At 51.4% G+C, this 121,896-nt stretch overlaps 4 protein-coding genes and 1 non-coding gene across 28 annotated transcripts; 2 read left to right on the forward strand and 3 right to left on the reverse strand.

The window, feature by feature from the left end:
* Positions 1-9,518: 9,518 nt before the first annotated feature.
* Positions 9,519-23,497, forward strand: SPINDOC (spindlin interactor and repressor of chromatin binding). Of its 8 annotated transcripts, none has more exons than XM_034932839.3 (7): positions 9,553-9,884; positions 13,901-14,230; positions 14,312-14,461; positions 14,623-14,748; positions 14,898-15,098; positions 18,565-18,622; positions 22,707-23,497. In XM_034932839.3, the coding sequence occupies exons 1-7, from the start codon at positions 9,758-9,760 to the stop codon at positions 22,837-22,839; spliced, it is 1,125 nt and encodes a 374-aa protein (XP_034788730.1). In that variant the 5' UTR covers positions 9,553-9,757; the 3' UTR covers positions 22,840-23,497. The 8 variants fall into 8 exon arrangements, with proteins under 8 accessions (XP_003828585.1, XP_063464600.1, XP_034788730.1 ...); XM_034932841.3 differs by having other exon boundaries at positions 22,745-23,497; XM_034932840.3 differs by lacking the exon at positions 22,707-23,497 and adding an exon at positions 18,909-22,698.
* A 6,832-nt stretch (positions 23,498-30,329) lies between these two features.
* On the reverse strand, positions 30,330-35,158 carry LOC117974935 (sterile alpha motif domain-containing protein 1-like). Its single transcript, XM_034932853.3, has 2 exons — positions 34,746-35,158; positions 30,330-34,218 (listed from the first exon to the last, which is right to left on the reverse strand). Exons 1-2 carry the CDS (start codon positions 35,156-35,158, stop codon positions 33,984-33,986), a joined length of 648 nt encoding a protein of 215 aa, XP_034788744.1. The 3' UTR covers positions 30,330-33,983.
* Positions 34,868-106,894, forward strand: MARK2 (microtubule affinity regulating kinase 2). Of its 15 annotated transcripts, none has more exons than XM_003828541.6 (19): positions 34,868-35,319; positions 90,907-91,086; positions 91,328-91,381; positions 94,053-94,101; positions 94,429-94,494; positions 94,584-94,654; positions 94,873-94,929; positions 95,710-95,946; positions 96,395-96,514; positions 96,616-96,715; positions 96,793-96,905; positions 98,046-98,178; positions 98,449-98,630; positions 98,909-99,006; positions 99,835-99,996; positions 100,638-100,895; positions 101,942-101,968; positions 104,133-104,177; positions 104,750-106,894. In XM_003828541.6, the coding sequence occupies exons 1-19, from the start codon at positions 35,266-35,268 to the stop codon at positions 105,108-105,110; spliced, it is 2,367 nt and encodes a 788-aa protein (XP_003828589.1). In that variant the 5' UTR covers positions 34,868-35,265; the 3' UTR covers positions 105,111-106,894. The 15 variants fall into 15 exon arrangements, with proteins under 15 accessions (XP_003828589.1, XP_003828590.1, XP_003828586.1 ...); XM_034932844.3 differs by having other exon boundaries at positions 34,889-35,319; positions 98,452-98,630; XM_034932849.3 differs by lacking the exon at positions 99,835-99,996 and having other exon boundaries at positions 34,884-35,319.
* On the reverse strand, positions 78,035-78,136 carry LOC112441216 (U6 spliceosomal RNA). Its single transcript, XR_003029164.2, has one exon. It is a non-coding gene; the product is annotated as a U6 spliceosomal RNA (small nuclear RNA).
* A 205-nt stretch (positions 106,895-107,099) lies between the features above and the next one.
* On the reverse strand, positions 107,100-113,022 carry RCOR2 (REST corepressor 2). Of its 3 annotated transcripts, none has more exons than XM_003828543.6 (12): positions 112,202-113,022; positions 111,427-111,483; positions 111,050-111,130; positions 110,774-110,826; positions 110,527-110,688; positions 110,289-110,413; positions 110,133-110,202; positions 109,826-110,041; positions 108,740-108,817; positions 108,549-108,606; positions 108,180-108,409; positions 107,100-108,049 (listed from the first exon to the last, which is right to left on the reverse strand). In XM_003828543.6, the coding sequence occupies exons 1-12, from the start codon at positions 112,326-112,328 to the stop codon at positions 107,735-107,737; spliced, it is 1,572 nt and encodes a 523-aa protein (XP_003828591.1). In that variant the 5' UTR covers positions 112,329-113,022; the 3' UTR covers positions 107,100-107,734. The 3 variants fall into 3 exon arrangements, with proteins under 3 accessions (XP_003828591.1, XP_034788742.1, XP_034788743.1); XM_034932852.3 differs by having other exon boundaries at positions 107,912-108,049; positions 108,127-108,409; positions 112,202-112,804; XM_034932851.3 differs by lacking the exon at positions 108,180-108,409.
* Between the last annotated feature and the right edge of the window lie 8,874 nt (positions 113,023-121,896).

Consider the following 121,896-nt stretch of genomic DNA (forward strand, 5'->3'; position numbering starts at 1 on the left):
TCTTTTTTCCAAGACGGAGTCTCGCTTTGTCGCCCAGGCTGGAGTGCAGTGGCACAATCTTGGCTAACTGCAACCTCTGCCTCCCAGGTTCAAGCGATTCTTCTGCCTCAGCCTCCCAAGTAGCTGGGATTACAGGCACCCACCACCACACCAGGTTAATTTTTGTATTTTTAGTAGAGACAGGGTTTCACCATGTTGGCCAGGCTGGTCTCGAACTCCTGACCTCAAGTGATCCGCCCATCTTGACTTCCCAAAGTGCTGGATCATGCCTGGCCAGGTCTTTTCTTAAAAAATAGAAATGACATTTTAAATTCTGATTATAAAAGCAAAAATATCAGATAATACAGGATACTTTAACAAAAAAGTAGGAACAGCTTCCAGGAATAATTCTATGCCCGCCAATCTGACTCACCTCATTTTATTACACCAATGTGCAGGGCAGAAAGTCATTTGGTGATACAAGGATGTAAACAGTGCCTAGCATTGAACACACACGTGGACAGAGGAGGAGAAACGAGGTTTGACATGTACAGAGCTAGAAGCTAGTCTGTGGGAATTAGTGGCCCATCTCCTGTCATGTGGAAAAAGACAGGCTGCAGGAAAGAGAGTATGGCTGATGTACACAAACAGAGGCAGAGACTGGGGGTGAAAAGAACGTCCTGGTAGCATTTATGTCCTGGGTCCGGTTATTCCTAAAGTCGGCCTGTATCCCTTCCCTTCCCACAATTGGGCATTCAGCCCTTCCTTCAGTTCCATGAGCCAATAAATCCCCCATTTTGTTCAAGCTAGTTTGTTTGTTTATTTATTTATTTATTTATTTATTTATTGAGACAGTCGCCTAGGCTGGAGTGCAGTGGCACAATCTCGGCTCACTGCAACCTCCACTTCCCGGGTTCAAGCGATTCTCCTGCCTCAGCCTCCCGAGTAGCTGGGACTACAGGCGCCTGCCGCCACACCCAGCTAATTTTTGTATTTTTAGTAGAGACGGGGTTTTACCGTGTTAGCCAGGATGGTCCCAAACTCCTGACCTTGTGATCTGCCCACCTCGGCCTCCCAAAGTGCTGGGGTTACAGGTGTCAGCCACTGCGCCCAGCCAATTTTTGTATTTTTAATAGAGATGAGGTTTTGTCTTGTTGTCCAGGCTGGTCTGGAACTCCTGACTTCAGGTGATCCACCCACCTCAGCCTCCCAAACTACTGGGATTACAGGCGTGAGCCATCACACCTGACCTTGAGCTAGTTTAGACTGAGAGTTCTGCAACAAGAACCCTAAAGTGTGGCCACCCAACTGGTGCTAACACCACAGATTCTGGGCTGATGCTGCAACTATAAAGATGGACAAAAACTGGTCCTGCAAACAAATAATTACAGCACGACGTGCCAAGTTTCATAACAGTGGGGTTCCAACGGATGTGGGGCCAAGAGATGGACTTCTGACCACACACAACAACTGAATAAAATTTCACCAAGGAGTGCTAAGTTTTAGGGGCTGAACTGATACCAACATTGCTGTTAGGTCATTACTTTTCTTCTTTTGGATGACTTTAGGATAAGCTGGCAATAGGATTACTGAGCTGAAGAGCATGGCTATATATTTATTATGGCTTTTGCTGAAGACCACTACTAAATGCCAAGCCAGTTAAGAGTGAAGCCCCCCTGCCCTTACCTAGGCTTCAGACAGCCCTCTCCTCACTTGGAGCTGGGTCTAGTCCACTTGCTACAGCAGCCCACCCATATTTCTTTTTCTTTTTCTTTTGAGACGGAGTCTTGCTCTCTCACCCAGGCTGGAGTGCAACGGTGCAATCTCGGCTCACTGCAACCTCCGCCTCCCAGGTTCCAGTGATTCTCCTGCCTCAGCCTCCCGAGTAGCCGGAACTACAGGTGCATGCCACCACCTGTAATTTTTGTATTTTTACAAAAATTAGCAGCCCGGCTAATTTTTGTATTTTTAGTAGAGATGAGGTTTCACCATATTGGCCAGGTTGCTCTCGAACTCCTGACCTCATGATCCGCCTGCCTCAGACTCCCAAAGTGCTGGGATTATAGGCATGAGCCACCACGCCCGGCCCCCATATTTCAATATCCCCACAGCTATTCCCACTTGAGGCAGTCCACTTGCTGTCTCAGCTTGTCACTGGGGTCCTAAAATGCTACCAACAATAAAAGCTGTGCCAAAAGGAAATGCTTCCTCCAGCTTGGGCCTCCAGCCTAGGGGACACCATGGGGAGTGGCCTGGAGCAACTATTTGCTGGGACAGAAGCCATTGGTTCTCCACTCTTCCTGTTTTCAGTCTGTCCTGCCCCGTCCTAGGAATCTCATGTCTCAAGGCCAAATTCGCTAAGTCAAAAGACGAGTTACAGACATAACTTAGATTAGTAAGGGTCTACCCTCTCTCCTCCACAGGAAGCTGTCTCAACAATTAAGATTCCTGGCTGGGCGCAGTAGCTCATGCCTGTAATTCCAGCACTTTGTGAGGCTAAGGTGGGAGGATCGTTTAAGCCCAGGAGTTTGAGACCAGCCTGGGCAACATAGGGAAACCCTGTCTCTATAAAAATACAAAATGGGGCCAGGCGCATTGGCTCACGCTTGTAATCCCAGTACTTTGGGAGGCCGAGGCAGGTGAATCACCAGGTCAGGAGTTCCAGACCAGCCTGGCCAACATGGTGAAACCTCATCTCTACGAAAAATACAAACAATTAGCCAGGCGCAGTGGCTCACGCCTGTAATCCCAGCACTTTGGGAGGCTGAGGTGGGTGGATCACAAGGTCAGGAGATCAAGACCATCCTGGCTAACACGGTGAAACCCCATCTCTACTAAAAATACAAAAAAATTAGCTAGGCGTGGTGGCGGGCGCCTGTAGTCCCAGCTACTCGGGAGGCTGAGGCAGGAGAATGGTGTGAACCCGGGAGGTGGAGCTTGCTGTGAGCCAAGATCACGTCACTGCACTCCAGCCTGGGCTACAGAGCAAGACTCTGTCTCAAAAAAAAAAAAAAATACAAACAATTAGCTGGGCATGGTAGCGCACACCTGTAATCCTAGCTACTCAGGAGGTTGGGGCAGGAGAACTGCTTGAACCCAGGAGGCAGAGGTTGCGGTGAGCAGAGATCGTGCCACTGCACTCTAGCCTGGGCGACAGAGCAAGACTCCGCCTCAAAAATATATATGTAATAATAACAATAAATTAAATAAATAAATTCCAATTCTTGGCCAGGTACAGTGACTCACACTTGTAATCCCAGCGCTTTGGGAGGCTGAGGCGGGAGGATCGCTTGAGCCCAGGAGTTCGAGGCTGTGGTGAGCTATGATTTCGCCACTGTACTCCAGCCTGGGTGACAGAGCCAGACTCTGCCTCTACAACAAACAAACAAACAAAAATTCGATTCCTGTATTTGGCACTTTCTATGTAGCTGTGTAGCTGGTGGAGGAGAATTCCTGGAATTCCTAATAACTCCACTGAAGATGGTCTGGAGTCTTCCCTCAGAGCTCAGCGCAGAGAAGGTTTGCTCAGCAGAGCAGGTATGCAAGGCAGAAGGCCTGGCTTTGCAGGCCGACCAATTCGCTTCTGTGACTTTCATGTTGTTTGATTTGGTTTCTTCATCTAAGCATTGCAGTGTTTAAGAGCAAGGACAGGGGATAGAGCTAGGGTTGGGTCCTGCCTTAGCAACTAGCCACATTTCATTAAATCTAGGACATCATGGTTTGCAAGATGAACCATTATTTTATGTATCCCCAAAGAAAAAAATACTGCCAAACTATGACAATGATCTCTTATCACTTGGAATTTTATTTTACGTTTATTAAAAGAGCTCTTTTGGCCAGACTCGGTGGCTCATGCCTGTAATCCCATCACTGTGGGAGGCCGAGGTGGGTAGATTACTTGAAGTCAGGAGTTCAAGACCAGCCTGGCCAACATGATGAAACCTCGTCTGTACTAAAAATACAAAAATTAGCTGAGCATGGTGGCACATGCCTGTAATCCCAGCTACTCAGGAGGCTGAGACGGGAGAATCGCTTGAACCCGGGAGGTGGAAGTTGCAGTGAGCCAAGATAGCGCCACTGCACTCCAGCCTGGGCAACAGAGCAAGACTCTGTCTCAAAAAAAAAAAAAAATTAAAAGAGTTCTTTTAGGCCGGTGCAGTGGCTCATGCCTGTAATCCCAGCACTTTGGGAGACCAAGGCAGGCGGATCACTTGAGATCAGGAGTTCGAGATTAGCTTGGCCAACATGGTGAAACCCCATCTCTACTAAAAATACAAAAAATTAGCCAGGTGTGATGGCAGACGCCTGTAATCACAGGTACTCAGGAGGCTGAGGTGGGAGAATCACTGAAACCTGGGAGATGGAGGTTGCAGTGAGCTGAGATCGTGCCACTGTACTCCAGCCTGGGAGACAGAGTGAGACTCTGTCCCAACAACAACAACAAAAAGAGCTCTTTTAGACTTGCAGATTTTTTTTCTTTTTTTTTTTTGAGACAGAGTCTTGCCCTGTCACCGAGGCAGGAGTGCAGTAGCACAATCACAGATCACTGCAACCTCCAACTCCCAGATTCAAGCGATTCTCATGCCTCAGACATCAAGGTAGCTGGGATTACAGGGGCACGCCACCACACCAAGCTAATTTTTTTTTTTTTTTTTTGAGACAGAGTCTCACTCTGTCGCCCAGGCTGGAGTGTGGTGGCGTGAGATCGGCTCACTGCAAGCTCCACCTCCCAGGTTCATGCCATTCTCCTGCCTCAGCCTCCCAAGTAGCTGGGACTACAGGCGCCTGCCACCACGCCCAGCTAATTTTTTGTATTTTTAGTAGAGATGGGGTTTCACCGTGTTAGCCAGGATGGTCTCGATCTCCTGACCTCGTGATCCACCCACCTCGGCCTCCCAAAGTGCTGGGATTACAAGCATGAGCCACCACGCCCGGCCTTTTTTTTTTTTTTGAGACAGAGTTTTGCTCTTGTGGCTCAGCCTGGAGTGCAATGGCCCAATCTCAGCTCACTGCAAGCTCCACCTCCTGGGTTCAAGTGATTCTCCTGCCTCAGCCTCCTGAGTAGCTGGGATTACAGGGGCCCGCCACCAGACCCGACTGATTTTTTGTACTTTTAATAGAGATGGGGTTTCACCATGTTAGCCAGGACGGTCTCGAACTCCTGACCTCAGGTGATTCCCCTGCCTCAGCCTCTCAAAGTGCTGGGATTAGAGACATGAGCCACTGTGCCTGGCAATTTTTTTTTTTTTTTTTTTTTTGAGATGGAGTTTCCCTCTTGTTGCCCAGGCTGCAGTACAATGGCACAATCTCAGCTCACTGCAACCTGCGCCTCCTGGGTTCAGGCGATTCTCCTGCCTCTGCCTCCTGAGTAGCTGGGATTACAGGTGCCCGCCACCACACCCGACTAATTGTTTGCATTTTTAGTAGAGACAGGGTTTCACCATGTTGGCCACGCTGGTCTCGAACTCCGAATCTCAGGTGATCCAACCACCTTGACTTCCCAAAGTGCTGGGATTACAGGCGTGCGCCACCACGCCCAGCCATCCAGCTAATTTTTGTATTTTTTGTAGCAACTGGGTTTGGACATGTTAGCCAGGCTGGTTGCGAACTCCTGGCCTCAAGTGACCCACCTGCCTTGACCTCCCAAAGTGCTGGGATTATAGGTGTGAGCCACTGCACCTGGCCCTAGATTTGTTGATATTTTAACATAGGTTTTCATGATATATCACTCTTCATATACATGAAAATGTAGGCAAAATAAATTTGTTGGGGTTGTCAAAGCCCTGTGACCAAGGACCACCAGGAACACACTTGTAACCAAAATTAGGTTTAATTTGCTGCAGTGAAGGAGAATACATCCCAGGGAAACCCTCAAGGCACCCAAAGGAAACTCCTTAAATTTGGCCTCGTTCCCATAGTTCTATGGAAGAATTAGGGAAATGGAACTGGTTCAGGATTGAATGCTGTCAAGAAACAGGGGCAGTTCAGAAACTGGGTATCTTATTTTTTTTTTTTTTTTTTTTTGGAGATGGAGTCTCGCTCTGTCACCCAGGCTGGATTGCGGTGGCGCAATCTCGACTCACTACAACCTCTGCCTCCCAGGTTCAAGTGATCAGCCCGCCTTGGCCTCCCAAAGTGCTGAGATTACAGGTGTAAGCCACCATGCCCAGCCTGGACTAGAGTAATTTTTGCTAAAGAGAAATAGCAATTGCTCCAAAAAAGGTGAAGTCAGGCCGGGCACAGTAGTGCACACCTACTTTCCAGCACGTTGGGAGGCTGAGGCAGGTGGATCGCTTGAGTCCAGCCTGGACAACATGGTGAAACCCCATCTCTAAAAAAAAAAAAAAAAAATTCTTTTTTTAAAAAAAGGCAAAGTCGGCCAGGAGCAGTGGCTCACACCTATAATCCCAGCACTTTGGGAGGCCGAGACAAGCGGATCACCTGAGGTCGGAGTTCGAGACCAGCCTGACCAACATGGAGAAACCCTGTCTCTACTAAAAATACAAAATTAGCCAGGTGTGATGGCGCATGCCTGTAATCCCAGCTACTTGGGAGGCTGAGGCAGGAGAATCTTGAACCTGGGAGGCGGAGGTTGTAGTGAGCTGAGATTGCGCCATTACATCAGCCTGGGCAACAAGAACAAATCTCCGTTTAAAAAAAAAAAAAAAAAGGCCGGAAGCAGTAGCTCGCGCCTGTAATCCTAGCACTTTGAGAAGCCGAGGCAGGAGGATCACAAGGTCAGGAGTTCAAGACCAGCCTGGACAAGATGGTGAAACCCTGACTCTACTAAAAATACAAAAATTAACCAAGTGTGGTGGCAGGCGCCTGTAATCCCAGCTGCTTGGGAGGCTGAGGCAGAGAATTGCTTGAGCCCGGGAGGCGGAGGTTGCAGTGAGCCAAGATTGCACCACTGCGCTCCAGGTTGGGTGACAGAGTGAGACTCCATCTCAAAAAAAAAAAAAAAAAAAAAAGGCGAAGTCACTTTGTGGTCATGAAGTGGCTTCATCTATGTCTCATTCTAAACATAGCTTACCTTCTCCTGGTAACAACACAGTCTGAATGCCAGAAAAGCCATCTTTCACTTTCTTGATAGTCCTAAACTTCAGTCCTAAACTTCACGTTGATGTTGATTATAGAAAGCATCACCATTTGAGGGATATTAAAATGTGGGGGAAATATTCACTCTAGGTTGGATGAAATAAGATTCTTGCCGTATTACCTTGGGCAAGTAATCTAACCCTTTAAGCTTCAACTTCTTGCTCTATAAGCTGAGAATAATATGACCTAAAAGAAATAATGTCTACTAATTGGGTGGTACAATACTGGGTGTATCACTCAAGATTCAACCAGGAAAATAGGAACCACTTTTTTTTTGAGACAATCTAGCTCTGTCGCCCAGGCTGGAGTCAAGTGCAGCAGCATGATCTTGGCTCACTGCAACCTCCGCCTCCTGGGCTCAAGCAATCTTCCTGACTCAACCTCGTAAGTAGCTGGGATTACAGGCACACACCACCATGCCGGGCTAATTTCTTTTTTCTTTTTTGTTATGGTAGAGACGGGGTTTCACCATGTTGGCCAGGCTGGTCTCGAACTCCTGACCTCAAGTGATCCACCTGCCTTGGCCTCCCAAACTGCTGGGATTACAGTTGGGAGCCACTGCGCCCCGCCAGGAGGGAACCACTTTAAGTATTGAAAACAGAGAGAATGTAATGCAGGGTTTTGGTGACACGATTAACAGGGGTTAACAGGGAGGTCTGGAAAGCCCAGCAGGGGACAGAGAGAGGCAGTACAGAGACTGGCAAAAGCAAGAAGCTGCCTACAACTCCTAACCTGCAGGGACAAAAAGAGGAGGTGGACTGAGTAGAGCCCAGGGGCATGGATCATCCTACAGATGTTGGGACCACAGCTACCTATCCATGAGCTGGAGCCACAGAGAGGCCTCATCTGCTGCTGGAGATGTCACCTGAGCCTGAGCAAGAGAGAGAAAGAGAAGAAATACCATGGCTCTTTCTTTCCTCCTGCCTTCTCTTCTCCTGCCACTGCCTCCCATTGGCTAAACCGAGGCCTGAAGCCAGATGCTCTGGGAGCCTGAGAAACTGCCCCCTGCAAGACTCAGCCCACTGCAATACAGAGCAGAGCAGAGGGGCACGGAAGGGATCTGTAGCAAATGGTAGAGAATGACCATTCAGCAGAAATAGTTAAACAGGCTTGGTAATACCTTTGTTGTAAAACCTTTAAAATATCAGATACACTTGCACATAACAAAATAATTCCCTTAAAAATAGACTGCAAGGCCAGGCGCGGTGGCTCACGCCTGTAATCCCACTTTGGGAGGCCGAGGCAGGCGGATGATGAGGTCAAGAGATCAAGACCATCCTGGCCAACATGGTGAAACCCCGTCTCTACTAAAAATACAAAAATTAGCCGGGCATGGTGGCACGTGCCTGTAGTCCCAGCTACCCAGGAGGCTGAGGCGGGAGAATAGCTTGAACCTGGGAGGCGGAGGTTGTGGTGAGCCGAGATGGCGCCACTGCACTCCAGCCTGGTGACAGAGCGAGACTCTGTCTCAAAAAAAAAAAAAAAATTTAAAAAATTTACTGCAATCCATATAGACTAGTTCACACCTCTTCTCACACCCCCATCCTACTACGCGATTCTGAATACTACTGTGTCTGGTCTGATATAACGACATTCGAAGATGGATTTTCAGTGTCAGACATTTTGCATTTTCTAAGCTGAAATCTCATGAGAGTTGCTATAGAAGAGGGAGATGCACATTCCATGTCACAGAAGTAAAAGCTCACCCAGAGTGTGGTTATAGGGCAGCAATGTCATGGCAACTGGACTCTGGTCTTGGGGCTCTCAAGGGATTGCTGTGTGTCCTTGGAGAGGGTCACAAAATCTCTGGACTCCCGTGCCAAAAATGGAAATCATACCCATCAGGGTGGTTTATGTCCGCTCACAGTCCACTCCGCTTCTCTTCTTTGCCTTCCCAGAAGGGTCCAAAATGGTTTTTGAAAGAAACGATGAGCCGGACTAAGAAAACAGATAATGTGCCCACGGCCACCGAGCTGGCAGATGAGAAGGAATTCGGTCTCTGCGTTTCCATACCAAGGCCCTTTCCACTCACCCACCGCTTCTCTTCCTGCCCGGGGCATCTGCTGGCGGAGGAAGGCTTGTCCACGGAAAGGCAAAAGCGACTCCCGATCAAAATCCGGGGGCACCTGGTAGCGCTCTCCACGCCAGCAGAAACGCCCAACTGACTTCTTAATGGAGGGAAACCCCGGGCTTGGCCCGCAGACTGAGGCGCCCGCGTTGCGGGTTTTGGGGGCCCCTCTGCCTCTGCGCACCGGGCGGCCCCGGGTCCCCTCGGCCCTTCCCGCCGCCTCCCGGGTCCAGGGTTTCTAACGGGGCCGCGTGCCCGGGGCGGGGCCACGCGCGATTGGCCGCGCGGCATTGGGGGCGGGTCCGCGGCTGGCCGGCCGGGCGGGCGCCGACAATGAGCCTCCATAAAAGGGAGCGGCGGGGGGCAGGGGCCCCGGATTGAGCCCTCCCCGCCCGGGCTCCCGACGCGCCGAGGTCTCGGAGAGGCCCGGACGCGCCGGTCGCAGGCCCGGCGGGCGAGCGGCGGGCGGGCGGCGGGGAGGGGGCTGCGCGGGGCGGGGGGCGGGCGGCGGGCCCGGCGCTATTCCGGCCAGGAGGCGGGAGGCGGTTGCCGGCTGCGCGCCGAAGCCTGCGCGCCAGTCCTCCGGCCACTGCTATCGCCCACGGCCGCACCATGGCCCTAAAGGCCGAGGGCGCCGCACTCGACTGCTTCGAGGTGACGCTCAAATGCGAGGAAGGGGAGGACGAGGAGGAGGCCATGGTGGTGGCCGTAATTCCGCGGCCCGAGCCGATGCTCAGAGGTGAGGATGGAGGGGATTCCACTTCCGCGTCACGGTGCGGGGCCGGGGCTGGGGCCGTCCCTCCCCAGTCGGGGTCCGGGACCCGGGCACCTTCTCACCCCCTTCAGCCTTGGGGCCCAGGTTTCCCTCTCGGATCTGGGTCCAGGGCGCGCTCTTGCACCTCCCCCACCATGGTTTAGAAGCTCAGGCCTCCTCGATTTCCCCCTCCCTTCCCCTTTCCCCCGCCCAGGGTCTGGAGACTTCGATCCACGCCCCGCACGCTCCGGATCTTCCGGTGCCCAAGCGCCCCCTCTCCCGGGCCCAGCACCGGAGGCCGGATCCCCAGAGGCGCTGGGTGGTTGCGGCCGCCGTCTCACAGCCTGGGAAGGGGAGGCAAGCACAACGGCCGGGCTGTGTTCTAGTCCGAGGGGCGGCGAAGCCTCTAGGCCGGAGGCTGCAGGCGGGCGCCGCTGCCGACCTCCAGGAGAATTTTAAGGGCTCTCCGAGCATAACGCTTCCCTGCCCACCACCCCGCTTCGTTCCCATTCCCGGGCCTTCCACTTGCAGGAGCCACAGGTGTCAAGTTCTGGAGAGAAGGGATGAATGGGACTGCATACAACAGCTAGTTTGGAAAAGCAGTGCAGTGCTAGAACGAGATTAGCTTTGGGAGGGGATGGGAGGAACAATCTCAGAACACTCGCTCTCCCCTCCCCCTTCACCGATTTCTAGTCCTCAGGAGCTTGCAAACCGTAAGAAAACAAAGAGCCATCTTTGTGGGAGACTTAATATGCATGAAAATGCAAATATATTTCCGTTCTCCCACCCCGCTTTTCTTAGGCGGGATAGTACCCAGAAGAGGTTGAGAGCAGCAATGCCATTCATTGAACTTCAGCCGAACAGAATGATGCCTGTCTGCATTGCCTGTCATCCTTTTTGGAACTGGAAGGGTTATAAAATTCATGAGGGAAATAAAGGTCACCTCCCTTCTCGGAGCATTTAGTCCAAAAGATAGGTTGTTTTCCTACTTCTGCTAATATTTGTTGAGTGTTCATTGGGCATTGTCAGAGGCTGTCTCAGTTAATCCTCTCAACCCTGCAAGGGTGGCCTTATCCCCACTGTTAGGGCAGGAATAGACAGGTGAATTCATTCAACCAATATTCACTGGACGTCTACTTTAGGCTGTTTCGTCTAGTGTTTTTAGGCTGGGAAGTAGTAGCAGTAAACAGAGCAACCGAAACCCTCCTCTTGAAGAACATATATATACCAATGGCTAAAGACAGAGAAATAGGTTCATGTATAGTATGTTGGGTGGCAATAAATGGTTCAGAGATCACTAAAGCAGGAAAAGGAGAAAGAGGAGGAATGGGTATTTAATTGAATATATCGAGTGGTTCAGAAAGGGTTTTCTAATAAGGTGAATTTTGAGCACAGACCCGAAGGAAGTGAGGATGCCAACCTTGCAGATATCTGCAGGAAGAGCATTTCAGGCCGAATAGCAAGTGCAAAGGTCCGGCAGCACAAGCTGCTGGAAAGATTTCGGTGGAGAGAGGAAGAAAGATTGAATTCAAGGTTTTTGGCCTGAGCAACTGGAGGAAGAGCCTTCCCATTTTCCGAGATGGAGAAGGCTGCGGTGCTCTTGGGAGACTGGGAGTGAAAGTTTGAATATGATTACGTTTGAGATGCCTATGACATATTCAGGTGGAGAGGTCAACTAAGCAGTCAGATACATGGGCCTAGATTTCCTGGAAGTATCTAGCTAGTGGCGTAAACAGAAATTGCCAGCAGGCAGACAGTGGGATGAGAAGGAAGTAGAGAAGTGTCTAAGGACTGAGTCCTGGGAAACTCCAGTGATGGCAGGTTGGAGACCGGGTCAGTCCCTCATCACACATTACTAAATGCCACTGCATGCGAGGAGATACAGATACAGATGCTGGAGATACAGATGCAAAACATCAGAAATCTGTATGGTCATGGATTTTTTTTTTTTTTTTTTTTTTTGAGACGGAGTTTTGCTCTTTTTGCCCAAGCTGTAGTGCAATGGCACAATCTCGGCTCACTGCAACTCTCGGCTCACTGCAACCTTCGCCTCCCGGGTTCAAGTGATTCTTCTGCCTCAACCTCCCGAGTAACTGGGATTACAGGCATGTGCCACCACGCCCAGCTAATTTTGTATTTTTAATACAGATAGGGTTTCCCCATGTTGGTGGGGTTGGTCTCGAACTCTCAACCTCAGGTGATCCGCCCACCTCGGCCTCCCAAAGTGCTAGGATTCAGGCGTGAGCCACCGCACCTGGCCGTGGTCATGGATGCTATGGTGTGGTAAGGAGACAGGCAGTGAACATCCCAAAAACAAGTGCCAGGTGGTGATGTGTGCTGTGTTGGAGGTGATGCATAAGGGTAATGGGGTGCTCTAGTGAGGGGAGATGGTTCTTCAGCAACAAGCCAGAAGAAGGGAGGGAATATTGAGAAGAGATGAGGAAGAACTAGCACACATAACTGAGAAAGAGGGCCAGGGAAGCAAAAGAAGAACCAACAGAAGGTCATGCCCTATACGCAAGTGATGAAAATCAAGATGGAAGAGGTGATCGGCAGAGGATGAAGTTGAGAAACTGACCGCAGAGTTTAGCACTGCTGACTTGGATGAGAGCTGTTTTGGAAGACTAGTAGGGAAGAAAGCTGATTGCAACTGAGAGGTCATTTCTGCCCATGGTCGCATGAGAGATAGGTACAAGACATATCTCGTATCTCTTTCAGACACCACCTCTTGTATCCATGCAAGCCGAGGCTCCTATTTCTCATACCACCTCTTCCATGCAGCCCCCAGGTATTAGGGCCTCCTGTGTTTTAATTTTGTCCCATCCTCTCTGGAAGGTAGGAGGGAGATGCAGCCGTGAAGGATCATGGGCACTTCGTAAAAGCACTGAGCTTCCAGGCTGATGCAGGTCTAAGGCTGCCTTCTTTGCTGAACTGGAAAGGGTGATGCCCTGTGAAAGCTTATGGTCTGTTTGTGTACACAAAGAGCAGGTATCAGGCAGCAATAGGAGTGGGACCATGGCTGTAAATGCTCTGTGAGCACTGAGAAGGGAGGCGAGTTCTGAGGGGATGGGGTGGCCTTTAGAACGGGCACGGTGGCTCATGCCTGTAATCCCAGCACTTTGGGAGGCTGAAGCAGGAGGATTGCTTGAGCCTGGGAGTTCACAACCAGCCTGGGCAACATAGCAAGACCCCATCTCTTAAAAATTTTTTGTTTGTTTGTTAATTAGCTGGGTGTGATAGCATGCATCTATCTGTAGCCCTAGCTACTCAGGTGGCTAAGGCTGGAGGGTCCCTTGAGTCCAGGAGTTGAAGGCAGCAGTAAGCTATGATAACACCACTGTACTCCAGCCTGGGTGACAAAATGAGACCCCCATCTTTTAAAAAAAAAAATTATTAGCCAGGCATGGTGGCGCTCACCTGTAGTCCCAGGTGCTTGGGAGGCTGAAGCAGGAGGATCGCTTGAACCCAGGAGGTCAAGGCTGCAATGAGCTGAGATTACGCCATTGCATTCCAGCCTGGGTGACAAAGTGAGACTCTGTCTCAAAATAAATAAATAAAATTTAAAAATTAAAAGAATTTACCTTCCTCATCTTCAAGAAAGTGTAGAAGTCAGATTTGGATGAAATCTATTGTCAGGGATTGGGGTTCTGGGAAGCTTCGCAGGGATGATGTTGCCCAGCCCAATTAGGGTGGTCTGGACAGATGTGCAAAGGCTGGAGACCTGCAAGAATGCAGCCTGTTGGGAAAGTATGTGTAGTCAGTCCTAAGGTCCAAGACTAGATCAAGAGGAAGTATAGACGCGAGAGTCGTGGGATCCCGGGCACATCAGCTGTGTTGAGTGTGGCGTGTGCCTCATGGGCTCCAGGGGAAGGAAGAAGAACACTTTGGCCAGAAATGCTCTCCTCCCCCATCCCACTCAAACCACTGAGTCTGGAGACGTGCTAAGTGTTGTTGGTTGTGGGCACCTTTAGTGATAACACCCTCCCCCTCTCCCCTCGCAGTGACCCAACAGGAGAAGACCCCACCGCCTAGACCCAGCCCACTAGAGGCGGGCAGTGATGGCTGTGAGGAGCCGAAGCAGCAGGTGTCTTGGGAGCAGGAGTTCCTGGTGGGCAGCAGCCCAGGAGGCAGCGGGCGGGCACTGTGCATGGTGTGTGGCGCTGAGATCCGGGCACCCTCGGCCGACACGGCTCGCTCGCACATCTTGGAGCAGCACCCTCACACCTTGGACCTGAGCCCTTCTGAGAAGAGCAACATCCTGGAGGCCTGGAGTGAAGGGGTGGCCCTCTTGCAAGACGTGAGAGCTGAGCAGCCATCCCCACCCAACTCAGGTAGTTGGTCCTGGGGCTGGCGAAGGGAGAAGTCGGACTTGTTGGGGCACTAGAAGCTCATTGTGCTCTTGCTCCCTGCAGACTCGGGCCAGGATGCCCACCCAGACCCAGACTCCAACCCAGACGCTGCCAGAATGCCAGCCGAAATCGTCGTTCTCCTTGATTCTGAGGATAACCCATCCCTCCCTAAAAGGAGCCGGCCCAGGGGACTCCGCCCCCTCGAGCTTCCTGGTTAGTCAACAGAGAAGCCAGTGAGCCCCGGTGGAGGTGGGGGTTTGGGGACAGGGTGAAATACAGGCCCTGTGTTCTGGGCAGGTATCTTCAGGAGCCCTGGGGTGGCAGGGTTCGGGGATGGCCTCTTAAAAAGGGTATGAGGTCTTTTCTTTTTGCAGCTGTCCCTGCCACAGAGCCAGGAAATAAGAAGCCCCGTGGTCAGAGATGGAAGGAACCCCCAGGGGAAGAGCCAGTCAGAAAGAAAAGAGGCAGACCTATGACCAAAAACCTGGACCCTGACCCAGGTGAAGGGGAGGCCCGGGGGAGGCGTGGGCTCTGACCGCAGTGCTCTGAGGAAATCCGCGTCAGTGAGGATGGAGCAGGGCCCAGGCGCAGGGCGCCTGCAGCTCCTGAGGCTTTTTCACTCACAGTTCCATCCCGTCCTCCCTTCCAGAGCCCCCATCGCCAGACTCGCCCACGGAGACTTTCGCAGCACCAGCCGAGGTCCGACACTTCACTGACGGCAGCTTCCCCACCGGCTTCGTCTTGCAGCTCTTCTCCCACACCCAGCTCAGGGGCCCAGACAGCAAGGACTCACCCAAAGACAGGGAAGCGGCAGAAGGAGGCCTTCCCCGGGCGGAGAGCCCCTCTCCAGGTGAGCCCTCCTGAGAGGGAAGCACAGTGGGGACCTCGCAGGCAGCACTCCTGGGCCGGGCCTCGGAGAGGCTGCTCTATGGCAGAGCCCACAGTAGGGGTGGGTGGGGTGGGTGGTGCTCAGGTTTCCTGGTACATGGGGCCGGGGCAGGGGGATCTGAATGATGAGGAAGGCTGGCCTGAAAGCTGAGCTTTTCTTTTTCTGTTTGTTTGTTTTTTGAGACGGAATCTTGCTCTGTTGCCCAGGCTGGCATGTAGTAGCACAAGCCCGGCTCACTACAACCTCTGCCTCCCAGGTTCAAGCAATTCTCCTGCCTCACCCTCCCTAGTAGCTGGGATTACAGGCGTGCGCCACCACACCCGGCTAATTTTTGTATTTTTAGTAGAGACAGGGTTTTCCCATGTTGGCCAGGCTGGTCTCAAACGCTTGACCTCAGGTGATCCAACTGCCTTGGCCTCCCAAAGTGCACCACGCCTGGCCTATTTTTTTATTTTTTATTTTTTGAGACAAGAGTCTTGCTCTGTCGCCCAGGCTGGAGTGCAGTGGCGCGATCTCGGTTCAGTGCATCCTCTGCTTCCCAGGTTCAAGCGATTCTCCTGCCTCACCCTCCTGAGTAGCTGGGATTACAGGCGTGCGCCACCATGCCCAGCTAATTTTTGTATTTTTAGTAGAGACAGGGTTTCGCCATGTTGGCCAGGCTGGTCTCGAACTCCTGACCTCAGGTGATCCACCTGCCTCAGCCTCCCAAACTGCTAGGATTACAGGCGTGAGCCACCGCACCTGACCAGGTGGGCTTTTCTTAGTGTTTCCTTGTTTCCTGGAATTGGTCATTGGGTCCGGGTAGGCCAGTGTTTCCCAGAAGCCTGATACTGATTTCCACACATGCAGTTTGTTCTAGCTAGAGCCTGAGGGGTGCCCACCTTACCCTGGTGGAGCTGAGGCCCAGATGGGGCCACTCAGCAATTCAGTTAGGTGTCCAGAGAATAGATGAGATGAGCAGTGGACAGACACCTCCAGGGGACACCAGCTCAGTAAATTGCCTCATAACAGCAGTAAGTGCTTGTGTTGTTTGGGCTCCTGCTGAGTTTAAGAAGCTTACATACAAGGCAAGTCGTGGTGGCTCACGCCTGTAATCCCAGCACTTTGGCAGGCTGAGGCAGGCAGATCACCTGAGGTCGGGAGTTTGAGACCAACCTGGCCGATATGGCGAAACCTCATCTCTACTAAAAATATAAAAATTAGCCAGGTGTGGTGGCAGGCGCCTGTAATCCCAGCTACTTGGGAGGCTGAGGCGGGAGAATTGCTTGAACCTGGGAGGTGGAAGTTGCAGTGAGCCGAGATTGCGCCACTGCACTCCAGCCTGGGCAACAGAGTGAAACTCTGTCTCCAAAAAAAAAAAAAAAGAAGCTTACATACAGTTTATTTGGCCCTTACAAAAGTAACTTGTATAGAAGGGCAGATGTCCATTCCTTTTTCCAAAAGGGAAAACCATTTCTCAAAGAAATGGTTCCTTCTTCCCCATGGTCCTTATGTCAGTTTCCTATTTGCTGCTGTAACAAATCACACAAATCTAATGGCTTAAAACAACACACATCGCTTGTGCCTGTAGTCCCAGCCACTTGGGAGGCTGAGACAGGAGGATTGTTTCAGCCCAGGAGTTCAAGGCTGCAATGAGCTATGATCACACCACTGCACTCCAGCCTGGACGACAGAATGAGACCCTCTCTAAAAACAAAACAAAACCCAAATTTATTATTTTACAGTTCTGGAGGTCAGAGGTCCAAAATGGGTCTCACTGAGCTAAAATCAAGCTGTTGGCAGGGCTGTGTTCCTTCCTGGAAGCTCTAGGGGAAAATCTATTTTCTTGACTTGCCCAGCTCCTAGAGGCTGCCTGCATTTCTTGGCTTGTGGCCTCCTTCCATCTTCAAAGCCAGCAGTGGCTAGTAGAGTCTTTCTCAGATACTGCCCTGGGTTCCGGCTCATCTGCCTCTTCCCCATTCAAGGACCCTCATGATTATATTGGGCTACTCAGTCCAGGATAATCTCTTTTTGAGTCTGCTGATAAGCAACCTTAATTTCATCTGTAACCTTCATTCCCCTTTGCCATGTAACAAAACATTCACGGGTTCCAGGGATTAGGGTGAGGGGCATCATTCTGCCAACCACACATGACCCAGCAGACAGAATTAGGATGAGACTGGAATGTAGTCCAGCAGGGCAGAGACCAAGCCTAGTCCTCTGTTCACCTCTCCATGCCAAGCATAGTTTACAGGCGCTCAGGAAATGCTTCTTGAAGAAGTGAATAGGTCAGGAGTGCACGTCTCCTTGTACCAACTTGTCTGAAATGTGTGTTTGAAACTAGAGCCACAGAATGATGGCCAACGAGGTGGCTGGAGGCTCTCCTGAGAGTAGGGCTCTCAAAAAGCAGGTGTGCTTTTGTTTTTGTTTTTTGAGACAGAGTCCCTGCCCAGGCTGGAGTACCGTGGCGCCATCATAGCTCACTGCAGCCTCAAACTCCCAGGCTCAAGCAGTCCTCCTGCCACAGCCTCCTGAGTAGCTGGGACCACAGGTGTGCATCTCCACACCAGGCTAATTCTTAAATTTTTTGTAGAGACAGGTTTTCACTGTGTTGCCCAAGCTAGTCTCCAACTCCTGGGTGCAAGCAGTCCTCCCACCTGGGCCTCCCAAAGTTCTGGGATGACAGGTGTGCTTTTTTGCATAAAGAAAAAAGCCTTGGCTAGGCACAGTGGCTCACAGACCTGTCATTCCCAGCACTTTGGGATGCCAAAGTGGGAAGATTGCCTGAGGCTAGGTGTTCGAGACCAACCTGAGCAACGTAAGGAGACTCCATCTCTAGAAAAATTTTTTAAATTAACTGGGCATGTTGGTGTGCACCTCTAGTCCCTACTAAGACTAGAGGCTAAGGCAAGAGGATCACTTGAGCCCAGGAATTTGAGGTTGCAGTAAATTCTGATTGTACTCCAATCAGATTGTACTACTGTACTCCAGCCTGGGCAACAGAGCTAGACTGTCTCAAAAAAAAAAAAAAAAAAAAAAAAAGAAACAAAAAAGGCAGCGTATTATGTACTCCTTTAGTCACACTCCACTCACCCCTCACAAAGTTTTTCTTTGTGTTCACTGCTATACCACTCTTAATTTGGTTTGTATCCTTCAGAGAGAGCTCTCTGTGTGTTTGCGTGTGTGTGTAGTTGCTTTTGTTTATTTGCCTAAATTTGAGCCCCCCGTTTTCTGATCTCGAGGCAGGCCTCACCCCTTCACGTAGATCACAGTTTTAACTGTCTCAAGTTTCAGCTTGAGTCACATTCCAGTCCTGGCTCCCTGAGACCGAGTGTGCTGCTTGGACTTGAGCGTGTCCCGAGTCTCCTGGTCCTCTCCGGTGGATCCCTGCTCTAAATGGCTGACCTCTTCCACTGTCTAATGGGTCTTCTGATTTCATTCTCGAAAGGGAGCCCTCATTTCAAGTCCTGGGGTACCCTGTGCGCAAACTCCACCTATCTGGAGTGGTGAGTAGATGAGAAGAGAATCCCTGAGATTCTAGGTTTCTTTGGGGTGAGTGGGCAAAGTCTGAGAGGAAGGGGCTTCAGCAGGCTGCTTGAGTGATCTGAGGGGGCGGAGGCAATTGTAGGGTGTTGTCAGCAGTGGCAGCCTTCGTGGAGGTTGGAGATGCCTGGGAAACCATAGAAGATACCTCACTGGTACACAAGTGTTCCTGGAGCCTGTGCCCGAGGGAGGCACCCTGGGAGATGGCATGAGTGAGACAGTCTTTGTCCCCCAAAATTCTGTGTCCAGGTATATAGGCTGGAGGCAGTAAATCTTTAAAAACCAGGGGCCCCCGTGGCGGTTCTTTGCGGAGCAGAGGCTCTGGACCTGTGGTTTCAGACGATCTCACGAACCCAAAGCTTGGACAGATTTCTCAGAAACCTGTGAGGCTTCGACCAAAATGTCTCTACTTTCTGTGTTGTTATGTACGTATTGAAGTTCTCTGAAGACTTTATTTAAATAAAGATCCTGCCACTTTAAAAAAAATTAGAGGTGTAAAAATCGTGGATTTAACAGTTGGAAAAGGCCACCTGTGGTCAGGTTAGCTGAGCTGATGAATGTGAATGTGAGGTAGTCCAGGAAGACTCTAGAACCTTCTGAGGACCTTGCCAGAGGAGGATGGGGAGAGTGTGCAGGCCAGGAGAGGAGGTGGGCCACAATGACCCACTGACAAGTAATGGAAAGAGGAGCCTCTCTGTCTTGCTGGTGTTTTTCTTTTTTTTATTTTGGAGATGGAGTCTCGCTGTGTCGCCCAGGCTGGAGTGCAGTGGCGTGATCTCGGCTCACTGCAAGCTCCGCCTCCTCCCAGGTTCACACCATTCTTCTGCCTCAGCCTCCCAAGGAGCTGGGACTACAGGCGCCCACCACCACACCTGGCTAATTTTTTGTATTTTTAGTAGAGACGGGGTTTCACTGTGTTAGCCAGGATGGTCTCGATCTCCTGACCTCGTGATCTGCCCGCCTCAGCCTCCCAAAATGCTGGGATTACAGGCGTGAGCCACTGCACCTGGCCTGTTTTTCTTTTTCTTTTTTTTTTTTTGGAGATGGAGTTTTGCTCTTGTCGCCCAGGCTGGAGTGCAGTGGCGCAATCTTGGCTCACTGCAACCTCCGCCTCCCAAGTTCAAGTGATTCTCCTTCCTCAGCCTCCTGAGTAGCTGGGATTACAGGCATGCGCCACCACGCCTGGCTAATTTTTTTGTATTATTAGTAGAGATGGCGTCTCACCCTATTGGCCAGGCTAGTCTCAAACTCCTGACCTCGGGTGATCCGCCCACCTCGGCCTCCCAAAGTGCTGGGATTACAGGCATGAGCCACTGCACCTGGCCGGTCCTTTATGATCTCGTGGTTATGGTGGGCTGATCACTCACTCCTTCCTGGAGACAACTTTCTTCCCTTGGCTTTTCAGGCAGCTGCTCGCCTGGTGTTCCTCTTCCCTTACTAACTGTTCCTTCTCAGTTTCTCTTGCCGCTCACTCTCAGCTCCCAGAGTTGGAACACGTCGTATCATTGTCTGCCTTTCCCTTTCTAGAATGTAAGGGCCTGCAGGTTAGGGTGTTTGCGTCCTGCACTATAATATCTGCGGTAACCAGAACAGTGCCTGGCACAGCGTAGGCCCGGCTTATGTGTTTGGTGAATGAGTAAGTGCTTAAGTATCCGCAGCCGTGGGTCAGTGTCGGTACTCGCTCCCTGGGAGATCTCATCCAGGTTCACAGCTTTCAATGACATGTGTGTGCTCGTAATGCCCACCTTGGCTGCTCCTTCCTGGTTCCATCCTCTTTTCCAGTTGCCCAGGTGGCGTCTCTACATGGATGTCTAAAAGATCTCAAACATTGTGCCACTGCACTCCAGCCTGGCGACAGAGCGAGATTCCATCTCAAAAAAAAAAAAAAAATCTCAAACTCGCCACATTGAAACTGAACCCCCAGTCTCACCAATCCACCCTACCCCTAGACTCCACAATCTTCCCTTTCCCAGTCAACAGGCAGCCCCAGGCTTCAGTTTGCTGTGACCACACCCACACAGTCATCCTCTTCTTTCTCCAGCCCAGCATCTGTCCAGCAGCCGATCCTCCAAAACAAGTTCAGAGCTCACACTGCTGTCACCACATCCACTGCTGCTACCCTAGTCAGGGCCGGCTCTCGCCTGGTTCCTGTAACAAACCTAAGCCAGGTCTCCTGGCTGCTGAGCTTTGCCCGCTATGCTCTGCTCTCCTGTAGCAGCCAGAGTGTCCCTGCTGAGAACACAAGTCAGATCCAGTCACTCCTCTACTCATGGCCTTTCTGTGCTGCTCCTGTTGCACTCCAGATAAAAGCCAGAGCCTTCGTGGTGACCAGTGAGCTCCCCACAGGCTCCTGACCTCTCCCCCCACATCCCGCTCCCCGCACAGGCACTGGCCTTGCTGTTCCTGGGGAAGCCAGCGTGCTCCACCAGGGCATCCACATTTGCTCCTCCCTCTGCTCAAAATGCTGTTCCCTCCCTGTCTGCCTCACTGGCTCCTCACTCCCTCTGTGTCTCTGGTCCCCTGTCAGCTTTCTGCTATCCTATTATCCTATCTCCTTTCCCTGGTGTACTTTGCTACTTTGCGTCTGTCCATATATAACATACTGCATTTTTTATTTGTTTATCCTATTTATTAGCTCTGATAAATAGAATGTGAAGTCCCAGAAGGCCACTTAGGGAGCTCCATTCACCGCTGTACCCCTAGCAATCCGAACGGCATTGGGCATATAGTACTCAATAAATTATTGTCAAATTAATGAACAAATGGGGTTCAGTGTTCCTTCAGGGAGCCTATAGTTTATCAGGGAGACAAACTGTCTTCTGGGAACACAGAATAGCATTTGGTAGGTGATAAAAATGCGGTGGCAGCCACTAAGTCATTTTAAATTCCAGCACATCGCACAGCAAAATTGTACCTGTTTTCTGTGCCACGTTTTAAATAATCGTGTCTCTAAAAACAGGGTAGAAAAGGAACACACACAAATAAATCCTTCCCAATATAGACAGTGCAGTAGTTGAAATCACCATTTTCTGTTTTTGCCTTTCAATGTAATGTAACTTCTTTTTTTTTTTTTTTTTTGAGACAGTCTCACTCTATTTCCCAGGCTGGAGTGCAGTGGCGTGATCTTGGCTCACTGCAACCTCCACCTCCCAGGTTCACGCGACTCTCCCGCCTCAGCCTCCCGAGTAGCTGGGATTAGAGGGGTGCACCACTATGCCTGCCTAATTTCTTTGTATTTTAGTAAAGGGGTTCTCCATGTTAGCCAGACTGGTCTCAAACTCCTGACCTCAAGTGATCTGCTCACCCTGGCCTCCCAAAATGCTGGGATTACAGGCATGAGCCATCATGCCCAGCCCTAATGTAACGTAACTTTTGCACACGTCCCTGTTGCGTGCTCGTTTTTTATGGCTGCACGCAGCCACGGCAGTCCTCAGTCCTCTTTCCTCTGCCTCGAGGCCCAGCTTTGCCCATTATGAGTGCCTTCTCCATACTGCTAAGGTGGACACCTGGTCTTGGTGATGTAGGTGTTGACACTCAGGAGATAAAGAGCCTGGTGGAAGTTCGCCAGGGGTCTTTTCTGTCCCCCACGTAGTCCCTCATGAGCTCCTTGGTGGGCACAGCTATGCCTTAGACTGCTTCTGGGTGTTCCCACCCCATCACCTCTGCCCCACTCAGGCAGAACCCGTTAGGCTAGGATGCCCAGTAAGTTTGAGATAAAATGGAGTTGGCTGCAGGTAGGAGTTACAGGAAGAGGCACGAGCACCAGGCGTCCCTGTGCCAAAATACACACAGGAGGAAGGCTACCTGGCTTCAGCTGGCTTGTCCCTAGGGAGGCTGTGCGCCTCATTTTCTAGCTGGCAGCAGTCCTCGATCACCCAGGAGTGGAGCTCCCTGCCATCCTTGGGCTTCCCCTCATGCCAGGCACTGGGCTGTGGACATAATGAAAGCCCTGGAAATGTGGGTACAGTTTGCAGAGCTTCCAGGGGGCATCCTCGTGGTGGGGTGTCTGGGGGGCTCTGACTGCTCTCTGCTCTCATCCCTGCCCAGCTCCCCCTCCGGGGCTCCGCGGGACACTGGATCTCCAGGTTATCCGTGTGCGGATGGAGGAGCCCCCAGCGGTCAGCCTCCTGCAAGACTGGTCCAGGCACCCCCAGGGCACCAAGCGTGTGGGAGCAGATGACACCTCAGACTGGCCCACAGTTCTGTCAGAATCCAGCACCACTGTGGCAGGGAAGCCGGAAAAAGGGAATGGAGTGTAAATTCTTGCTTTCCTGGGGAGGGAGGGAGGGAGGAGGCAGCGTCCCCCAGTGGCTTATAACTCAGAGCTGCCTGGCTCACCCACCTGGTGGAGAGAGTAGAAACAGGTGCCAGGGCAGGAGGGGGCTGGGGCAGCATCCACTGTTATTTCGGGGCACTGGAAAGTGTCTGTTCCTGGCCAGGCCTGAGGTCGGCGAGGGTGGCTGAGGCTGTTGTGCAGTAGGGCACTGGGCCTGTGGAGAACACCTACCCCAGTCCTTCGCTGACCCCCACCTCTGTTTGTCCCCCATGACCACCTCCCACCCTCCCCCTGCTCCCCACCATTCTCCCTTGGCACAGTGCCTTACACAAGAGTGGTCATAAGGGGGTTTGAACTGAGTCCCACTACCTCGGGGGACACCTCTCCTCCCCACTTGTTCAGGCTTCTAAACCAGGAGGCCTCCATTACCTCTTCCTGTCCCACCCCTGCAGAGGCCTGAAGCTGGGCCTGGGCACCCCATTCACTCCTGTTCTCATTTACATCTGTTTTCCTGTTGTATATATCACCTTTGTTGACAATAAATTATTTTTTTTTATTAAGAGTTCCGTCTGGGCCATCATTGGGGGAAAGGGTTTGCTAGCAGGATACCTGGCCACCTAGAGCAACCTTGAGGGGCAGGAGGGTTGGAAGATGGTCCTGGGGGGAGCCAGGGAGCCACCTCTCCTGAAGGTGGGACAGCACCAGGGCAGGCCTCTGTGGAGCCCAGGAACGAGGGCTGACTTGTGCTCTCTGTCACCTGTGGGCGTCTCACCCCCTCCCTTCCTCTCTGCTCTGGAAAGGGGGTCAGAAACAATTTTCTTTAACATTGTACCTTCTGGTTCACCTGGTAGGCCTCTGCCCAGAAGAGGTCACTGTAGAAGCCCAGGGGTGCTCACAACCAGGGAGCTGGGAATTAGCCTGAGCTTGCTTGCTTGCTTTTTCTTTTCTTGTTTTTTTTTTTTTTTTTTTTTTTTTTTGAGACAGAGTTTCATTCTTGCTGCCCAGGCTGGAGTGCAGTGGCGCCATCTCGGCTCACTGCAACCTCCACCTCCTGGGTTCAAGTGATTCTCCTGCCTCAGCCTCCCTAGTAGCTGGGATTACAGGCACCCACCACCATGCCCATGCCCAGCTAATTTTTTGTATTTTTAGTAGAGACAGAGTTTCACTATGATGGCCAGGCTGGCCTCGAACTCCTGACCTTGGGCGACCCACCCGCCTCAGCCTCCCAAAGTGCTGGGATTACAGGCGTGAGCCACCACGCCCGGCTTATCCTGAGCTTTCTAAAGTGAAATGGCGGTAGCCAGCTTGCAGGTGGAAAGATGCCTCTCCTCCCTTTCTGTATGATGGTGAGGGGCACAGGGGTCCTAAACTCAGCCCTGCCTTTTCCAGCCCTACAGGCCTGCACCCTCAGCTGTCCACCTTCATCCCACCCAACCCTTGGCTTAATTAAACCCAAACGCTTGCTGGTTTCCCCTATTCCCTGGATCATGAGGAGGCCACTTTTGGTCTCTTCACCGGATTCCTTACCTTCCTAAACTAAACCAACAGGGGCCAGATGTGTGCATGGTTTTCCCTTTGGTGAGATGGAGCACACAGGCAGCCCCTTCTCAAACCCCAGCTGTACTGTCCTGTTTAGAGCCCATGGCAGGTGTGGTAAGCAGGACTGTATACCTCTGCACATGCTGACAAATGTGCACATAGGAGAAGTGGGGGCACAGGTGGGACTTGGAGGGCAGCTATTCCTGTAGGACGCTGACACTGCCACATTTTTTTTTTTTTTTTTTTTGAGTTGGAGTCTTGCTCTGTCGCCCAGGCTGCGATCTTGGCTCACTGCAACCTCTGCTTCCCAGGTTCAAGCGATTCTCCTGCCTCAGCCTCCCGAGTAGCTGGGATTACAGGCGTGCACCACCATGCCTGGCTAATTTTTGTATTTTTTGGTAGAGATGGGGTTTTCGTCATGTTGGCCAGGCTGGTCTCAAACTCCTGACCTCAGGTGATCCACCCACCTCGACCTCGCAAAGTGCTGGGATTACAGGTGTGAGCCACTGTGCCCGGCCAACACTGCCAGATTTTGAGACTAACCAGGAAGTTCATCTCGGGCAGGCAGGGTCTGGGCCTGGGCAGCGTGTGCTGCGTGCTCACCTGATGGGGTGTCACCATGTGCCAAGCCAGGTATGAGGGATCTCACGACTTGGTGGGCTCCTGGGACATGATCCCTTCTCCCCATCTGACAAGCTCAGGAGGAGCCTAGAAATATACAGGGTCTTTGTCTAGGGGACATTAAAAGACAGGTGTGGTGGACAGAAGGCAGTGGCCAAGGCTTCAGGATGCCTTGTATCTAGTGTGGCTCCCCCACTGCATGATGGCAGGCAGGCAGGCCGGCCACGGAACTCCCATGTCTCAAACACCATTATCCACAGATTGGCAAAACTTGTATCCTACCTGATAGGAAGGAATAAATAATGCTAAAAATCTGGTTCTGCAAGCACAAATACTGCAAATGGTTTTCTCTCATCCTTTCAATCCTGTGACTTGTGTTTACATTTATGCCAATGTGCTTTTAAAACAACATGGCTGTGTTGCTGGGTGTTTACACTTGAGAAAACGTATGTAAAAGTTTGTTGTAAAATTGTGAAGCCAAATGCCCCTTTGCTGTTCTATGATTAATGGCTTGGCCTTCTAGACTGTGAGCTCCTGGGCAGGGACCAGGTTGTATTGACTTTGTTTTCCAAGTGTCCTGCCTGGGGCCTGGCACATAGTAGGTGCTCAATAAATGTTTCTCGAGTGCCCTCTGAGTGTGTATTCCTGTGTGACATTTTTCTAGTGCATGTTGGTCCCTGGAGTGTGGTTCTCAGCACAGGGTGGTTGCTACAGTGACTGTGCAGGGTGGGAACTTCATCCCCACATTGTGGCCAATAGGGGTCTCCCCAGCCTCAGCCAGGGCCCTGGGGACTATGTGAGTGTGTGTGGCCAGCAGCTGTGTGTGGCACCTCTGGGCTTCCAGGAAAGAGTTGGAGAAAGTGGGGCTGAGGATATGACTCCAGCCCAGGCTGGAAGGACCTTACTGACGGATTGCCCAGGGCTTTCCTACTCCACACTGGCTTGGAGTCCGTGACGCTGGTCCTGCATCCTGGTGCAACACCGGGGAAGCTCTGCATGAATGTCAGTGACTCTCAGGGCTGGTGGTGGCACCTTCATCCATGTGGTGCTGTGGCCCAACCATGCGTTTGGTTGAAGAAGTTGGGGAAGAGGGTGCCGCTGCCCCTGACTGCTGAGCCACACACCCATTTCCTGACTTCCCAGACCTCCTTGGCTCTCTGAAGCCAGCCACCTCCTGCCCTCCCAGCTGCCTTCCGTGGGATCCAGGTGTGGGAGATCTTTTTGGATACCTAACAAGGAAAAACTTTCTATATTCCCAGTACTTCTGACACCAATGTTAGTGGGGAGGGGGGCGCCCACATCAATTCTCCGACTCTCCAGACACCAGCCAGCTGTCCTAAAATTCAGTTCTGACACTCACTACCCAGAGTTAGCACAGTCCCCGCAGGTGAAAGGCTCAGTCCCAGCAGACTGCCCCTGCTTCAGATACCAGTTCTAGGTCCCAGCTTGTCACCTGTACTTCTGACCAGCCCAAATTTGGAAGTTCCCACAACCCCCTCCTCAGTTTTGATAATTTGCTGTAATGGCTCACAAAAATCACAGAAACAGGCCGGGCGCGGTGACTTACGCCTGTAATCCCAGCACTGTGGGAGGCCGAGGCGGGTGGATCACCTGAGATCAGGAGTTCGAGACCAGCCTGGCCAACATGGCAAAACCCCGTCTCTACTGAAAATACAACAATTAGCTGGGCGTGGTTGCGGGTACCTGTAATCCCAGCTACTCTAGAAGCTGAGGCAGGAGAATCACTTCAACTCAGGAGGTGGAAGTTGCAGTGAGCAGAGATCACGCCATTGCCCTCCAACCTGGGTGACAGAATGAGACCCTGTCAAAAAAAAAAAAAAAAAAATTAGGGAAACATTTACTTACATTTACTTGTTTATAAAGGATGTTACATAGGATATAGACAAACAGGTGATGAGGTACTGAGGGCGAGGTTCAGAAGGGTTCCAAGCACAGGAGCTTCTGTCCTAGTGGAGTTGGAGTGAGCCACCCTCCTGGCATGTGGATGGGGTGCTGTCACTGACCTGGAACCTCCCAAACCCCATTATTTAGGGTTTTTATGGAGGCTTCATTAGGCACGATTGATTAAATCATTGGCCACTGGTGATTGGCTCAATCTCCAGCCCCTCTTCCCTCCCCAAGGTCTTGGGTAGGGATGAAAGTTGCAATCCCCTAATCACGTGGTTGGTTTCTCTGGCCACCAGCCCCATCCTCCAAGAGTCATCTCATTAGCGTGAACTCAGGTGTGGTGAAAAGAGACTCATTATGAATAACAAAAGATGCTCCTCTTTCCCCATCACTCAGGAAATTCCAAGAGTTTTAGTTCTGGACCAGAAACCCGGATGAAGACCAGATATATATGTCTCTTTTTTTTTCTTTTTGAGTCGTAATCTTGCTCTGTCTCCCACGCTGGAGTGCAATGGCATGATCTTTGGCTCACTGCAAGCTCCACCTCCCGGGTTCCAGTGATTCTCCTGCTTCAGTTTCCTGAGTAGCTGGGATTACAGGCGCCTACCACCACGCCCAGCTAATTTTTGTATTTTTAGTAGAGACAGGGGTGGGGGGGTTTCATCATATTGGCCAGGCTGTTCTCTTGGCCAGACTGGTCTCGAACTCCTGACCTCGTGATAACTCCTGCCTCGGCCTCCCATAGTTCTGGGATTACAGGCGTGAGCCACCTGCGCCCAGGTGTCTTTTTTTTTTTTTTTTTTTTTGAGACAGGGTCTCGCTCTTGAGGCCCAGGCTGGATTGCAATGGCACAATCTCGGCTCACTGCAACCTCCGCCTCCAGGGTTCAAGCAATTCTCCTGCCTCAGCCTCCCGAGTAGCTGGGATTACAGGTGCTTGCCACCACCATGCCCAGCTAATTTTTTGTATTTTTAGTAGAGATGAGGTTTCACTGTGTTGCCAAGGCTGGTCTTGAATTCCTGACCTCAGGTGATCCACCCGCCTCGGCCTCCCAAAGTGCTGGGATTACAAGTGTGAGCCACCGAGCCTGGCCGATATATATGTCTTTTTATATCACAATGCTGGTAATCCTCTCTTTCTTGGGGACAAAGCCAGTCTCAGACAAGGGAACAGTCACCCCTGCCCTCCTTGAAGAGAAACTGGAGCATGTGGGAGTGTGAATGGGAATGGGGGACACTGGCTGGGCCCCTGCCGCACCCCAGTGGTGGCACTGGTCTGGTCCAGGCCTTGAGGCTTTCTAGCAGATGCTCCTGCAATCTGAGCTTCCTGTTTCTCTGCAGAAAATGAGGCAGTCACCCCCACCTCCACCCCACACACAGCTGGGCTGCTGTGTGGCTCAAATGAGACTCTGCATTTGGGGCCCTTTGTAAACTGTACAATCCTGCACACCCCTAAGGTGTGGTAGAAGATGGGGGCTGGGATGGGAGAGGGTCTCTAATGGGCTTGCAGACCCTCTCTGCCATCGGAGTCTCTTGGGAGGGGGGCACCCTACTGAGGCTGCTTGCAGGTGCAGGGACAGGGAAGGGGCTGCAACACCTCCTGGGGTGTCTGCCTTCCTACCTCCCTGGAGCCAGGTGCCTCAGCCCAGAGCCATCATGCCACCAAATCTGCTCAGTCCCTTTCTCCCCTAGAGAGAACACCCTCATTCTCAGGACAAATGTACCAGCGTCCAGGAAGGAAGAGGAGCCAGCCTTTGGGTTCCCAACACCAATGTCAATGGCTTGGATCTCCTCCAGCCCCACATCTGGTGGGGGTGGGCAGAGGAAGCAGGAAAAGCAGGTGTGTGATGGGAGATGGGGTAACCACCCTGTGTTGCTTAGATCACACAAGCATCAGTGAAGGACCCCATGGGCAGGCACTGTGTTAGAAACTATGGGGTACAGACAGGACACCTACCCTGGCTTCATCACGGATCACCTTGTATTGCGCCCATTATACAGGTGAGGAAACTGAGGTACAGTGAGATGAATGCAGTGACTTGCCTGCCATTCCAGAGCTAGTAAAGGAACAGCTGTGGCCAGGCATGGTGGCTCACGCCTGTAATCCCAGCATCTTGGGAGGCCAAGGGGAGGCGGATCACCTGAGGTCAGGAGTTCGAGACCAGCCTGGCCAACATGGTGAAACCCCGTCTCTACTAAAAATACAAAACTTAGCAGGGCATGGTGGCAGGCGCCTGTAATGCCAGCTTGGGAGGCTGAGGCAGGAGAATCACCTGAACCCAAGAGGCAGAGGTTGCAGTGAGTGGAGATGGTGCCACTGCACTCCAGCCTGGGCGAAAGAGCAAGACTCCATCTAAAAAGAAAAGAAAAGGAAAAAGAAAATAAGAAAAAAGAAACAAAAGGGAAAAGGGGGTCTTACTCTGTTGCCCAGGCTAGAGTGCAGTAGTGCAATCATAGCTCACTGCAACCTCAACCTCCTGGGTTCAAGTGATCCTCCCACCTCAGCCTCCCAAGTAGCTGGGACTACAGTTGTGCCACCATGCCTAACTAACAGGGGTCTCCTTATGTTGCCCAGGCTGGTCTCAAACTCCTGGACTCAAGGGATGCCCCCCACCAAATTTGGCCTCCCAAAGTGCTGGGATTACAGGCGTGAGCCATCACACCTGGCTTTTATTTTATTTATTTATTAATATTTAGAGACAGGGTCTCACTCTGTTGCCCAGGCTGGAGTGCAGTGGTGTGATCATAGCTCACTGCAGCCTCGACTTCCCAGGCTCAGGTGTAATCCTCCTACCTCAGCCTCCTGAGTACCTGGGACTACTGGCAAATTTTTTGTATTTTTTGTAGAGACAGGGGTTTGCCATGTTGCCCAGACTGCTCTCGAACTCTTTAGCTCAAGCAATTCATTCACCCACCTCAGCCTCTCGAAGTGCAGAGATTATAGGCATGAGTCACCATGCTGGGTCAGGCCTTAATTTTTTTAAGAAAAGGGCTAGGTGCCATGGCTCACGCCTGTAATCCCATCACTTTGGGAGGCCAAGGTGGGCGGATCATGAGGTCAGGAGTTTGAGACCAGCCTGGCCAATATGATTAAACCCCGTCTCTACTAAAAATACAAAAATTGGCCAGGCGTGGTGGCGCACGCCTGTGGTCCCAGCTACTCAGGAGGCTGAGGCAGAAGAATCTCTTGAATCCTGGAGGTGGAGGTTGCAGTGAAGTAAGATTGCACCACTGCACTCCAGCCTGGAGACAGAGGGAGACTCCATCTCAAAAAAATAAATACATAAATACGTAAATAAATAAATTTAAAATTTGAAATATTTTTAAATTTAAAATTTTTGACACATTTTATTCAGATAGTCTGATCACATATGGTCTAAGAACATTCAAATCATAAATCAAATATAAATCAAATGTTAAAGATGGATCGTCAAACATTGTAGCCAGTGATGCCACACTCACCTATGATCTCTGTGACATAAAACCACATCCACACCCCAGTGACCTCTGAAACATTCAACACAGCTTCCTTGACTGTGAGCTGTTTGAAGCTACCAGTTTGAGCGCTATTGACTTTTTTTTCCAGGCCCTGAATAACTCTAGGGATCTCAGCAGGGTTTGGAGGAACCAACTCCACCTTGGCGTAGTACTGAAATGTGGCCAATCAAGGCTTCAACTGAGTCACAGCAGCGTTCACCAGTACCAGGGCCTTCTCTGGCGAGGTGGTGGACAAATCAGGTCATGGTTCTAGGATGGAAAGTCTGTCGCCCCGAAGGGCCCGCTGAATGCCAAAACCTCCAGGCAGTTTTACTCTCTGTGTGTGTTTTGTTTTCAGTTGTTCAGGCGGGAAAGCCTGCAATCGTCTTTAACTCCCCTCTTTCATAACCCCAACCCATCCGAAAGCCTGTTGGCTGTACCTTTCAAATATGTCCCAAATCTGATCACTTCTCACTACTTCCACTGCTGCTGCCTGGCCCCAAGCCACTGGCATTTCTCCCTTGAATTGTTGTAAAAGCCTCCTTGCTAGTGCCCCGGGTCTGCTTCTGTCATGCCCTTTCACTCTGTTCTCAGTCCAGCAGCCAGTTAGATCATGTTACTCCGGCGGCAACTCATCCCACTCCCAGGGAAAACCACAACGGTAGCCCACCAGGCCTGGTTCCCGTCGCCACACACCTACCTCCTCACTCACTCTGCTCCAGGCTCATTGGCCCCTTGCTCTTCAAACAGGCCAGGTATGCTCCTCTGGCTGGGTTGCTCTTCCCCTAGATGTCTGCAGAGCTCATGCCTTCACCTCCTTCAAGTCTTTTTTTTTTCTTAGCCTCCCAAAGTGCTGCGATTACAGGTGTGAGTCACCACGCCCGGTCTCCTTCAAGATTTTACTCAAGTGTCACCTTCTCAGTGAGGGCTCATGAACCCCCTCAGTACTGTAGCTTGTCTTCCACCCTCCCACCCCTGTAATCCTGGCTTAACTGGCTCTGTTTTTTTCTGATATCACTTAATACTGACTCTTTTGTTTGTTGTATGTCTTCCTCAAAATGAAAAGTAAGCTCCCCAAGGGCAGAGTTGTGTTTTTTTTTTTTTTTTTTTGAGACAGAGTTTCTCTCTTGTTGCCCAAGCTGGAGTGCAGTGGCGTGGTGATCTCGGCTCACTGCAACCTCCGCCTCCTGGTTTCAAGCGATTCTCCTGACTCCGCCTCCCAAGTAGCTGGGATTACAGACGCCCACCACCGTGCCTGGCTAATTTTTCGTGTGCTTTTTTTTAGTAGAGACGGGGTTCCACCATGTTGGCCAGGCTGGTCTCGAACTCCTGACCTCACATGATCCACTGACCTTGGTCTCCCAAAGTGCTGGGATTACAGGCATGAGCCACCGCGCCTGGCAGGCAGAGATCTTTATCTTGTTCACTGATCTACCTAAAAGCCTAAAACAATGCCTTGCACATAGTAGGTGCTCAATAGGGATTTGCTGAATGAATAAATGAATTTGCAGATTTAGAGAGGGGGTAAATGTGTGGCAATAATTCATCTTTGAGGAGAACTAGGAGGGTTCATGGATTTGAGTAGGTGAGATTTGAACTGGATCTTGAAGTGGTTCTGGAAGCTGAGGTGGATGATGGGCAATCATCTATCAGCTTGAACAAAGGCATGGAAGTGAGAGAGACTGGCAGCGGGGTAGGAGTTAGGGAGAAGTGTGATCAGTGATAGTTGGAGAGGTTATTGTAACACAATGTGAGGCCAGATTGAGCAAAGTTTTGAATGCAGGCTAAAGGCTTTTCCTACAGCCAGGACCAGCTACATAATTTGTGGGGCACAGTGCAAAATGGAAATGCATGGCCCACTTGGTCAAAAATTTCAAGATAATGGGCCGGGTGTGGTGGCTCACGCCTGTAATCCCAGCACTTTGGGAGGCCGAGGCAGGTGGATCACTTGAGGTTGGGAGTTCTAGACCAAACTGGCCAACATGGTGAAACCCTGTCTTTACTAAAAACACAAAAAATTAGCCGGGTGTGGTGGTGGGCACCTATAATCCCAGCTATTCAGGAGGCTGAGGCATGAGAATCACTTGAACCTGGGAGGTGGAGGTTGCAGTGAGCTGAGATCGCACCACTGCACTCCAGCCTGGGAGATAGAGCGAGATTCAATCTTAAAAAAAAAATTTCAAGATGGTGACAGCAGAGCATTAATTCAAGCTCAGGGTCCACCTGAGCACAGGGCTCTGTGTGACTGCACGGGGTCGTGGGCCCAAGAAGCCAGCCCTGCCTATAACCAGTGAGGGAGCTGTTGATAGCTTTCTAGCAGAGCAGAGATGTTATTGGAGCTGGACTTTGGGAAGATTATTCTGACATGTCTGGTGCAGTAGGTTGGAGGGAGTCTAGGCGGGGAGACAAGCTCAGCAGCCTTGTGCAAAGCTAGCAAGGAAGAGAAAGGATAGGTAGGGTAGGGGTCGGGGATGAAGGTCAAAGGGCAGGGGTGAGGCAGGGGTTAGAGCTAGAGTGAGAAGCTTGGAGAAGATGGAGTCTATTTAGACGAGAGTGTGGACCAGGGAGAGACTGCTGGAACACCAACCACCAACTGCTTCCTCTCTCTTTTCCCTGCTTTCCAGACCCTGGCATTAGAGGTGATACCAGGCACAGGAATCAGCAACGTGTCTCCCTTTGGCCACCAGAGGGCAGATGATTCTCAAGGATCGAATTTGGGTTGGGGGAGTGAAGTGTTCTCTGTCCTCCTCTTCTCTCTTTCCCTCACCTTCATGGGTGTGCCTTCACCTTCTTCCTCAACGGTTGGGTGCCTGAATAGAGCTGGTATGGGGCATGGGGAGCAGTGCTGGAGTCCCAGGATTTACTAAGAGTGTAGTGATACCTGTTGCCTTAGGAAGTACTTTCATACCCCGGTAATTACATCTGCTCAGATGCCTATTTCTCTGATTGATGGGATGAAGGCTGGCTCAAAATGCTGTAGCTGGGAGTTGGAGATCAAGTAGCAGGGGTCCAATCAGCAGTTTTCCCAATAACTCCTGGAGCCTCTCTGCTCCTGTACCTTTGGGAACCTGTTGCCTGAGTCTGGTTTCTGACTCCTGCGGGGCCTCTGCCTCCTGCCCACCTTAAGCCACTGATGGGAGGGTGTGGTTCCAACGTGTTCCAGGTACTATGGGTGAGGACAGCTTGGCGCTGGGGAAATCAGCCCAGGATACTCCCTGTCCTTGGTAACGCAGTGTAAGGGGAAGTGAGGAATGGACTGCAGTTGCCATACAGACTTCCTGTTAGTCAAGGGCTCTCCAAAGCTGAGAAGGACCTCCGAGTTCATGAATCCAATGGCTTCACTTTACTGATGGGGAAAATGAGGCCCAGAGGAGGAAAGAAAAGAAACTTTAAATGCCTTATCTTGCAGAGGCATTTTAAAAGGTAACTGGAATTCAGAAATGTCATTTTGAATGTCAACGCAGGAGCAAAGGCAAAGGAAAGAGGAGCCTAAACTCAGTGATGTTATGTGATTTTTCCAAGATCACGCAGCATTGGCACTTGGCAGAGCTGGGGCTGAAATGCAGGGCCCTGGACGCTCCCGCATCCGGTGCAGAGGACGCTGCCCTGGGCCTGCCTGGGGCCTTGCCGAGCCCTGCGGACTAGATGCGGGAATGCACGGATGAATCCACAGAAGCCAAGATAGACGGTGGCAGACAGGCAATAGACTGATGCTGCATTTGACAGGTATATTGATAGGCTAGATGACAAAAAGAAGATGAATTTTATGAGCTGACCGACAGATGGACAGAAATGCAGACAGGAAGCTGCTATAGAACCAGAGGATGCCAATCACAGGGACGGCTAACAATCTTGTTTTGTATTTAGTCAAATCACAAGCACAGACAGGTGACCCACGCTTCCTGTTCAAGGTTTGAAAATGCCCGAAAACTGACGGAAAGACACGAAGCGAATCAGACTCCGAGAGCCCCCCGGGGAAACGACCGGGTGCTCGGAGGGCCTCGGGTGTTGCCGGAAATGGCCGACGACCGCCCTCGGCAGGGCTGTGGGAGGGGGCGTGGCCGGCTCAGCACGCGGAGCAGCTTCGGGTATTTCCGGAAACTGCCGAAAGCCCTCGAAGTGGGCGGGGAAAGGCCGGTGGGCGTGGCTGGATGGCCGTGGACGGGGGCGGGGGGTAGGCACCCGGGGTCGCTTCGTGGATTTCCGTAAACAGAGCCGAAGCTTCGTCTTCGGAATCGAGGAGGCGAGCGCGTCCCCGGGGTTTACCTTCTTCGGCTGTTTCCGGAATTCACCCGTAGTCTGTGGCCGGGAGGAGAAGGCGCGCCCCACCTCCCGTTTCTAGCGGCTTCGGATGTTTCCGGCTGCTGCCGGCGGAAAGAGCCGAGGGCCGGCGGTGGTGGCGGCCATGTTGGGAGCAGCAGGTCCGGCGGCGGCTGCCTGTGTGCCGGGCGCGGAGCAGTGCCGCTGAGGGCAGGGGAGGAGCGAGGCAGGCGGCCGGCTGCGGCGGCAGAGAGTAGGCGGAGCGGCGCGGCCCGGCCGAAAGGCGGCACAGCCCAGCCGGGGGTCGGGGGGGTGCGGTCCGGAGCCGCTCGGAGCCGGCGCGGCCTAGCCCGAGCGGCGCATCCCCGGGCTGGCGTGAGCGGCTGCCCGGCCTCCCCGCACCCCCGGCCGGGGCCCATGCGGCGGGTGCTCCTGCTGTGAGAAGCCCCGCCCGGCCGGGCTCCGCGCCTTCCCTTCCCTCCCTTCCTCCAAGCTTCTCGGTTCCCTCCCCCGAGATACCGGCGCCATGTCCAGCGCTCGGACCCCCCTACCCACGCTGAACGAGAGGGACACGGAGCAGGTAAGGAGCCCCGAGGGCTCCCCGAATTCTCTGGCTGGGCCCTTTGCACCTTGCGGAGCCTCCTCCCTCTTCTGCTCTCCTCGTGCCCCTGCTGCCATCCTGCAAGCCTCGGCTGCCCTGTCATCCGGCTCCTGGCTCCGGCTCCGCACATCCCGCTTCCGAGTCCTGACCTGGGACCCACCTCGTCCTGACTCCAAGCTGCACACTTGTCTTTCTGCCAACCCCCTCTCCCCTCACCGCCCTCCTGCGCTCTTCCGTGTCACCTCCCCAGCTTCCCTTTCTCTTCCCTTTTTCTCTCAGGGGCCTTTCTGGTCTTCCTCCACCCACGCTTAAAGCAGCCACCCTCCCGCTCCTCGAATAGCAGCACCCCGCGATTTGCCACAGATCGTTGTCCACCTGTCCCTTCGTCTCTCCTGCCTCGCTTCCCCTCCGCCCGCACCGGTTCTGCCAGTCTCTGGGTTATCACCCTCAGGGTCCTTGCCCTGGACTGCGCTCTCGATCCCTGGCCCCTTGCAGTTCCGCCAGCTTTTTCTACCCTGCTTCTTCGTTTTGCAAATTGTGCTCTCCCTCTTGCTTGCAACCCACCAGCTCCACCCTCATCACCTTTCCAAATCCTTCGCCTACTCTTTGCTCATCACTTTCCCTTCTTTGCTCCAGGAGCTCCCTGGATCCTGGCGCTGGCATTTGTCGCTTCCGTGTTTCCCCACAGCTGTCATGCGCATAGTTTTCCCACAGGTTGCGTTTGGGGTTCCAATCATCACTCCCTTCAGAGTCTTTGGATCCCTCTTGTTCTCTTCCCCTCGGGTTTGGCTTTTGGGTCCCTGGGCCTCGTGTTTCTCTCTGTGAGTGTTCTACCAGCCTTCTACTGGGCTCTTTCTCCCAACCGAAAGACACTTGGCCCCACCGTATTAACACAACCTGTTGCTCAGTCCTTTCCCAGACCTCGCTGCATCACAGTTTTTGCCTTTCTGTCTTCTACGCTGGAACACAAACCATGATGACTTTCTGTGTCTTCACTCCCGTGCCTGGCACTTAGAGTATTTTCTTTCTTGCTTGTTGCCTTCCTGTTTCTCCACCCTCACCCCATCTTCCTTACTGTGCCTTTTAATCAGCGTTGCCTTTCATCTCCGCATTAGTCTCCTGCCTTCTTCATGTCCTGTGTATCCCCCCACTATGCTTGGATCCATTCTGTTCCTATTGGCTAAGTCTCTGTAATGCCCAGGAAGTCCAGGTGTTTTGCATGCTAGTTTCTCAGCCTCACGACTCTACACGGTCCCCCTCATCCTGGCAGTCACTGCTATGTTTTTCACCCAAGTCTTAGCCTTTCTGTGTCATCTCACTTTTGATCCCAGAGACGTCCACTTTCCACACCTCCCCTTTCTTTCACCATCTCTAGCGTCCTTTGCTGACTGCTCTGTGCAGAGTCCCCTGCCTGTCATACCTTTCTTGGTGGAGAACTTTACTAGGCCAAAAAAAATTTGACTTGAAAAAGAAGTGCTTCTGCCCCGGGGCTGCTGTGCTTTTTGCCTTCTTTCCCCTCCTTCCATCCTTTATGTTTCCCTCTTACTCCCTTCTTTCTTTGTAGCCCGGTAGAGCAGTTGTTGTATTCTCTTGCATGTGAACATTCTTCTTTGAAAAATCTTACCTCCTTTCTTTTACTGTGTTTTTCTATTTTGTTACCCCCTGGCCCTCTGTCACCTGGGCAGTTAGGAACTAAAGAGAAGTTCTAGGCAGAGTTTTTCTCTGCAGGGTTGACCCTTTTATTACTTGTGGATTATTTGCTTCTGGGGGTGAAATAGGGGTTGAGAGGGAGGGATGGTTGATTTCCATTTCATCTCTGGGTTTGGCAGCTGGTTCTGCATGGGACAGGGGTCTTTGGAGACAGAGGAGCATGTTCTGTGTCTCGCAGTCTTTCTCTCCCTTGCCTACCGGCTGTTTCTCTCTCCTTACTGGGAATTGCTTTCTCTGGGCCCTCTTGAGGTTGCTTATTCCACCCATTTTCCTCTCACAACCTTTGTTTTAGCAGGTAAACCCTGCTTAACCAGAGAACTTTCCCAGACTGTTGATCGTGAGCTGGTAGGAGGAGGCCAAGTGACTGACTGGCACCCTCAGGCATTTGGGGAGTGGCGATGGAGTGCCTACTCTCAGTGAGGCTGGTGGGGGGCATTGTGTTCAGCAGAGCAGAGTAACAGACTGCCTCAGTGTGGTTTCTTTGTGCTGCTTACTACATGTAAATGTATTATTGCCATGGTATTTTTCCTGTGATGTGTGTGTTGATTTCCTTTCTTCCTTACATGCCTAGCATACTGCTGAGCATATAGTAGGAATTCCACCGTAGTGTGCATCCACTGATTCCATGATAGCAGCAATCAGTGACCATTTGGGAATGTAAGTAAGCTCTTTGCTCTTTGATAACTTTGCCCAGAGCAGTAGCTGCATACATTGTCATCCTGTTACGATTATTAATTACCCATCCTATTTCTACTCTTTATGGACTTAGATTCTCCTTAGCCCCTTCATACCTTCTACTGTTGTTCTCAGGGTAGCCAGTCACCGTATCGATTTAATATTAAGTCTCATTCCAGTAAAAGCAGGGACTTTGGAAAACCTTGGATGCACCTATTCCAGACAGATTCCTGTATTCTGTTTTTTTTTTTTGAGATAGAGTCTCGTTCTGTCGCCAGGCTGGAGTGCAGTGGCACAATCTTGGCTCACTGCAATCTCCGCCTCCTGGGTTCAAGCGATTCCCCTGCCTCAGCCTCCTGAGTAGCTGGGACTACAGGCACACACCGCCACGCCTGGCTAATTTTTTGGATTTTAGTAGAGACAGGGTTTCACCATGTTGTCCAGGATGGTCTCAGTCTCCTGTCCTCGTGATCTGGCCTCCCAAAGTGCTGGGATTACAGGTGTGAGCCACTGCGCCGGGCCTGATTCCTGTATTCTTTAAAACGGGAAAAAAGACAAGCAGCAGCTCCTCAGGTCACAAGGCCAGGTATATCAAACACTGGCCTCCGAGAATAGATCATGCCACCAAGTGAAAGAAACCTCTTCTTGGTCCTGTTGTGATTTTAGCTAAAGTAGTCATGGAAGCTTGGTCATTACTATAGTCTTAATGTTATTTTTTTTAAAAAGGGGATTTAGTTGGGCTGATTTCTTCCCCTAAAGGTCCTCTGTCACCTTATTTAAATTTAAAACTGGTTTTACCAGAAAATAGGTAAACAAACACCACTGGTTGTCTCCAGTCTCTTTTCTTGCTCTTCCTCTCCCTCTTCTTTAAAAATGTGGCTGATGAGAACCTGTTTCCAGGAGCCCTTTGATCACTCTGAAACACACAGACACTGAAAATGTTGAAGCATAAAAATAAACCTTGCATTACAGGGAGATTGCCTGTTTGCTGTCCACTTCGCTTATAACAGTGAAAGTAGGAGATTAAAAAAAAAAAAAAGTTAAGCCCTGTCTTTAAGATGGTTTTTGTGACACCTGATTCCAGATGTGCTTTTTCACAGCCATAGACTTCCTGCTTTTGCAGAAGGAGGGTTCTAATCTGGGGCTCGTAGCTTGGGGGATTCTTAGTCTGTGAGCTGAGCTTTTTGTTCACTTCTTTTCCAAATGACTCTGCTGGCCTGAAGCTTGGCAGTTGTGAAAGCAATCAGCAAGATGACTGTTTGTCTTCCAGCCAGCAGCAGCAGTCACAGGCAAGCCTGGAGAAAGGTCCAGCTTCCAGAGTTCACCTGCTAGAGTTTTCCATAACACCTGGGGGAGAGGCTACTCCATCTGGGACCTGCCCCACCTCTGGGCCTCAGAAACTATGAGAGAGGGATTGAGAGAAAACTTGCCCCACTTCTGCTGCAGTGGGAAGGGAGGGGGCTGCTGTCAGGCTTCTAGGCAGTGAGTGGCATTGTTTATTCTCTCAGTTCTAGGAAGGGGAGTTTAGAAGTACTGGTGAAGAAAACAAAGTTACAAGATCCTATAAGGAACAGCTGAACTCTACTCCAAACACTCTTCACTGGACCCCCATTGTTGACTCTGGATAAAAAAATATATATATATAAAACTCTTTTTTTTTTTGACACAGAGTCTTGCTCTGTCGCCCAGGCTGGAGTGTAGCGATGCGATCTCGGCTCACTGCAACCTCCGCCTCCCCGGTCAAGCGATTCTCCTGCCTCAGCCTCCTGGGAGTAGCTGGGACTATAGGCGCCCACCACCATGCTGGCTAATTTTTGTATTTTTAGTAGAGACGGGGTTTTGCCATATTGGCCAAGCTGGTCTCGATCTCCTGACCTCAGGTGATCTGCTGGATAAATATTTTTTTTTTGCTTTTGGTGTCACTTAGGTAGATTGGATCGGCTAGCTAGCATCTCAGTCCACACTCTGAGCTGTGCAGCAGTGTGCCCTGGTGCTAATTCTCACTCTGTCCTTTGATTCTGGCCAGGGGGTCCTTGGTGGTGCTGCCTTCTGGTCAGGAATGTGGGTGAATGTCAGACCAAATAGTGTCACTTTCGGCTTGGCCCTAGAGATCAGGAAGGAAGTGTTGTTAGAGCAAGGGCTTTGGGAGTCCTTGGAGTTCGTAACCTTTGAATCTGAAAAGTAACTGTACCTAGTAAATTAGAATAATTTCTCTCTGGTCAGGCACCATGGCTCATGCCTGTAGTCCTAGCACTTTGGGAAGCCAAGGCAGGAGGATTGCTTGAGGCCAGGAGTTCAAGACCAGCCTGATCAATAAAGTGAGACTCCATCTCTACAAAAAAATTTTTTTAAATTTAGCTGGGCATGGTGGCACATGCCTGTGGTTGCAGCTACACAGAAGGCTGAGGCAGGAGGATGGCTTGAGCTGGGGAGGTCGAGACTGCATTGAGCTGTGTTTGTGCCACTGCACTTCAGCCTGGGTGACAGAGCAAGACACTATCTCAGAAAAAAGAAAAAATTACTTTTCTCCAATTTATGGACTTTGGAAAGTAGCTAAACAGATGGATATAAGACAGTTGTTGAAACTCGGCCTGCTGCAGATTAAAATAAAGTTTGCACAAGGATAACTTAATCTTTCAGACCAACCAAAGTTTGGGCTGGAGATTTTTCTCAGCATAAATGTCCTAAGCAGAGTTGGTGCCTATGAGGTAGGAAGAGATTGAGACTTTGCTTGCCTAAGAGGTTTGCAGGGTTCGAGCTCTTGGGAGTCAGAACTTCTCAGACTAGATTGTTTCCCCTTTGGACAGAACAACCCAATTCTCAGTGGGCATTTGATCAGGACTAACCCAGGCCTTCATGAACTCTTTCCCATTGAGCACTTAGCCACCTGGCTGGCATTTCTCTTCTCCCAGGAGCTTCCATGAGGTTCCTACATATGTATTATGTCGACTTGAATGAATATTTTATGTCTAGAGTGCAGCCAAGCCTCAGACTTTGTGGCCCATTATCGACAAATGGGGTAGGGGGTGGGCGCCACCTTTGGCCCCATGATAGCTTCTCTGCTAAATGGACTCCCCCCAGCAGCACTTTGAAGCCCATTAATGGATTGGAATGAAGTAACCTCAGCAGATGGAAAGGGTGAGGAGGGTGGTCATCTTCCTTCCCTGAGACTGCCTGATGAGGCTTTCCTACAGTAACCAGGACAAGCCCCTATTCCCTCTGCTTGGTTAAGCTGTGGACTGGAGCTACTAGGCCTCTGCTTTGAGAGGAAGTATAGAAAGGATTTGATTCTCTTTTAGCCATGGTGGGGCCGCCAGTTTCCCCACTTTCCCATCAAAGCAAAAATTGAGAAGGATGTGGAAAGGGTGGGTGGAGTTTAAACCTGGCCCTTCCTCCTTCAGTGGAAGTTCAGCAAAATGACAAACCAGATAGGTGGCTAAATTTCCTTCTCTTGACGGGAGATTCCAGTATTTGTACGTTTTGTGCTTGTAGTTTGGATTCTCCAGGCCTCCTCCCAGCTTTCATCAAACATGAGTGAGTCACTGAAGTGTTGTCTATGCATTTTCTCCCTTCTGTCTCTGCAAAGGGAAGAGTAAGCCTTTACAAACCTGTGGGGGAGGAAGTCACCCTCTTCCCACTGCTGGAGAGCCAGGCTATCCCCAGGTTAACCCTGAAAGTGCTAACTCCTGAGCAGAATGTTACTGCCACCCGCCCCCTTCCTTTTTGTTATAGGCCATTGAAGGTCATTGCTCATCTTTTTTTTTGAGACAGTCTTGCTCTGGTCACCCAGGCTGGAGTGCAGTGGCAGGATCTCAGCTCACTACAACTTCCACCTACTGGGTTCAAGCGATTCTCATGCCTCAGCCTTCCAAATAACCAGGATTACAGGTGCGCACCTCCACGCCTGGCCACTTTTTGTATTTTTAGTAGAGATAGGGTTTCACCATGTTGGCCAGGCTGGTCTTGAACTCCTGGACTCAAGTGATCCGCCTGCCGTGGCCTCTCAAAGTACTGGGATTACAGGAGTGAGCCACCGCGCCCGGCATCATTGCTTATCTTTTAGACTAGTACAGCTGATTCTAAACAGCACCCAGAGAGAATCTGGCCTCTTGATTTCCAGTTGTGTCTCAGAGGAGGAGGCATCCCAGTTCCTCCTCTTGCCCTCTAGACATCTCCTCCTCTGATAAGTATAAATAGGCTAGATCCGTTTATCTTCATATCTGTTTTTGTCTGGAATGTTTCATGTTTCTCAAGCTAGGTGTGGTGGTTCATATCTGTAATCCCAGCACTTCGGGAGGCCACGGCAGGAGGATCACTTGAGCCCAGGAGTTCAAGACCAGCCTGAGCAACATAGTGAGACCTCATTTCTACAAAAAAAAATTTTTTTTTTTGAGACGGAGTCTTGCTCTGTCGCCCAGGCTGGAGTGCAGTGGTGCGATCTCAGCTCACTGCAACCTCCGCCTTCCGGATTCAAGTGATTCTCCTGTCTCAGCCTCTTGAATAGCTGAGATTACAGGTGTACGCCACTGTACCCCACTAATTTTTGTATTTTTAGTAGAGATGGGGTTTCACCATGTTGGTCAGGCTGGCCTTGAACTCATGACCTCGTGATCTGCCTCAGCCTCCCAAAGTGCTAGGATTATAGGCATGAGTCACCCCGCCTGGCCAAAAAAAATTTTTTTTTTTTTTTTGAGACGTTGTCTTGCCCTGTCGCCCAGGCTGGAGTGCAGTGGCGCGATCTCGGCTCACTGCAAGCTCCGCCTCCCGGATTCACGCCATTCTCCTGCCTCAGCCTCCCGAGTAGCTGGGACTATAGGTGCCCGCCACCACACCCGGCTAATTTTTTTGTATTTTCAGTAGAGACGGGGTTTCACCATGTTAGCCAGGATGGTCTCGATCTTCTGACCTCGTGATCCACCCACCTCGGCCTCCCAAAGTGCTGGGATTACAGGCGGGAGCCACCGCGCCCAGCCCAAAAAAATTTTTAAAAAGTTACCTGGGTGTGGTAGCACATGCGTGTATCCCACCTACTCAGAAGGCTGAGATGTGAGGATCACTTGAGCCTGGGAAGTTGAGGCTGCAGTGAGCTGTGATCATGCCACTGCATTCCAGCCTGGGCAACAGAGTGAGACCCCATCTCAAGATAAATAAGGTTTGTCAGTCCCTGTGGTGGTTCTTTCCGCAGATGTCTGTCTTTGGGTTGGCACTTATTTCCCCCTACTTGCAGTTATTCCTTACATTTCTCGTTAGAAAATGGCAAAAAGGGCAAAAGTAAATTCATTTCCTTTTTACACCAAATCATTAATTTTAGGCTTATAAAACTAAATGAACAGAAGATTTGGTAGGAGAGGAGGGGAGATGGACACTGATACTGGTGGCTAGGTGATCCTGAGGGACAACTGGTGCCTGGCAGAAAGAGAGGAGGGCTGTGTTCAGTGACTGGCTCCCGCCACCTTTTTGGCCTTTTTCTTTTTAACATGAGGAAGGCGGAGCAGACCAGGGGCTTCTCTGTAGAACCAGTCAAGCTGGTTTTGGGCAGCCTTGGCCTATTTTCTTGTGTGCTCTTTGGGAAGTTGGCAATACAAAGTTGGGGCTGTGTTCGTTGAGGCGAAAGTTTGGAAGACAACTATCTGTCAACAACCCCCTTCTCCCCAAACACTGAATGGGTCTCTGAGCTGGTCCTTCACTCCAGGGAGGAGGCTTTCTCTCCACCCTATGCTGAACCTGAAGGCAGCTTTGCTTTATACACCTTTCACTGAAAGCTCTAAGACATTAACTTCTTTTTTGGACTCCCTTCCCAATTCACAACTTGGTGAAAGACCCTCAGCCTAGCCAGGAGGAAGGGACTGGGTCTGCCTTTGGCTCCTCATTTATGGGTCTGGGAGGGGATCAGGACTCCTTACTGCTATGATCTGGCTGCTAAATTCAGTGACATCCCAGGCCTTTTTTCGTCCACGCAATGGGACTGTCTGTCCAGGCCTGCTGGGAAAGAAAAGAGAGAAAAAATAGTTTTTGGTCTTTGGCAGCTTACAGGGACTTCAGCCATAGGAAACAACCTGTAGGAAAGGTGGGAGCTTCCGGTCACCATGTGTGCCGACACTTCCTGCAATAGCAGTAGGGAGTCTTTCTCAGGGAGCAAGGCCAGCCAGGTAGGATTATTTCCCAGTCTCCCAGCTAAGCAGGAAATGCCAAAATATGAACGTTTAGTAATTAGTGAGTGTAACTACCTGCTGACAGAGCTCCAGCCTAGACCTTGTCCTTGGGGGCTGGTTGCCCCTGTTGATACTACAGTGAGCTACTCATTGCTTCTGATTACCATTTCAGTACGAGTTTTGCTTTGGTTTCTGATATCCCATGTGCGGCTGCCTTTTTTCTCCACCTTCTTTTTGTTGTGTCTTTTTGTTTTTTTGAGACGGAGTCTTGCTCTGTTGCCCAGGCTGGAGTACAGTGGCACAATCTCAGCTCACTGCAACCTCTGCTTCCCAGGTTCAAGCAATTCTGCCTTAGCCTCCCAAGTAGCTGGTACTACAGGCATGTGCCAGCACACCCGGCTAATTTTTTTTTTTTTTTTTTTCTTGAGACAGGGTCTCTCTCTGTCGCCCAGGCTGGAGTGCAGTGGCGCGATCTCAGCTCACTGCAAGCTCTGCCTCCCGGGTTCACACCATTCTCCTGCCTCAGCCTCCCGAGTAGCTGGGACTTCAGGCGCCCACCACCATGCCCAGCTAATTTTTTGTACTTTTTTTTTTTTTAAAGTAGAGATGAGGTTTCACCATGTTAGCCAGGATGGTCTCAATCTCCTGACCTCATGATCCACCCACCTCGGCCTCCCAAAGTGCTGGGATTACAGGCATGAGCCACCGTGCCCGGCTGTAACACCTGGCTAATTTTTGTATTTTTAGTAGAGATGGGATTTCACCATGTTGGCCAGGATGGTCTTGATCTCCTGACCTCGTGATCCGCCCGCCTCGGCTTCCCAAAGTGCTGAGATTGCAGGCGTGAGCCACCGCGCCTGACCTTGTTGGTGTTTTTAAGAGACAGGGTCTCACCCTGTCACCCAGGCTAGTATGCAGTGGTGTGATCATAGCCCACTGTGGCCTCAAATAGCTCCTAGGCTCAAGTGATTCTCCCACCTTAGCTTCCAGAGTACTGGGACTACAGGTCACACCTGGCCCCCTCCACCTTCTGGACTTTTCACTCACCCCATCACTCCCTACTTCTCCGCCACAGAAGACTGTCATTGGCTATCTTTGCAAGTAGTATTGAAGCCACTCGGAGATTGTTGCTTTGTCTTTTTGCCCGTGAAAGTTTGAATTACTGGTTCTCCAGTCACAGGAAGTGGGGCTCCTTAGGCCAGCTCCATCTCACATAGTGTACTGATTATGTTGAGCTTATGGCACAGCTGAGAGGAGAGTCCAAACTTTTTGAACACTTTTTGACTTCCGATAAGTGGTTCCACTATGGTTAAGAGCAGGTTTGGTGGGCCGGGCGCGGTGGCTCATGCCTGTAATCCCAGCACTTTGGGAGGCCAAGGCAGGCGGATCACCTGAGGTCAGGAGTTCGAGACCAGCCTGACCAACATGGTAAAACCCTATCTCAACTGGAAATACAAAAATTAGCCTGGTGTGGTGTTGTACACCTATAGTCCCAGCTACTCGGAAGGCTGAGGCACAAGAATCACTTGAATCTGGGAGGTGGAAGTTGCAGTGAACAGAGATCATGCCACTGCACTCCAGCCTGGGCAACAAAGCAAGACTTTGTCTCAAACAAACAATAAGAGCAGGTTTTGCGGCTAGATTTCCTGTATTGGAATCCTGGATCATCCTCTCCTGTGATCTTAGGTTCCCTCTGTGTCTGTTTGCTCATCTGTAAAATGGGAGAAGAATAGTACCCATCTTATAGGTATAGCTGTTATGAGTATTAAAAGAGTTAATGAATAGAAAGCATTTAGAATAGCGCCTGGCACAGCAGAATGATCATTGTCATTATTGTTCCAGTTGAACAACACAGTGAATTTTATCTGAGCACCACACAACTCTAGGTCAGTATAAGGGGTGATGTTTGGGATTTCTCTGTAATCAGTTGAAAAAATCTTGTTCTGGCATCTTTAAGCCACTGGGGTCCTATAGGTGCTTTTTCTAACATTTCTGTTTTTTTGTTTGTTTGTTTGTTTTTTTGAGATGGAGTCTTGCTCTTGTTACCCAGGCTGGAGTGCAGTAGCACCATCTTGGCTCACTGCGACCTCCACCTCCCAGGTTCAAGCGATTCTCCTGCCTCAGCCTCCCAAGTAGCTGGGATTACAGGCACCTGCCACCATACCTGGCTAATTTTTTTTTTTTTTTGTATTTTTAGTAGAGATGGGGTTTCACCATGTTGGCCAGGCTGGTCTTGAACTCCTGACCTCATGATCTGCCCACCTCGGCCTCCCAAAGTGCTGGGATTACAGGCGTGAGCCACTGCACCCGCCCTAGTTTGCTTTTTTACCAATCACCTATCTGAAAAAAAATGGAATGCTACTGGAGAGATTCATGTACTTCTGAGAACACTTTTAGCTCATTTTTTATAAGGCATCAATATTAGATAGTTTTCTTGATTAAAGAAAAAAAAACACCACCCACTGCCTGCCTATATTTCTGTGTTGCAAATGATGGCGGTGGATGTGCAGCCTCATCCGTGGCTAGAAGGCCAAATCCAAAGTCACCAGAGCTCGAGTTTTTTGAGAGTTGAGATCTGTGTGTCAAAGGGGAAGCCCTAGGGTTCTTCTCTGCAGCACCCAGAGCAGGGATTCATACCATCATGTTCCTTTCTTTTTTTTCTCTCTCTTCTTTTCTTTCTTCCTTTCTTTTTGTTCTCATGAGTTCTCACTGTGTTGCCCAGGCTGGTCTTGAATATCTGGCCTCAAGTGATCCTCCCGCATTGGCCTCCCAAAGTGCTGGGATTACACACTCAGCCATGTTCCTTTCTTCAAGTACGGTATTGACCCTTTGGCCACAGGAGAAAGTGCCCAGTTTTTCTTAAAGACCACGTGGGAACTCAGCAGCCCATGATTGTAGGTTCCTTTTTCCCTCATAGAGTGGCCTTCAAGGGCAGGTTCTTGTTATCTGTGTTTCAGAGACCCAAAGGGACACAGGCATTTCTGCTCCTGGGAATTTGTGGACTTTGAATCTTGAGCTCAGATTTTGGTCTCTGTTGGTTGCTTGTTTATCTTCATCTCTTGTCATTTCTGGAGCCTGCATGCCTTCTCAGAGCAGCAGGTAAGTTGCTTAGTTTTTTCACATTGAAGCTGTGGCTGGGGGAAGGTAACAGTGTCCCCTCAGAACTCATGGAGATGCCAGGCATAGTGGAGGCTGAGGCAGGAGGGTCACTTGAGGCTGGAGGATTGCTTGAGGCCAGCCTGGGCAACATGGTGAGAGCTCATCTCTAAAAAATTTTTTTAAAAAGAACTCATCAGGGGCTATTTCTTTCATTGTATTTTCCTCTTCCTTTTGCCCCCTCTGCTGACTTGTTTCACTTTCTTTTTTTCTGTTTGGTTTCTTTGAACTCCCTTTCTTCATTATCATGTCCTCATTCCCGTCCATCTTAGGTTTTTCATTTCCTTGTTCCACTCTCCCTAACCTGTTTCTGTGCCCTGTTTATGGCATGGCTCAGGATATGAATTTTGATCTCCGTCTGAGATCTCCTTCAGGTATAGAATCCCAGACCACCTGGTCCTTTTGTTCTCTCATTCCTCTGATTTCTGTACATCTAAGGATTCACTGCTTTAGAAAACTTTTTTTTTTTTTCTTGTTTCTGGAGCCACCTCTCTCAGTAAAGCCAGGCTTGGCAACTTATTAGGGACAGCATTCTGGTTTCCCTGGTGACAGGGTTTAAGCTGATTCTAGGCTGTTGCCTCTAACCCATCGGGAATGCCATAAGTATAGACCCTGTCTTGGGAGAGATCTGGAGAGATACTTGAGAATTTTGGACACTGTAATATTGAATTTGGTTCTAATTGTGATCTGGAGACCCTCAGACTCTTTCAGGTGATGCACGAAGTCAAAATTCTGTTCATAGTAACGTTAACACAGTGTTGCTTTTTCACTCTCATTCCCTCACCAGTATACAGTGGCATTTTCCAGAGGCTAAATGATGTGTGGTAACATCACATTCTTCTGGCTAATGAAATGTGTAATTCTGTATTCTTGTGTTTTCTATAACTTTTAAGGTAGTACTTTAAGGTAAAAATATGGAAGTTTTCATTGATGGACTCAGTTTGTTCTTAGTACTTCTGTGCTCTTACTAGGTTTCTTCAGTTATAACTGCTATCATCTTTTTGTACACTTCATTACTGTCTAATAAATCCTTATTTTGAAATCCCAACATTTTCCTGGAACCTTTGAGAAAATATAAGAAGTAAGTACTACTTGTAAAACTTGCTTGTAAAAACTTTTGGGAAAACTCCTAATTTTAAAAATTTTATTGACAACTTATTTTAGCACTTTATTCTAAAATAGAAAAAAATTTATAATATTTCTCTTATATGTAAGGGTGGATTGTTGGCTTAAAAAAGGGAGATTAGAAGACTTGCTTTTTCAACCCATAGCTGCAACTTGTATGTTAAAAATACTGAAGTGGACATACCAACAAGTATAAAGGAGGACTTTAAAGAATCTGGGCAGAACTGTAAATAAGAACTAAAAAAAAAAAGAAAATAAATGAAAGTGTAATGAAAGCTACCTTCTCAGTTTCATAAATGTTCATAATGTACCTTACTGCGTCTTATGCGACAGAAAATTTTCATGTAGTATTATGGTACCAGTTAAGTTGTGGCATTCTTTCAAGATCATTTAGAGTTTAAAGAAAAAGGAATTGCATATTTTATGCGTACGTACTATGAGCTCTTTAAAAGCCAAAATTTCTTCCAGTTCTTAAACTAGAAATAAAAAAGTCACTGAAGCCTCTATCTAACAGGATAAGTTGCCACATTGCTTTGGCTGGAAAAGCCCACACAGAAACTGAGAGACGAATGAAGTCTTGAACAGCTGACATTCCTGAATGCCCACTGGATGAAAAGTCAGTAAAATTCAAGGCAGTGCCGCTTTAAATGTTACCAGGATTCATTAAATTAAAGATTTAGCCAGGCGCGGTGGCTCATGCCTGTAATCCCAGCACTTTGGGAGACCAAGGCAGGTGGATCACCTGAGGTCAGGAGTTTGAGACCAGCCTGGCCAACATGGTGAAACTCCTTCTCTACTAAAAATACAAAAATTAGCCAGGCGTGGTGGCGCATGCCTGTAATCCCAGCTACTCGGGAGGCTGAGGCAGGAGAATCGTTTGAACCCAGGAGATGGAGGTTGCAGTGAGCCGAGATTGTGCCATTGCACTCCAGCCTGGGCGACAAGAGCGAAACTAAAAAAAAAAAAAAGATGTAGCTGCACACATGAAGACCAAGTTAATATCTTATTTACAGAATTTTACTTTCACCTTACAAATGAGCAAATCTATAGATGTGGCTCAACTTGCTGTATCAGCACCAACTGCTCATCAAAGAATAATTTATTTTATGTGAATGCTCAGCAGCAGATACAAATGGTGATAAATATTCAAAGGGTTGAATAACTTCCTGAATCTCATGATTTATCCTGGAACAACTTTATTTCCATTTGCACCCTTGGTGCAGAAGCAGTGGTGGAGAAAACTGCTGACGCCGTAACATGGCTCAAGGAAGTGGCACTAAGCTCTACTAGTGGTCATTGTCATGGTCTTCTTTCCCACCACAAACTTGTGGTTGAAAAATAAAAGCCATTTTTACTTGAGAATGTCTTGAATGAAGGATTAAAGACTATCATTTTTATTTATTTACTTATTTATTTATTTTTATTTTTTTTAATTTTTATTCATTTATTTTTTTGAAACAGAGTCTCACTCTGTCTCCTAAGCTGAAGTGCAATGGCGTGATCTGTGCTCACTGCAACCTCTGCCTCCTGGGTTCAAGTGATTCTCCTGCCTCAGCCTCCCAAGTTGCTGGGATTACAGGCACCCGCCACCACGCCCGGCTAATTTTTGTATTTTTAGTAGAGACAGGGTTTCGCCACGTTGGCCGGGCTGGTCTGGAGTTCCTGACCTCAGGTGATCCACCTGCCTCGGCCTCCCAAAGTGCTGGAATTACAGGCATGAGCCACCATGCCTGGCCAAGACTATTAATTCTGTGTGTGTGTGTGTGTGTGTGTGTGTGTGTGTGTGAGAGAGAGAGAGACAAAGTCTCACTGTGTCGCTTAGGCTGGAGTGCATTGGTGCGACCTCAGCCCACTGCAACCTCTGCCCCCCCGGGTTCAAGTGATTTTCTCACCTCAGCCTCCCCAGTAGCTGGTACTACAGGTCTGCACCACCACGCCTGGCTAGTTTTTCTATTTGTTTGTTTTTTTTTTTTTTTTTTTTTTTGGTAGAGACAGGGTTTTACTATGTTTGCCAGGCTGGTCTCAAACTCCTGACCTCAAGTGATCCACCTGCCTCAGCCTCCCACAGTGCTGGGATTACAGGCATAAGCCACCATGCCCAGTCTTTTATTTTATCAACCCTTTAATAAAGGTCTCTTTAGGCCAGGCATAGTGACTCACGCCTGTAATCCCAAAACTTTCGGAGGCCAAGGCGAGTGGATCACCTGAGGTAAGGAGTTCGAGATCAGCCTGGCCAACATGGTGAAACCCTGTCTCTACTAAAAATACAAAAATTAGCCGGGCATGGTGGTGGGTGCCTGTAATGTCAGCTACTCCGGAGGCTGAGGCAGGAGAATTGCAGTGAGCCGAGATTGCACCATTGCACTCTAGCCTGGACCAACAACAGTGAGACACCATCCCAAAAAAAAAAAAAAAAGGGTATTCCAAGTGAGGAAATACAAAGTATTCATGAAGCATTGCTGCTGTATGCCAAACTTGAGGAAAGCACATGTGTTGGAGCTGAACCAGCTGCAGGGATCATAATTTTTTCTTGAAAGAACAACTGATGGACAAACTAGAGTTGTTCATATGGACATTTTATGAAAATGAACAAAGTGAGCCTGTCATTGTTGCCCTTGATAAAATTCAAGTTTTCAAGTGAAAATTAGAATTTTGGAAAACTTGGGTCTGCTAAAACTTTTCCGAGATTGGTAGTAAAATTAATGAATGTGATTTTTTGACATTGTGTGAAACATCAGTATTTGGAAATTCTGCACAATTCAGTGAAGAAATATTTTCCAGATTGCTAGTGGGTAAAAGAGCCATTCAAAGTGCAGGACGAGGCCAGGCATGGTGGCTCACGCCTGTAATGTTAGCACTTTGGGAAGCTGAGGAGGGAGGATCGCTTGAGGTCAGAAGTTCAAGACCAGCCTGTGCAACATGGCAAGACCTCATCATCTCTGCTAAAATGTTTAAAAAATTAGCTAAGCATGGTGATATGCACCTGCAGTCCTAACCACTCAGGAGGCTGAGGCGAGAAGATCTCTTGAGCCCAAGAGGTCAAGGCTGTAGTAAGTTGTGATTGTGCCACTGTACCCCAGCCTGGGCAACCGAGTGAGACCTTATTTCAAAAACAAAACAAAAACAAACAAAAAAAAAACAGTGCAGGATGACTAATGTAAAAGTATATGAAATGTTCCTTGATAAAATTTCAGGTTCCACATTGCAACTAGCCTTTAAAAACTACCACTTGTTGAATTTTGGTGTAGTATCAAAGAAGAAAATCCTCAGTATCTGAAAGGCTGTTGAACTCTATTTTTCAACTACATGTCTCTGTGAAGTGAGATTTTCTTCATATGTTTCAACCAAAACAACTTATGAAAACGCATTGAATGTGGAAGCAGAGAGAAGTCAGCTGTCTTTCATTAAGCCAGACATTAAAGAGATGTGCAAGAATGTAAAGCACTGCTACTCTTGTGGTGAAATTTCATTTTGTTTTGGAAAATACAGGTTTTTTATTTTAAAAAGATTATTAGCATAAACATGTGGGTTTATGATCTTGAATGGATTAATAAATATTTTTTAAAATTAGTTTCAATTTCTAATAAGATAGCTGTGTAGTCCTCAATAATTTTTTAAGCATATAAAGAGTTCTTGAGACCAAAGGTGAGAAAACCACGGTAGCAGACAAAACATGGGGCCCTTGTCTTGATCGGTTGGTTGGTTACTTGCTTTGACTTCATAAGGAGCTCTTGTTTTGCTGGTTCCCAGCCCCAGCATAATCCCTGCCTGGGTCTCAAAGAGGCATTCAGTACTTTGGTTTGCAGTCCTTCTGGTTCCAGAAGCTAGTTCTCTGTGATGTGAGGGACTTTGACCAAAGATAACTGATTTCCTCCTTCTGATACATACACCACTGGCCCTGTGGGTTTTGTTGTTTTTTTGTTTTTTTAAATATATGGCTTGTTTATTCTTTTTCTCCCCTTTTTTCTTTATTTCTTAAATTTTTTTCTCATTTTCCCTTTTAATTTCTTTATTGTTGGTTTATTTATTTTGAAACAGAGTCTTACTCTGTCGCCCAGGCTGGAGTGCAGTGGCGTGATCTCAGCTCATTGCAGCCTTGACCTCTCCAGGCTCAGTTGATCCTCCCACCTCCGCCTCCCAAGTAGCTGAGATTACAGGTGTGCGCTACCACACCCGGCTAATTTTTGTATATTTAGTAGAGACAGTGTTTTGCCATGTTGGCCAGGCTGGTCTTGAACTCCTGGCCTAAGTGATCCGCCAACCTCGGCCTCCCAAAGAGCTAGGATTACAGGTATGAGCCACTGCAACCTGTCTTGTTTTTTATTTTTCTCATTTTTTTCCATTTTTAAATTTTTCAGGTTTTTTTTTTTTTTTTTTTTTGAAACAAAGTCTCTCTCGCTCTCTCGCTCTCTCGCTCTCTCGCCCAGGCTGGAGTGCAGTGGCGCCATCTCGGCTCACTGCAAGCTCTGCCTCCCGGGTTCACGCCATTCTCCTGCCTCAGCCTCCCGAGTAGCTGGGACTACAGGCGCCCCCCACCATGCCCGGCTAATTTTTTGTATTTTTATTAGAGATGGGGTTTCACCGTGTTAGCCAGGATGGTCTCGATCTCCTGACCTCATGATCCGCCCGCCTCGGCCTCCCAAAGTGCTGGGATTGCAGGCATGAGCCACCACGCCCGGCCTAAATTTTTCAGTTTTTATACTCATTTCCTTTTTATTTGTTTTGTTTCTTTAATTTGTTAGTATTTGTTGTTTTTTGAGACAGCCTCACTTTATCACCCAGGGTGGAGTGTGGTGGCACGATATCGGCTCACTGCAACTTCCACCTCCCAGGTTCAAGCAGTTCTCCTGCCTCTGCCTTCCCAGTAGCTGGGATTATAGGCACTTGCCGCCAAGTGATTTTTGCATTTTAGTAGAGACGGGGTTTCTCCATGTTGGTCAGGCTGGTCTCGAACTCCTTACCTCAGGTGATCTGCCTGCCTTGGCCTCCCAAAGTGCTGGGATTACAGGCATGAGCCACCGCCCCAGCCTGTTTTTTGGTCAGCTGTTTTGTTTTGATTGCATTATAAGATTAGTTCATCAGGTAGACTTTCTTTGGTATATATTTAGTTGTGGTTTGGAAAATAAGTTTTTTATTAAAAATAAGTCATTTATGTTTACATGTAATGAGTTTACTCATGTTCTGTTAAATGAATTGATACATATTTAAATTTTTCCTCAGTTGAATTTCTAATATAGTAAATACTGATAGATAAAATTCATATAAACAAAAGCTTCTGGGTGTTCAGTTATTTTTCAAAATGCAAAGAGTCCTGAAACCAAAAACTGTAAGAATCATGGTTGTAGACAAAACTTGGTTTGGTTCTCCATGACTTTGGTTGATAAATTTTTTTATTTTTTGAGACAAGTTCTCATTCTGTCACCCGGGTTAGAGTGGAATGGCATGATCTCGGCTCATTGCAGTCTCAACCTCCCAGGCTCAAGCAATCCTCTCATCTCAGCCTCCCAGAGTGCTGGGATTATAGACATGAGCCATTGTGCCTGGCTATATTATCATCGTTATTATTGTTTTGTTTTGTTTTTTGAGATGGAGTTTTGCTTTGTCACCCAGGGTGGAGTGCAGTGGCACCATCTCAGCTCACTACAACCTCTGCCTCCTGGGATCAAGCGATTCTTGTGCCTCAGCCTCCCAAGTAGCTGGGATTACAGGTGCACACCACTACACTTGGCTCATTTTTGTATTTTTAGTAGAGACAGGGTTTTGCCATGTTGGCTAGGCTCCTGGCTTCAATTGATCTGCCTGCCTCGGCCTCCCAAAGTGCTAGGATTACGGGCATGAGCCACTGTGCCTGGCCTTGTAATATAATTTTACATGAGTTAATAGTGTAACATTTTCTCAGTTGTAATTTTTTTTTTTTTGAGACAGTGTCTCGCTCTATCACCCAGGCTGGAGTGCAATGGCGCGATCTCCACTCCCTGCAACCTCCCAGGTTCAAGCGATTCTCCTGCCTCAGCCTCTTGAGTAGCTGGGATTATAGGCATGCGCCACCACACCCGGCTAATTTTTGTACTTTTAGTAGAGATAGGGTTTTCACCATGTTGTTCAGGCTGGTCTCGAACTCCTGACCTCGTGATCCACCTGCCTCTGCCTCCTAAAGTGCTGGGATTACAGGCCTGAGCCACTGTGCCTGGCCAGTTTTAATTTTAATACAATAAATATCAGTAGCTATCACCCACATGAAGAAAGCCATTTGACGTCATCAGTAAGAGTAAAGGGATTCCAGACAGTGTGAGAACTCTTTTGTAAACAGAGATAGGACTGATAATCCCTGTCCTTGATTGGTTGATTACTTGCTATGACCTCATAATGAGCCTCTGTTTTGCAATTTCTGGGGCCCTGGCTGGGCCTCAGGAAGGCACTTGCTGTCTTGGTTTTCAGTTGTTCTAGCTGAGGAAGCTGGTTCTCAGTGACCTGATGGACCTTGGCCAAAGTTGGCTCATTTCCTCCTTTGAATACATAGCATTACTTTATGTTTTTTTATTCCATTAAAAAGATCATTTGGCTTACTTGGATTTTATTATGAGGTTTGTGTTTTGTTATGAGGTAGGTTTGTGTTTTTTTGTTTTTTTTTTAACTTATATGTTGGCTATTGGTCAGTTCCAAATTTGAAAACTGCAACGCTTACACAGCTTCTATCCTTGAAGAACCTTGGTGCCTACAATAGCTGAGAGCTGGTAGGCTGCAGTCACTAAGGCCAGACACTCAATAGTCTATTCCCTGGGTGGCTTGAGACCTGACATACTTTGTTTCTTTTTGTTTCTTTTCCTTTTGTACTTGACTCTTTTTAACCTGTTTATTTCTTTTTTTTTCCTTTCCTTTTTCTTTTTTTTTTACCCGAGGAGTCCTGCTCTGTCACGCAGGCTGGAGTGCAGTGGCACGATCTCGGCCCACGGCAACCTCCGCCTCACAGGTTCAAGCAATTCTCCTGCCTCAGCCTCCTGAGTAGCTGGGATTGCAGGTGCCCGCCACTATACCCGGTTAATTTTTGTATTTTTAGTAGAGAAAGGGTTTCACCATGTTGGCCAGGCTGGTCTTGAATTCCTGACCTCGTGATCCACCCACCTTGGCCTCCCAAAGTACTAGGATTACAGGCGCAAGCCACCATGCCTGGGCTAACCCCTATTTCTATCTTTCTTTTTTTTTTCGAGACAGAGTCCCACTCTGTCGCCCAGGCTGGAGTGCGGTGGCCGGATCTCAGCTCACTGCAGCCTCCACCTCCCAGATTCAAGCAAATCTCCTGCCTCGGCCTCCCGAGTAGCTGGAACTACGGGTGCGTGCCACCATGCCCGGCTTATTTTTGTATTTTTAGTAGAGACAGGATTTTGCCATGATGGCCAGGCTGGTCTTGAACTCTTGACCTGGTGATCCACCTGCCGTGGCCTCCTAAAGTACTGGGATGACAGTCATGAGCCACCACATCCGGCCTCTAACCCTTGTTTCTTAATGAAACATACCTGTAAACCCCACTGTTATGTAGGTATACTTTATTTTTCCTGTAAGAGGTAGGTTTATTTGGAGTGTTTGTAGCAGTGTGTGAACTTTGTATTTCCTTGACAAGTCCTTAAGTGACAGGGAAAATTGTAGTAGTATATAATCTGTAAACTACCCTGTAATTCTCAACCTTGTTCTTTTGCATATACTCATTCTCCAATTTCCATAGCACCTCTAACTTTTAACAGCTTCCCTAAGTCCTACAAATAATAGACCTTGGGCCTCCTCTAATAGTCACTTTGACCAACTTTAAGCAAATCTTTTAAAACTCATGTCGGCTGGGTGCAGTGGCTCACTCCTGTAATCCCAGCACTTTGGGAGGCTGAGGCGGGTGGATCACGAGGTCAGGAGATCGAGACCATCCTGGCCAACATGGTGAAACCCCGTCTCTACTAAAAATACAAAAATTAGCCGGGCGTGGTGGCGTGTGCCTGTAGTCCCAGCTACTTGGGAGGCTAAGGCAGGAGAATCGCTTGAACCCAGGAGAGGGAGGCTACAGTGAGCCGAGATCATGCCACTGCACTGTAGCCTGGGTGACAGACAGAGACTCCCTCTCAAAAAAAAAAAATAAATAAATAAATAGAAATAAAAAAGCCAGGCACAGTGGCCTACATCTGTAATCCCAGCACTTTGGGAGGCCAGGGCGGGTGGATCACGAGGTCAGGAGTTCGAGACCAGCCTGGCCAATATGGTGAAACCCCGTCTCTACTTAAAATACAAAAAATTAGCTGGGTATGGTGGCGTGTGCCTATAGTTCCAGCTCTTCAGGAGGCTGAGGCAGGAGAATCACTTGAACCCAGGAGGCGGTGGTTGCAGTGAGCATAGATCACGCCACTGCACTCCAGCCTCGGTGACCGAGTGAGACTCCATCTCAATGAAAAAAAAAAAACAACAACAACAAAAACTCATGTCATTTGCTCAGAATCACATCTCATTGGAATCATTTTTTTAAAACTGTTTAATCAAGCGCTCAACATATCAATTCATGTCTACATAGAGGATCATAGCTCCATTTCCCATCACTCAGCAAGTCCCATAATCTGCTTTTTCCACAAAGCGTATTTCTTTTCAGATTTACATGTGGCATGCATTTCAGTTCCAGAATTGAACTTAATGTGCTATTTTCTCTCTTCGGCTACTGGTCTGTGTGGAAGATAAGGAACTTTAATTTCGGGTTGGGTGCAGTGGCTCACGCCGGTAATCCCAGCACTTAGGGAGGCTAAGGCGGGTGGATCACGAGGTCAGGAGTTCAAGACCAGCCTGGCCAAGATGGTGAAACCCCATCTCTACTAAAAATACAAAAAACGTAGCCAGGCGTGGTGGTGGGCGTCTGTAATCCCAGCTACTCTGGAGGCTGAGGCAGAGAATTGCTTGACCCCGGGAGGTGGAGGTTGCAGTGAGCTGAGATCGCACCACTGCACTCCTGCCTGGGCGACAGAGCGAGACTCTGTCTCAGAAAAAAAAAACAAGAATTTTAATTTCAAATATTTGTTTACTGTATTAGTTAAGGCAACAGCTTAGTAATGGCACCTCCTGGATGGCCCTGTAAGCGCATTAATCTGGTCCAAGTCATTGGGAAATTCAGCCTTAAAGGGAATGGACTGAGTGGTTGAAGAGTAGGCAGGGTCTCCTCATTTTTGCATGGTTTGCCTCTGAGGCTGTGTATCGTTAGCTACAGACAGAATAGCTAACATTTATTGAGCCCTTACTCTGTCGCAAGCACTTGTTTAGTTGTTTTACATTCATTAACTCATTTACTCTTTTTTTTTTTTTTTTTTGAGACAGAGTCTCGCTCTTGTTGCCCAGGCTAGAGTGCAACGGCACGACCTTGGCTCACTGCAACCTCCGCCTCCCGGGTTCAAGCAATTCTCCTGCCTCAGCCTCCCAAGTAGCTGGGATTATAAGTATCTGCCACCATGCCCGGCTAATTTCTTTTTTTTTTTTTTTTGAGATGGTGTTTCGCTCTTGTTGCTCAGGCTTGAGTGCAATGGCACTATCTTGGCTCACTGCAGTGTCCGCCTCCTGGGTTCAAGCAATTCTCCTGCCTCTGCCTCCCGAGTAGCTGGGATTCCAGGTATCCGCCACCACGCCCGGCTGTTATTTTGTATTTCTAGTAGAGATGCGGTTTTACCATGTTGGCCAGGCTGGTCTCAAACTCCTGACATCAGGTGATCCACCCATCTCAGCCTCCCAAAGTGCTGGGATTACAGGCATGAGCCACCATGCCTGGCTTCATTTACTCTTTGTAAGTTAGTAGATCTCACTGTTTTACAGGTGAGGAAATAGAGGCCCAGAAATGTTGAGTAACTTGTTTAAGGCTACAAACCCAGGTGGTCCAGAGTATGTCATTGTCAGAACCAGCTTTTCTTGGTTGTGAAGAATCCTTTGTCCCTGGCTTCAGTTGTGTCCAGGCAGTAGAAGATAGTTTCCTTAGGATTAGCTCCCAGTCAGTGTGAGGCAGATGTCTTGCAGGCGGAATTTAGAGTCACAGATGGCCTCCTCTGCCTCCAGTTGTTTCTTTTGTCCTTGGTGGCCATTGGTAAATGTGGCCGAAATGGTGTGGATGGAGTGGGAGCAGCTTTCTGGGCTCACCTCCCTACTATTGAGGGCTCTACGCAAGAGCTATGGGAGACCTTTTTAAGAAACCCTCTTTAACCCCAGCTTCTGATTCACATCTTTATCTTTTCCCATCTTCCGGAATTTCAAGAACCCCTTTAGAAAAACCAAAGCCCCGAGTCCTAAAATTGATAACCAGCAATTAAGTACCTTAAAGTGTAGGGCATGATGGATTTCTAGGTTTGACTATCCTGCTCTGTGGCACCCATGAAATGTTGGGATTCTAGAACTCTTTCTTTGTAAGCACCCCACTCCCCACCAAAAAAAAACCCCACTAAACATAAGAAGCTTTTGTCTGTGGATCTTAACTGTGTATATTTTGTCTCTAGGAAGCAAACTCAGATTCTCTCTTACAACCGTGTGTGTGCCACTTGCACACACACAGGCACAGAGCTACTTGCTTGTAGCCTTGACTGCCAGCAGCCCTGAACACCGTAGCTGGTGGTGCCAGGCCTTGTGTGTGTTTAGGACTTGCCAGTTCAGTCCTGGGAGCTGAACTCTGGACATCCTGCTGTGTGTCTCTTTATCCCATCGCTGGTGTAATTTATGCCACTACTTCCTGTTTGCATTTGCTCAGTCTCTCCTTTGGTTTGCTTCTCTCTGCTGAAGCCGGTCCCCATAGCTGTGCACATGGCTAGCTATGGGGACTAGGCATCTAGATATTCTAGACATCTGCAGTTGTTTCTTAGTGGGAATGGTTGCTTTGTGTCTCTCTACAGAATTTTAGTTGAACTTGAGTGTATGATTTAATTTACTTCCTTGTCTAACTTTAGCAAGGGTGCCTTTTATTTTAAGATGCCAGCATGGGGTGAGAGTAAAGGGGTGAGCTATTGCCCTCCCCCAACCCCCCACCCCCCACCCCCCCACTTTTTTTTTGAGACAGGGTTTCTCTCTGCCACCCAGGCTGGAGTGCAGTGGCGCAATCTCAGCTCACTGCAACCTCTGCCTCCTGGGTTCAAGTGATTCTTGTGTCTCAGCCTGCTGATAAACTGGGACTACAGGTGCCTGCCACCATACCTGGTTAATTTTGTATATTTAGTAGACACAGGGTTTCACCATGTGGGCCAGGCTGGTCTTGAACTCCTGACCTCAAGTGATCTGCCTGCCTTTGCCTCCCAAAGTGCTGGGATTACAGGTGTGAACCACTGTGCCCCCCCGCCCCACACCACCACCACTTTTTTTTTGAAACAGGATCTTGTTCTGTCACCCAAGCTGGAGTGTAGTGGCCCAAACATGGCTCACTGCAGCCTCAGCCTCCTGGACTCACACAGTCCTGCCTGAGCCCCCTGAGCACCTGGGGACTAATAGGCACGTCCCACTACACCCAGCTAATTTTTTTATTTTTATTTATTTATTTATTTTTTTGAGACTGAGTCTCGCTTTGTCGCCCAGGCTGGAGTGCAGTGGCGTGATCTCGGTTCACTGCAAGCTCTGCCTCCTGGATTCATGACATTCTCCTGCCTCAGCCTCCCAAGTAGCTGGGACTACAGGCGCCCGCCACCACTCCCGGCTAATTTTTTTGTATTTTTAGTAGAGACAGGGTTTCACCATGTTAGCCAGGATGGTCTCGATCTCCTGACCTTGTCATCTGCCTGCCTCGGCCTCCTAAAGTGCTGGGATTACAGGCGTGAGCCACCACGCCCAGCCTATTTATTTATTTTTTGAGATGGAGTTTCACTCTTGTTGCCCAGGCTGGAGTGCAATGGCTTGATCTCGGCTCACCGCAACCTCCGCCTCCCAGGTTCAAGCGATTCTCCTGCCTCATCCTCCCGAGTAGCTGGGATTACAGGCATGCACCACCACCGGCTAATTTTTTTTTGTATTTTTAGTAGATACGGGGTTTCTCCGTATTGGTCAGGCTGGTGGTGGTCTTGAACTCCCGACCTCAGGTGATCTGCCTGCCTCAGCCTCCCAGAGTGCTGGGATTACAGGCGTGAGCCACCGTGCCTGGCTTTATTTTTATTTTTTGTAGAGAATGGGGTCTTGCTTTGTTGGCTAGGCTGGTCTCAAACTCCTGGGCTCAAGTGACTGTCACCCACCTTGGCCTCCCAAAGTGTTGAGATTACAGGCATGAGCCACTGTGCCTGCTCTGTTGCCCTTGATTAAGGTATCACTTAGGGCTGGATGTAGTCGGTGGCTCACAGCTGTATTCTCAGCACTTTGGGAGGCCAAGGTGAGAGGATCACTTGAGCCCAGGAGTTTGAGACCAGCCTGGGCAACAAAGCAAGACTCCATCTCTAATATTAAATAAATAAATAAGATTTACTTATCCAAAAGCACAATTATGTGCCTTTTTTCTTTTCTTTTGAGACAAGAGTCTGACTCTGTTGCCCAGGCTGCTGTAGTATAGTGATGCAATCTCGGCCTTGACCTCCCAGGCTCAAGCAATCCTCCCACCTCAGCCTCCCAAGTAGCTGGGACTACAGGCATGTGCCACTATGCCTGGCTAATTTTTTGCACTTTTTGTAGAGATGGGGTTTCGTCATGTTGCCCAGGCTGGCCTGGAACTCCTGGCCTCAAGCAACCTACCTGCCTTGGCCTCCCAGAGTGCTGGGATTACAGGCAGTCGCCATTGTATCCAGCCCAGTTATGTAGTTATGTGCCATTTCTAAACTACTTTAGAACCCATCTCTTTGGTGTTTGTTTGTTTGAGACAGAGTCTCACTCTGTCACCTCAGCTGGAGTGCAGTGGTGTGATCTCAGCTCACTGCAGCCTCGGCCCCCAAGGTTCAAGTGACCCTCCCACCTCAGCCTCCCAAGTAGCTGGGACCACAGGTGCTCTTTTTGTTAAGAGTGGAAAAGCCAAGGTCCATGTACTTTTTTTGAGAAAGACAGCCTGTTGGCTTTCTTCAGAGTGGTTCTGCCCCTTCCCGTACCCCATCTCCAACACATTTTTATCTCTCAACAGAGGTAGCTGCTATTCACTCAGGTGTTCTTTAATGCTGTGGCCACGGCTTCCTTGGAGAGTGTGGCAGTGCTTTCCTTGCTAATGAAAAGGCTGTCATAATGGGTTAGGTCCATAGGGGCTCTGCCCTTCTGTACTTGTATTCCCAGGGAGAAAAATCTCTACCTTAATTACCGACATCTCATGCTGGCAGAGAGGTGTGGTTGCTAATTGATTAGATGACAGTCCTTTTCATTGATGTGGCACTGTTGGGGTGGTTTTGTTGTGCTTTTTCAAGTAAACAGATAGATTTGGGCCAGGTAAGTTGATTTTGGAGAGATGAAGTTCTGTGTAGGGATTTCCCTTTATTAAGCTCATGTCTTTAGTGCCACTTTTGTGTCCTAATTTTCTAACTTGATAGTAAGAAGTACTAAGTTGGCTTGTCTTGCTATTTTGGTGCGGGTGGTGAATAATGTCTCTTCTACCCTGCTCTCTGGTGCATTCCTGTTCTGTTTGGTAGCACCACATTCCTTTATTTCGTTTGGTTTTCATTCCCTCTTTCTCTCTTGTAATGGTTGGACCCTATTCTGAAATATATATTTTAAGATAGTGTTACTTTGGGTGGTCGAGGCGGGCAGATCACCTGAGGCCAGGAGTTCGACGCCAGCCTGGTCAACATGATGAAACTCTGTCTCTACTAAAAATACCAAAATTAGCCAGGTGTGGTGGTGTGCATCTGTAATCCCAGCTACTCGGGAGACTGAGGCACGAGAATTGCTTGAACCCAGAAGGCAGAGGTTGCAGTGAGCAGAGATTGTGCCACTTTACTCCAGCCTGGGCAATAAAGCGAGACTCAGTCTCAAAAAAAAAAAAAAAAGTAGTGTTTAAAAGCAAACACCCTGCCTTTCTTGAAACCACAGAAACTGCTTGTGAAACAGCCGATAGGGCAGGCTGCCAAATCCAGACTGTTAAAACCAATCTCTTAATGACAAAATGTCAAACACTGATGTTAAACCTTCATTATGACTGTGGTGTGAGGATTTTTCTCAATAAGAAACGTTTAGGTGCTGAACTCCCAGTTTCACATTCAGAATGCTTCTATTATCAAATTCCTCTTGGTACATCATTTCCGAGAGGCTTGTGTAGCTAATCCACTATCTACTGTACAGGAAAGATTTTAAATAAACCTATTCCCATTCATCCTCATCTGTGTTTTTTTGTTTTTTGTTTTAATTTCAAGAAGTAATTTTCTTTTGAGGTGATTTGGACCAACCGTCTCACTAGCTTTTCCCATTTAAGATAGGAGAACTAGATTCAGAATTGTGTCTTTTTCCTAACAGAAGACTTGGGGCCTTAATCTTTACCCCCCAGGCTCTGATTAACTGACTTTTCTTTTTTTAGATGGCATAGAATCTTCTGTCTGTCTAGAGTATTTTGTTTCTCGCCAGGCACTGTCAGGAATTAGTATTCATTCCTCCCTGCTATCTTCCTGAAGAGCTGTGAACCTGCTGGTAGCCTGATGGATAAGGGTACAGTTGTTTGTTTATTTATTGAGACAGGGTCTCATTCTCTCACCCAGGCTGGAGTGCAGTGGCATGATCTTGGCTCACTGCAACCTCCGCCTCTCAGGCTCAAGCTGTCCCCCAACCTTAGCCTCCTGAGTAGCTGGGACCACAGTCATGTGCCACAACACCCAGCAAATGTTTTGCATTTTTTGTAGAGACAGGGTTTCCCCATGTTGCCTTTGCTGGTCTTGAACTCCTGGGCTCAAGTGATCCGCCTGCCTCAGCCTCCTGAAGTGCTGGGATACCAGGTGTGAGCTACCATAGTTGGCCAAGGTATAGTTTTATGAGCTGAGCTATAGAACTGGTTGAATGGGAATTAGGGAAACCAGACAACCAATAATTGGGAAGTAAAGGAAAAATATATAAGTGTGCCTCCTTGGTCACAGCTAGCCTTGTGACATTGGGGTTTTGGATATAGAACTTCAGGAATCCCTTCCACCTCCTTCCCAAGAGAATTTCTTCTGTTGGTATTGTAAGGGGCTTTTTCCAACTTCATTTCCATTACCAAGAGTCTTGAGTGGCTTTATTTTCAACTTGGGTTTTTTAAGCGCTTCTCATGTCACCTTTGTTTGTGTACTGGGCCTGTCTCAAGTTTCCAGAGGGAGATGAAAGACAAGAAAAGCTAAATGACTGGTTCTTCAGTGAGTTTCCCAGAGTTGGCTTCTTCTCATTCCAGCACTGCCTAACTCTCACCATGGCTGACGCCGTGGGCAGGCATCCGCATTCATGGAAGGCCAGGTCCTAGCTGGAAGTGACACAGGGATCTGCAGATCTCTCTTAGCCCATTGTTCCTCTGAAAAAAAAACAAAAGCCATAGACAGTAAATTGGGGGAATAGGCTGACCATAACTTCAGTTCGTGGATTTGGGTCCCACACTGGATTGTGTGATTTGTGCTTATCTCCTACTAGATTGTTACCTTCTTTGAAGGCTGGACTGTATCTTATCCTTCTCTGTATCACTTCGGACACCCAGAAACTGTTGGAGTACTTTGCACATGGTCACCTCTTAATGAATTATTTGTGAAACAAAAATTTTTTTAAATTGTAACATGAGGCTGGGTGTGGTTGCTTAGGCCTGTAATCCCCCCACTTTGGGAGGTAGAAGTGGGCAGATTGCTTGAGTCCAGGAGTTTGAGAACAGCCTGGGCAACATAGCGAAACCCTGTCTCTATAAAAAATAGAAAAGTTAGCTGGGTGTGGTGGTGCGGGCCTGTAGTCCCAGCTCCTTGGGAGGCAGAGGTGGGAGGATTGCTTGAGACCTTGTCTCAAAAAAATAAAAAAAAAATTACTTAAAAAAATTGTAACATGGGTATTCTCCATTACAGTTACCCTTAGGGAAGTGTGTCCATATTGATTTGTAAGTCTGATATCAGTCTATCTGATTCTTTGGCTGTGTTAGTCACAAGTCTTAACCAGTATCTTAAGTAGGTGTGGTAATGACTACAGAGAAGTGCTTTTTCAGGATGAGAAGATGAGGGAGAAAATTTACACCATTGCTGGATTGTTTTAAGAACTCGGAGAGGAAACCACAGGGAGGATGCACTGCTGAGGAAATCGTCTGGCTTCCTGGAGTGGGGACCAGAGCCAGAGAGCCAAGCCCTCCTGGCTTTGCTGAGTTCTGTCCTTGCCCCTGACACCAACGTGTCTGCCTGCGTTGTTGCTCCTGGTTACAGTGGGCTCAGTCTTGCCTCTTTTTTGATGGGTGGGCAGAGGAACACTAGTGTTGGGAATTTTGTCCAGCGTTGGAGAGATCATGTGGTCTGTCAGAAGGCTGGAGTTATTTATAGTGGGAGAAAAGCCCAGGAGCATGGCACAGGAAGAACTGATTTCACACCAGCTCAGCGCCTGATGATGGCGAGGACCCAGATTTTCCTTTGAGCATCTCAGAGCAGATCAGTCGCTTTTCCTGATTGACCCATGAACTGTGAGACTAGGGACCATGTTTTCCGAGGCCACTGTGAGTGGGGGAAGAGTGAGAAGGATGACCATTTTCTTCTTCCTTGATTCTGGTCTTTGTGATGTGTGGTATGAAAGTGTCATCTGACTTTTGAATCTCCTTTTATTGAACTGGTGAAGAAGGCACCAGCTGTGTGGGGTGGTGGAAATAAGGACCTGTTAAACTGGTCTGCTTGTATCTGCCTCCCTGCTCCCCCCTCACCCCACCCACCCCTACCCTGGGCAGGGAGGCTGAAACTGCTGCTTGCTAGGCTTTGCCAACTCAGTTTCTCTTCAGGCAGCTCCCCACCTGGAAGCCTGCAGACTCGCCGAGCTGAGAGAATCATGCTGCAGGTGGGGGCAGGTGCTAGGAACTAGGTGTGCCACTTACCCTAACAGGAGCTGTGCCTAGTCCGGGCTGCTCAAACTAAGGCTGCAGAGCCCTGGGGCCTGTTGGAAATAGACTGTGCCTTTCCCTGTGCCTTGTGGCCACATTTTTATGGTATGTGGAGAGTCTGGGAGGGGCCAGGAGCTTGTAAATTGTGAGTAAATGAAGTCTAGGGAGGGAGATGATCCTTCCTGGGGGCACCCTGAGTTCAGGGTTGTCATGTTTCTGAGGTGTGCTGCTGCTTAGTACCCTGATTTCTGGAGTTGTCTACCTAGGTTGCTTTTAATTTTTTCAGCCTTAGGTGGAAGAGATTTTCCATCTTGGTGTTTAGGCATGTTAGGTGAGGTTTACTTCCGGAGCCAGACTTTTAGGCAGGTTGTCTTGACATAAGTCAAGGTCAGGAAGCGATCTTCAGGACATGCAGACGATGCCCACTTCCTGCTGTGGTCTTGAAGAGGGCTGGAAGGCTTGTGAGCACAGAGGCACTGAGGGCTGTCGCATCCATACAGGAAGACACTCAGGGCTCGTCTCCGGTGCCTCATTTTATAAACATGGAAACAAAAGTCCCAGGAGGGTGAATGACTTGCCCAAGGTGACATAAATTGTTTGCGCAGAGCTGGGTCTAGAATGGATCTTATGCCCTTGGCAGTGTGCCCCCATTGCCATCACTTCAGAGGGGCTGGCTGCAGCCCTCAACGGCAGAAGGCAAGCTGGGAAAGGACAAGTGGAAGGGTAGCAGGCCCCAATTCTGCACACTGGAGAGCAGCTCTGAAATCCTGCCGGAGACTGTGCCCATAGAGGTGCCAGAGGCCCTAGGGAATGATGATTTATTTTGTATTTTGTATTTTTGTGGAGACAGGGTCTTACAATATTGCCCAGGCTGGTCTCAAATCCTAGGCTCAAGTGATCCTCCCACCTGGGTTCCCAGAGTGTTGGGATTGCAGACATGAGCCATGGCGCCCGGCCGGGAATGATTTAAAAGTGGGCACCAGCATTCTAGCCCTGACCCAGGCTAAAAGGGGTCACATGGAGCAGAGCTGTGCAAAGAGCTTTTGGGTGAGGAGTCACTCCGAGAAAAGCGAGAAGACTCTGACCCCAAGACTTCCCGTGGTGAGTTAGGAAAGCATTCTGGAGAGCCTGTTAGGTGCCAGGCACTGTGGCTGGGCACTGAAGACACGAAGTGATTTAGTCTTGGAAATTCCCTTATGCTCCTCTCAGTCTGTGTAATAGTGAACAAGACAGCCAACAAGAGTTGTGAAGGAGGCCGTTCAGCAAGCAATGAAGTGCTAGTGCAGGAAGGCCCGAGCTGGGAAATGTCTGGAGAGACCCTGTGAAGTGATGCAGGGATCAGGAAAGCTTCCTGGTGGAAGCAATGTCTGAGCTGAGGCTCACCACAAAGAGGAATGGGAGTGACTACTAGAGGGAAAGTGTTCCAGGCAGTGGAAAGCTGTGGCCAAGACCTGGGGGGTCTGAGAGGCCATTGTACATTTGAAGACAGGTGGCTGGAACCCAGAGTGAGACTCTAGGAAGGGAAGAGAGTTAGTCTGGAGCTGCAGGCAGGGAAGGGGAGACAGCCAGCTGATAATACAGTGTGGGCAAAAATCCAGAAACCATGTGGATCTAATTTGATATCAATTTTACATGTATACGTGTATATACCTACACACACATACATAAAATCAGTTATGTTTGTGTGTGTGTATATGCATATTTGTGTGTGTGTGTACGTGCGTGCATACAGAAAGTTGTTTTTTTAAGGCATGCTTTAAATATGAAGCCATCACTTCCTTTTCCCAGTCCTGGGTGCCTTTTGAGATGAGTATTGGTGCTCCCCCCACCGCCATGTGCCATCTTCTGGAGTAAGAGGGAGTGCTTTCACTGTGTGCAGGTGTGGCTGAAGAGTATTCACTGTGTGCAGGTGTGGGTGAAGAGTATTCACTGTGTGCAGGTGTGGGTGAAGAGTATTCACTGTGCGCAGGTGTGGGTGGAGAGTATTCACTGCCGGTGTGGGTGAAGAGTATTCACTGTGTGCAGGTGTGGGTGAAGAGTATTCACTGCAGGTGTGGGTGAAGAGTATTCACTGTGTGCACGTGTGGCTGAAGAGTATTCACTGTGTGCAGGTGTGGGTGAAGAGTATTCACTGTGTGCAGGTGTGGCTGAAGAGTATTCACTGTGTGCAGGTGTGGGTGAAGAGTATTCACTGTGTGCAGGTGTGGCTGAAGAGTATTCACTGTGTGCAGGTGTGGGTGAAGAGTATTCACTGTGTGCAGGTGTGGGTGAAGAGTATTCACTGTGTGCAGGTGTGGGTGAAGAGTAGGCTGTCCAGGATTTCAATCCTTGGCTTTTGCTCTGCAGCAAGGGCTGGCTGAGGGCACTGTGAGGCTTCTTCAGGCCCAGGAGTCAGGCCCACTTTCCCTTTTCTCTTGAGGGAATGACTCAGAGAACGCTCCTGCCACCGGAGGTTCTGCAGGCTTTTGAGAGGCAGCCAGTGGAGGCTGATGGTAGCAGTTGGTGAGAAAGAGGAAGTATGTAGTGGCCATTCCTCCGGCCACTCCTGACAAATATTTCTGTCACTAAACAGCACCTCTCTGTGGCAGCCTTGGGCTGTGTTCTGGAAAGGGAGGAGCTTTCCTCTCCCTGTGGGAGGGCCTGTCATCTGTGGCTTCTGCTTTGCCCTTGGCCACAGACTAGATTGCACAACACAGCCAATGAGAGTCCCTCTTCCCTCACAAGTGCTTGGAGTGCAGACCTTAACTTACAGGGTTGTAGAAGTGACCGTGTTCCACACTGCAGGGTCCAGGTCACAGCCGGCGAAGCACATGAAAATTGACCTAAGGTTAGAATGTGATTGTCCTACTGGGAAAGGTTTACTGGGACAGCATTTCACTTCTGACTCCATAGGCTGTCGTCTCCTGCCAGGGAGTGAGTTTTGTTTCCATGCTTGTCCAGTCTTTACTGCTTTCCCTCCTGCCTTTTCCCAGAGGCCACAAACCTGCCCACCTCCTGCTATGTTCTAGTTCTGATAGGAGTACCGTTCAGAGTTCTTGGCAGGGGACCAACCCGCTTCTACCGTGGTTGGTTTCCCCCTCCTTTTCCCAGCTTGTTTGATGTGCACGTTCTCCAAAATTCTTATGCAGCTGGTTGGCTCTGTAGTGCCCAGAGATTGGAGCTCCTGCAACGGGAACCCTGCCGCTTCCCTCCCTGGTTTTAGGGGCAGGGCTTGAAAATAGAGAATCATAATCTCCCTTCCTCCTCCTCCTCCTCTCCCCCACTTCTCTCTGCCCCCACCCCCACCCCCACCCTGCCAGGCAAACTGGAGTGACCAGCTCAGAGCGGGACTCAGTCCACCTCCCTGCTCTGCATGTCAGCAGTGATCTGGAGGAGATTCCTGGGCGCATGAGTATGTGAACTCTGGAGCACGTTACTGTCCCGGGCTGGCACTCTGTGGCAGGTGTGTGCACTCATTCTGCTGTTACTGGAGACCAGTCTCCTTAGGGGTGATGGTGACCCAGCTAGATGTCTGCCAGGTCTGTCCAAGGCCACCCTGTTCTCTAATAGCTTGGGAAATGGAAAGCACTTCTAAATACCCCTGCTCTTCAGAAGAGCTGGCTGGGTGGTTTGGGGAGTTTCTTCTTTGAATCTCTTAGAGTACAATATCCCTTTTTTCCCGAAAGCCAGGTTCTTTAGTTCCTAAGCTCCGTTCTCTTGTTGCTAACTTACTACCTTCAGTTTTCTTAGGTTGGGTGCATCTTCCCTGGCCTCAACAAGACAGTGGCTGAAAGGTCAAGAGAGTGGTAGCTGCTCCTTTGAGAGAAAGGGGATGTTGGAGTGGGAGCACAGGCTGCCAGCAGTTGTTTCACCTTCCCCCTTTGGCTGGCTAGGAAAGGGGCACCACTTTAGTCTTCTGCCAACCTCCACAGCCAGCTGTGGGAAAACCCAAAAGGAAACATCCTCTCGCTGCTAAGACTTGAGAGCCTGAGGCAGAGACCAGCCAGTAGCAGCCCGACCCTGCTGAATGGGGAGAATTGTTTATTTTATTTTATTTTTTTCTGAGACGGAGTCTTGCTCTGTTGCTCATGCTGGAGTGCAGTGGCGCGATCTCGGCTCGCTGCAACCTCCACACCCCAGATTAAAGCGATTCTCCTGCCTCAGCCTCCCGATTAGCTGAGACTGCAGGCATGCGCCACCACGCCCAGCTAATTTTTGTATTTTTAATAGAGACAGAGCTTCACCATGTTGGCCAGGCTGGTCTTGAACTCCCGAACTCAGGTGATCCGCCTGCCTCGGCCTCCCGAGGGACTGGGATTACAGGCATGAGCTACTGTGCCCAGCCTGAAGATTGGTTATTTAGGGGCTGTGACAAATGGTTTTGCAGAGGAGCAGTGGAAAGCCTGTAACTTCACAGAGCCAGGGGTCAGCTTTTGTGCCATAGCCGTATAGCTTCTGTGGCCTGTAGTACCTGAGGCCAGGGGATCAGGTGCTGACCACCTTTCCCTCTTCCTTCCTGTGTCTTGCGGCCAGCGACTGTTATTGTCAGGTTGACCCTCTGGTTAGAGAGGATGACTTTGGCCTGGTGTCCAGACTCCCTGCTGCCTTATCCCCTCTGCCCTGGAACTGCACCTAAAAACAATTACTTTCCTCCTGATTCCAACATAAGTGGTCACAGAAAGTTCTGTTTTGGCATTTTGATTTCTGATTGGGAGCTTAGGCATCTGAGAATTGAATGCTTGCTTTATACAAATATACCCTTAAGACATCTCCTCTTTTTTCAGCCCTACATGCTTTGCTTGCGTATTAATTGAACTTGGGGCTTTTTAGGGACCTTATGTTGCCTACCTTCCTAGTTTCCCCTCCACTTCACCCCCAAAAAACCCAAAGAACATTGGAAAAATTGAGCAGTGCCTCAAGGTCACTTGATCATAAGTGGTATTTGGCATAGTTAACTGGTTTGGTGTTTGGTGAGAGATTTCTGCTTTATATTTGAGCAAAAAATTTCTTGGCGGGAGGCCTCTATGCTGTGTTGCCAATGCTTGCCCTGTGCACAGGGTTTGCCCCCTCCCCTCCCTTGACAGGTTGTTTTAATCCCCTTGTCTATAAACAAGTGCAGCAGAACTTGTCGGCCCAGCTCACATGACCTTGGTTATCTCTTTAACCAGCATCAGCGTTAGATACCACGGTCACTTGACATGGTAGAGCTGTCAGGGTAGAGTGGAGATACCAGCAGGAATCCTGGTCCACGAAGAAAGGTAAATGGGAGTGTGTGTGAGGCCTTAGGACCGGGTGGGAAAAGTCTGTTCCCATGGGGTAGGGCTTTCAGCTGTGAGAAGAGGATAATTTCATTCCTTCTCCTTTTTTAAGAGACTGTCTCACTCTGTCGCCCAGGCAGGAGTGCAGTGGTCTAATCAAGGCTCACTGCAGCCTCAACTTCCTTAGCTCAAGCAATCCTCCTGCCTCAGCCTCCTGAGTAGCTGGGACCACAGGTGCATGCCACCATGCCCAGCTAATTTTTTTTTTTTTTTTTTTTGGGGTGGAGTCTCACTCTGTCACCCAGGCTTGAGTGCAGTGGTGCGATCTCGGCTCACTACAGCCTCAGCCTCCCAGGTTCAAGCGATTCTCCTGCCTCAGCCTCTTGAGTACCTGGGATTACAAGTGCGTGCCACCATGCCCAGCTAATTTTTATATTTTTAGTAGAGATGGGATTACACCATGTTGTTCAGGCTGGTCTGAAACTCCTGACCTCGTGATCCGCCCACCTCAGCCTCCCAAAGTTGTTGGGATTACAGGCGTGAGCCACCACGCCCAGCTAATTTTTCTTTGTTGAGATGGGGATCTCATTATGTGGCCTAGGCTGGTCTTGAACTCCTTGCCTCAAATGATCCGCCTACCTCAGCCTCCCAAAGTGCTGGGATTACAGGTGTGAGACACTGTGGCCAACTTTCATTCCTTCTTTATCACCCGAAAATTTCTAGTTCTGGCATCTTGTTTATCTTTCTCAAATCCTGTCTGCAGGGGCCCAGGACATGCAGCTGTTTCAGGAAACGGCCCTTGAGATGGGGCAGATGTATGCTAGTTCATGGGCTACAAAACCCAACACCAAAAATCCCATCGTCCTAAACAGTGACCTGTTATGTTGTGTGAAGGACAGTGGCGATGGGGGCCTGGCCACCAGAGAGGCTGCTGGATTCTATGGCAGACACACTCAGGAGCTGGAAGTGTGGCTAAGCTTTCACCAGCACCATCACTTCCCTCCCCATACACATGCACACAGGTTTCCTTTGTCTCACAGCTGAAGAGGCAGCGCTCAGCTTCAGTAAGCACTGTGTATGAGAATGGACTTACTCTGGCCACACTGTGTACACGCATGTGTGTGTAAAACACTGATCACATTTCCCATAAAGACTGTTGATTTGCAGAGTTTCCAGGCCCATACATCTAGGGCGGGATGTGTGTGTTTTCATCAGGGGAGAGTAGAGTGGCCTTTTGTGGAAGGGATAAAATGGTTGAGCTGCTGGAGACTCTTCTAGCTCCATTTATACAGCAGCCTTTCTGCCTGGGTGCAGACTTGAACCCAAGTCCAAGTTCAAGCCATGTGTGTAGATGACCAGAACTTAGCCTTCAACTTCAGGACTCTCCTGGAGAAAACATCCATCTCCTTTTGGAGGTACAGAGAATTCATGATGAGCTTTGAGTACAGAAGTTCAAGTTATATTTTCTGGCAACCTACAGAATAAGTTGGGAAAGGATATGTAATTATAGAAATAACCAGCATGTCACCAGGCATTGTTGTCCGTGCTTTAGATGGTGTGGATATTTTGTAATTTCTGATTCTTTACCTACTGTTTTCAAGACTTGGTAGGGACCCCTTTATGGCTGTGGGGTTCTTTGTCCTTGGTAGTTAGCATGAACTATGTAGAGCAACAGAATGGGTAGCTGTGGCCTCTGGCCACCCAGCTAAATTCTACTGATGAGAGGTATCCTGGGTGGGTTTCTTCTTTGGGTCTTCATTTATGCCGCCATTCCTATTGCCAGTTAGAGCTGCCTTTTAGGATTTGTTGGGTAGGAGCTGTATTCCTCCTGGAGCCATCTTTTCTTCCCTGCCATCTCTGAGTGAATTCAGAGGTGGACAGCTACAGACTTGGCTGCTTGCCTCCTTCAAAACACCCAGCATTCCCTTGTCCACAGTCTGTGTAGCAGCACATCTAACAATGCCCAAAAGCGGCCCCCTTCCTCCCAGCCACTTGTTAATGGGTGGTTCTGGTTCCTGAGGGCTTCGACCAGTGCACGAGCTAATCTCACTGAAGAGTGCCATTCCCGGGTTCATACCACAGAAGTTAGAAAGCTCAAAGCCCAGGTCTTCTGCACCGAAGAGTGCCATTCCCAGGTTCATACCACAGAGGTTAGAAAGCTCAAAGCCCAGGTCTTCTGCTGCCTTGGGCCATTCCCTTCTCTTAGAAACCAGTTCAATCAGACTCTTTTTTTTTTTTTTTTTGAGACGGAGTCTTGCTCTGTCAACGAGGCTGGAGTGCAGTGGCATGATCTCGGCTCACTGCAGCCTCGACCTCCCCAGGCACAGGTGATCCTCCCACCTGGGCCTCCTGAGTACCTGGGACTACAGGTGCCCACCACCACGCCTGGCTGATTTTTGTATTTTTAGTAGAGATGGGGTTTCATCATGTTGACCAGTCTGGTCTCGAACGCCTGACTTCAAGTGATCCGCCCGCCTCAGCCTCCCAGAGTGCTGGGATTACAGGCGTGAGCCACTGCACCCAGCCCAGACTCTTTTCATAGGATGCTGAAAGGATGAATTAAGTATAAAAAGTGCCTTTTGGCCAGATGCAGTGGCTCATGCCTATCACTTGAGAGGAGCTTGGGCAACATGGTGAAACCCCATCTCTACAAAAAATACAAAAATTAGTTGGGCGTGGTGGTGGGCACCTGTAGTCCCAGCTACTCAGAAGGCTGAGGTTGGGAGGATCACCTGAGCCTGGGGAGGTCGAGGCTGCAGTGAGCCAAGATCGCGCCACTGCACTCCAGCATGGTGACAGAGACCCTGTCTCAAAAAAAAAGTGCTTTTTAATAAGGTACACGTAATGGAAAATGGCTGTCATCTGGTTTGCCATACTCTGCTCCTAGGTAGAAAGTACAAACAGCAAGGGCCCCTTGGAGCAAAATTGTCATTGCCGCCAGTGAATAAACAGCAGTGGTTGGCTTTGAGGGGCACCTTCAGCCTAAAGCCATAAGCTGACATATACTCAGTCTCACTGAGAAGCTCGGGCTTTCCACTGTTCACCTAACTGCTGACAAATGAATCCTCCATTGATCTGGCAAGCTGGCCAGGATACCTGCCCAGGCCATGGCCACTTAGTAACAGGATCCGGTTCTCAGTGCAGGTTTGAGACTGCAGCAGCAGTGGCAAGCCCAGTAAGGCAGGTATGAAGCACAGCCCCCGCATCGGTTGCCTAGTAGGGAAGACAGTTGTAAAGAGCATTTGCCCCTGTTATGTCAGGGTACTGTTGCAGGTTGTCTTTTCTCCTCTAGCTGGAAGTTGTTCTACCCAGTCTTCCTTAATTAGCTCTTCTTTTGTGTAAGGCAGCACCCATTTAAAATTCTTTTCCTCCAGCCTCATTCCTCATCTCCATTTGGGTTTATATCTCCTCAGACCCTCTCTCCTACCCAGCCTTAAGCTCTACCCCAAATGCTTTGAAGCTCTCTTGTTCAAGTCTGTTTTTTTTTTTTTTTGAGACGGAGTCTCTCTCGCTCTGTCCCCTAGGCTGGAGTCAGTGGCACGATCTCGGCTCACTGCAAGCTCCGCCTCCTGGGTTCACACCATTCTCCTGCCTCAGCCTCCCGAGTAGCTGAGACTACAGGTGCCCACCACCACGCCTGGCTAATTTTTTGTATTTTTAGTAGAGACAGGGTTTCACCGTGTTAGCCAGGATGGTCTCGATCTCCTGACCTCGTGATCCACCTGCCTCGGTCTCCCAAAGTGCTGGGATTACAGGAGTGAGCCACCGCACCTGGCTCAAGTCTTCTTGATTCAAGCCCTCACCCAGAGCTTGAAGACTAGGGAGCCCCCGTGTCTGCTGCCCATGGTGCTTGGAGAGCAAAGATCTGTTCCCGGGTCCTGAGTTGGAACTCTGAATTTATTTCCTGTTCTGGGCTATGGTTTAAGTTTTAAGTACAATTCACGTACCCCTTGAAATACTATGCTGGGACCTCATGGGCTGGCCTGAGAACACAGCTACCATTTGTAACATGTTTCTATGGAAAAAGAGTTCCTTCTCCGAACAGAACTTTTGGTACCTTGGGGATTTCTTGACTAATATGCTGCAACAGATTTGCATTTGCCTGTGGAAGTGTCTCTTTATTTTGTATTCAGCTGGGCACGGTGACTCACGCCTGTAATCCCAGCACTTTGGGAGGCCGAGGCAGGCAGATCACTTGAGGACAGGAGTTTGAGACCAGCCTGGCCAACATGGTAAAACCCCATCTCTATTAAAAATACAAAAAAATAATCTGGGCCTGGTGGTGAGCGCCTGTACTCCCAGCTACTCTGGAGGCTGAGGCAGGAGAATCACTTGAACCCAGGAGGTAGAGGTTGCAGTGAGCTGAGATGACACCACTGCACTCCAGCCTGGGCGATACAGTGAGACTCTGTCTCAAAAAAAAAAACATTTAAAAAATCACATTTTGTGGTCATGGCACTATCTATCACACAAGTAAGTTGTCCTCCTATATGCCAAATGACAGAAAAGAAGCACCCTCCTCTTCCCACCCAGAAAGGTTGCTAGAGAGCTACCCTTGTCTTCTGTGATTGCCTTGAGGGGCAGGTTTGTCTGGGTTCTCCATGTCAGCTGATTTGATCCATAGTCCAGTAGCACCTGAAACAGGATGCCCTCATTCCACAACTTAGGTGCCCTCTCCTGCTTGGTTTTTTAATGATCTGCTACAGGAGAAAGATAGCACCTCTCCCTTCAGCAGGAGCAGCCCAGTAAGGGCTTGCTTCTAGAAAGATCGGCCAGTTGGATTTTTAGTGGTCACTTAAGTGGAGTAGCCACTTTGCAGCCTGGCCCAACAGGGAGACAGTTCTGAGGTGAGGGTGGCAGTGACAGCCTTGGGGTGGTTTCTGATGTGCTCTGACCTCTGGCCATGGTGACTTCTGGAGCAACAAACTTTGTCCCAGTATTTTTTTCTGACATTTCCTCCTCCTTATTCAACTCCCTCTTTGAAACTGGAGGAGTAGGGAGACAGTATTTGTTCACTTCCAGAGAAAGATGCAGCAGGAAGAGGCACATGTCTTGTTCTGCACTTTCCAGCAGCAATGCTGGGACTAGGGGGTCTAGAAGGCCTGTTTCCCAGCTCCAGGCTGGATCTTATCCTCAGCATACAAGCAAGTTTTAAGGAAACCACATTGGAAAGGGCAGAAACAAAGGGTTAAATCTGTACCCAGGTAGAAAGACTGTTGCATAAATGCTGAGTTTTTTTTTTTTTTTTTTGAGATCTCATGCTTCTTTTTTACTTTGTGTTGGCAAAAACCCCAGGAGAAGATGGGAGATTCTGGGAGGAGATGATTATGCTGGGTGAGTCAACTGAGCTCCCCAGCTGCCGTTTTTAGTTCTTTTGCTTTTCTGTAACAGGAGGCAGTTTGGGGAGGGGTTGGGGGCAGGGTGGGAATGCTGATTTTTGCAGCAGGACAGGAGGCAGGTGTGTATGGGTGAAATTATTTTGACACCCTAGAGTTAACCGGGCCTTAGAGTCAGTACATTTGTTCAAGTAACAAATATCAAAGCAGAACTCTTAGTGTGGCAAACAATAAATAATTGTCTCCTAGATTCTTATACAAGTCACTGTCCGTCCCCAGTTGGTAGCTCTTAGAATGGCTCGAGTTGCATTCATTGTCACAGCAAGACACAATGGTTTTGATAGCAAAGCAGTAGAGAAACTAAATGTAGAGAGGCAGAGAGAACTGTCTTAAGTGGGAGGACCTGGTGGTTGTCATGGGCAGCAGGAAGTTTGAAGGAGAGGGTTTTCCCTCCGATGAAAGGAAGGCTAGGGCTTGATTCAGGGGAGCAAGTGGGATGGGCCCTGCTGGTCCCTGGCTGTGCCTATATTCTGAGTCTGTCTCCAGCTCACCTTGGTGATCACTCACTTTTCATCCATCACTGGGATAGGGGATCTCGTGGCTCACTACCCTCATGGGTATTTTTTGCAGAGTACACTGATGTGGGCTATCAGTTATCAGTTGGTCCCAGAGACTGTCATGAAGACATCGCAAAATGTTTTCTTATGTATTCATTTGTGCACATTTATTAATTCAGTACTTTATTGAATACTGTGCTGGGCATTGTTCTGGGCCGTGAATAAGACAGACCTGGCCTGGTGCAGTGCCTCATGCCTGTAATCCCAGCACTTTGGGAGGCCAAGGCAGGCAGATCACCTGAGGTCAGGAGTTCGACACCAGCCTGGCCAACATGGTGAAATCCCGTCTACTAAAAAAAAAAACAAATTAGCCAGGCATGGTGGTGGGCACCTGTAATCCCAGCTACTTGGGAGGCTGAGGCAGGAGAATCGCTTGAACTCGGGAGGCAGAGGTTGCAGTCAGCCGAGATCACGCCACTGCACTCCAGCCTGGATGGCCAGAGAGAAACTCTGTCTCAAAAAAAAATACCAAGGTCCCTCCTTTTGTAGTGTAGTCTAGCAGGAAGGACAGATAGTAACCAACCAACTTCAAGGGCAACGAATGCCTCGAAAGAGGGGAAATGGGGTTGGTAGCAAGAAATTGTGATCTTCCTTCCTCTACCCTTATCTCTTGGGGTCGAGAGTGGGGTTGAGAGTGGGCAACTTTAAAGATCAAAAAGTTGTGCCTCTCTTGTTCCCTAAGTATTGTAACATGGGTCAGCTAGGTGTGGGCACTGTTGGGCACTGAGGGTATATGAAGGTGAGGGAGATACTGGCTCTCATCTGTCAGAGCATGAGGGGGTTAAGGTATGGGGACACAAGAAATCAATGGGGCTGGGTGTGGTGGCTCATGCCTGTAATCCCAGCACTTTGGGAGGCTGAGGCAGGAAGATTGCTTGAGCCTAGGAGTTTGAGGCCAGCCTGGGCAAGATGGCAAGATGCCATCTCTACAAAAAAAATGAAATAAATAAAAAACTAGCCAGGCATAGTGGCACACACCTGTAGTCCCAACTATTCGAGAGGCTGAAGCAGGAGAATCTCTTGCACCCAGGAGTTTGAGGATGTAGTGAGCTGTGATTGTGCCATTGTAGTCCAGCCTGGGCGAGAGAGCAAGACTTCATCTCACAAAAGAAGAAGAAATGAAGAGTACAGATAGAGCGCTGAGAGTCTAGAGAAGTGAGTCTAGAGAAGTGAGTGACCACTCCCAGCTAAGACGGTGTCTGGATTTGAGATAAACAAGGGATAAGAGGACTTACCTGGATCACAGGAAGGTGCGTAGGATAGATGACCACTTTCCTTTTAGTATGTGTAGATCTGGGTAGCTCTTTGTACCACAATTCTGACCCATTCTTTTTTCTTATTATTTTTATTTATTTATTCAAAATAATAATTTTTTTTTGAGACAATCTTGCTCTGAGCCACCATGCCCAGCCTGAAATAATAAAAGTTTTAATCTTTTAAAAAATATGGGCCAGACTTAGTGGCTCACACCTGTAATCCCAGCACTTTGGGAGGCCGAGCTGGGCGGATCACCTGAGATCAGGAGTTCGAGACTAGCCTGACCAACGTGGAGAAACCGTCTCTACTAAAAATACAAAATTAGCCGGGCATGGTGGCGCATACCTGTAATCCCAGTTACTTGGGAGGCTGAGGCAGGAGAATCACTTGAACCCGGGAGGCGGAGGTTGCAGTGAGCCGAGATCACGCCATTGCACTCCAGCCTGGGCAACAAGAGCGAAACTCTGTCTCAAAAAAAAAAAAAAAAAAGGAATGCTTCACAAATTTGTGTGTCATCCTTGCACAGGGGCCATGCTAATCTTCTCTTTATTGTTCCATTTTTTTTGTATATGTGCATGTACAGAGTGGTGGAGCTGGGTTATCACTACAGTCTAACTCCAGAATGACACCCTTCACTACTATACCATATATGGTGCCCCAGTATACAGCAGTGGAGCTAGGAAGAAAAGCCCAGTGTCTAGAAAGCCCAGAAAATATGCCAAGAACATATATACTAGGCAAAGAAAACGAGGTTAGGAGGAAGCCCAGCCACCTCAGCTGCACTGGTTAGGATCTGCTACCTCCCCACAGTCCTCTGTAAAGTGAGCCAGACCTCTATGCTGCAGGCTTCCTTCTGCCTACCCCCACCACCCCCATCCCCCAGAGCCCTGGGCTACTGGCAGGCTGGCTCTCCTGTGATATGGAGGAACTTGTTGGTCTCCATGGTTACGGTAACCCACTGGTATGGGAGGAACCGCATAAAGTGCGAGGCTGGCAGTGTGAGCTTCCCCCAGCCCTTGGCACCATGTGGTACTGGTATGTCGGCTGTTTCATGGACCTTTTCTGGGAGGAGGGAGTTAAGGAACTGATGAAGAAGGGAAGAACTCTGGCAGGACCACTGTCGTCATCCTCTGGGCCACACAGAGGGCGAAGGCATGGGCACCATGTCATTCAGCTACTCCTCCTGCAGGATGGTTTTATGTTAGGAAAGAGGGTCCTCTTTGCCTGATTGCCCAGCCATGGCAGAATTTGACTTTTCCTTGTTATAGAGGGAATACCAGGATGACAGGAATCAACTTAGCTATACTGGTACTTACAGTCAAATTTCTAGGTATTGTAGCTCTTCCCAGAGCCCAGAGAACCCTTGGAGAGGGGAAACAATGGTTCCTACCCAAAAATGAAGCTAGATAATAATAGAATACATCATCAAGACATTACTGAACACCAGGTTCTATGGTAAACACTGACATGGATTTTCCTTTTTTTTTTCCTTTGAGACAGGGTCTTACTCTGTCACCCAGGCTGGAGTGCAGCAGTGTGATCACGGCTCACTGCAGCCTCAGCCTACCTCCCTGGGCTCAGGTGATCCTTCCACCTCAGCCTCCCAAGTAGCTGGGATTGCAGGCACATGTCACCACACCCCGGCTAATTTTTGTGTTTTTTTGTAGAGCCTGTGTTTCGCCATGTTGCCCAGGCTGGCCTCGAGTTCCTAGGCTCAAGGGATCTGCCTGTCTTGGCCTCCCAAAGTGCTGGAATCAGAGGTGTGAGCCACCACGCCTGGCCAGATTTTCTCATTTAATCTTCACTCTAATTCTGTGAAATGGGTACAGCTAGTATCTTTATGTCCCAAATGAGGAAACAGATTTGGAGAAGTTATGTCACTTTGCTCATGTTCAGTCAGCTGGTAAGCAACAGAGGTGGGCAGAGCGACTATAGTAAGTTTTGTGTATAGTTTACCTCTTCTAAGTTTCTGGAAGGCAGGAGCCAGATCGCACTGAGCTTTGCAACTGGAGCCAGGGCTCCAGAGTACTGCTCAACAAAGGTTTGCTAGGGCAACAGTAGCTGGGGATTTAGCGACCAGACCCCAGCAAGCAGATTCTCAGGGATGAAAGTAGTCCTGGAAGCCTCTAAAGCCCTGGTTGCTCAGTAGAATCTAGTTTCAAGAGGAGCCCAGCATTTCAAGTGGCTCTGAAAACAGAGGAGATTTGGAGAGTGCTCTTTGCATTGTGGCTTCCAGGCCTGAAGGAGAGTGAGCTGGAGGTTGCTCTCTGTTCTCACCTCTTATGCCATGTCAGGTTTTTCCCAGGCAGGCTTGAGTCCTGGGGGAGCCCCGCCTCATGGCCCAGGCTGCAGTGCTGATCTCCCTGCCTTGTGGTGAGGATTGCAGCTCAGAGAGCTAAAGGGCAGTAAACCACCTTGGTTTTGGCTTTGTGCTTAAGTTGCAGGCTCTTCTGGTTATCCTTTGTGAAGGAGGTTCTTACCCTGGCTGGAAAGAGGGAGCAGCCCCTGCCTCCCATCTACAATGGGATAGTAAAGGAATGTGGCTGTTTCTCAAGTGGAACAGTCACAGTTAATTTTGGGGGTGGGAGCATCCAGGCATTCCACTGGTGAGTGCCTGCCAGTTTTACAAGCTCTCCTACACTGAATGCTCCTCTGGTTTATTGACTCTTGGCAGTTGATAGCGATAGTTGCTTATGGCAGTTGATAGCGATAGTTGCTCAAAATCAAAGGATGAAAAGACAGTTTCTGGATACAGTGAGGGAGGAAGGGTTAAAAAACAAAGGACTCCAACTCCCAGTTACGAGATGTCCCATATGGCCATGCGCAGTGGCTCACTCCTGTGATCCCAGCACTTTAGGAGGCCGAGGTGAGAGGATTGCTTGAGCCCAGGGAGTTCGAGACCAGCCTGGGCAACATGGAGAAATCCTGTCTGTACAAAAAATACAAAAATTAGCCGGGCTTGGTGGCCCATGCCTGTAGCCCCAGGTATTCAAGAGGAAGATCACTTGAGCCCAGGAGGCGAAGATTGCAGTGAGCCAAGATCGTACCACTGCACTCCAGCCCGGGCAACAGAGCAAGACCCTGTTTAAAAATAAAAAAATAAATAGGGACTTGCCACAGGCACATGACTTTTCTTAAGAGACAAAGTCTTGTGCTGGGAATGGTAGCTCATGTCTATAATCCCAGCACTTTGGGAGGCCAAGGTGGGCAGTTCACTTGAATTGTTGAGTTCAGTACCAGCCTGGACAAGCTTGCAAAACCCTATCTCTACAAAAAATACAAAAATTAGCCGGGCGTATTGCTGTGGGCCTATAGTTGCAGCTATTCGGGAGGCTGAGGTGGGAGGATGGATTGAGCCCAGGAGGCAGAGGTTGTAGTGAGCCAAGATCGTGCTGCTGCACTCTAGCCTGGGTGATAGAGTCATACCTTGTCTTGAAAAAAAAAGAGAGGCTGGGCATAGTGGCCCATGTCTGTAATCCCAGCACTTTGGGAGGCTGGGGCGGGTGGATTACTTGAGGCCAGGTGTTCAAGACTAGCCTGGCCAAGGTGGTGAAACCCCATCTTACTAAAAATACAAAAATGATCTGGACGTGGTGGCACGCACCTGTAATCCCAGCTACTTGGGAGGCTCAGGCAGGAGAATCACTGGAACACAGGAAGCGGAGGTTGCAGTGAGCCGAGATTGCACCACTGCACTCCAGCCTGGGTGACAGAGCAAGACTCCATCTCAAAAAAAAAAAGAAAAGAGGCCGGGCGCGGTGGCTCAGACCTGTAATCTCAGCACTTTGGGAGGCCAAGGTGAGCAGATCACAAGGCCAGGAGATCGAGACCATCCTGGCCAACATGGTGAAACCTCGTCTCTACTAAAAATATTAAAAAATTAGCTGAGTGTGGTGGCGGGCGCCTGTAATCCCAGCTACTCGGGAGGCTGAGGCAGGAGAGTCACTTGAACCTGGGAAGCAGAGGTTGCGGTGAGCCGAGATTGCGCCACTGCACTCCAACCTGGGCAACAGAGTGAGACTCTATCTCAAAAAAAAAAAAAGAGACGAGAGTCTAATTCTGTCACCCAAGCTGGAGTGCAGTGGCACGATCATAGCTCACTGTTATCTCCACCTCCTGGACTGAAACAATTATCCTGCCTTAGCCTCCCGAGTAGCTGAGACTACAGACCCATGGCACCATGCCTGGCTAATTTTTGAATTTGGAGAGAGAGGGTCTCACTATGTTGCCCAGGCTTGTCTCGAATTCCCAGGCGCAAGTCGTCTTCCCACCTTGGCCTCCCAAAGTGCTGGGATTAAGGCATGAGCAACAGTGCTCAGCCCCGTGTGGCTTTTTTTTTTGAGACAGAGTCTCACTCTGTTGCCCAGGCTGGAGTGCAGTGGTGCAATCTCTGCTCACTGCAACCTCCACCTCCCAGGCTCAAGCAGTTCTCATGCCTCAGCCTCCGAGTAGCTGGGATTACAGGTGCACGCCACCACGCTCAGCAAATTTTTGTATTTTTAGTGGAGATGGGGTTTCGCCATGTTGCTTAGGCTGGTCTCGAACTCCTGACCTCAAGTGATCCACCAGCCTTGGCCTCTCAAAGTGCTGGGATTACATGGTGGGGGCCACCATGCTTGGCCCCCATCTGGCTTTTTATCTAAATCCTACCCTATCTCTTCCCAGCTTTTCTGTTTGAAGTCAGTGCTTTGTATTTCCTCAGTTTACAAAATCCCTTACTGTCTCCCACAAATAGGATTGAGGAAACAGTCCTTCTGTCACATTGCAAAGCCCTAGAAAAATGAAGGGACTAGAAAAATGAAGCTGTTTGATCCTGCTCTGGTTCTCAGTCTACCAGTGAGTGAAGGGCCGGAGGGCCCGGGCAAGCTTGAGCCCAGGATCCAGTGGGTCCACTGAAGTCAGGGCCCACTTTTGGGGGGCTGGGAAAAGGAAGGGTTGCTGTGGGACCACTGGGATAGGCCTTTAAACAGCACTTCACCATTGGCCTGAATCAAACATTGTCATTCCCAATGTCCCGAGCACCTTCCCTGAGTCTTCATACCTTCTGCCTCCTAGCTTATGGAGGAGGAGCCAGGGGCTTATCTTTTGGGGGAAATGAGAGCACGATTAGGCATCAAGAAGGGTTGATGAGAAACTGGTAAGGGGGACTGTCAACAACAGCAGAGTGCTGAAATGGTGACAAAAGCTCTGGGCTCCGGCCCCAGCTCTGTACTGAGAAGCTGTGAGATTTTGGGTAAGTCTCATAACCTCTGAATGCCAATTTCTCAATGGAAAACAGGGAGACTACCTACCCTATAGGTCTGCGTTTGGAGAAAACAAAGTGTAAGCGCTGGACATACAGTAGCATCAGAAATGCTGAATCCGTTGGCCAGGGCTCATGTGTAAGGCAAACATTTCTTGGCCACTCCTGAGTAGCATGGTCTTGCAGGAATATATGCTTAAGTGCTGTGAGAGCACAGAGGAAGCTTTGCCCTTCCCTAGAGGGTTAATGGCTACCAACGTGAGAAGGTCACGGAGTTCCTTAATGAGAGGGAGCCTAGCCTAGAATAGGGGATGAATGAGAAATTGTTCTGAGAACCAGAGGCAAGGCTGCAACCAGCACATAGACAGGGGTCATTGGTCTAGAAGGGGAGTCTTCTCCAGATGAGAGACAGCCAGCTTGCCCTGTGCTCACCATGTGCCCAGATAGTGGGGGCTTAGCAGGAGGAAGGTGTGAGGAATCCCAGGCCTTTGGAATTCCTTGAGAAAGCAGTGTTGTTTTGAAGGTAAGGCAGGGGATTGGTGACTGGAAACTTGGAGGTGAGTGAGAACCTAGGGATGAACGTTCAGAAGCAGGGCTGGAAGGAACTTAAAAGGGACATTTGGATTGTTTCTAGCTTTTGGGCAAAATCTAGGATTAAACATGATTTTTTCATTGATAGAATGCTCTATCAGTGATAAAGCCTCTTAATCTAGAAAACATACACCTCTAGGGGGCTTTACAGAGTCCCCAAACTCCCTGAAATTATGCTCAAAATATTTTGTGTCTAAGTGGAATGTGCATGTTTCCAAGGTTAAGCACTGCTTTTTTAGGAAGTAGGAGGTCCATCCGCCACTGTCAGCTTGCTGGTTTCTGCTTACCCTCCTCCCCACTTCGTTCTTGAGGGGGTGCTTTGCTGGTCTTTGGCAGGGCCGCCACTCTGGGTCAGCACATCTGAGTCACACATATTCCTCCCCAGCCCTATTGGAGGCTTTGTCAAAGTCATCTGCCCCTACCCAGGTCCCACCTGCTACAGGTGAGGGTTTTATGACAGCCGTGGCTGCAGTGAGTCTCCTCGACCTCTCGCCAGCTGTTACCCAGCAAAGCACCTTGGGGAGGGTGGGGCTGCCCACTTCCGGGGAGGGAGGGAGGGGGAGGGGAGAAGGAAGTTGATCTAAACCCGCCTCTTTCTCTCTCTGTCTCCCTTCCTGCCCTATTCCCCTCCTGCCCCTTCCCTCCCACCTTGCTTCTGGTGTACCGTCCTGGAATTGCACGCGCTTCCTGACCACCAGGCTCTGGCCCTTGAGAAGCCAGCGGGGCTTTGTCCCTGTTGCTCTCCTTGCCAAACCCAGTCTCTCTGCTAGTGGTGGTTTCGGTTGCGACACCGTCCAGGTTCCCAGGCAGGAACCGCTCGGCCTGGCTGCTTAGCTACTTTTCACTGAGGAGGTGGTGGAAGGTGTCGCCTGCTCCGGCTGAGTAAGGGTGGCTGGCTGAGCCGGCAGCCCCCGCCCTGGGCCTGGCTCTTCCCGGCCTCTGTACTTTGCCCTCGCTGCCTGACAGGTTCTGCTGTGGGCACTGCTGAATGGAAGTCGCTGGTAGTCCTTTTCCCTTTCTCCAGTCGGGTATGTTGTCCCCCTTTTTACTCTAGGATTGCCTCCTCCTCTTTTCTTTCCTCTCATCTCAAACATAGGATCTTTAGAGAGTTGCTAAGGGGTGCCCTGCCTGAGTCCAGTATAGTAATATTCATGGGAAGGGTGTCCAGATGTGGAAGAGGCATTGACTAGGAAAGGAAGAGGGGGCACATACCAGAAGGGTCTCCCCTGAGAACAAGCGGCTTGACAAGTGGACGAGGAGGGGCTGGTGGGAGGCAGAGGCCTGAGGCCTCAGAGAGGATGCTCCCATGCTACAGTGAGGGGGAGCCTAGGATCTGGGGCCATCGCCCAGGACTGGTGCCCAAGGGACACTTTTCTCCCCCAACTCTATAGTGCCTGGCTTACTCTGCTTCTGGCCAGGGAATATCACCCCTCCTGGTTTGGCCCCTTCTCAGCCCTCGGGAAGCCAAAGGACACTTGAGGCCAGCCCTGAATGCAGAGCCCCAAAGCATGAGCTTCTCCATGGGACAACTGTTGGTAGGAGCCTCCAGCATTAGGGCAGGGGCCCTGCCTACCTGAGTCAGCGCCAGGCCTCTCGGGGTGGAGGCTGTCTTCCGGGCAAGCCTGACAACACACCTAGGCCGAGTCTGAGATCCCAGGCGGAAGGGGCCTGACAGGCCCAGTGGATGCAAAACTATCTTTTTATTTTCTCCTCCATGTCCTGCCTTCTCTCTTCCTCTCAGTAGCAGACCCCAAAGCTGTTTCAGCCCTACTTCTGAATCAGGCCTGCTTAGTGACTGCTTGGTTTGCCTTTTGGTTCCAAATAACTGCCTTGCAGGGTGACCCCTTATTCTTTCTAAAGGCTACTTGAGAGCCATAGGGGCTACTCTTGACAGACCTCCTCCATCCTTCAGGGCCTGTCTGGAGTATGATATAGGCCAGAGCTTTGGGAGTGCCTGGTGCGCCACGTCTTACTATAAGCAGGGAGGATGGTGGTAGAGGGGAGAGCGTGGCTTTTGCCAGGTCCTATTGAGTTGGCCCAGCAGGGCAGCTAATCCTCAGCCTGCCATCCTGTTGGTGAGACCCAGGGCCAAGCTGAATGGTGCAGCCAGAACCAAAAAAGAGAAACTCTCTCTCCATATTAGCCACTGCATACTCTTACCTCTTTATCCTTCAGGGAAGAAGCTAGGTGAGGAAGTTGCCTCACTTGGGGCCTTGGCCCAAGAAGCATTTCTGTTGGAGACTCTCTCTTCTCTTTTCCCTTTTTCTTTTCTCTGCTTCCTTCCAGCGGCTTGCCTCCTTACCCTGGCTCACATCCCTGCTGTGGGAAACATCTTACAGCATAGAAGAAGGGGTGCAGGGGTAAGTAAGGGAAGGATTGAGCACTTGGAGTCCTCTGAGTTGGATGGTTCAGTCCCGAAAAGGGGGTTGGTGACTTTGGAGCAGGGGATCAAAGAGCAAGCACCAGTGCTTGTTGCTTCTCTGGCTCCTGAACAAGCAGAACCTCCTCTCTTTCCCTGTCCTGGATACCCAGCGTGGGACCAGCCCTTCACAGCCACCCTGTCTTGAGTTCCTGACTCTCCTCCTTCCCTCTTTTGAAGGCTAGAGGTGCTGGTGTCGGCTAGCAACAGGTTGAGGGAGTGTGGCATTTCACCAGGTCTGGAGGAGAGCGGGCACTCAACCTGGCCCCTTCTGCGGAAAGGCCCGTAGCATCTCTTGTCAGCCTCCAGCTGAGCTGTAGCTGGCTTAGCGGGCTCAACTTCGATTTGGAAGGTTGTTTTGACAGTAAGACTTCTGGATTGGCAGACAGTAGTATTTGGGGACATAATGATTGCTCTTATTGAACATTGGATAAGGCATTTTACATGTGCTCTTTCATCTACTTGTGTAAAGTAGGGAATGTTTGTTGCCACTTTACAGATAAGGAAATTAAAGCTTGTACGTTGGGGAGCCAGGGCTTGAACCTGATTCTGTTGGACTGCAGAGTTCCTCGGGATCCTGCCTGGCACAGGTGTCTGGCAGTATTGGCCACTGGTCGTTTTTTGGGTAGTTCTCTTCCCCATTTGTAATAGTCTCACCTCCTTCTTGACAATGTTGATGTTACACTTGTTTTGTTTTGGGGTTTTTTGTGTTTGTGTGTGTGTGTGTTTTCCTTTTTGTGAATGGGGGTCTCACTGTATTGCCTTTTTAAATATATTCTTTTTTTTTTTTTCCTTTTTGTGAACAGCAGGTCTTGAACTCTTGGGCTCAAGCTATCCTCCTGCCTCTGCCTCCCTAAGTGCTGCCTGTAAAGGCATGAGCCACTGTGCCTGGCTTGATGATGTTGATGATAATAATAAAGTTAATATGTGCTGAGTAGGTGACAGATTTAGGATTTGAAACCTGGCAGCTTATCTCCGACATCTACAGTCTTAACCAGAAAGGAAGAGAATGAATGGTACAATCTTGCTTGTGGTTGTTAAGCTCCTTGAGGCCCAGTGTGCAGCAGGGCCAGGCAGGGAACGCTGACCTGCTGTGCCACACAGACCAGCCCCTCGGTTCACCAAGAGGGATGGGCAGAGCAGAGCTCGGGATGGGCAGAGCAGAGCTCAGGATGGGCAGAGCAGAGCTCAGGATGGGCATGGGATGCCCAGATTTGGTCTCAGTTGGCAAAAGGCCCAAGTCTGCAGGTAGATGCTAAATCCCTGGTCTGGATTTTGAGAACTTAGAGACCGTCACACTTCCTGCTGCCTTGGGCTTATATCCTCAGAGAAACAGGGAGTGATAACAAACTTAGAAGGTGAACTAGAGGTTGCCAAGGAAACTTTCCCACCCATCTTCCTCTCGTAGGAGTTGGGGCAGAAGGAAGGTTTTTTCCTGTTCATTGCCCCTTAGGCAGATGGGTAGGGTTGGAGGCAGTCTAGCAGCACTGAAAGGGAGGATGGGGCTGAGAAAAAGGTAGCCTGAGGAGACCAGGCTTTCAGTACCCTGCTGGACAGGGCTAGGGTACCCTTCAGGAGGCTGGCCCGATCAGGTGCCAGCAGGGCCTAGAAATGCCCTTCTCTCCAAGGGGTGTGAACCCTAGAGTTCCTTTCGAAGGGAAAAAAGCAGGTATTTAAAAATCCACTTGTCTTGCAGACACTGTTTGAGGACCAACCAGGCTTAGGTGAGCTACAGGGTGCGTGGAGAACAGAGCACCAGAGAGCTCTGTGGGCTGGAATGAGCAGACAATAAGAGCTGGGGGGCTTCATGGAGATGCAAAGTTGATGAGGAAGAGAGAAGGAAGTTAAAAGGGCCTCTTCTGGGATGTGAGGAGCCTCCCCCTTCAAACATCTACCAAATGCATGGGATCTTCCTCCTCCAAGGTCCAACCCCATGTGTTTCTGGGATCTGGTCAAACAGCTCACCAAAAGACAGCCTGCAGCTACTATGCAAAGGCCCTACGTGGGCACAATGAAGAAGGGGAAATGTCAGAATCAGGATACTGTATTTAACTTGCTGCTGTCGTTTCTGCCTGAAAAGCATCTGGTTGAGCTAGCAAGCTTCTTGTCTAGGAATGCTGGACAGTTCCTTGGGTAGTAGCAAGTCATTCTTTTTTTCTCTGTGGTTTTTGAGTGCTTCACGTACAGCCAGCAGGGGCCATGAAAGGAAGAACTTTCACTCACACTCCTCTGGTCACCCTGCTGCCCTCCAGACTGTTTCCTTGAAGTTTCCAAGGCAGCTCTGGATGGTTCTGGGATGAGGCTCTGGCCTCATATGCTTTGTTGCAGTATGCTGGAGCGATCGCTCCAGATGTTCTTTGTGAGATGTAAACCAGGGCGCTAATCAGGAGTTAGACCAGACTCTGCATTTTTTTTTTTTTTTTTTTTTTTGAGACAGGGTCTCGCTCTATCACCCAGGCTGGAGTACAATGGCATGATCATGGCTCACTGCAGCCTCGAACTCCTCCTGGGTTCAAGTGATCCTCCCGCCTCATCCTCCAGAGCAGCTGGGACTATAGGTGCATGCCATCACACCCAGTTGATTTCTTAATTTTTTTTTTTTTTTTTTTGAGACGGAGTTTCACTCTTGTTGCCCAGGCTGGAGTGCAGTGGTGCGATCTCAGCTCACTGTAACCTCCTCCTCCTGGGTTCAAGCAATTCTCCTGCCTCAGCCTCCCTAGTAGCTGGGATTACAGGCACCTGTAATCCACCACGCCCAGCTAATTTTTTGTATTTTTAGTAGAGACAAGGTTTTACTATGTTGGCCAGGCTGGTCTCGAACTCCTGACCTCAAGCAATCCACCTGCCTCAACCTCCCAAGATTTCTTAATTTCTTAATTTTTTGTAGAGACAGAGTCTCCCTATGTTGCCCAGGCTCGTCTCGAGCTCCTGGCCTCAAGTGATCCTCCTGCCTCAGCCTCCTAAAGTGCTGGGATTTAGGCATGAGCCACCTTGCCTGGCCCAGACTCTGAACAGTTTTAGTGAGATACCATAAGTTTATCCATTTGAAATTTATATGAGTGGCTTTTATTAAATTCACAGTTGTGTATCCATCACCACAATCAATTTTAGAACATTTTCATTACCCCGAAAAGAAACCCCATACTCCTTAGTTTTCACGCTTAAATTTCCCCCATCTTTCTCAGCAACCACTAACCTACTTTCTGTCTCTATAGATTTGCCTGTTCTGGGCATTTCATATAATGGAATCATACAATATGTGGTTCTTTATGACCAGCTTTGTTTACTCAACATCGTTTTCAAGTTTCTTCTGTGTTGTAGCATATATTCTTTTTTACTGCCAACCAATATTCCCCGATAAGGATATGCTACGTTTGTCTATCCGTTCATCCAGCTGATGGGCATTTGAATTGTTTCCACTTTTTGACTATTATGGATTATGGTGCTGTGAACCTTGGTTACAGGTTTTTTGTGGATTTCTGTTTTCATTTCTCTTTTGTATATACTGAGGAGCGGAATTGCTGGCTCATATAGTCTGTGTTTAGCACTTTGAGGAATGTACACGTCTTCACATAGATGTATGTTTTTTGTCTAGACCATACCCTTTTTGTACAGGTTGAACATCTGTAATCCAAAAGCCAAAATGCTCCAAAATCTAAACTTTTTGAGTGCCAGCATGATGCCACAAGTGGAAAATTCTACACGTAACCCCATATGACAGGTTATAATCAAAATTCAATCACTTTATTTCATGCACAAAATTATTTTAAAATGTCATGAAATTACCTTCAGGCCATGTATATAATGTACACATGAAAAATAAATGTTTAGACTTGGGTCCCATCCCTGAGATATCTGATTATGTATATGCAAATATTCCAAAATCCAAAACAATTTAAAATCTGCCACGTTTCTGGTCCTAAGCATTTTGGATAAAGGATATTCAACCCGTATTATGTTTATATGCCTCTTCAGTGCTGGTCGTTGTAGCTTCTGCTTCCTCATCCCCTCATTTGAGCCGGGTGGCAGAGCAGGGCAGACTGCTGCCTTGCTCAGACCTAATCGTTCAGTTCTTTCATTGTACAAGTATTCATTGAGCAGCAAACATAAGCCAGTCTCTCTAAGTGCTGGGATGTATCAGTGAATGAAGAATATATGCCTGCTTTCATGTGCTTCCATTTTTACTGGGGGAGACGGCAAATAAATGTAAAGTGATAAATAACAAAGGTTCAGTGGGGCATTGGTAGTTCAGCGGCAGAAATTTCGTCTCCTACGCGGGAGACTCGGGTTCGACTTTGGCCATGCAGTCCTTCCATGCAGGAAGGGCTACTATGTTTCTACCCAACAAAGTTATTATGGCTGGGCGCAGTGGCTCACGCCTGTAATTCCAGCACTTTGGGAGGCCAAGGCGGGCGGATCACCTGAGATCAGGAGTTTGAGACCAGCCTGACCAACATGGAGAAACCCTATCTCTATTGAAAATACAAAATTAGCCAGGAGTGGTGGCGCATGACTGTAATCCCAGCTACTCGGGAGGCTGAGGTGGGAGAATTGCTTGAACCCGGGAGGTGGAGGTTGCGGTGAGCTGAGATCACACCATTGCACTCCAGCCTGGGCAACAAGAGTAAAGCTCTGTCTCAAAAAAATAAATAAATAAAAAATAAAGGTTCATGTAAGTTTTGGGTGGCAATGAGGGCGTTGAAGCAGTTATGACCATGTAGCTACCATGACTTTGAGATGCAGTCTTCTCGCAGTGTGCGCAGGCAGCATGGAGGGAGGCAGGGTACCGGCTCTCCCTCCTGAACCAGACGAGCTGTTGTGTTGCCAATGGAGGTTCAGGGAGCCAGTGATGGGACAGCTCTGCTCCTGAGCTTTGCCACCCACAGGACCTGGGCACTGGACCTTATGATGTGCTTCTTTGGAGTGAAGACTGGCTGTCATCTCAGCCCCCTCTCCTTTCTTCTGCTGCCATATCATTCTTCACATGCCTACCAGCCCCCTGGAATCTGCCCCTGCACCCTCATCCCTTATATATTTTGCAGAGAGCGTTTAGAGGACTGGAAGTGTAGCATGTAATGGTATGTCTGTTTCCACCCCGCAGCCCACCTTGGGACACCTTGACTCCAAGCCCAGCAGTAAGTCCAACATGATTCGGGGCCGCAACTCAGCCACCTCTGCTGATGAGCAGCCCCACATTGGAAACTACCGGCTCCTCAAGACCATTGGCAAGGGTAATTTTGCCAAGGTGAAGTTGGCCCGACACATCCTGACTGGGAAAGAGGTGAGCACTGGGACTGGGGACATGGCAGCACCTCCCAGCCCTGTTGACACTCAGCAGGTGGTGATGGGACTACTACTGCAGCCAACCTCTTGTTTATCTGGCAGAAATGAGATCTGAGATATAGGGGTGCAAAAAGCTGTGGGATGAAAAGGAGTAAGAAATATAAAGGAGGAAGTAGATTGGAATCCTAGGTTTCACCTGGTCAGAGAAGTGATTTGGGGCCTTTTTGTCTCATCCTCAGGTAGCTGTGAAGATCATTGACAAGACTCAACTGAACTCCTCCAGCCTCCAGAAAGTAAGCACATGGCACCTCCTGTCCCTTTTTTTTTTTTTTTTTTTTTTTTTTTTTTTTTTTGAGTCAGAGCCTCACTCTTGTCACCCAGGCTGGAGTGCAATGGTGTGATCTCTGCTCACTGCAACCTCCGCCTTTTGGTTTCAAGCGATTCTCCCGCCTCAGCCTCCCGAGTAGCTGGGATTATAGGCACCCGCCACCACGCCTGGCTAAGTTTTGTATTTTTAGTAGAGATGGGGTTTCACCATGGTAGCCAGGCTGGTCTCGAACTCCTGACCTCAAGTGATCCGCTCGCCTTGGCCTCCCAAAGTGCTAGGATTATAGGCGTGAACCACTGCCCCCAACCCGCCTGTCCCTTTCTAAATCTCTCTTCTGGGGTCAATGATCTACTGACCCCATTTAGACCTTCTCTTGAATTCCTAGTTTAAATTTTCTGGCCATTTCACTCACCGTCCCCCAACCATTCCCTCCCATGGCTCTGCTACCTTCGGGGCTTTGGTTGGATCATCTGTGGTGACTCCTCCTGAGTGGGCTTCCTGGCCATAGGCACTGGCTCTTGTGAAGTCTTTCTGTTCATTCCCAGCCACTTGGCCTACCTGTCTGACCTGCCATAGGCACTGGCTCTTGTGAAGTCTCTGTTCATTCCCAGCCACTTGGCCTACCTGTCTGACCTACTTCCTGCATCTTGTTATCTTCTGGCTTGTGGCCAGCCCTATGCAAAAACACATGTTTGTAGCCACTACTAGAAACACATGCAGCTACTTCAAGATCTGGAATGATACAGGGGAGTGGCTTTAGAAATACAAGAATAAGAGGAAGCAGGGAACCTGCCGGTGGGTTCTGTGCCAGCTACCTTTTAGAGAATGAGCTCCAGCTCAAATTTTCTGAACAAAACCTAGTTCTGTTCATCTTGTGGCAAATCAGATATTTTCTCCATAAGCATATTGTGGCAGTTGAGTTAGGAGAAGGCATGATTCGTGCTAACAGAGTCAGATAGTGATACTGGGAACCTTAGGAGTAAGGGCTGAGGATTGTTGTTGAGGGCGATGCTCATGGAATTAGAGTGGATGAGTTGTTCTCCTGACATGCAAATAGCCAGAACCAAGGTGTTTCCTATTTATTGTTACCCCTGGGATCCCTTCAAGGGTTCTTCAGTTCAGTAGAAACATTGTTGTCATCATCAGGGTGTCCCTGCTTGAAGCTTTCTAGGAGGAAGGGAAAAAGGGCTGCTTATGACATCCTGGCTCCAGCCCCACAGAAGAAGTCAGCGTGGGGTGGGCCATTTGGCCTTGGGAGCAGTCTAGCCTGCCATCGTAATAATCGCCAGTCCACCAAGCCATCTTATTCCCGACCTTGTTTTTCTCCCTAATTCTTCTTGGTTTTCTCCCTAATTCTTCCTGACTCTCTGGAAGGCACCAACACCAGACAAATAGAGCCATTTTCAAAACCTTTTGAGACTCTTTGTTACTAAAGCCAGTCTGATTCTGGCCAAAAATGTGATCTCAGCAATGATCCCTGAAAAATGAACATTGAAGAAGCTAGCCCCCTCAGGGGTCTAGACAAGCCCAGAAAACCCCAAGTTCTCCCAGAAGAATGTCACTTCCATGCCAGGTGAGCAGCCTCAGGGGAAGAAGCCCTGGCAGCTGCCTCTGGCCCCATTTCAGAGCTGCTCCCCATTACTGCCCCAGAGGGTGGTATCCAGGCTTTTTGCCTCTCCATCCAAAATATCTGTTGGACCAGGGAAAAAAGTAAGAAAAACCTAGGCCCTAATAAAGGGTAAGGTCAGCATTGGGTTCCTGAGGATTGGAAAGCCTTTTTCTTCTTTTCCTTTCTAGCTTAGGAAAGCTCTGGGGCATCATTAAAGGGGAAACAAATGTATTCACTTTATTCCATAAACCATATCTTGAATTAGGGCTTCCCCTACCCCCAACAAAAACAACAACAAAAACTAGTTCTGTTCTTTGTGCAAGTGATGAGGCCTGAAATTACAAAAAGCCCCACCTCCAGTTCTCTGGCCCCCGCAGAGGGGAAGGAGTTCATTTCTGTCATCTTTCTTTATGGAAATACATGGTTTGGAGCCCCTGGTTTTGTTTCACAAAGAGAGCGTGAGTGTGTGGAGGTGGATTTGATTAAAATTGGCATCAGCTATATATAGGAGTGGCTTCTTCTGTCACCACCCTAGAGGCCCAGGAAGGAAAGGCCTATCCCCTAGAACAGAGCCCTCTGACTACTGTAAATCAGAAAATGATGGGGTCCCCCTCTGGTGCTCTACCACCCCTTTACACAGACCAAGCTGGGGTGTGTACTGTCACTGAACCAAGGCAGCAGCTCGGATTCTGAATATTCACGCACACGGGCTCACACTCCCTCCAGTAGAGGCACCCAGCCAAAACCTGCCTGCTGTTTTGGGGCTGGATTTGGTAGACGCAGCAGAGGGCATGGCTGGCTCATCCTGATGCCATCCCGGGTAGCACGTCCCCACAGCCAGCCCTCCTCCAGCTTCCCCAACTTCCCAGCCACGGGGAAGGCCGTGCATGAGCTAGACAACCACCGTATTTTCTTTTCCCTGCCCGGTTTTGGTTTTTTGGGAAAAACAAATCCTGGCAGGGACTGTTTGGAGAGACCTGAGGGGAGCAAGTTGGGCAGGCATGACCCCTGGTATTTTATCTTCCAGCTATTCCGCGAAGTAAGAATAATGAAGGTTTTGAATCATCCCAACATAGGTGAGCACAAGTTGTTATTTCTTTCTTCTTCCCCAACAGCAAGGCACTGCTTTCCAGCATGTCATCTTCTCCCCGAGGTGCACTGCCTTCTGGAGTCTGCAGTCTTCAAGGATGCCCCTGGGGAAGCTCAGCTCAAAATCCATCTCCCCTTCTGGCACACTGGGTTGTCCTTAGCAGTTTGGCTGGCATGAGAGGAACTTGTTCTTGGGAGTGGGGGATCATGAAAGGAGGGGAGACTTTGGTTCCTAGGATGCTCCTGGACATGTTGGAGAGCAGTATGTGGCCCCTGTTGCTTCTTGACTTAAGGCTTGGCCTTTTCTCTTGTAGTTAAATTATTTGAAGTGATTGAGACTGAGAAAACGCTCTACCTTGTCATGGAGTACGCTAGTGGCGGTAGGTGTGGAACTGCCTCTTCCTGTTGTGCCCCCACTTCTTCCACCTCCAGCCAGCTCTGACTGAGATCCCTGCCTGGTCTCTTACAGGAGAGGTATTTGATTACCTAGTGGCTCATGGCAGGATGAAAGAAAAAGAGGCTCGAGCCAAATTCCGCCAGGTAGGTGTGACTCCCTCCATAGGAGCTAGGCCTGACCTCTGCTTTTGGGGTTTGACATGTAAGGATAAGCTGCCTGTCTGTAAGTGGCCCTTGGAGGGTACTTTGGGCTCTGCTTATCGGTGTGGCAGGTTAGCACTAAGTCACAGGGTCACTGCTCTGTCAGCCCCTGTGGCCCACCCTCAGGCACCCCTGGGTTAACCCTTCTTCCTTCCTTTCAGATAGTGTCTGCTGTGCAGTACTGTCACCAGAAGTTTATTGTCCATAGAGACTTAAAGGTAAGGCATGCACTTCTCCTTGTGCCTTTGAGTGGGAGCCAGGTTGTTGCCTCTTGGTTCTCCATGATAAAACCATCAATAACCATCAGGCCCTGAGTGTTCCAGGAAACTCCAGCCTTTCTTTTTTTCTTTCTTTCTTTCTTTCTTTTTTTTTTTTTTTTTTTTTTTTGAGATGACCAGAAAGCCCCTAGGGCTGCCTCTGATAGAGGCCTTGTGGCTGGACCTCGGGTTCCATTCTAGCCCTTGAGCAGGGGGCCTCTGCCATTTCACCTCTTGGCACATCACCTTTCAGTGCTGCCAAGCGAGGCAGGCACACTCCAGGCTTTCTCAGTCTTTCAGGCAACCTGGTAGCTGACCCAGGGAAGAGTGCTGAAAGTTCCACAGCTGTATCCCAGCTGCTTTGCAGGCAGGCACACACGTACCATCTCCATCACCAAGATACTCAAGTTTGAGGACACCTGTGGGTCTCTTGGCTGCTGAGTCCTCACAGACATGATTTGATTAACCTGGGCCTGATGCTGAAGCTTTGCACAGCTCACAGGGTCTCTGGGCCTTCAGATCCCATCTCTCCCATGGCTGCCCACGTGAGGAGTGGCCTGCATTGCCTTCCTCCTGCCCAGCCTATTCACGCTGATTGAAGCCCTGCCCTGAAATTGGTGGAGAAAGTTCTGAGACTGAAGATGACTTTCCGTTTGTTCTCCCATTCCCCTCAGCTCCTTCCTGCCCAGGGCCTTAGTCTGGTCCACTTGGTTCCCTGATGTTTTCCATCTTACCTCCCAGGCAGAAAACCTGCTCTTGGATGCTGATATGAACATCAAGATTGCAGACTTTGGCTTCAGCAATGAATTCACCTTTGGGAACAAGCTGGACACCTTCTGTGGCAGTCCCCCTTATGCTGCCCCAGAACTCTTCCAGGGCAAAAAATATGATGGACCCGAGGTGGATGTGTGGAGCCTAGGAGTTATCCTCTATACACTGGTCAGCGGATCCCTGCCTTTTGATGGACAGAACCTCAAGGTGGAGTGAAGTGCAAGCTTTTTATTGCTTCTCATTTCCTCTCGGCCTCTGGTCTTAGCCCTGACCTCCTGCCTTTGCCACCTGTCTACATTTGTCCCAAGCCAAAGCTTCAGAGAAGGGCTTGCTGAGGTAGCAGCAGTCAAAGGCCTTCTGCACCTGGGAATGAATAACCTCAGTTCCTTTCTCGAAAGATGGGATAAACTGTGTGTGTGTTCATCCCCCAAGGCACTCCGGATTGCAGGCCTCGGACTGGTCAAGTTAGAGGGTACGAGGGTATTTGACTTCACTTGCCTCTCTGGTGAGGTGTCTTGTCCCCAGGCTGTCTGCCTTCTTCCATATTTCATTTATGTCTGCTTTGCCAGGCTTAAGCTCTCAGGATCTTGGATATTAGGTTTCTTCCTTTGGCCTTGGGGTGATTTCAATTTTCTAACCCTGGATCCTCCTGCAGGAGCTGCGGGAACGGGTACTGAGGGGAAAATACCGTATTCCATTCTACATGTCCACGGACTGTGAAAACCTGCTTAAGAAATTTCTCATTCTTAATCCCAGCAAGAGAGGCACTTTAGAGGTGAGCAGTGGAGCCCAACTGGCGGAAGGGCCTGGGGTCCCCACAGAAACTTTCCAGCTGAGTTTCTTCCCCCTGCCCTTTTCCTTCTCTGTGCTCCCCAGCAAATCATGAAAGATCGATGGATGAATGTGGGTCACGAAGATGATGAACTAAAGCCTTACGTGGAGCCACTCCCTGACTACAAGGACCCCCGGCGGACAGGTGAGGCTGTGCCGGGCTGTGAGGTTAAGCTTGCCTAGGAGTTGAGGCCAGTCTTAACTGTATGTCCCCCTGTGCAGAGCTGATGGTGTCCATGGGTTATACACGGGAAGAGATCCAGGACTCGCTGGTGGGCCAGAGATACAACGAGGTGATGGCCACCTATCTGCTCCTGGGCTACAAGAGCTCCGAGGTGTGTGCTCCCTGCTCCATTCTCTGACCTGGCCAGCCTCACTGTCTGTAGCACCTATGCTTCTAACACCTGTTGAGGGCAGAAGCTCATCTCTGAGTAGGTGTGCTCTCTGCTCACCAATTTTAAGCCTCAGCTTTGGTGTCTAAGGTCCTCTGGCCCATTCACTGATCTCCATGAGTGAATTAATAGAAAGCTGGTAGGGTCGGTGTGGGACTGGGTCAGAGTTTCAATACGGGTGAGTTGATCTAGGTTAGTCTGCATTGATTAGATGTGTCTAGGTCATCGGCTAGCACTACTACATTGATCTAGATATCTTTGTGTCTCTTTTTGTATCTGGAAGTGTACATTTCTGGGTGTGTGTGTGTGTGTGTGTGTGTGTGTCTCTGTGTGTGTCTGATCGGAAGTTTGAGTCTGTTGCTTTTTTTTTTTTTTTTTTTTTTTTGAGACGGAGTTTCGCTCTTGTTGCCCAGGCTGGAGTGCAATGGCAGGATCTTGGCTCACTGCAACCTCCGCCTCCCGGGTTCAAGCGATTCTCCTGCCTCAGCCTCCCAAGTAGCTGGGATTACAGGCATGTGCCACCATACCCGGCTATTGAGTCTGTTGCTTCTGTCTAGTGCTTTACGTTTGGGTGTGTGTATCTGTGTGTGTGTGTGTGTGTGTGTGTGTATGTGTCCGTCTTCCCGTCTGTGGATCTGGAGACTTTGTGATTGTTCTTCTGCCCATTTGGGTTTTGTTCATCATCTGAGTATCCCCACATGAACTCCCAGCCTCCCTGCCCTGCTCTCCCTCTGGTGGTGGGATCCTTAAGAGGCACCTGGTGACACTTGGTATAGGCCCATATTGCTCTGTGTTGAGGGGACTGGACTTGAGTCTGGACATGTGTTCTTGCGGATGTTTGTGTCTCTGGGTGTGTGGGCTTATGTATTCCTCTCTGAGACTGTGTTTGTCAGTGTCTGTGTCAGAGCATGTGTGTCTCCAGGGTCTCCTCCAGGGGGGATGTATTGGTCTTACAAGTGGATGTCCGGTATGATCCTGGGGTGTTTGAGTGTTGGGAGAGGGCGGTATGTGTAAATGTGTCCATCCGTAGGGATCTCCACATGACTTCTGCCCTCCCTTGAAGCTGTTTTCTGTTTCTTTCAGCTGGAAGGCGACACCATCACCCTGAAACCCCGGCCTTCAGCTGATCTGACCAATAGCAGCGCCCCATCCCCATCCCACAAGGTACAGCGCAGCGTGTCGGCCAATCCCAAGCAGCGGCGCTTCAGCGACCAGGGTAAATGCTTTTGGGAGTTGTAGGTGGGGACTCACCCCTCTCCAGAGAGGTTACAGGTTCTGTGGGGACTTGGGTAACACAACTAAGTTTCAGTCCTGGTTCAGCCACTTATTAGTAGTGTGGCTATGGGCAAGCCACTTCCCTTCCCTCGCCTCTGTGGAATGGGAGCTTGCTGGGTTGTTGGCCAGCCCTGTAGGAAATGAGCATGCGTGGGGCTGGCGCTCAGTGGACCCCTTGGCCTTACCCATTCCCATCCTCCCTCTGGCCCAGCAGCTGGTCCTGCCATTCCCACCTCTAATTCTTACTCTAAGAAGACTCAGAGTAACAACGCAGAAAATAAGCGGCCTGAGGAGGACCGGGAGTCAGGGCGGAAAGCCAGCAGCACAGCCAAGGTGCCTGCCAGCCCCCTGCCCGGTCTGGAGAGGAAGAAGACCACCCCAACCCCCTCCACGGTGAGCCGCACCCCCCGCCCTCTCCTTCCTTCCTGCGGTGGGGCCTGCCCTCTCCAGGCAGCTCTTCTCTTAATTCAGACTCTGTTCCCTTTGGCTACTACTTCTGCTTATAGCAGGAAGCCTCGCTCCCAGGAGTAAATGCAGAATCCTTTCCTTAACCTACCACTGTCTGCTTCAGGTGGAAGGGACAGGAAGCCTGTTCCATGAACCTGGGGGGAGAACCTGGCTGTAGACCACTTTGGCTTTCTGATAGAACGCTTGCCCTTTATTCCCCACAGAACAGCGTCCTCTCCACCAGCACAAATCGAAGCAGGAATTCCCCACTTTTGGAGCGGGCCAGCCTCGGCCAGGCCTCCATCCAGAATGGCAAAGACAGGTGAGAGACCCGGGCCCTGCCTGCCTCGCTCCCTAGGAGCCATGTCTCACAGGGTGATGTCTGTCAGCAGCACCGTCTCCTGTCCCTGCCAGCGCATTGCTCCCTGCTCCCTGGAGTTCCATCCTGGCTGTGTCCAGTCCAGCTTTCCCCTCCCCTATTCCACGCCATTGCCTCCTCCCCATCTTCCTCTGACTGCTACTTGCAGTTTGCCAAGTGTGGGGCTGACCGTGGCCATCTCAGCTACATGCTCGCTTCTTGACCACGGCCAGGGCATGGCAGCTGCCCTCCTCTAGACATGAGCAGCTAAGGCCTTGTGTTGGGGGTCCCAGCTCAGGGCAGAACCAAGAGATGCCCACCTTGAGGGGTGTACACATAGAGGGCGACTCCAGCCATCCCCATGAGACCAGAGCTCCCCCGCCTTCACCGGCCGCATTTCTTGGTGTTGCATTCCTGGCTCTATCTCTTCTGAGTTTATGAAAGTTTCCCCTCAGCAACACCCCACTCTTTCTGTAGAAGAAACTCTCCTGTTCTTAAAATTCTTAGGAGGCCAGTGCAGCCTGGAGGCAGCGGCCCCTTGTCTGCTCTCCTTCATTTCTGATTTCCTCTTCCCAGGCACTGACCCACCTCGCTGCTTCCCGACCTCACTCACCTCCACTTCTCAACCCCGCATTCCTCAGTTCTGACTTGCATCCCGCTGCTGCCCAGGCCTGACCTCTACCCTGCCAGAGCTCCCCAGCTCTGGCCCTTTCCCTGCCCTTGCTTCCTAATCCAGGCCTCCCGCCCTCACTCACCCCTAACACGGGCCTCTCCGCTGCTTTTGTTTCCTAGCCTAACCATGCCAGGGTCCCGGGCCTCCACGGCTTCTGCTTCTGCCGCAGTCTCTGCGGCCCGGCCCCGCCAGCACCAGAAATCCATGTCGGCCTCCGTGCACCCCAACAAGGCCTCTGGGCTGCCCCCCACGGAGAGTAACTGTGAGGTGCCGCGGCCCAGGCAAGTGTGCTGGGGCAGCTGGTGCACCTGCTGCCCTCAGCCCACCCTACCCCCTTGCCCCAGCAATTTCTTCTTCCCACTTGGGGGTCCTGCTGTGTTCTTGTCATCTTAGCCACAAGAAATGGGTCTGTCCCCTGCGGCCAGGAAGTGGAGGGAACAAAAAAGAGCATTAATGCCCCTCTTTTCCAGTTCTCCCTCTCAGAACAGGTATGCAGGAAGCTGTCCTAAGGCTCCAAAGGGAAACCTTTTTGTTCTGAACCTTCCAGGGTTTCCTTAGGGACCCCAGGGATAGTCGGCATCACAGGGACTCAATCCTCAAGGGTTGGTCCCCATTGCCGCCTTGAGGGTCCAGTCTGCCCGGCTCCCAGGGAGCCCGCTGTCTCCAGCCTAAACCACACTCCCCACAGGGGTCCTTCCTTGCCTCCCTCCCTCCCTTCCCAAACCATCTCCTTCCACTTCCACGAGACTTCCTTCTCACCACTGTCCTCAGTAGTCACACCCTTCCTTCTGTGTCCTCGTGATGGCTGCCTCTGCCCTAGCATCCCCCTCCCTGTCCCCACCACAGGGTGTCCAGGTGCCCAGTGATGATGGCTGTCCTGTACCCTAATTCGTCCCCCTCAACCCCACTTCTCTTCCCACAGCACAGCCCCCCAGCGTGTCCCTGTTGCCTCCCCATCCGCCCACAACATCAGCAGCAGTGGTGGAGCCCCAGACCGAACTAATTTCCCCCGGGGTGTGTCCAGCCGAAGCACCTTCCATGCTGGGCAGCTCCGACAGGTGCGGGACCAGCAGAATTTGCCCTACGGTGTGACCCCAGCCTCTCCCTCTGGCCACAGCCAGGGCCGGCGGGGGGCCTCTGGGAGCATCTTCAGCAAGTTCACCTCCAAGTTTGTACGCAGGTAAGCAAGGAGCTTTGGGTGGCAGAGAGTCTCAGGCCAGGCCTTCCTGCTTTACTCGGGGTGGGTTGGGGGTTGGGGGTTGGGGTTTGGGACACTCTGTACCGGTATTAGGTCCTGGGGTTAGAAGAGGCTTCAGGAAGCACAAGAAATTAGGTCTTTGTCAACACCTTATGTGCCCAGGCCCACCCCTCTTAGGCCTCTCCCCAACTCCTCACAGGCACCCCTCATTCTCTGGCCCCAAGCAGATGGCCGATGCCGCCTCCTCTCTAGGAGAGTGTGAACTCAGATGCTAAAATAAAAGCCCCCCCTTCTCTCCTGGGTTCCCATGGAAACTTATATTTGGTGACGCAGCTGCAAAGTCATGAGGCATGAGCCAGGCTGGGGCCAGCAAGGAAAATTTTGTCCTGGTCTCTTGCCCCTTTGACTGCCTCTCCCACTAGTTGGTTCTGTTTCTGGCTGCAGGCGCAGCCATGCCCTTCCGCCCGGGGGTTTTAGGGTGAAACCTATAAATGAAATCACTGGCGAGGGCCTACAGTGGCCTCTTCCCTAACCTAACTCCGATGTGCCAAAGGTTTCCTGTGTTGGACCCAGGGTGGGGATCTCTTCACGGGGTTTCTCACACCTGAGCCCCCAGCCACCACAGAGGTGCAGCTTGAAGTGCATCCAGCCAACTGGCTGGCCTCCTGGGATGCTCCGCATCCCCATCCTGCCATTCCTCTCCCTGCCTTGGAGTAGCAGCTCGGGAAGCAGCAGGGGCTTTGAGAGAACAGGCTCGCCTGCCCTTCCTCTACGTTTCACTCCACTCTGCTGGAGGAGCCAAAGCCACTGCCCCATCCAAGCCCCAGAATGCAAGTGTGAGGCCTGCAGAGAGTGTGGGCAGGTCTGAAAGCCTGGGACTCTAGTCTCGCTGAGCGGCTCTTCCGAAAATGGGATGACCCTTGAACCTGTAAAGCCACCTCCCCCACCTGCTTATCCACATACCGTCTTGTTGGTTTTTTTTTTTATTTCTTTTTTTATTTTGTCTTTTTTTTTGTTTGTTTTTTTAGAAATCTGTCTTTCAGGTTTGCCAGAAGGTAGGCGTTGAGCCCGCTCTGTGTGTGTGTGTGTGTGTGTGTGTGTGTGTGTCTGTGTGTCTGTGTCCTGTGTCCTGCCTCCATCACTAACTCCCCTTTTCTGGCTCTTACTCTCCTCCATCTGCTTAACCAAGTCTGTGTGGCCCTCCTCTCTCTGCCATCTTAAAGGGATGAAGACTGCCTCTGATTGGGCATCAGCACAAGGCCTGCCCTCCATGCCCCCAGTACGAACAGGCAGGGCTAAGAGGCCACATTGGCCCACTCAGGGCAAATGGCTTTAAAAATGAGGGCCTTCCTTGGGCCCACAGTTACGCCTGTCCTCAAGTAAGGGGAGACTGTCTCAGGGAAGCCTCCCTTTAAGATTGTCTCCTCTCACCCACCCCACCCCACCCCCACTCCCTCTCACCCCAGGTTTTGGTCACAAGTGTTGGGATCCTTTCCTGCCCTTTCCCTTGTCATGTGCATGCGCTATGAGGAAGCTCCAGGGTTACAAGTGCATCTGGGATGGTATCTTGTTTGTTGTCTCCTGGGTTTCCTGAACTTCAGAGCTATGTGACCTCTTCCCCGTGGCCTATGGGATCGCAGGACTTTGGAGACACTACGGGGACCCTGGGGCCCCAAGGTTTCAGTCTGATTCCCCCAGACCTTAGGAGCTTTTGTCTCACAAATGGAGCACAGCACCCCCTCCTGGCAGCTCCTGCAGAACTAGCCCCACCCACCCGCACCCCTGCCCCAGCACCCCTGCCACCAGCAGCATCTGGATAAATCAAGCCTCTTCTCCTCTAGGCTGTTTTCTCCAGATATGGCCTGTCTCTTCCAAAGTGCGGGGAGCTGGGACATTCTAGGGCAACGGCCATTCTACCCCAAGCCGTAGCAAAACAACAGGAGATCTCTGCACCCTTACTCAGGGGTCTCCCTTCACAGGCCCCTTCCTGGCTCTTTCACCCCTGGCCTTATGCTCATCCTCTCTGCAGGCCTCAGGGACCAAATACCAAGCTGAAGACCAAGGGCCAGGTTAAGAGTGCTTGTTCCCCAAGGCTGTCTGCTCAGGCCCTGCATTGGGACTGGGATGCCTGGCAGGCACATTGGTGCCACAGCTGATGGAGGAACGTCCAGACAGGGTCTTCAGGCTTTCCCTATCCCCTCCTCCTCCCACCCAGCTCTTGACTGCATGACTGGCTGCTGCCTCAAGGGGCCCCAGCAGGGGGCTGCCCCACAGGGGGTCTGGAGAGAGCAGGGAGGGTGCCTTCCTCGCACAGCCGGGCTCCCTGCTCGCAGTGCGCTTGTGTGCACCCCTGTGTTGGTTGTGTCTTCCTGTTTATTTCTATGTGCTGCTGCTCTTCCTCCTTCCTCTCACATCCTTCCTCCTCTGCAATCCCCAGTTTCCTAGCTCCAGACACCCATCTTCCAGCCAGGAGCTGGAGAAGCCGCTCAGCGGGGCCAGACCTGTTCCCCACCCACCCAACCAAGGTGTCTGCCCTGCCCTGCCCCACCCCACCCTCATCCTCCCTGCGTATGAGCAGATGGCCTGGCAGGCCAGCAGGTAGGGGAGTTGGGAAATGTCGGAGGAGGCCGCCTTTTCCACTCAGCAGCAGGAAGCCATCCCCAGGTGCCTACCATGCAGACCCAGGCCTTGGCACTTTGAGTCTCCTGACAGAGGCCCTTGCGTAGCCACGGCCCCTCCTCCTACAGAGATCCAAAGCATTGCAGCCCCTTTCCTCCAAAAGGACTGCAGTCCTGAGACCCTAGCGTGTGGCTCCAAAAACGCACTCACACCCGCAACCCCCAGAACAGCGCGTGAGCCCTGGCTGTGGGGGAGCAGCCTCGTGCCAGGCCGTGTGCTCAGTGTGCTCAGTGAAGTGCGTGCACAGCCACTCCCCCTCCTCCCCCAGAGCAGAGGCTCCTTATCCCCGGCACAGATCTGGGAATGTGGGGAGGGACAAGCCCCATGTGCTGGGCTCCCTGCTGGAAAGGAATGGTTGAGCCGCCAGTGTGAGGTGCTGCAGAGCCCTGTTGGCTTGCCAGGTGATGGGCAGAGGGCCCTGGGCTTGGGTCCTGCCCACCCACTGGTGGCACCTCCCCAGACCCACTCTCATCTGGGTCTGTGGCGGCGGAAGGAGCGAGAGATCCCAGCACTAAACTCTCCCTCGCTCTGTTTTTTGAGGAACCTGAATGAACCTGAAAGCAAAGACCGAGTGGAGACGCTCAGGTGAGAGGGCTGGAGCCAGCACTGGCCCTGCCCGGGCCACCGGGCTTGCCACAGCCTCCTGCTCCTCTCTTCCTTCTGCCACTTGGCTCTTCCTCCCGTGGTTCTGCCCTGTCCCTACCCTCTGGGGCCTCCCTTTCCTCAGAGAGTTTCCCCTTCCCAAACCCAATTGCAGGAGTTACGGGCCCTTCTCCTCAGGTCTGGTACATTCTGGAAGTCGGAGTTCTGGGTCGGGTGGTCGGGGCTACAGATTCCTACCCCTGGACTATCCCACCTCCCTGTGCTCCGAGGCTTCTTTCTGGAGAGAGAGTCTGTGCTCGTGCTATTGAGGGCACTGGTGTCTTCCCTGACCCCACCCCTCCTACCCCAAGGCTGGCTTCTCCTCCCCTTCGCTGTCCTGAGAGATGGGGGTTGGAGGACTGCCACCCTCCGCCCCCGCAGGCCAGGGGCCACGCCTGGCTGCTCCTGCTCCCTCCCGCTCTCCTCTCTGGGCTCAGGGGCTGTCTGCCAGGGTGGCTCTCCTGGGGTGGGGTGCCTCAGCCCCCCCGTGACGCCCGCCTCTGCCCTCTCCACAGACCTCACGTGGTGGGCAGTGGCGGCAACGACAAAGAAAAGGAAGAATTTCGGGAGGCCAAGCCCCGCTCCCTCCGCTTCACGTGGAGTATGAAGACCACGAGCTCCATGGAGCCCAACGAGATGATGCGGGAGATCCGCAAGGTGCTGGACGCGAACAGCTGCCAGAGCGAGCTGCATGAGAAGTACATGCTGCTGTGCATGCACGGCACGCCGGGCCACGAGGACTTCGTGCAGTGGGAGATGGAGGTGTGCAAACTGCCGCGGCTCTCTCTCAACGGGGTTCGATTTAAGCGGATATCGGGCACCTCCATGGCCTTCAAAAACATTGCCTCCAAAATAGCCAACGAGCTGAAGCTTTAACAGGCTGCCAGGAGCGGGGGCGGCGGGGGCGGGCCAGCTGGACCGGCTGCCGGCCGCAGCGCCGCCCCACCTGGGCGAGACTGCAGCGATGGATTGGTGTGTCTCCCCTGCTGGCACTTCTCCCCTCCCTCGCCCTTCTCAGTTTTCTCTTACATGTTTGTGGGGGGTGGGAGATTGTTCTCCAGCCCCCCACATTCACCCCTGCCCAGAGATTCCCCCTTCTCCTCTCCCCTACTGGAGGCAAAGGAAGGGGAGGGTGGATGGGGGGGCAGGGCTCCCCCTCGGTACTGCGGTTGCACAGAGTATTTCGCCTAAACCAAGAAATTTTTTATTACCAAAAAGAAAAAAGAAAAAAAAAAATCCCAGCGGCCACCTTTCCTCCCTGCCCCATTGGGACAGTCGAGACTGGATCTGTGGGGTTTCCCGGGAGGGTGGCTCAGGGCTGGAACACTCTCAGGCAAGAGTGGTGGAGCTCCCGTCAGGCCCTCCGCCAGGCCCACTGTGGGCTTCTCCCCTCTCCTCCCTCCTTCCCCTCCAAGCAAACCACCAGAGGTGGCCTTCCCCTGACCTCAGGCCCCTGGGCTGGAGGCCTGGGCGGTGGGGCAGGGGGCGGGGGTGCTGCGCAGCCCTGCAGTGGGTGGGGCTGGGGTCTGCTCCGGGGCTGCTGAGGCTGGAGGGCCGGCACAAGGCTCCGCCTCCCTCCACACTGTACCCTCTGCCCCTCCTCCCCAGAGCTGGGCATTTCCTTCCACAAGCTGCTGTGGGGACGTGTGTTCCCTCAAAGTCTGTGCCATCTTCTCCCACCCCTCCCGGGTAGAAGGAGGGGCTGACCCCAGGGCTGGGAGAGGGGAGGGGACTGGAGGGCAGACTGGCTCCTCGGTCCCCAGGGGGCCGCTTGGGCTGTTGGTCTCCAGAGCAGGGCCACTGGGCACTCTGTGATGGGGGAGCCTTTGTCTGAAAGCACAGCCCCCTCACCCTTCCTCTCCCCATGGCTTCCCCTTCATTGGCATTAATCTGGGCACCAGCTCTCTCCATAGCAGTGACTTCCCTCACCACTCTCATCTCTCAGCCTTGCCTTTTCTTCCTGACACTGTCGCCCCCTCCTCTCAGGAGACACTGCCCAGGGCCACCTGGCAGAAGGCTGGGTTAGGCAGCAGGGCCGGGAGCGTCTGCCCTCCACAGGGTGGGGGACAGATAGGCGAAGCGACTCCCAGCTTGCTACCCTCAGTGGCCAGTGTGGGCGTGGGCGGTTTGGGGCGCTTGGCTGGTGGTGGCCACTGCATCCCTTAATTTATTTCTCTGCTGTTTCTGTTCTTGAGAAATTGGGGGTGGGAGTCCTACACAGAGGCTGCCCCTACCCTCACCTGAGTTGTACATTTTTTTGTGATGGGTTTTATTTTTTATTATTTTATTTTATTTTATTTTTTTTTGATTTATGATGACTCCACCCCTCTTCATCACCCCCGCTCCCAGGCCAGGCTCAGCGATTAAGCCGAGCCCTTGCGTCCTAGGAAGGGGCCTTGCCAACCTCAGCCCTCCTGCCCCACACTCCTACTGCGGCTCAGACCAAGGGCTCCCCCTCCCTCCCTTCCCCCCTCCTGCCCTATGGAACAGCCCGGGTGCTCTGAGGGGGCCGGGAGGGCATGGCTTGGCTCCCAAAGGGGGTAGGGGCCCGGGGCACCCAGGCAAGGTGGCCCCTCCCCGTCTAGCCCCCTCCTCCCCAACCCTGCACTTAGTTTCTCCTCTGGATCAAACACGTAATAAAGAGAATGTTTGGAATCTGAGCTGCCTCCTTCTGTTTCTTCTCCCAGCCAGGCAGGGACCCAGTCCCCTGTGGGCAAGATGTGGCCTAGCCCGCCTGCCTTGCAGGAGAGACTTGATTCCTGTCTGGGGCCAGTGCTGGGTGGGCCCAGCTCCCCACTTACCCACAGGGCACAGACAGGAAGCAAAGCCCAGGGCCCTTGCACCAAAAGGGAAAGAAAACTCAGCTTAGATTTTATTTTTTTTAATTTTTAAAAAATGTTGAAAAATAAATCCATGTCTGCATAAGTTCCCAACCCCCATTTCTCCAAGTTTCTGGAAGGTGGGCTTGGTGGGCACCCTCAGCTCCTTAGCATTTCCCAGCTGGCCCCTGAAGACAGAGCTTCTCTTCCAGCCTCTGCTGCTGTAAGGCCCCTCTGCCCACCTCCCCCCCTGCAGCCTCCCTCCCCGCCTCACCCCAGACTTATTGCTAAAAGAAGGGAAAGAGGAATGAGAACAGCCAGCACACCCAACTGCCCTCTCCCCACTCCACGCTAAGGTCACTACCCCGGACACACAAAGGGCAGGACCCAGAGGCCAAGCCCCAGCAGACTAGGACGCAGCCATTCCAGTACCGGCCAGGAAGCGAAAGTGCCCTCAGGCCAGCTCAAAGGCCCCTGAGCCCGGCCATGGCCCCAGGAGACAGGCCCAGCTGCCAGGAACACATGCAGAACCCAAAGGGCGGGGCTGGGCTGTCCGAAACTCTGGTCTTACAAAGACCCCGCCAGAGCCCTAATCCCTTCTGTCCTCAGTGACACCAGAGATGCCTGGGGATGGCCAGCAAAGGGGTCCTGGAGCCCGTGGTTGGTGGAGGACATCAGGGCTCAGAGTGAGGGTGCTGGGGGCTCCAGAGGGGCTCCAATCAGGGTGGGTGGGGGCTGAGGGCCAGGGCGGGCGCTGTGGCGGGGGGCAGCCAGAGCGGGGCGGATGAGAGGCGGTGGGGGCTGGTTGGGGGCCAGCCGGGGCTGGAGGAAGCGGCCCTGCTGCAGTGGGGGTGGCTGTCGGAGCAGAGTGGGAGCTGTGGGCAAAGGTGGCCTCAGCAGCGGGGGTGGCTGGGACAGCGAGGTGGGCGGTGGAGGGGGTGGTGGCGCAGGGGGCACTGATCGGGGCACGGACGTGGAGACCGATGTAATCTGGACCTGAGGGGAGAGGAAAGAGTGAGAAGCCAGGCTCTTCCCGCCCTCAGCCCAGTCTAAGGACCAAGGCGGCGCCTCACCTCGCCTCGCCTCGCCTCTCCTCTCTGAGGGGTTTCTCTCACCCCCTTCTCACCTCGTCATCTTCCTCTAGGGCTGGGGCTGGCAATGGAGCCCCTCTCCTAGCCTCCTCCATGGGGACTGGGGCTCCAGGGACCCCATCCTGCTCAGCCTCCCATTCCTGCAGCACCTCCTCCAGATTGAAGCGGCGCCGGTAGCTCACAAAGAAAGTCTTCACCTGGGTCAGAGTCTTGTTCCCAATCACCTCTGCAATAGCCCCAAAGTCTTTGCCATACCTACGGATGGCTGCAAGGGTCAAAAGGGCAGCAGCGTCAATACCCCTTAGAACTAGTTACTTCCCTGACCCTTCCCCTCTGCCCCCCCACTCCTTGGAGGGTGGGGAGATAGATTCCTGGGGTCCTCTCTTCTCACCAGTTTAACCCACCTTGAACAGCCAAAAGCTGCTCATCTGTGGTCCAGCGGGAGTTGAACTTGGTGTTGGCCTGGAAAGCAAGGAACATATCCTTTAGACTCAAAACCATGCAAATGGCAGCCCTGCTCCCCAAGCAGTACTCTTTCTGCTCTGCCTCCGGAGAGAAACCCCCCTTTGCACCCTAACTTAAAGAGCAGCCATACCTCCGGGGGGCGTAGTGGATCAATACCGCCCTCCAGGGCTTGGCGCAGGCTGCTGTTCGTCTGCTTCATGCTCTGTACCTGGGAAGGCCAGGAAGTGGAGGAATATTAGACTCCCATCTCAGGCAGGCCACTATGCCCCTCACAGGACCCTACTTCTGCACAGACACCAGCACCACTGCCCCGGCAAAGCTTTCTGCCATCCACCATCTGGCTTGTTCCTCCTAAACAACTACTCAGTAGGGGAGCCGCTGGGGTTCTCCCCTTTCTGCAGACCAGTTTATATTTTTATTTTATATATATATATTTTTTTGGGGGGGGGGTGGGGGGAAGGAGTTTTATTCTTGTTACCCAGGTTGGAGTGCAATGGCGCAATCTCAGCTCACCAAAATCTCTGCCTCCCGGGTTCAAGCGATTCTCCTGCCTCAGCCTCCCGAGTAGCTGGGATTACAAGCGCCTGCTACCACGCCTGGCTAATTTTGTATTTTTTTTTAGTAGAGACAGGGTTTCTCCATGTTGGTCAGGCTGGTCTCGAACTCCCGACCTCAAGTGATCCACCCACCTTGGCCTCCCAAAGTGCTGGGATTACAGGTATGAGCCACCGTGCTCGGCCTATTTTTTTTTTTTTTTTTTTTTGAGACGGAATCTCACTCTGTCGCCCAGGCTGGAGTGCAGTGGTGCAATCTCAGCTCACTGCAACCTCCGCCTCCCAAGTTCAAGCGATTCTCCTGTCTCAGCCTCCCGAGTAGCTGGGATTACAGGTGTGTGCCACCACGCCCAGCTAATTTTTGTATTTTTAGTAGAAACAGGTTTCACTATGTTGGCCAGGATGGTCTTGAACTGTGTACCTCAAGTGATCCGCCCGCCTCAGTCCCCCGGAGTGCCTGGATTACAGGCGTGAGCCAGCGCACCCAGCCTGCAGACCAGTTTTTAAGAGAAGGCCCAAAAAGAACACCACATTACTCAGAGTCCCAGAGGATGGGGCTCGGCCCCTGAACCATCTCGCTTACACCTCAGCTCCCCCTAGACTTCAGTTCCCAGGTGCCGAATGCCACCTTTGCATAGCCCGTTCATTTCCCAGGGCCCCACCTGGCGCTTGAGGGAGATGAGCTGAGAGTCAAGACCTCGGAGCGTGAGGTTGGCAAGGTCCGGGCTTCCTGACACTGCCGTGAGGCCCTCAGGGCTCAGGTACATGCCCTTGGGTGGGCGACGCCGGGTTCGCAAGGGATGGTGGCGGTACTGAGACACCTGGACCTCCTTTTTCCCAGGGCCTGGGCGTGCATTCAGGGGCCGAGAGGGTAGAGGCTGCCAGTGAAAGGAGAGGCAGGTAGGTGGTGCAGAGCCAGAGAGAGGCAAGAGGACAGGCAGGCAGGGCCCAGAGGCTCTGGGAGCTCACCTCTCTCTTGGGATCTCCAGGATCGGGCTCTCCCTCACTCACGCCTCCTCGACCCTCTTCGAGCTCATCACTGCTGACACAGGGGCCAGGGAGGGAATGAGGCAGCTGCCAGGAGCTCTACCTACCCCCATGCCCAGTGCTTGCTCCTGCCCCCACCTGTCTTCTTTGTCCTTGCGGCCCCCCAGCCGCCGGGCCTGTCTGTCCATCACACTAGTTCGGCTGCGGGTCTTCTTCCAAGAGTAGTAGTATTTCACCAGGCTGGGAATCAACTTGTCAGGCAGCTGGAGGAGGCAACGCCAGAAGCTGGGGCCCACTCAAGACTCTGGGCCCCAGGTAAGCTCTTCAGAAAGGAGGGGCAGAGGAGCGCCGGGGAGTGGGGGTGGAAGGGCTTTACCATCTGCTGGATCCGCTGGAAACATTTGCCGTGGAAGCCAAAGGCCTGTTCAAACAGCACCTTGTCCTCTACTGTCCACTCGTCAGGGAATGGGGTGAAGTTGGCCAGGTCGGCCAGCGACTTCTCCACATCGTGCTTATGCCACAGAAGCATGCCCAGCGCCTGGCCCGGGGCAAGGGGCAGCTCAGGCTTAGCTGCCCCAGCACCGTTCCACCCCATTCCCAAGTCCCTGGGGGCCAAGGCTCACCTGCTCAATGTTGTAGCCATGCTTCTCCTTGGCCATCGCAATGTACTTGTCAACTGCAGGGGCAGCAGGGGCAGGGTCTTGGTGAAGGGGGTTATAGCTCCTAACCCAGGCCTGTCCAGAAAGGGACCACCCCCCAACGGCCAGGTCCCTGAACACGAGCCCCAGGGCAAGGGTTGGACCCACGAACACCTCAGCTTCCAGCCCCCTTCTGAGAAGAGCTAGCTTGGAGCTGGGTTGAACCCAAGCCCCCACCTCCCAGGGCTGTGCCCCACTCACGCTTGGCATCTGACACACAGTGGTTGGGTGACCACACCAGCATCCCCTTCAGCTCCTTGTTGCTGTAGCGTGCGGGGCTCTCTGAAAGGCCGAGGAGCAGGAGGGAAGACACTCAGATCAGCCTGGTGGCACAAGCCTAGACCCATGGCCAGAGGGCAGCAGAGGAGTGGAGCCAGGGAGGTTGAGGCCCAGAAGGGAAGGAGGGGCAGAGACCCAGACAGGAAGGCAGGGCAGGAAAGCAAACCATGCTGCGGGGCCACCCACCCCTGCCAGCCTGCCCTTCCAGGGGAGCCAGCCAAGGGTGCCCCAGGTGGGGCTGCAGGCCAAGCCCCGGGCCTCCACCCCCACCCCACTTCACAGCCTGTCCTGCCGCTCACCAGGCTTGCACTCCGGAATTACGGCCTGGTAATTGGTTCCAACGCGGATCATACTGTCTGTGGAGCCAGGGGGAGGCAGTCAGGACTCCAGGGAGGGCGGGCGGGAGGGAGGATGTGGCGGGCGGGGGAGGTGGCCGGCCTGGAGTTCTCCTTCCTGACCACCCAGGGCCCCCACCTTCCAGGAGGCTCACTTTTCCCTCATTGTCCCCCAGTTACCTGCAGCCACAGAAGGGACTGGAAGAGGAAAAGACCCTGTCCAGCCATGGCCATTGGGGCTGGAGGGTGGACAAGGGGACAGTTTTAGAGCCCAGGCCAAGCAGGGTGCTTTGTTCCGGGGGAGGGGAGCGGGGTTGGAGGGCAGCCCCTAGACCTGGACCACAGCCCTGCAAGGAACCCAAGGCTCCTTCCCACCACAGGAGCCTCACAGCTCTGTGTGGAGGTGTCTCTCCAGTCCCTGCTCCAGCCAGACCTCAGTCCCCTGCAAGGTGGCAAGGTATGAGGGACCCACTCTATGCAAGGGAGGGATGCCTCGGTCCCTGAGGGGGTGAGGGCAGGGCAGGGGCCGGCAGGACGCCTCCACAGCAGCTAGGGGCCCAGGTTCCAGATTGGCTGTGCCGGCAGCCTGGGTTTGTGGGAGAAGCAACGCAGGGGCTCCAATCCAGGAGAGGCAGGAGCCATCAGTGTAACAGGCTCGTGGTCTGCAACTCTTCCCCCTCCCGCCCCACTCCGCTCCCCCCAGGCCGGCCCGCCTTTAACCCTAGGCCACCGGGCTCACCGTGCGAGTGCTCCTCCTCGCTGCTGTCATCCTCCGAGTGGGGCTGTCCGCCGTTGGGCACCGTCTTGGCCCGGCTGCGGGACAGGATCCCTGAGCCCGCGCTCGGCTTCTCCATCACCGAGGGCATTACCCCGCCCAGCTGCCCCGGGGGGCGCGGGAGCCTTCGGAGAGCGACAGTGGTTGCCGCACTCGCTCCGAGTGCCGAGCCCGGCCCGGCCTGGAGAGGTCGCCACTGAGGTTAGGAGAGGCAGGAGGTCAGCGTGGCTAGGGTCCGGCGGGGTGGGAGCCCACCTGGCAGCCCCAGCGCTCTCCACGACCCCCACGAGCCAGGGCGTCAGAAAAGTTTGTGCAGAAGTGGGGGACGCAAGGGATGAGCGCAAGGTCCGGTGCGGCTGGGGCGCGATTACTATGTACGCCCCTCAGGGTTGGGGTTCCCCTGAAGTCGGGGCCCCCTGTCCTCGGGGCGCCCTGGAACCCCACCGCCCACCTGCCCACGCCGTTCAGCGGCTGGGCGCTGGAGCGCAATCTGCGCCCCCCGGGCTCTGCGCCTCTCGGCTGCGCCGGGGATGCCCCAGTCCCCGGGCGGGGACCCGTGTCCCAAGCAGACCCCTGCCCGCGACGGCAGCCGGCCGGGGCACCGGCGGCGGCGGCGGGACGGCGCGCACGGCGCGCGGCGCTGGGCAGAGTTGCCGGGAGGCGGGCGGAGCGCAGCCGCGGGTGCCGCCTCGCACCCTCCCCGGCGCGCTCGCTCTCCCCGCCGCGCTCGGGCTGCCGCTTGCTCGCCCGCTCTCCGCCGCCGCTCGCTCCTCGCGCACACAATGAAGCTGCTGGCAGGGAAGTAGTGCCGGCTGCGGCCTCAGCACCCCTCCCCCAGCCGATGCCTCCGCCAGCTGAACATCTGGCCCTGGGGTGGGAGGGAGGGCCCGGGGGGCGGGGCCAGGGGGCCGGGGCCAGACCTCCAGGGGGTGGGATCAGGACCCTGGTGGGGCGCGCGTCCCGCTGCGGGGGCTCCCCTCGCGTCCCTGGGCTCCCAGACTTGCCCCTGGGGGAGACCCCACTGCCCCCCAGGAGTAGCCAGGGGTCAGCCCCACCCACGCGCACACCAGCACCACACACCAGTGGGCTCGGGTTACTGCCGCCTGCCCCGGGGGCCCTGGGGCCGCCTGCCCGCCCGCCCGGGTGGAGCCCAGCTTTTCCTTCCATTTCCCTTCCTGCCAAGGAACTCCCCGCCCCCCTTCCGCAGGGGGGACCCCCCTCATGCGCCCTTGGGGGCCAGAACGGATGGGAGGCTGGACAGGCAAGGAATGAATTCCTCCAAGAGCTACCCAGCCAGAGGCTGGCTTCTGGTGGATCTGTGGGTCCCCAAGGGTCGCCCCAATTCCCTTTAACTGCTGCAGTATGCACCCCTAAACAGTGGTAGCAAGGGCTGAGGGATGGGGAGTGGGAGGTGTAGGGGAAGGTCTGGGCTGCAGGGGAGAGAGGAGCTGGGTCTCCTCCCCACTGGGTTCACTGTCACCCCAGCTGGAAGCAGCATCCCCCTCCCCCCGGACAAGCACGGGCAGAGTGACAGACAGGGAAGCGGGTAGAGCGGCACAGACGGAGATGGGGGAGGGGGTGGGCAAGAGACTTTCAAAGCCAGACCCAGCCACCCTGCCAGGCACACAAAGAGCCAGCGCACACACCGGCGGCGGCTCCGAGCCTGCGAGCTGCGCCCGTGCCCGTCCCCGCCGCCCGGGACACGTGCTGCAGCGCACACAAGCTGAAGCCCCCGCCCGCCGCCCCTCCCACCCGGAGCCCCAGTCTCCTGGACACACCTCCACCCAGGCACACCCCGCTGTGCCCAGACTGAGCCGAGCCCGCACTCGCGCCCTCCTCTCCCTTCCCTTCCTGGTCCACTCTGTAATCAGATTCCTAAATTTAGAAGCAGCCTAGGGCCCAGCCAGGGATCCCTGCCCCCACCCGCTGCCTGCGGCCGAGTGGCCGGGGTCTTGCGGTCGGGCCACGACCCGGCTGGGGCCGCTTGTTCCCGGGGACTCCTGCGGACAGCCAGGGAAAGCCAGGCTCGACCCCACCCGGCTGCTGCGCCGTCGAGCCACATGGGGCCACCCAGCCAGCGGCCACGTTGCCCGCCACACCTCGGGCCAGGGCTACGGGGCCTTTATCCTCCTCTTAAATCATGGATTGGGCACCAAGCCCCAGGGTGGGGAGGTCTGGACAAAGGAGAATGAATGGACCAGGAGCTGGTCTGAGCTAAGGAGGTCTGCTTCAAGACTGAGAGTCTTCCCAGGCCGACCCCTCCTGAGTGGCAGGGCGCCATCCCTGTCCCCAGCACCTCCACCCTTTGGAGAGGCTCTCATTTCTGTCCCCTCCTGCCTGGCAGGCAACCATTGCTGCACACCAGCCTCTCCTACCGTGCTGTCTTCCATCTTGCCCCCGCCCCCTATTAGGCAGGGCCTCAGTTGAGTCCCCCATCCCCCTTGCCTCCTTTCCAGACTCAAACCTGCACCCCCAGGCTCAGCATCCTGCTTATTTCTTGCCTCCCTACTCCAGGGCTGCCCCAGGTACCCCCAGTCTCTCTAGCAGGGATCCCCAGCCACTGGATTCCCTCCGGCCCAGCATCCCTCTCCCCCGCCTCCTAAGAACCTCATTCTCTTCATTTCTATCTAGAGCCAGGCACTCTGGGCCAAAGGAAGACTCTGCTCTGGAGGTGGGGACAGGGAGGGGAGGTTTATTCCTTGGGGCGGGGGTTGGGAGAGTCCCTAGGCCCTGATGCAATGAGGCTTCTGCCTAGGAGATGGGCCACGACACAGGAAGTGTGTCCTAGGAGTTTGGGGGCGACTGTGGGGGCCACGGGGTCCAGAGGGAAGGCGCATTCCTAGTGAAGAACCCCCTCATGGAGGGGCAAGGGTGCAGGGTTAGGAGGGGGAGGGGCAAGGCCCCACCCCTCCCACCTGCTACAGCCGCCCCCTCCCCAGCTGGCCCCCTCTTTTGTGCGAAGCCACACAAAGGACAAGGGGCCCCGGCCGGCCTGGCCATCTGCTCCCAGCAGCCTGAAGGCTCTTAAAGAGACAGCACCCCCTCCCTGCCGCCCCGGGGCTGCGGGGCGGGGCTGCGCCACCGGATCCGGGCTCCGCGGTTATCCCAGATCCCACCCACCTTTCCCTGGCTCCACTTGTCCCCAGGTCAGAAATCGTCCTCCCCCAGGCCTGGGGCACAGAGGTGCCACGTGGCCAGGAACATGGGGGTGTGGGAGGGGAGGGAAGGAGAGGCAGCCCGGGGACCAGCCCCTCCTCTCCTGCAGCCTGAGGCAGCGGAAGGGGCCAAGGAAGCTGGGCAGCGCGGCCGAGAACCCGGGGCCCTCACCTCCCCGAGCTACCTCCGAGCTTGGCGCGAGCCGGAGGGCTCCCGGGAATGCCCTCCCCGCCATTTTCGCCGATGAGCTCGGGCTCACCCTTCCACTGGAAGCGACAGCGCCTTCTTTTCGAGGGCTGCAGGCCAGGACGCAGGCCGCCTGGAAGCAAGTGTGATCAGGGCACATTTATTTCCTACGGTGTTCCAGATGAGGAAACTGAGGTCTTGCACAGCCCCTACACAGGCCTCCGCCAGAAGCTGCATCCCTTGCCTGGGCCAGAAAAGGCTCCTCACCCCTCCAGTCCCCAGGGAAGCCGGCCCTAGCCAGGCCGAGTCCCACTCAGCGCCCTTGCCACACACAGCTCAGAGACACAAGTCTATATGATGCCTGTGGTGGTTTCCTTGCCTGTCTCTGGCTGGGTTGTGTCCCCATGAGGGCAGGGGCTCTGTTTGCTGCTGTGCTTTCGGGGCCTGGCATACAGTAGGCACTCAGTGTTTGCTGAATGAATAAGTGTCGGAAGCCCTTTGCCTTCACCGGGCTTCTCTGCGCTCTGCCTGCTGGGTTTCTTGCTTCCTCCTTCCTCAAGGTGAGGCCGAGGGGACAAAGGTTGAACAGGGATGCTGGGAGGGAAAAGGAGGGTGACCTTGGGCAAGCCATCCGGCCTCCCCTTGCCGCTCCCTCCTCCCGCAGGCGGGGGCAGCTCCAGCCAATCCCAAGCCCGCCAGCACTGCCAGACAGACTGGGACTGTCCCGAGCTCCGGCCCAGCGAGCCTGGCCGCTGTGGTGTGTTGCCTGGGACCCTGGCCAGGCCATCAGTGGCCACAGCCAAGGGGCTAAACTTGGGGAGGGAGGGAGGCAGCGGGAGGGCCCCGGGGTTGGGGAGGGAGTGTGGTGGGATCCGAGCCAAAACCTGGCTGAGCAATTAGGGGGCTGGGGGGAGGTGCTTCCATCGACTGGGGGCCTGGCGGGAGGTGACCCTGGGGAAATGGAGGAGGTGGGCTAGAGTGGAAGGACCACGGCAGCTCCCTCTGGGGCCCCCACCCTCTCAGTCCTGCCCAGACAGGAATTCGGTTCCTCCCTCCCCTGCCGCCCGCTGGGGCCCTGGGCAGGCTGTGTGGCCCAGGGTGCTGCCCTCCCCTTTTCTGGGCCCTGTCGGTGACCCCCCTGGCCTAGCCGGCACTCCTTCCCCCACCCCACCTCACCCCCCACCCAGGGTTGTGAAGAAGCTGAAAGAGGTGACAGAGGTGGCAATCTGGCGCTTGGCACCACCCCGGCACGGTGGCCGTGCAAGGAGGGAGCAGAGGGAGGCAAGACAGGCACATCTGGGAGTGGCCCTTGGGGGAGGATGCAGCAGACCAGGCGCGGGGTCAGCAAGGAGACTCCAGGCTTCAGACACCCACGTGGAGGAAATCTGATTCCCTGAGCAAATCTGACATCCCTGGGGAAGGGTCAGCAAGACCTCAGATTGAGATGAGAGGTGACAGGAGCTCCCAGACTCCATGAGGGGGAGCCTGCTTGGTTTCTCCGGAAACTGGGATTGGGGGTGGGGGGCCTCCCCTTGCCCTCACCTGGACAACAGCTGCGCCCTCTGGCGGTGACCGCATGGACCAAGGGGGTCCCACCTCAGTCTGGGAACAAATGTCCTCCCAGAGAGGCTGAGCCTGGCGCCATGTTCCTGGGGAAGTGCCTGGATCATGGTCCCCCTGGGCCATTGGAGTCATTGAGCCTTAAATCCACCCCCAGCAAGGCCTGCCCCAGAACCACCCATCACCCTCCAGTGCAGTCAGGTGGACCAGAGGTCCCTAGAGAAGTGGCAGGAGCTCAGACTTAGGTTGAGTCCTGGCTCCGCTTCTTGCTTGCTACGTGGCCTTAGGTGAATTACTTGGCTTCTCTGAGCCTCAGTCCTTCATCTCTAAAAGGGCAAGATGATCCTGACCTCATTGACTGTTAGGAGGATCCAAGGACATCTCACATGGAATGGAGTAACAACATCAATGCTGGTTTTCATCTGAAGCCATGCTCCCCTCTTGAGCACCCCCAGCAGGGCCCCCTCTGCCCATGGCTCACTGCTCCATGAGGCAGCCCATGCCCAGTGGACCAGTTCCGGGCCAGCCCCACCTTGAGCTCCTGGGTCTGACCTCTGGAGCAAGAAGCTGCTCCATGACATTGGACACTTCACATCTTCTCAACTATGGGTTGAACATTTCCCACAAAGTCCATGTGTTGGAAACTTAATCCCTACTACAACAGTGTTGAGAGGTGGGACCTTTGGGCATGAGGCAGTGCCCTCAGGAATGGATTAATGCCATTATCTCAAGAGTGGGTTAGTTATTGAGGGAGTGGGTTCTAGATAAAAGATGAGTTTGGACCCCTAATCCCACCCTGCATTTGAGTTCCTGCTGCCATGTGAGGATGCAGCAAGAAGGTCCTCACCAGATTCCAGCACCATGCTCTTGGACTTCCCAGCCTCCCAAACTGTGAGCCAAATAAACTTTTTTGTTTGTAAACTACCCAGTCTCAGGTATTCTGTTACAGCAACACAAAATGGACTAAGATACTCCCTTTAGACATGTCAGCAGTTCCAGATAGGTATCTGGAACTTCAGCCTTCAGTCTGACCTCTCTAATCACTCTAATTATACACTATACACACATAATACAAATTTTTTTTTTTCTAGACCAACTCTTGCTCTGTTGCCCAGGCTGAAATGCAGTGGTATGAGCTCGGCTCACTGCAACCTCTGCCTCCCAGGTTTAAGCGATTCTTTTGCCTCAGCCTCTCGAGTAGTGGGGATTACAGACATGCGCCACCACGCCTGGCTCATTTTTGTGTTTTTGGTAGAGACGGGGTTTTGCCATTTTGGCCAGGCGGGTCTGGAACTCCTGATCTCAAGCAATTCACCTGCCTTGGCTCCCAAAGTGTTGGGATTACAAGTGTGAGCCACCGCGCCAGGCCACTGAATACAAATTTTTAAATATAGCTTCGATTATATCCCATTCCTTCTCAGCCTTCCACGGTTCCCTATTGCCTTCCAGGCAAAGGTCTCACAGCCCAGTACTCAAGGGGTTTCTAGCCCATGTATGATCCAGCCAAACAGGTGGCTCACCATTCTCTGAGCCTCACCTGGTGGCCCAGGATGCTCCACCCACCCTGCAAACCCTGGCCTGGCTCACCCATCTGCATGCCCCATGCCCAGCCCTTCCCTCAGGGCTGCTGGGTGCTCTGCTCTGCCAGGGCACATCCAGGGCTTCTGGCTGAGCAGTGAGTACCCTTCCTGCTCTCCCCACAGTCCCCCTCCACCACTCCAGCCACCATATGGCTCTTAGCATAGGACCTTGCCTCCCACTTCCAGAGGGAAGTGAGGCCATCTGGGAGGAACCCCTTCATGGCCTTTGTCTGCTCCTTCCCCTCCCTGTAGCATAGATGGACCTTCCCCCTTCAAGGCCAACCTCACTCCCAGGCTTTGCATCACCCTCAGTGCCAGCCCCACCACACACACACACCCCAATCCTGAGCACCTTGATTTTCATTTTCCTCTCCTTACTCATGTTTGTCTTCCCCGCTCATCACATGAACCTGCTTAAGTCCATTCATCCTAAACACACACACACCCCTGCACCTCCTGTACCCCACTCCCACCCCTCCCTTCATCCCATGTTCACCTTAGTTGCCCCTTTCAGCTAGCAGTATTGCTGCCTTAAAAAAAAAAAAAAAAAAGTGCTTCTTAAAGAGATGTTCACACCCCTCCATCCCTGTCCTCACCTCCCACTCACTCCCCAACTCCACTACTCCACAGAAACCGTTCCTCCAAGGTCACCAGTGACTTTGTTATCTCTAAACCCAAAGGACATTTAGCGGGTATGTTCTCACTTCATCTCTGGGCAGGACTGGACAGACAGGGCCACCTCTAGCTCCAGGATGTGAGCTCCTCCCTGGCTCCCTTCCTGGCTGGACTTCAAACCCTTTATGTGGGTCCTCTGGGCTCCATCCACTCCCTCAATTCCCCTGGCTGAGATATATCAAACCATGGGCTGTGGATAGCCCCCTCCTTCCCCAGCCCAGACCCCTGACCCCAGGCTGTGAACCCTATATCCTACCAATTGCCTTCTGGACTCAGCATCACTTGCTGTCCCCCAGGCCTGTCCAAAACCATCTCTGAATCTTCACCAATCTTCACCACCATGTGCCCAGCCTGCCCCTTCCCTATCCCTCTTCCTTTTATTTTATTTATTCATTGAGGCGGAGTTTCACTCTTGTTGCCCAGGCTGGAGTGCAATGGCACGATCTTGGCTCACCACAACCTCCGCCTCCTGGGTTCAAGCGATTCTCCTGCCTCAGCCTCCCGAGTAGCTGGGATTACAGGCATGTGCTACCACGCCCGGCTAATTTTGTATTTTTAGTAGAGACAGGGTTTCTCCATGTTAGTCAGGCTGGTCTCAAACTCCCAACCTCTGGTGATCTGCCCACTTCGGCCTCCCAAAGTCCTGGGATTACAGGCGTGAGCCACCATGCCCGGTCTATTTTATTTTATTTTTTGAGAAGGAGTCTCACTCTGTTGCCCAGGCTGGAGTCTGGTGGCATGATCTTGGCTCACTGCAATGTCCACCTCCCAGGTTAAAGCAATTCTCCTGCCTCAGTCTCCTGAGTAGCTGGGATTACAGGCATGCACCACCATACCTGACAATTTTTTTGTATTTTTAGTAGAGACGGGGTTTCACCATGCTGGCCAGGCTGGTCTCATAATCCTGACCTGAAGTGATCTGCCTACCTAGGCTTCCCAAATTTCTGGGATTACAGACCCTTTATCTCTCTCCCCATTGGGATCCAAAGTAGAAACCTGGGAGTGGCCCTCCACTCTTCCCTCTCCTTTACTTCCTGATCCATCAGTCTCCAACTCTTGTGAAGTCCCCTCTCCCACTGCCCCTCCTGGCCTTCATCCTATTCCTGAAAGAGTCCCCCCACTGGACTCTCTGCCTCCTCTCTTGACTTCCTCTAATCTGTTCTTTATTCGACAGCCAGGGTGATCTTTCTTTTTTATTTTTTGAGATACAGTCTCCCTATAAGGCCCAAGCTGGTCTTGGACTCCTGGACTGAAGCTGCCCTCCTGTCTCAGCCTCCTGAGTCACCGTGATTACAGGCACATGCTACCATGCCCAGCCAAGGTGATTTTTTTTTTTTTTTTTTTGAGATGGAGTTTTGCTCTTGTTGCCCAGGCTGGAGTGCAATGGCGCGATCTCCGCTCACTGCAACCTCCACCTCCTGGGTTCAAGCGATTCTCCTGCCTCAGCCTCCCGAGTAGCTGGGATTACAGGTGCCCGCCACCACGCCCAGCTAATTGTTTTGTATTTTTAGTAGAGCCGCGGTTTCACCGTGTTGGCCAGGCTGGTCCCAAACTCCTGACCTCAGGCGATCCACCTGCCTCAGCCTCCCAAACTACTGGGATTACAGGTGTGAGCCACTGCGCCCAGCCTCCAGGGTGATCTTTCTAAAACCCAATCTGATCAAGTCAATCCTCTGCTTCTCATTATCCTTGGATTAAGATCAAGCTCCTTAGCATGACTTATCTCCTTCAAAATCTGGTCCCCTGACATCCATCCCCCTTCCCCTTTTTTGTTTGGGGATCCATGTGGTGCTATGGCGTTGATCCCATGCCAATGCCAGCCTTTCCCAAGGCCCTGGATACCATGAATGCTTCAGAAATGAACTAGAAACCAAAGCTGATCCAATCAGCATGTTGTAAATGTAAGACAAAGACCAGGAAGCTGAGCACAGGAGTGTTGGCTGCCATCTTTGATCTTCGGGGAAAGCCAACACTATGGAGAATACCACGAGGAGATGGAAAAAGCCACCCAAGGCCAGGTGCAGTGGCTCACACTGTAATCCGAGAACTTTGGGAGGCAGAGGTGGGTGAATCGCTTGAAACTAGGAGTTCGTGACCACCTTGGGCAACATGACAAGACCCCTGCCTCTACAAAAAAAAAAAAAATTAGCCAGGTGTGGTGGCACGTGCCTGTGGTCCCAGCTACTAGGGAGGCTGAGGTGGGAGGATCGCTTGAACCCAGGAGCCATGAGTGTGCCACTGCACTCCAGCCTGGGTGACAGGGTGAGAGCCTGTCTCAAAAAAAAAAAAAAGATGGGAGTCTGAGGCATGAGAATCACCTGAACCTGGAGGTGGAGGAGAAAAAGTCACCCAACCAACCTCACTTGAAGTCACTGAACCTCTGGACCTTTTATTTTTATTTTTGAGATGCACTTTTGCTCTTGTCGCCCAGGCTGGAGTGCAATGGCCCAATCTTGGCTCACTGCAACCTCCACCTCCCAGGTTCAAGCAATTCTCCTCCCT

The sequence above is a fragment of the Pan paniscus genome, chromosome 9, assembly GCF_029289425.2.
Source record: "Pan paniscus chromosome 9, NHGRI_mPanPan1-v2.0_pri, whole genome shotgun sequence".
Taxonomy (NCBI): domain Eukaryota; kingdom Metazoa; phylum Chordata; class Mammalia; order Primates; family Hominidae; genus Pan; species Pan paniscus.

Excerpts from the sequence above, each read along its gene's own strand:
- SPINDOC (XM_034932841.3), top strand. The coding sequence starts at position 9,758 with ATGGCCCTAAAGGCCGAGGGCGCCGCACTCGACTGCTTCGAGGTGACG. Across the intron at positions 9,885-13,900 it reads GCCCGAGCCGATGCTCAGAG|TGACCCAACAGGAGAAGACC; the intron begins GTGAGGATGGAG and ends CTCCCCTCGCAG. Across the intron at positions 14,749-14,897 it reads AAACCTGGACCCTGACCCAG|AGCCCCCATCGCCAGACTCG; the intron begins GTGAAGGGGAGG and ends CCTCCCTTCCAG.
- LOC117974935 (XM_034932853.3), bottom strand. The coding sequence starts at position 35,158 with ATGGGCCCCGGCCGGGGGTGCGGGGAGGCCGGGCAGCCGCTCACGCCA. Across the intron at positions 34,219-34,745 it reads TCCGGAAACAGCCGAAGAAG|CCTATCAATATACCTGTCAA; the intron begins GTAAACCCCGGG and ends TTTGTCATCTAG.
- MARK2 (XM_003828541.6), top strand. The coding sequence starts at position 35,266 with ATGTCCAGCGCTCGGACCCCCCTACCCACGCTGAACGAGAGGGACACG. Across the intron at positions 98,631-98,908 it reads CCACCCCAACCCCCTCCACG|AACAGCGTCCTCTCCACCAG; the intron begins GTGAGCCGCACC and ends TATTCCCCACAG. Across the intron at positions 99,007-99,834 it reads ATCCAGAATGGCAAAGACAG|CCTAACCATGCCAGGGTCCC; the intron begins GTGAGAGACCCG and ends TTTGTTTCCTAG.
- RCOR2 (XM_003828543.6), bottom strand. The coding sequence starts at position 112,328 with ATGCCCTCGGTGATGGAGAAGCCGAGCGCGGGCTCAGGGATCCTGTCC. Across the intron at positions 110,689-110,773 it reads ATGGCTACAACATTGAGCAG|GCGCTGGGCATGCTTCTGTG; the intron begins GTGAGCCTTGGC and ends GCCCCGGGCCAG. Across the intron at positions 110,042-110,132 it reads CTGGAGATCCCAAGAGAGAG|CCTCTACCCTCTCGGCCCCT; the intron begins GTGAGCTCCCAG and ends TTTCACTGGCAG.